This window comes from Semicossyphus pulcher, unplaced genomic scaffold (assembly GCF_022749685.1).
Source record: "Semicossyphus pulcher isolate SPU_LCO1_2020_fin unplaced genomic scaffold, fSemPul1.0.p SCAF_14, whole genome shotgun sequence".
Classification (NCBI taxonomy): Eukaryota; Metazoa; Chordata; class Actinopteri; order Labriformes; family Labridae; genus Semicossyphus; species Semicossyphus pulcher.
In genome coordinates, this window is record NW_027211648.1 from 30,004,962 (window position 1) to 30,149,140 (window position 144,179).

At 43.3% G+C, this 144,179-nt stretch overlaps 4 protein-coding genes across 4 annotated transcripts; 2 read left to right on the plus strand and 2 right to left on the minus strand.

Annotated features, from left to right (window-relative positions):
- The first annotated feature begins 6,084 nt into the window (after window positions 1–6,084).
- Window positions 6,085–50,401, plus strand: bach2a (BTB and CNC homology 1, basic leucine zipper transcription factor 2a). Its single transcript, XM_069662274.1, has 5 exons — window positions 6,085–6,148; window positions 35,734–36,019; window positions 39,445–40,887; window positions 48,180–48,386; window positions 49,976–50,401. Exons 2-5 carry the CDS (start codon window positions 35,750–35,752, stop codon window positions 50,399–50,401), a joined length of 2,346 nt encoding a protein of 781 aa, XP_069518375.1. The 5' UTR covers window positions 6,085–6,148; window positions 35,734–35,749.
- Window positions 50,402–57,226: 6,825 nt separating this feature from the next.
- Window positions 57,227–59,793, minus strand: gja10a (gap junction protein alpha 10 a). Its single transcript, XM_069661736.1, has 2 exons — window positions 58,372–59,793; window positions 57,227–57,265 (listed from the first exon to the last, which is right to left on the minus strand). The coding sequence occupies exons 1-2, from the start codon at window positions 59,791–59,793 to the stop codon at window positions 57,227–57,229; spliced, it is 1,461 nt and encodes a 486-aa protein (XP_069517837.1).
- Window positions 59,794–65,757: 5,964 nt separating this feature from the next.
- Window positions 65,758–75,053, minus strand: ankrd6a (ankyrin repeat domain 6a). The gene is made up of 14 exons (XM_069662355.1): window positions 74,904–75,053; window positions 74,720–74,818; window positions 74,451–74,549; window positions 74,214–74,312; window positions 72,847–72,945; window positions 72,021–72,098; window positions 71,830–71,931; window positions 71,565–71,723; window positions 69,996–70,145; window positions 69,756–69,908; window positions 68,693–68,806; window positions 68,121–68,424; window positions 66,236–66,599; window positions 65,758–65,965 (listed from the first exon to the last, which is right to left on the minus strand). Exons 1-14 carry the CDS (start codon window positions 75,051–75,053, stop codon window positions 65,758–65,760), a joined length of 2,178 nt encoding a protein of 725 aa, XP_069518456.1.
- Window positions 75,054–80,951: 5,898 nt separating this feature from the next.
- rragd (ras-related GTP binding D) lies at window positions 80,952–130,840 on the plus strand. Its single transcript, XM_069662265.1, has 7 exons — window positions 80,952–81,075; window positions 86,402–86,697; window positions 87,206–87,405; window positions 89,721–89,835; window positions 96,892–97,034; window positions 117,430–117,578; window positions 130,246–130,840. The coding sequence occupies exons 1-7, from the start codon at window positions 80,952–80,954 to the stop codon at window positions 130,395–130,397; spliced, it is 1,179 nt and encodes a 392-aa protein (XP_069518366.1). The 3' UTR covers window positions 130,398–130,840.
- Window positions 130,841–144,179: the final 13,339 nt, after the last annotated feature.

Sequence of the window (144,179 nt, forward strand, 5' to 3'; positions counted from 1 at the left end):
TCAACTCGGGTGTGATGTGATTCCCAGTTCCGACCTCCGACTTCTGAGGTAAATGGAACGCACCGTTCTCACTGGATTTATGAGTTTATGGTCTCAGTCTGTAGTTTCAAGTCTTCTTCAACACAGCATGATGTTCATTTAGTAGGTGATGCTCCCATTGAGAGTCACACAGACCAGAAAGCAGGAGAGGGTTTAGGGCGGGGCTACCTGTGATTGACAAGCTGCTACCACAGCGATCTGTCGGCCGGGACAGAGACAAAGCACTCTGTATCATCCTCTCGTCCAAATATGGTCACTTCTGTCAAAAACCTAGATGGCAACGGTAAAAATGCCAAACTCCAGGCTTATTAATAAGTTGTTAAAATGCATGATTTACTCTATTTGTGTCCATGTAGCTGCATAAGAGAAATACTGACACTCTGTCTGAATCTGTGCAAACATCAAGCTGAAACTTCCAATCAAATTCAAATAATATGAAAATGTTGCAATTAAACAGATAAAAATAGCTTATTATTAATTCCAATTTCCTGCAAACCTAGCACCCGTATATTCACAACATGTATATCATTGTTTTCTAATTTCATGCTCAGTTTAATTCACACTATTAAAGCGGCTGTTTAACAAGATACAATTGGTTGAGGATAAGTTGGGAGTCTTTTGTTGATTTGTGGGTAAATTGAGAAACAAATGAGGTGAAACATTTTGTCCCAGAAGCCGTCCTCACGGCGAGCAGCCTCGGTGCAGCAGGTTAATGATGTTAGCAGTCGTTTCTACAGGAGTGTGTTCCTGCTTTAACTGCAGGACTGGATGTGAGGCTGCAGTTTCCATAGCAATGCAGTGGTTTTTATAGATCCCACTACTCCCTTCAATAACAGTTTGACATGCTCTGTGGTAATTTGGTTTCACACACACACACACACGCAGGCAGAGAGAGAGCGAGCTGCTGGATGAAAGGTTGGACTGCATTTGAACCCAGCAGCCTGTTACAACGGTAGAAATCATCTGTTCAATCAGTTCAATCTTTTTACTGAGTACAACAAGTCCACGATTTCTATCTGTAACTTGATACATTTGTTCTTCTTCTAAACACATGTATTGACACAGTCCCACTCATACGACATCAGAAAGATAAAGAAGGGGGTCTTAAGCACTTAGGCTACCCAAGGCTACATTAGCTACTGCTACTCGGGAACAGAACGCTGCAGGAGCCCCATTTGTCCACAGAGCTGTCAATCATGACGTCACACCCCCTTTTTATAGCATCAAATAACTAATTAAAAGTAAACTTGTCAGAAAAATGAACACTTGGACATAAATCAGCAGGATAAGAACTAACTATAATGACAGAAACCATGTTGGAGAAAAACACGTGTTTTTATAGTTTGACTCATGTCCCATCTGTTAACATGGAGGAGGCAGGCTTTATGAGCTATACTGCAGCCAGTCAGCAGGGGGCGACAGAGAGGGTTTGGCTTCACTTAGTCGGCCATCTTTATATGGTACAAACATAACAAACGTGAAACCCTGGATGACGTGCACTGGGTTTCACATCTGATGTGATGAAACTCTCTGCTTCTGCTGCTTTGATTTAAATACTTTATTACAGCAAATTTAATCTCTTTCTTTACACCATACTTGCATAAAACAATGAGTTCTATCACAAGCAGAGCAGATGGTCACACTGACTTAACCTTGATCTATAGAGACGTACCATGACATTACACCATCTCACATCAGACACACCTACTGTCCAGGGTTTGTTTCAGCAGGTTTCCGCCTGTCAGTGCACGTCATGACACTTTCTAACAACACAGACGTGGAGAGCCGTAGAATATGGAGAAGTTTGAGGAGCTTCTGGCATGGACTGTTAAAGCTCCGATTAAATGGATTTGGGGGTAAATCAGGGCCAGTACCTCATTTTTGCCGCAGGGCCCTGAGCAGGTTACTGGGTCATGTGTCAGTGAACTGTAAAATACTCCAGCTTAAAGATTTATGTCTTCAGTGGGAAGCAACGAGGCGAGGAGCCACAAACAGGGTAAAAATAGAAAAACAGGAGACATATTTTAAGTGTTTTATACTACATTGTATTCGTTAGGCACACATTTTTCCCTCTAGTGTCCTACGTTTTATTACCAGGCCGATGTCCCGGGAGCAAACAAGGATTCAGTGTTTTCATGAAGGATGTTTTGAAAGGTGTAAAAGATCAGTGATCGGGAACACCGACCAAACAATCTGTAGGTATGGGACCAGATTTTAGCACAGGAAGTGTTCTGGTTTCTTTTTGTAGTGCGTTTGTAGCACTTGTAGTATTGACTAATCATGTATTAGCAGGCTTTGGTTGCATGCAGGATAAAAAAGTCTGTGTGGAGAGTAAAAGAGGCGGCACACCCACCATGATGTCATCCTAAAAGAGAGAGAGAAAGAGAGAGAGGTCACACCAGGAGAAAAAATGACCGCAACCTGATATAATTTCTTTGATAATGTCTTTTCGATGTCACAAAGTGCAGCCTCAGCTGGCCAATCAGCAGACCGCGGGCTTGTAGGGGCGGGGTTTCTTAAAGGGACAGAGCTGATTGAGTCGTTTCAGGCAGAGGCTGTATGAGGGCCTGCACAGAGCACCAGGGTGAGTTTTTTTAACTGTAAATTATGCTAAGCTACTCCGCGGGTATCACAGAGTGAAATATGAAGCTTGAAATTAGAATAATACCCCCCCTTTAAAGAAAATTAAGCAGAGTCCCCAACAAGGAGCCTTGTGAGTGAAAACATCACGACGGGAGTCTCTTCTCAGAAATGTCAGATAAGTCTTTTAATTTGACAAATTAGATTTTAACAGCCTGGAAACAGACTTTATTTTTCATGCCTGTGACATATTCTACAGCTATAGATATCAATAGTGCTGATATGATGTCAGTATGACTCTCCATATGTCATTTCTAGGGTCTATTATGGCTGAAAATTGATGTAATAAAAGCCAATTTACAGCGTGCAGCAACCAGCTGACGGGTTCAGAGATGAAACCAACAATGTCAAACTGATTTTCACTTTATTGATTGAACTAGGATTAATAAGCCTCCAAAACATCTCTGAGTGCTCTCAAAAATGTAAATGTATTGATGGATAATCTAATCCATCAAACACATCTAGCAAACTTGCACATGATGAAAAATAGTGTTAAATTGAAGATTAAGCCAATTTTAAAATGGAGCTGATAAACAGCCGAGACATGTTATATTCTTGTATTAAAGCAGTAAACGTATTAATCTGAACGCAAACATAAAGCATCTCTCTGTATCTACACATCCAACCAGTCCTCTGAGGTAGGTGTTGTTTCTTTGTCGCTCACCATCAGGCCGACCACGGATCCGTCCCTGAGAACATCACATCCCCCCCCTGGAGCTGATCTGAGCTGCTGGAGGAGCTCTACAAATCAGTTCTGGCTATTTATAACATCTTGACATTGAGAATGTGGGCTGATCTGAATCCAGCCGCTCAGAATGAGGCCCAAGAGGTGCCTGTCTGTGGCAAACTGATAAAATGTGAGCGCTCTGCCAGCTCCCGCAGGATTAAACTGCGTGTTAGAAACCGTATCGTACCTTCTGTCCTGCTCAGAGTGTCCTGAGACGCCGCAAAACCCATTACTCTCCACTTCATCCCATTTATCTCTCTGTGTTACAGTCTGATTTTAATTTAGGTGCCGTGTCAGTTAAGTAGCTACCAGATTATGGAGGCCAAATCTTTAATTCTCCAGGCTATCAAATAGTTACACGAGTCAAAGTCCAACGAGAACATTTTGAGACTTTTTTCTGCTGTAAGAACAAATTTCAAATCATCAGTTTGGGCAACTTGGCAATGTTTCATTAGCACTTAAAATGTCAATAGCCTTCTAGCAGATTGGCCCTTCACATTTCAGGTCAAGAAACATTTTGTTTTCTTATGGCTTCATGAACCTAGTGAACCTCATGTTCATTTTCACTCCTGCCCCCCAGTCTTAGAGCCTTTAAACTTCATGATTCATTTTTGACAGATATGAACATAATAATGTAGGAGAGGACTTTAGAGAACTTCTAAAGGTGCCTTTTTATATTTCTGCCTTGTTCCGGGTCCCTCGTTGAATTGCCAAGGCGTTCTTGAAGGATTCATAGAGACTTTAAGGAAAAGGGAGCCACCTTGAACAGGTTACAAGGTCCTAGTTCAGGGTGTCACATAGAGCCTGACCTACAGTATTTGGGATTTTTGAGGCCCATAAATATTTCAGAGAGTAAAAATGTACGGCTCAATTTGGCAGAGGAGGTTTGAAAAATAATAAATGTATTCAGATTTTGCAATGATTTGACTTTGCAAAGAACCTTAGACGCTTCTTTCTCCTAAAATTACTTTTGTTAAATAATAATTAACATAATTGTACTTTTTCAATCAATTTAGGGCCTGTGTCCACAAACGGACGCCCATGACCTCACTTTTGAGCACTTCTCATCGACGCTTACTGTTGCTAGGTTACAGAAGTTGTCTGGCCGCATTTCACTTCCCCTGGTAGAGGCCGATAAGTCTGTTTTAAATCGCTGTGTATGCTTAATATTTGCTTTTATTCACGGAAATTTTACAAAGAAAACACAATGAAAGAATCGTGTCCTGACAGTAGCAGCATTGTTGTTGACAAAGTTGATATCTGAAGTCCCGCCCCTTCTTGATTTTGATTGGTCAGTGAGGGTGAAGCGACATTGACGAGCGCAGCGGTGTTCCAAAAGTTGAATTATTTACACTGAGCGCGCAGTGACAAAAAACAGCTGAAAACGCTGAATTACATTGTTTTGGGTTGAAAATAGGCCACACACTGGCCCTCAAGGTGTGGACTGTCTGCTGCGCTGTGATGCGCTGCTGCATGTGCTGCAGACAGTGCTGAGAGGATTTAAACCAGAGCCAGAGCGCCCTCTGCTGAACAAAGTATGTGATGACACAATTTCTAAATCATCATGAAAAGTTGAATATTGGCACAAATCAGAAAAAACATACCGATGTACTGTATATCTTTAATAAGCCCATATAGTTTTTATGGTATCGGCCAATCAATATATCAGTCAGGCTTTAGTTTCTAGCTGCAGTTGTTTTAGTCTGTTTGAAAGGACTTAATTAGCTCCTTGAAACCTGCTTAAGCTGATTTGTCCGATAAATAAGCAACTATTTGATAAGCTGATCTTTACAGTCAGTTTTTAAGCAGAAACATCAAACACCCTGGCTTTTCCTTGTCATGTCGTATAACTAGATATTTGTGATTTCAGATGGTCGGTTGAACAAAAAGGAAATTTGATTATGTCACTTTGGACACTCGGAAATCATAATAGGCATATATTTTCTGACTTATGATAGTAACGAAAAATAATGCTAGACAAACAGACAGACGGATATTATTGATATCAACTGGGAATTTATTGTGTAACATGGTAGGTTATTCAGGTATTATATATAAGAAGAGAAATATCAAACAAAAACACTCTTAATAACAACAGAACAGATTAACATACATCAGAAAGAATATGAGCAAACCCTCAGCATGCTTTCTAAATATAAAAATCTTTAAAATATCTAGAAAATACACACTTTAAATATACTATAATGCACTATTAAACAATAAAAGATAAATACACAATTACACCATGTGCAGAGTTATGGAGTATAGAAAATGTTCCTTATAGGCTCCTCTACAACCATTTTTTCGATCGTTAGCTGATAAAATTGTGATGTTTGTTTAATTGCATATCTGTTAGGATGATAAAACGTGTAGTAATAACTGAGAGCGTAATTCAGCACACATCTCCGCTGCAGCGTCAGGCACTGAAGGGGGAGGGGGGGGCCATCATCGTAGAGCAGGGGGGCTCGGCAGTTGTTGTGAATGAGGGCCAGCATGACGTCAGGAAGCCAATGTCAACAATGCAGCTCCTAGAGGAGAAAAGGCGTTTCATCCTAACACACACACACTCTCACACACACTCACTGGAGACCCGTCTACCACACACACACCGACTGATGCCTGCGGTGCATTAAACGCGTTTAAAGCTCTGGCTGTCGGAGGGCTGCGGACATAAAAACACAAAATGTGGATTCACTCTGATTTATCTCTGAGGAACTGAACGAAGACGAGCAGGAAAAACGGGTAAGTCTCTCCATGCGCTGCCAGGATGATAATAATAAGCGACCATCGGGCTTTTACTACGTTACGCTTCAATACACCAGACAACGGGAGCCCCTTGTCAGCCGTGGATTTGCCTCTACTAATCTGTCTGCTCGCGCTGGATCTCCTCACTTGTTTGTGTTGTAGTAATTCTGCTGTGGTGCGTTTACGGGAGTTGAGTATTGCCTTCCTATTGTGGTTTTGACACCGTGTTTGTGCTGTTCACGCTGGTTTGCTGGCATATCTGAGGTGTAAATGTGTTTCCCTCAAAAACGTGCTTCTCTTGGCGTAAATAGTACGTCGGGAGTGTAACGTACAGTCCGCAAGCAGCTTGTTTTGCTAACTTTTCCAAAAACACCGCGAAAAGACAGACCACGTCATTTGAATTCGAACTGATTGTAACCGATTTTAAGTCACCCATGGTAACGTTCTGACAGTTAGCGACTGGTGCTGTTCGTGATGTCATTGTGCGACCACACGCGCCCGTTAATTCCACAAGGAAGTTGTCGCTCTTTTTACGAGTCTGTTTGTCATTTATTACCTAACCGCGTCCCAACACTTGTGTAATGAATTCCTAAACACACAACGTTAATTTAAAGCAAGCGGGGGGCACATGTTTTGCACGAGAGAGCCACAACCGGGGCTCGGGCTGGGACAAAGGACCCAGCCTCCCACCCCCTTATTCCCGCCCTCTGCCGCTGAGCAGTGAACACCCACCTCGGAATAACAAGGCGAAATTCCTCTACGGGCTTTCACTGGATGTGTTTTATAATGGTTTGTCGCTGTATTTCTTTAAAATTATGCGAATTCGTGTCTTTAAATTAGCCGCACTTCACCTACATGACTAGCGACCTGAAAGCGGTAAAATATGAATTACTGAGGTCTTCCCTGCCGTATAAATTTAGACTTATTTTCATATTCAATTAAGCCCTCAACCCTAAGAAAAAACATAACATATTCCGAGATGAATTGTTTGAATTATTTTAGCCGTTGTGAACAGATTAGCTCTTTGTTATCCTTCCTGAAGCCACTCTCTCCGCTCTTCCATCTCCTGGTGGGAAAAACAGCAACATCAGAGAATCTGCAGCACTTGGTTGTAATAAAGGAGGGGGGTGGGGGTTAGGGTTTATGTACAGTTCAACTGAATGGGGCAGATGAGAGGTGACTGAGGCCAATTTTCACCAACACTTCTGTTTTTTATCTTCAGTAAACACTGCTGATGTATTTCCATGATTTTTGTGTAAATATGTCATTTTGTTCAGTGGTATTTGTTACATAAAGGGCTCATTCACTGAAAATACTGGAAAATTAAAGGGACACTCCAATGATTTCTCATCAAGGTTTGTTTATTTATATGCTGTACTGCCCACTGTGTGAAAACAGTTATATAATGTCTTCTTCTGTGGTGCTTTGTCAAGACTGAGAATGTAACCCTAATGACGGTTTGGGTTTATAAAATTTCCTTACAGGGAACAGGGAATTAAAAGATATTTGCCTGGTTGGGAGGCTTAGACAAAAGTAATATCACTGTACGCATGTGTGACTCTTCACGACAGAATAACAGATTATTGGCAAGCTACCTTCAGTGAATAATAAGCATATCCTCTCTAATGCCCTGGGAAACAGCTAGGCCTGTATCTTGAGGCAGCTTGTTAACTTAACATGATTACATATATTTGACCAATATTAATGATGTAGAAGAAAAGATTAGATTAATTTTATGTTATGTCTGGGTGAAAAACAAAACTTATTATAGATAGATCTAAGTGGTAGGGCTTTCCTATTACCTCTGGAAAATGCGTTTATTGTCTAAAGTCTGTTTATTTTATGATAAGACCATTGTACATTTAGCTTTTTATGTGGATAATTATGTAACGTTTCTCTTATCTGTCAGTGTTGTTCCTGATGGTGAAAAGTGTTCATCTAAAACTCATGTGTACGTCTGAAGTGGTGGCTTTCCAGGGTAGTTATACATCGTTGCATTATCGAAGGTGTATCAGCTGAAGCTCTGTCGACCAATAGAGACGTGATGTCAGAGAGCCTGGGTCTCTTTTGCACTGAAAGGTAAAACTCTCCTTTTACTCATCATAGCTGGAGTGTAATACTTTCACTTTCAAGCCCTTGACAAAATGTTTACAAAATGCTGTTTAAGCTTATCAGCACTAGATACTGTATGTTGTTCTGTTTTGCAGTAGGCTATACCACCATTATGAAAAGACCAGTGTGTAGGATTTCCGGGGATCTATTGGCAGAAATGGAATTTGTTATAAGTATATTTCTATTAGTGCACATTAGTCACCTGAAAAAAGGCAGTGAATTAAAAAAATTTTTTTACCTTAGAATGAGCTCTTAATGGACAGAGGGAGCAGGTCTGGTCCAAATAGGCCATAACATTACTCTGGAGAACAAACCAAACACTGGCTATCGAGAAGAGCTTTCATATTTATCACGAGTCATGGCTAACGGAGGTTCAAAGATTAAGTAGAAAGCCTATCAGATGGTTGAAATTTTCACCGCTCAATCCTAAACACTGGTCCTGTAAATTTGGTGTAGGCCTATATGGCAACTCACCAATATTGATGCGTTATTTTAACCAGCAACGAGTGGTTGCCCAAGGAAATACTCGCTAGTAGTGTAGTGGATGCAAAGCTATTAGCTTGCTCACCGAGTCCATTGGTTGGAGTTCTGGCCGGTTCCGAACATAGAATAAGTAGTTCTGGCGATATGCCAGGGTCATGAAACCAAAGAGTTTTACTCTACAAAAACAACACGCCAACACAAAATCAGCCTCCTGAATGACGCCTGTGGCGACTTGCACAAATGGTTATGCCCGCATATAGCGTTATGTTTTTCCCCTAGATCGGTGAGGCATTGGAAATAATCCAGGCCATTAGTTCCAGGTGTCTCGCAGGGACCTGGACTGACCGTTGCTCGGTGGCCGAGGGCCGGTGCAGCTTCAGCGCCGTTGCTGTTAGCAATGATAATGCAGTTGTTACCGTTAGCAGCAGTTGCTAACGGAGCAGAAATTCTCACCAAAGTGTGACTCAGTCTCTGTATCGTCAGTCTCGGTAGTAACTAACCAACTGTTAGCTCCTCCCTTTATACAAGCATAAAAATGTTCATGTCTGTACTTTTTACTGTAAATTTTGTGGACGGACGGTTACAGATGAAGGTCATGGGCTCATTAAAGATCTTCCTCTGGGGACCATGAATATCTCCACCATGTTTCATGGTAACTGAGGTAACCAGAGGCTAGTGGCTGAGATCTGTGGTACTGGACTCAAGTGTTGGATGGACAGATCCAAGAATGTTGTTGTCCAGAAAATGTGTTTCACTACAAGAATCTACTGAAGTCGAGAAAACAACAATTTGGCAGGGTGTCGTTATTCATTAGGTTTTAAAAAGTGAGACTATGACTTCAGACAGGAAGAAACAGTGGGAGTATGGAGATGATGTGTTGATGAAGTTGGTCTGAGCATTCAGTGCTCATACAGCCTGTGTATGGACTGTTCTTGCTGAATGGATGGCCAGTTGGTGGTTTGCATCCTGTGAGGAGTGTGAAGTGTTTTCTGTGGTGTGTGTGTGGAGGCGGTCAGTCCCAGAAATAACTCAATCGACTGCTCTCATCTAACATGAAGACGTAATCAGCTTGAACCCATTTATAATTCAAGTAACTAGTTTGTGAACTGAGACTGAATGGTTTTACCTTTTTAGAATGATAATGTTGTTTTCGTAGATCAGCACAATTACAACTTGGGAATAGTAGGATACAGACTTAGAAGATAATGTGGCATTTACAGGTAACTCACAGGTCTTTGTGTTTAATTGACAAAGTGGGAGGAGCCTCGATTAAATCTTTACAATCTGTACCGCTACAAAGTTTTTGTGGCTCTCCAAAACACAACAGACCCCCTGCTGTTTTATTGACATTGAGGATGAAGGCTGTAAGACTGAATCTGAATCAGCCCGTCTGAAAGTGTTCGTAACAACCTTCACAGCAAGTTAAAAAATGTCAGGTAACCCGGGCTGAGAAACAGAGGCTGTGTTTTAAAACCGGATGAAGATGAGTGAAGCTGACGTCTTCTCGTGTGTTCGCTGTGTATCTTCAGTCTGACCTTTGCTGCGAGTCCTCACCTTCTAATCTTCTCCTCTTTTCTGTCAAAAAACATCAAAATCTTTAAAAAGTGTTTTTCCTGAAAGTGATGTTTCTGCGTATCAACGAGGTCGAACACAAAGACTAGTACTCATTGTACCCACGCTCTATTTTCATCCTCACGCCGTCATGGGAGGACGTAGTCCCTGAGGGGGATGGGTGTGTGTGTGTGTGTGTGTGTGTGTGTGTGTGTGTGCACTCACATGTCTGTGCTATGTGTCAGCGTTTGCTGCCTATATGCCGCCTATATGTGCAGATTTGTGTGCATATAGGCGAAACACTTCCCTTCCTATGAAACCAAAAGTTTAAAGACAAAGACATTTTTAATTGTGCCATGAATTACACACTAAAGTTAATTATGGCACCATCTAGTTTTCCGTTCCACCACTCTGTAAACTACATTTCTTCCAGGACACAATATTCGTCCTCAATATGAAATTAGGCGTCACATTGGAAAATTCATCAGAAGCATTAAAGGAGGTGAAAATCACTACAAGTGTTTATGAGTTTAGAGCTGCAGCTATTTGAAAGAGTAACAGCGATTACGTGATGGTTGCTGATGTACGTCTTCACACTGCTGCTGCACAGCTGAAAAACGAAAGAATGAGAGTTTCACACGTTTTTACTGCGAGTCGGACATGAAAAATAAAGAAAAAAGATATTTTTATCGTTAACTCAAAACTGCCTGTGTCCTTGTCTGTGTTCTGTTCTAACTTTATATGAATGAAATCCATGTTGAAGCGAAATCAAACATTAAATACCATGTGAAGAGACTGGGCTGACACGCAGCCGTGTGAACACCTCAACGGTATGAGCGGCAGCAGTTAAGCAAGACAACCGTAACGGGCAGCTCAGGCGGGCAGTGTGAAAGCACTGTTAGACTCTGTGTCCACCAACGTAAAAACATGTAATTCACTGCAGCAGGAGCACCAAGGATTTACACTCTGATACAAATGACAAAACTCACGTTGGGCATTTTTTTTCTGGTCAAAGATTTTAAAAAGTTGATTGAATAATGTAAAAATAAAAGGAAAAAGGATGCTGGTTAAACGCTGCACAATTTTATTTGCACGGATATTCGGCAACAAGATGCAGCTCAAGTGTCTCAGCCACAGACTGCATAAAAAGATAAATGACATGACAGCTCCCTAAAAGCGGAGCCAAACCCTCTCTATCGCCCCCTGCTGACTGGCTGCAGTATAGCTCATAAAGCCCGCCTCCTCCATGTTAACAGATGGGACATGAGTCAAACTATAAAATCAAAATACACATCAAATACATTTTTCTCCAACATGGTTTCTGTCATTATAGTTAGTTCTTATCATGCTGATTTATGTCCAAGTGTTCATTTTTCTGACAAGTTTATTTTTAATGAGTTATTTGATGCTGTAAAAAGGAGGTGTGACCTCATGATTGACAGCTCTGTTGACGAATGGGGCTCCTGCAGCGTTCTGTTCCCGAGTAGCAGAGTAGAGGAAGAACGGCGAGAGGAGACGTAACTAACGCTAACACTACAGTCATTGAACTTTCCATAAGCGTGAATATCTGCTTCAGACCGACACAAGAAGCTGTTCTGATGTTAAATACGCCGACGTGCCGGATCTTTGACTTTTTTCGGTTAAATAATTGTGTGTTTTGGTTAGCGGAAGTGGTGTTTCGTCAGCACCGCGGCTCCAAAAGTCAATCTCTGCTGCACAGACTCCAATCCGCAAGATGGCAGCTCCTGTCTCGGGGGGATTTTGGCATCACTTATGTACAACAAGCGGAGGTGGAGACGCATCGTCCATCTTTATACAGTCACTGGTCTCAGCTGAAATAACACTTAACATCAAAAAGTTGCGGACACACGACTTTATCTCTGGGCTTCTGTAAGAGTTAGCGTATGGGGAGCGACTCTATAAGGTTTCTCTGAGTGTTTTACTTTTGTAACTTTTTTATTATGACTTGACCAAAAATGATGACCACAAACTGGGACTTACATGACTTGCAAAATTATGTTCTAAACCAAAATCACTGTCATTTCTGTAATTTATGGCACAAATTGAATCTTAACGCTAACTTTGTCTACCAGACATACTTTCATTAATGCGCTCCGATGGTTGTCCGACAGGAGGGGAGAGACTTCCCCTTTCAGGACCAGTCAGATGTGATTCAGGATGTTCCTAAGTGTGTCTCTCACGCACATACACACACGAGATACTCACACTAGAACAGGCAGATGAGGGAACACAGTGGAGTCATGATGAGAGTGACTCACAGGACAGATCTGATTTAGAGAAACGTCTGTCAGGAGGACTCGCGGTACATCCTGCTGTTCCACATTCAGCTCTCTGCTGACACGAGAAAACAGTGACAGGCTCGGATCAGTGGCTTCACTTACTTTTTCAGTGTATTTATACAGTCTGAACACTGAAATGTGGACAATTACATCATTAAGAGAAGTTAAAAGTGTTCAAATGGGCACCATAAAAATCAATGTTCAAACGTTAAGAAATAAAAGCTCATGAATGTAAAATGAGAAGGTTAATTGTATGTGGCTTTGAAAATTTAAATTCTTGATAAGAAATAATTGCAGAGTTAAGCTATCATTAACCAAAGTCTCCTTTTCCTGCAGATTTTCACAATAAAAGCCTGTTCTGAAGAAGAACATATGCTGGAATCGTTACCCACTCGTGGTGGTAGTTAAATAAAAAGTACTTGGGAGACTGATTCAGTGTGCAGACTCTATTGTTCACTTCTTTGTGCCTTCTCTGCCCAGCACCTGGTCTTTATCTCCTGGATGTCCGCGCTTTAGTAAACTTTTCACAATAAAAGCCTCCCAGGAAAAGAAGGAGTAATGCTAAGTGGGCTTCTGGGAGACTTTAAATGCTTTTTACAGTTTTACAGCAATGAAACATAAATGATCAGAATAAACAATTACTGAATCAAATAGTCCTTCTAAAAAAAAAAAGGAAATGAACCAAGTGATTAATGCTTCAGAAATGCACCTTTTATACATCAAAACATGTAAACATGAAGGAAACGTGTCTGCAATAATCGACAAACCATGGACCAGTGTGTAATGTAGAGACACTGCCATACCTCACATGACCACTAGGGAGCAGATGGAGTAACCCTGACAAGATGAATGAAGTGATGTAAGTGAGGCGGTTGTGAGCTCCTCTCTGGATCCATTGAGGTTGTTATATCACTTAAGTGTAAACACACTGTCAAACATGAGTCCAGATAATGTTGTATGAACATTATCCTACAAATACCAGGATGCTGTAAGAGAGCTGCTTCTTCTTCTTGTCCTCTCCGTCTGTGTGAGCCTGTCTCTGTAAAAGTGATACATAATTCACTCTCAGAGCTCCGTCGTGTGTGTGTGTGTGTGTGTGTGTGTGTGTGTGTGTGTGTGTGTGTGTGTGTGTGTGTGTGTGTGCCGGTGAGCGGAACTGATCAAGGGCAGCCTGTATGTGTGTAGGTGAGTGCAGTCTGTCCCAGGAGATGCAGGCCAGCTCGAGGGCAGACAGAGGACTCAGAGAATGTCTTACAGACCCTTTTCTCTCTCTTCTTTCTTTCTTTCTTTTATTCCTCCTCCTCTCTCTCTCTGTCCCTCTCTGTCTCTCTGTCTCTCTCTCTCGCTCACACGTCATCTATTTTTATCACCTTTACCTCAGCAGTCCATCAGTCTGGAGGATGGCTGTGAGGTTTGTGTGAAGAGTGGTCTCTGTCTCGTCCTCCGTCACTTGGCTGTAGTTGTGTTCGTCTGATTCACTGATTAGGCTGTGATATAAACAATGTTCAGCTGCCACCTCTGTCCAGAGTGAAAGGGGTTTTTTTTGGACAGCGTGAGACGGGATCTCGTGTTGCACACAAATAATTGGCACATTCCGGCCTCAGTTAGATCTCTCTTCAACCAACCAACGGGCAACAGATTCCAGAACGTTCCTGCAGGTTGAGATTGACTTGGCCTACATGCTGCAAAGAATACACAGCTGCTTTTTTTGTACTATTGCACATTCAATATTTCATGCATCCATCTGTTCACACCTTGCAACAATGAAAAGTGTCACCAGCAGCAAATTTGTCACGGCAGAGAAGCGTCTTCTAATCCCGGCGAGAGACGTCGGTGGTGACATTAAAGCGCTTCATCGAGCGCCAAGCTGCTGCCGTGTGTTTGTGTGTCGGAGCAGATTCGAGCTGCCATTGTTTGGACTTCAGAGAGACACAGGGAGAATTCCTGATGAGGAGACAATCTGTCCACAGGATCATGTTTGTTTCCTCACAGCGCCGAGGATCTGATATGTTGAATTTAACAGTAAAACCAGATTTAAACGTGTTATTCTTCAAACCAAATGAGCAACAACAGAACTCGGACATGTTCCTTCACCGCTGCCCCGGGCGCTGTTGGCATTCCTGGTTTATCTGGTGCTCAACCTTGCCACAGATCTGGCAACCCATCTGGCATGGCCGGCGGTGATTGGTGCAGGCACGGGGGCAGATGGTGAGATGATGGTCAGCTGTTTTGGGCACTGCTTAAATCCACCATATTCTGTGTGTGTAGGGGCTTCAGAGCTAAAGCTAAATAATCTGTTGTTTATCTTACAGAGGGGCTCGGAGGGAGAGAGTGAAATAAAAAGAGGTCTGCACACAAACAGAAACATGCTCTCTGATTGTTGGCAGTTTAAGGTGTGAGATTTTCACGTAAACCGAATATAACAAATGTTTGTGGGTTTCTGATTTCGGTCAGACAATAAGAAATATGAAATATGTGCTCTGGTTAAATTTAATGACATTTTTCTTTATATTTCTGAAATTCTACAGGCTAAATAAAGTATTTAAAACATATCTATAGATAAATCAATAATGGAAGTGCAGGTTGCAAAAACCATCAGGAATCTTTTGTAATCAAACAAGTGAGCAATAAAAAAGTATAAAGTCCTGTGGTCAGATAAAGCTTAATAAACACAGTGCAGGACTCCTGACACCGAGCTGCAGCCCCGAGCGCCGCAGGAAGTCTTTCCTGCCTGCGACTGTTCAGCTGCTCCTGAAGACAGTCCCAGCAGGATTTCACAGCTTTCTCTGTTATTGTTGCGGCCTACAATGACTGATTTCACAGCAGATTTGGGAAATAGTTGCAATAGTTTTTTTTATTGTAACACATGACACATCCGCTGTCAGTGCCTGGGAAAAACACTCCAATAAAGCCATGTATCGGCTGAGCGAGCTGTTTGTCTCCTGACATCACTTCCGGTAAATTTCCGCGTCAAGCTGCCAAATAAAAGGTGAAAAAACTGAATGAAACAAAACTGCACGTCTATTTCAATGCTAAAACAATATACACATTATCTATCACATTATGCTGTTCTACTTGTTAATTCGGGTGCTACGCTTGAATAAAACCACGGATGCAGGAATTTGCGTGAATCAGCGGAATCGTAACGTCCGAGAGGGACTGTGCTTTAGAATATCTGAAGGATTCAAGGCGGTATTTACTCGGCAGTGTACAGGACGCACCAGGACATCCTGCAGGGGTCTTTGTCTGAAACGTTTGGTGCAGAAGACCCAGACAAAAACTATCCAGTGAAAAAGAGTTAAAACAATGTTTTATATATTTTCTGACACTTATTCAGGTTGCTCTGATGACTTATCGGTCCACTGTGTTTTTAGCTTGAAAACCTCATTAATACATTTTAGGCATTGATGAAAAACTTCTGTTCAGTTTGTCCTACTTTTAGCTTTAACACATTAAACATCGTGCTCAAATCTTTCACCTTGTAATAACTGTATCATATTCTAGAAAAGTTTACCATGTATCACTGAGTGTAATTTGCTTCATTCTCTTTCCAATCAAATATCTGAAGACTGGAAGGTTTTGTTCTTGCAGCTGCATTTATATCACTGCTTACCCGTTACACTGGGAGAGAAAAATACTACCGACAACACTGGAGAAAAGTCAGAACATTAGTGAAGATCCAGGATTTCAAATCACTCAGCAGCTGAAAAACGTGACATCATCCTTTGTTACCAGCAGTTAGCTGCAGCAGCTCTGCAGACGGGTCGTCCTCCCAGCAGAGCAGCAGGAAGGAAGCTGCTCGGAGTAAATGAGGTTTTCTCCTGGAATGCATTCAGCCCTTTCTTAACACTGTCACCCATTCACCAAGTGAACCCACTGAACCTGGGGAGACACGGGGGAGGAGGGGAGGGGGTATTCTAAACATCCCAGCATTACATCACCTCCATCTCTGCTGCTCTGTAGATTAAGTGCACAGCTGAATCAATGAGCTGTACGGAAATGTTTTCCTCAGGCCAGGAGCGAAGTTTTGAATCGATTCAAGCTCCTGATTCAAAATGAGAGTTGGGAATTGAATCGGTCTTGTTGTGGCTTTGTTAGTATAGTGTCAGCGTGTCAGGTTATAAACTCAGTGTTCAGTCACTTTCAAACCGGAGAGAGGGTAAAAGCAGGGAAGTGCCGGGGACACAAAAGTGCGACTCATTTCTGCACGCTGCACCGAAACTGTCAGATCTATAGGCTGAATGCTAGCAAGATTAGCTTCACTACTCATGAACAAGATGCAGATACAACCTCCTCAGCTACCATCCATTGTGCTATATGAGTTTTTGGTAGCACTGTTGCATCACAGCCTGAAGGTTCCTGGTTCAATCCTGTGTGGAGTCTGCATGTTCTCCCCGTGCATGCGTGGGTTCCCTCCGGGTACTCCGGCGTCCTCCCACAGACCAAAGACATGCTCATTAGGTTCTTCAGTGACCCCAAATTTGTAGGTCTCATCATCCCTTTCCCACCAAATTTAGTGTGTTGTCGCGGATTTTTCAGACCCGGGAAGACCCACTTATAAATGCAGATTGTGTCCTTTCCCATTGTCAGTGAAGTATCCTCCAAATTTGGAAGGATGACCGAGCGCTGCTCGGGCGGAGACGGGCAGAATTAGCGTGGGTTTTGTGTTCCCGTCCTTGCCGGGGTCTGAATGCCGACTGTAGCCTTGCCCGCTAAGCAAAAAAGGCGGGTGTTGTTTTTTTTAACCAGTGGGAAAAGTGCTTATGTGTCAGCCCTGTGATTGACAGGTAACCAGTCCAACCGCCTCTCGTCCAATGACAGCTGGGATAGGCTCCAGCCCCCCATGACCCTGAACAGGATAGCGGTATGGATAATGGATGGATGGTTTTATGGTTTGAACTTTTATGGCGGCTGTGGCTCAGTGGAGTCAGTTGTCTGTAAATCAGAAGGTTGGTGGTCCGATCCCCGACTGCTACAGTCACATGTCGAAGTGTTAGGGCAAGGGCAAGACACTGAACCCCAAGTTGCTCCTGAATTTGCCATTGTGTATGAATGCATAGATCTGATTGGAGATGGGCACTTAGGCCTTTGCCATCGGTGTGTGAGTGTGTGTGTGAATGGGTGAATGTGAAAGGTAGTGTTAAAGCGCTTTGAGTGGTCAGAAGACTAGAAAAGCGCCATATAAGTACAGTCCATTTCCATTTAACTGACTCCACAGAAACTCTGCCTCCTCTAAGTTAGCCTAGCGAGCCTCTTTTTCTTTTCTTTGTCACATTGAACGGGCTTATGTGAAATGAACCAAACTTCTTCTTGCTGACTGTTATGATTGGAAGTAGCCCTGGTCTGAGATCAGAACTACATCTGCAAAAACCAGCCTGTTATACGCAGCAGCGGTCGGGTATACAGCAATAACAGACTGTGAAAGCTGTAATCGACCAATCAGAGGGGACTGGCTTCTGATGGCTGTTCTCAAAGTCACTAAACCTACATGGCGAGTAGCCTCCCACCTCCTTCACAATGTGTTAGTGTAAAATTGCAGGTATTTGATCAGTCGCAGTGTTTTGTCCGTCCAGCGTGTGTCTGTTGAAGCAGTTTGTGGGCTGATGTAACTCTGCCAATGAAGCTGCAAAGGCCGTTAAACGTTGTGTAGGTTCCACCTGTCGAGACGGATTAACACGCTCTCACATTTCTGTCATGTCGGCGGCTCAGGGAAGACATGGCTCTGCTTTGATGTGATGCAATTAGAGTGTGTGTGCTGTGAAGGATTACAGGAGAGGAGGTGATAAACAAGAACTCTGTCATGCTTTGCAACCATGTGGCTAGCTTTAAGATAGCGTTCATACCCGGCAAAACAGTGCGGCGCTGCTGTGTGTGTGCTGTTACAGGATGGAAGTGAGGAGAGGAAATATACAGGGAAGTCCAGTTTGATGTTTAATAAGACACCAAGGCAACACATGGCTGTTAATAGTCCTTTGGAAAAGTGACTGTGGACTGACAGATTGTTTTTTTTGCGAATGTGACGCATTATTACTAAACACGTGGTATATGTTTCAAACTAAAGCAAGTGAAAAATACCACGTGGAAGGTTTTGGTTAAGAAAAGCAACTTAAACTTTAATCAACAGGATTATCGACAACATCACACGATTATATGCGACATAGTGTTTTGTGTTTGTTTCGTGGCTGCTTTTCATTCAGCAGAGGTCATTATTTCTGTTCTTCAACATGTTTCCTAACTTTGTTAATAAGCAGCAGCAGAAGTGTTAATTGCACCGAGCACCGTGTTGTGTCATCGTTCCTGTTTTGTGATCGCTGTTGAGGGTCTTTGAGGCTTCTGCTAATTAGCTTCATCATGTCCAATTAACAGTCCCCAAACTGCACACAGAGGGAGATACACGAGGGCTGGATACTGACAACAATTAGCAGCATCCTCTCTCACTTTGAACAGTTGATGCTCTTTTGATCTACATGTGGGAGGAAATAGACGAGAGGTCAGATATGATGATGACTTCTGTCCATCCTGTTTCTGCGTCTTTTAACCAGGACCACAGTCATACACTAACTTTAAACCAGTGCTGCTGTCAACATGAGTACATTTTATTTTGCCTTGAAGCAGGGCAGATACGCCGATCAGCCATAACATTATGACCACCTGCCTAATATTGTGTAGGTCCCCTTTGCCCGCCAAAACAGCCCTGACCCGTGGAGGCATGGACTCCACCAGACCTGTGAAGGTGTGCTGAGGTATCTGGCACCAAGACGTGAGCAGCAGATCCTTTAAGTCCTGTAAGCTGCGAGGTGGGGCCTCCATGGATCGGACGTGTTTGTCCAGCACATCCCACAGACGCTCCATTGGATTGAGATCTGGAGAATTTGGAGGCCGAGTCAACACCTTGACCTCGTCGTGTTCCTCAAACCATTCCTGAACCATGTCTGCAGTGTGGCAGGGCGCATCATCCTGCTGAGAGAGGCCACTGCCATTAGGGAATACTGTTTCCATGAAGGGGTGGACTTGGTCTGCAACAATGATCACCCGGCCATCCACATGATGTAAACGAAAACGTGATTCATCAGACCAGGCCGCCTTCTTCCATCGCTCCGTGGTCCAGTTCTGATGCTCACGTGCCCATTGTAGGCACTTTCAGCAGTGGACAGGGGTCAGCATGGGCACACAGCCTCATACACAACAAACTGTGATGCTCTGTGTGTTCTGACACCTTTCTGTCAGAACCAGCATCAACTCTTTCAGCAGTTTGAGCTACAGCAGCTCTTCTGTTGGATTTGCCCACGTGCATCAATGAGCCTTGGCTGCCCATGACCCTGTCGCTGGTTCACCTGTTTTCCTTCCTTGGACCACTTCTGGTCGGTACTGACCGCTGCAGACGGGAACACCCCACAAGAGCTGCAGGTTTGGAGATGCTCTGACCCAGTCGTCTTTGGTCCTTGTCAGAGTCGCTCACATACTCACACTTGCCCATTTTTTTCCTGCTTCCAAAACGTCAACTTCGAGGACAAAGTGTTCACTATGTCATTTTTTTAAAACCCTTTTCCAAATATACCACCTCATGACCCCCAGATTTTCCCTCTCAAATGAAACGTTCTAGACTCGCCTCTTCTTCTTTGCCATCTCTGTGAGAGATTTTTCCCATCTTTGACGGGCGCACACCGTTAGATTGTGTAATTGTCTTCATCTCCTTGGGAAGTTGCCATTGAATATTTTAAGCTCCATTTTTATGCAACAGTTATGACTGAGGTTTTGGTTTGTAGCAGAACATATCAGCAAAGTCACCACAGAGAGAGAGAGTGCCTGTTTTGTTTTCATCGTATCTCTTCCCTCCTGTTTGACTTGGCTTCCTTCCCAGATCTCAGAGTTTGAAGCGTTCCCGTCCTGTGAATGACTCACACAGAGAAACCTTCACTTTCCCTGAAACCCGACAGGCCTGATCCAATTCACGATTCCTCCAGCAGCCCGAGGCAGAGTGATGTCAGCCCGGCCTCCCAGCTGAAAGGAGGGCACGGGGGTGTAAAGAAACACAGCTGACCACGGAGAAGGAGCTCCCTGGGGACAGGACGTCCTCCTCTGATACACCTGTAACTGTCAGACAGGTGTAATCAAACCCAGAGTTTTATGGACATTGACGTCATAACAATGTTCAGAGTGGCAACAGGCAGAGATGTGAGGAGAGGGATAATATCACCACATCCAGAGCAGTTGTGAGTTTATGGGTGGGATCAACATGTGAGTCACTGAAGCTGATTCTGCTTTGGCGTTTAACCCTTTGAAAACAGACCTCCTGCAGGAGGATGCAGAAAGCCCAGTCTTCAGTCATCTGTCATGGCCGGCTCAAAACCAGTGACAATTAACGGGAGGAAACGAGGACTTGCTTCAAAAGAAGATCACATTATTTTAATCAAAACACAAATGATGAATTAACCTACATGATGACGTGTGGAAATCAGTAAATCAGTGGGGCTAGTGTGGAGCGAAAAATTGAGGGGGTGGCATATGGGGGAGTCTCTCTATCCCCTGTCGAAGGCGAAGTGAGGGGTGCTTTTCTAAGATTGGGAACACTGGGCCCAGCCGACCGAGCAACGAAAAGATGTAGTCAAACTTCAAATTACACCTTTATTTCAAACGTTTTTTATTCAGTGTAACAGCTCACATTGTGAGCACGTCACTGTCACTCATTTCTTTTTATAACGATAACAGAAATCCAGCTAGTTAATTCATGTAACCTGGGCCTAATACTAACATTATAGTATTAACGCAGAAGTAGTGGGGTAGGTCAGTGCGTCGTTGCTATGGAGACGGTCAGCTGTGTCCGTGTGCGTTCCGTTGCTTTATGTGAATGGCCCAGTTTTAGAACGATCAGAAGTCGAGGGATTCTTTTGGCAGTTGCATCGAGTCTCGTTGCGAATCATTGATCTGAACTGTCCTTAAGACGTGGGGAAAACGCACGAGCGGAAGGGGCTGCAAACTGGCCTCAGAAGATTGTTGTTTTCATCATCTTGTTCAAAATGATCTAAAATATAATCTATAATAGCTCCAGTATAAATGATGACTTCCATATTCTTGAGGTTTTACTGATTTTATGAGCATTTAAAGATGAATATGAAATGACGTCACAATAAGCAAAAATACCAGTTTTCTACTGCGGATGAAACATTTAAAACGCCTTTGTGCTTTAAAAATAACCTGAATACCTGAATATGTGCTGGAGCCTATCGTAGCACTTTCAGAGTCACCAATGAACCTAACGAGCATGTCTTTGGACTGTGGGAGGAAGCCGGAGTATACACAGACTCCACACAGAAAGGCCCACTACGTCTGAACCGGGATTCGAACCAGGAACCTTCTTCTTCTTCTTCTTCAGCAGCTCTAACCACTGCACCATTTTGGTGAATTGTTTTCTCGATTAGTTTTTTAGAAATATGTTGCAATCATATTTTTTGATGCAAACACAAGTCAGATTTTTGTATTATTTATTTATGACACCATTTCAAACCTTCCATTAATTATTTTGTTTCATTGAATTACGTAACCCTTCATCTTAGGCTGCAGAGCTTTAGTGATATGGAGAACTGTGGAGAATAATAATTATGTATGCATCGGCAGGCTCGTTTCTTCTCGTTCAAAGGGTTGATCCCGACAGAAAAAGCTGCTGCTGCTTTTCCTCCAATGCAAAACAATTATAAAAATCTAAAGTCGTCCCTGTAGTCCATAAACGTGAAGTTAATCATTTTCACTTTTCCTCTGCGGAAACTTTGTGGGCGTCTGGCGGCCCACATGAGTACTTTCATTTTCCCGCCCACGCCGTGTTGCCGTGTGAAGGAGATGAAATAATCCTCCGCTCAGCATCCCAGCCTTTATGACTCATTCAGCAGCCCGCAGCTTTGCACCCTCTCAGAATGTTTTCATTTATTTCTCACCTTTAATGTGACACATTTGGCCTCAGCACAGATATGAATATATAACTGATATTGTGCCTTTACTCTCTGCTGTGTTTCTGTGCTGAAGCATGCTGTCTTTATGAAAGGAAGTAGAGGGAGCAGTTTACGACATGCACTGTTGACTGACTCGTTCCTTTTTCTCTAACAGCTCACCTCTGTTCCTCCAAAGAGTAACTGCCCTGTAAATCTACCCTCACTGATATCATCACATAAAAATGGAGCTCAACAAACATCATGATTCATTAAATAAATAAAATAAGAAGCACTGTTTTCCTCAGTGATGACGATGAAACAGATCTGTGAATCGACTCAGAGATGCAGAAGATAAAGATTGAGATTTGTCCTCAGCCTGACCTCGCTCTGTGTTTGAGCAGAATCCAACCATGCACCTGAAACCAAAACGCAGCCAGACCAACAAGTCTGGAAACTCAGACAACATATCTTCTCATAAAACCCACAGGAGAGATTCTTAAATGAGTTTCGGTTACATAAAGAAAACCACGGCTAACTTAGATCAGTAGCTAAAGGAAGCATCATCTCTTGCTCTTAGCTGTTACACTGAGCGCCCCCTACAGGCCAGGAGTACTTCTGTTCCGCATGTTTTTTCACTGCCTCGTTTCTGTATTTGCAGCGTGTTTGATGCATTTTGTTGCAGCTTTTTCACAGCACTTTTTTTTTTTGCAGCGTGTTTCTGTCGCTGCATACGTTTTGGACTTTTGCATCGCTTCTGAATTTGCAGCCTGTTTCTTCCAATGGAAGCCGTGTGGGCCGTTGCAGCGTCATTGCCCTTGTCGGCCTCTGTAGTTACATCACGTTCATTGGTTACGTTCCTGACTGAAGCTTACACATGTACAGGACAAGATCAGCAAAGAGAGGAGACGTACTGAACCATACCAAGATCGATTCAAAATAAAAGATCCTCACTGGAGCTTTAAAGAAGTCACCTTTGACTTTTGGTCTTGTGCTTGATCTTGGACAAAGTCTGGTATTTGCTTGGACTTTATCGCTCTTTGTCCTACCTTACATTACTTCTGCCTTTTGTCCTGCAGTGACGACTTCAACCACTAGAGGTCACTGCCTCCCTGGTAGCCTAAATACTGACCCTTAAAAAGGTTTACATCTTTTCGGTGAAGCTTCGAGAAGGAAGATTCACCGTTGTCAGTCATAGTAGTTGTTAACCTGACTGTAATGATTGTGGCATTGGTGAGTTACTTGCTGCTGTGATAACTAGGAGTGTTGTTAAATCTCGTGTCCGTGTATTTTACTTGCTTACTTTTATTTTACTCAGAGTTCTGTGATATCCTACATGCCTGCTAACACTTAGAAGTTAATCAGATGGCTGTCCTTGTTTGTATTTTATCATCTCTGCCTGAAACAAGTGCTGCCACCAACAGAGCCCCTGTGATTGGGTAATTTTTGTGTCTCTTTTTTCCCACTGTGCTGTTTTCACAATGAGGGCCTCGTAAATCTGCCAAATCTCAGCTCTCTCTGCGAACCAGCCAAAAGCAAAGACGCCAAAAAGTGAAGATTAGCAAGGTGCACGGATTCTCTAATAAGTTCAGCAAGCGGATCCTGATCTTTTAAGAGTTAACCAGCAGGTGCTGGCACTGACACGGAAACAAAGGCGATGAACCAGAAAAAAGAAGATGGAGTCGGTACGAGGCGTCGCAGTCAGTTGCAGAACAAATGTTCAGTGATGCAGTTCATGAAGAATTCAAAGAGTTCAGCCAGAAAGTGTTCACACCTCTGAGTCTGCAGCCTGCAGCTCTGCTCTCCTCGCAAACCCACTCAGACACACTTTCTGCAGTCTGCTGACCTTTGACCCTTTGTTTAGTTTAGTTTGTACTGCTGCAGTTTGTCACAGTGCTTTGTTACATAAAGAAGAGGATACACAACAAAACTCAGCTGTGTTCCTTTTTACGGTTTTGTTCCAGTGTCCTCAGAGGAAACAATAAGTACATTAGCATCAAACAGTCGGTGTATTAAAGCGTCACAGCTCAGTCAGACGACCTGTTCTGTCAGTCAGACTCTCCAAACTGTTGCACTTTGTTAGTGTTTTCCATGACTGAGTGTTGAGAGTAATTTCTCTCTTGAAAACAACAAGGTCACCTCACCATCTTTTTTAGTGTCCTCATGCTGACCTCAACTTTTCATTAGCCCCACAAACTCCTGACATTTTTACACAATTTCAGGACATTCAGAAATTGAAACTGTCATCTGAGTGTGTGCAGTAGAGATCGGCTGCTGGAGCCGCAATATCGACGTCCCGCCCCTTCCTCTCCCCGACACACCTTTACCTTGTGTCCTTGGCGTGTTGGAGCCTCAGGTGTCCTTGTCGTGTTGGAGCCCTCAGGTGTCCTTGGCGTGTTGGAGCCCTCAGGTGTCCTTGTCGTGTTGGAGCCCTCAGGTGTCCTTGGCGTGTTGGAGCCCTCAGGTGTCCTTGGCGTGTTGGAGCCCTCAGGTGGGCTCAGTCTGCAGCAGAACAGCTTCTTGTGTCGGTCTGAAGCAGATATTCACACTGATGGAAAGTTCAATGACTGTAGTGTTAGCGTTAGTTACGTCTCCTCTCGCCGTTCCTCCTCTACTCTGCTACTCGGGAACAGAACGCTGCAGGAGCCCCATTTGTCAACAGAGCTGTCAATCATGAGGCCACACCCCCTTTTTACAGCATCAAATAACTAATTAAAAGTAAACTTGTCAGAAAAATGAACACTTGGACATAAATCAGCATGATAAGAACTAACTATAATGACAGAAACCATGTTTGAGAAAAATGTATTTGACGTGTATTTTGATTTTATAGTTTGACTCATGTCCCATCTGTTAACATGGAGGAGGCGGGCTTTATGAGCTATACTGCAGCCAGTCAGCAGGGGGTGATAGAGAGCGTTTGGCTTCACTTTAGGGAGCCATCATGTCGGCCATCTTTTTATACAGTCTGTGGCTGAGACGCTTTAGCTGCATCTTGTTGCTATGTTGCCAAAGAGCCATGCAAATAAAATTGTGCCGCATTTCACCAAAAGTTTAACTTTTTTCTTTCATTATTACATTTTTTTAAATCAACCTTTTAAATTCTTTGACCAGAAAAAAAATGCTCCCGTTACAAAGAGTTAAACATTCTTTTGCTCGTCACACTGCATCACGGCTCGCTGAACTGCTACAGCTTGTACCGTCGTGTTCACACAGGCGCGTCAGCAGAGATGATTTGGCTTCACTTTTAGAGAGCTGTCATGTCGTCCATCTTTATATACCTGCCGATCTGTACTGCACAGACTTCAATTACGTACAATGACAGGTGGTAGCGTCATCTTTTTCAGTCTATGGTTCATAGTTATTATATGTCGGTGTACTTTCAGTCTTTTAGTAACATGTTTTGTAAAGTGAATGCATTTGTTTGTTCAGCCCAAATATCCTGTCAGTGACACTAACGTATGTGACGTATGACAACACAGTTTGTCAGAAGAATCCTGTCCTTGACTGTGCTCCTGAGCTTTGCAGAATCTGTCACTGTTCTGGTCTGCAGTGTTCGCTTGCTTTCCCTGAACACTGAAGTAGTGAGAGTGCTCCTCTCAGGGTTACAAACAGTCTCCTGATGGAGGCAGATTAAACAGTGAGTGCTCTGCATTAGACAGTCAGTGGCACTCTGGTGTGTGTGTGTGCATGTGTGTGTGTGTGTGTGTGTGTGCGCGTGTGTGTCTGTGTGTAGGATAAAAGGTGAGGGTATTGATGAGGAGTGAGAAGCCTGGGTCAGCTATTCAGCGTCTGTAGGCTGTAACTTAATCCTCTGTTCAACACACACACATGCAGATGTGTGTGTGTCCCCTCCCTGCTCATACCATCACATATGTCTTTCCTTCATAAATGTCCGAGTAATATAGTCCATTTACTACCCATAATCCCTCACTCCTACAGCAGGCCACTTGCCCTTCACACTCGTCTGCAGTAGTCCTCTGACATGTGAGCGCTCTGGCAGGTCGGCTGGCCGCGAGCTGGGGGGATGAAGAGGTTTCATTTGCACTAAATCCAATTCCACTTGACAAAGGCAGGATGAGTTATTCAGGGTCGGAGGAGGCCGAGGGGTGAGCAAACACTGTTGGCAATGACCTCAGAGGTCGTTTATCAGGATCTCAATGACCACGGTGCGAGTGAGAGCTGCTCCCCCAACAAAGGCTCATTGTTGGACGGAGACGCTGATGTCATGGCGGTATATTTCCGGAGCTCGGGAACTCCCGAGGGAGGACACCGGTAATGTAGCCGACGCTGAGAGCTATCTTTAGCTGTGAATGTGTTCAGGTGATTTCCTGCTCAGATAAAGTTTCATCTCTTTATGTTTGATCAGGTCAGGAGAGAACGGATGAGCATCTTTCACAACACGATTTACTTTCATTTCATAATGTTTGATAAAATAGTGAGAAGTTCTCTGCTTGCTAGGCGACGTCATAGGTTTGCAGGCTGTCTGTTTAACCCTGTAAGACCGAGTGTTGCAAAATTACATCACGTTTAGCCGCCATTCATAAAATAAAAATAAAATGTATGTTAGTTTTTAGGTTTGTCCATCAGACCATGAAATTACACAACCAACCAAGTTACAAACTTTCTTCAAGCTCTTTCAGACACTCTTGAAAAAGAGATTTTTCCTGGTTAAATAAATAAATACATAAATGTTCTGGAAAATATTATTTTTAAAGGCAAAACCAGTGTTGGGTAACGTTACTTTTAAAAGTAACTCGTCATGTTCCTGCGTTACCTCCTGAGTAAAGTAATGCATTAGATTACTTTTGCGTTTACCTTTTTTTTTTTAAACTAACCCCCCTCTGTGACTCGTTGTTATATCATCAGGACGGCGTGCAGCCTGCTGTACGTCTACTTTTGAATGTATCGACTCTACTGTCATTGCATCGCCTCATTTACGGCCCATCATCTGTAACAGTCCGACAGCGAACTGGGCAGAGGCATACAGCATTAGGCACAGCTGTTTCCATGACAACAATACAACACAGGCTCTTAGTCCCACCAGTGTTGTGAAGCTGTGTTTAGCTGCAGATGCTTCTTCAAATTTGAAGTCGAGCTCTTCACAGCTGACGAGCACTTCTCCTCCAGACACAGCCCTACTTTGTAAGAAAAAGTAACTAAATAATGGATACTTGAATTGAAGAACTAACCCTCAAATTCCACAGAATCTGGCTCCGGCGCGGTCCGCGTGCGCTGCGACCTCCGGAGTCGATCGCGCCCATTCAAGTCAATGCTCATGATTCCAAAGCACACGCCACGGTCCGTCTCCGGCGCGTCCCAGAAGCATCTCTCTGCTCTGCTCCGCTAAAGATTCGCGCCGGGTCTATTTTTGACGGAGGTCACTGCAAACACACGTCAAGCTGAACAGAGCAGATCGTTTTAAAATAAAACACCACATACAGACGGTACAGACTCCAGACGGACCAGAACTGCGGTGCAGAGGGAACGCACCGGACACGAACCCTTTCGGACCAAGGCGTAACGCGTTAAGATTTCCGAGTACTCTGATGGATTACTTTGTAACTATCCTATCTAGACTATCCTCAATAATACATTTAATACATTTTTTCTATTTTTTTTACAAGGAAATTACTGAAAGACAAAACCGAGCCTGTGCAGTGTGTGCACACAAACAGTGGTTTGAACCCGTGCTGAGAGAGTTTGTTGTACTTCTACCGTCCATGAGCACAAAGCTGACTAAACTGGCTTCATGGTTAATCTTGTTTCTGATTCCTGTCACATAAAGCAGATGTTACAGTTTTTACACATAAAAAACAACAGTTAAACATCGACAGTAGTTACAGTGTTTGTCACTGTGACAGATGGTCCCAGCTCAGAGAGACGTCACATCACACTCATTCTAGTTCTGACTTGTTGCGTTCAGTATTTTTTATAGACATGAACCATATTTTCAAAATGTTTCATTCATTTATTTTCTCTGAACGCAGAATCAGAAATATTTGTAAAACGTTTAATTTGTTTTCATTAATGATTAAAACGCACTCGCTTTGGCTGACGACAGTCATCTGATGGTTACACATAACTTACCATTCTTATTCACTGATTAATGCACACACACCCTCTTTCTCTCTCATACCCACACCCACACACACACACACACACACACACACACACACACACCCACACACACACACACACACACACACACACACACACACACACACAGTATACCCCACAGACACCATCAGATGAAAATAAGACATAATCAGGGCAGGAGGGGAGCAGGCAGGAAAGGGTGGAGGAAAGTAGGCCATAGCAGTACGTTGGACTGTACACAAACACACACACACACACACACACACACACACACACACACACACACACACACACACGCTTGAATTGGTGAATTATTAGTGTTTGTTAATTAATATTTGTGAGCAGCAGCAGCAGCAGCTCTGGGGATGATCTCTGCCTGGTCTGAGGCTCTGCTGCTCTGTGATGAATTATTCACTCGTGGATGTTTCTCCTCTTCCTGCTGCGCTGCTGCACCGTGTGTGTGTGTGTGTGTGTGTGTGTGTGTGTGTGTGTGTCTCTGTGGCCACCTCTGCTTGTCTCAGGGGTTTGAGTGGCCTCAGATGTGTGTGTTTGATTGATGGTTCTGCCGTGTTGAATGTAGGCTAACGGGACAACTGGCGCTGAGCGGTCACAGAGAGATGCATTCTGGGAGATTCTGGCAGAGCTGCTTGGACAGGAGGAAACTCCAGCTGCTCTGCTCCGAGGTGCCTCCTGTTGATCGACGTTTGGAGAGATGTTTAAAGACAATCTATATAAATATTTGAGAGTAAAAGGATCGAATGTGTGCGTCATTCTTGGAGGATCGTCTTTGTGACTCAGAGAGCTGTGACGTCATTGTCGGCGCCACTCAAACACAGGGACAGAAGGATTTCTGCACGTCGTAGTTTTGCAGGCTGCCAGTTTAAGAAATGTCAGGAGAGTGGATCAAATCATCGGGACACGATGATTTAAAGAAGGGCAGTTTGTGCAGATTTATTTACTTTTCACAGTGATTGGTTGTTACCTGTTCTCTTGCAGGATGTACCGTGTCAGCTCAACACAATAGACACATGGATGGATTGATTGATTGGTTGATCCCAATTAGATCGTGCACAGTTAAGCTGTTAGCAGAAAGAAAAATTAAAGGTTAACTTAACTCAACTTTATTTATTAAAGCAGCACCTTTCAGACAAACATGCAGCCCAAAGCGCTCCACAGAGGAACAGACGGATGGAAAATAAGCATAGAGACAACCACGCGTCCCGTGTGCAGGGGCTCGGTCCTCGCTGCGGCAGCCTCAGGTTCGACTCCCACCCTCGGCCCTCGCCACGTGTCGTCCCCATTATCTTCCCCTGTTTCCAACACTACCCCGTCCTACCTCTCAAATAAAGAATAATCTTAAAAAATAAATACAATTTTATAAGACAAATAAATGATAACAGTAAAAACAACACAATGTTTTTAGAGATTAGTAAATAAAAGTCGTGCATTGTTTCTTTTACCTCAGCATGCTCGGAACCACGATCAGTGTGGTCCCGAAAAACTGCCAGGTACTCTGGATGGGGACGAATATACTCGTTGTTGACGTCATTATTCGAGTAACGTTACACTACTTGTGCACCCGCACATGCGTTGTTTCCAGCTAAAGTCATTTAACTGCGTTACATGCACCATGTCAGCCACGACCAGGAAAGTCTATTGTTGGCTTTTTATTTACATCGATGTTAAAGTGTTCGATGGTAACGTTCTCTTACAGGCACATCCGTCCAGGTCCGTGTCTGACGTATGTTTTTTTTTGTTACGGTAAAAAAAAAAAATTTGCGAGTACTCGATCACGTGTGCTAGTAAAACACTTAAATAACAATTCTAATGCAGTGAAAAAGATTCATATAATATTTTACATCTACATCTATCTTACACTCTCTCTCTTTATTTAACCAGTAAAGCCCTCGTTGAGATTAAAAAGCTCTTTCACAGGAGAGTCCTGGCCGAGACAAAGTCACACACATACAACACAAAACAATGACAAACACTGGGTCACACAGCAGAAAGTCTTCAGTCAAAGCATCTACAACCTGATGCATCTTCCTCCAACGCCTTCAGTTAAACAGATTTAAAGTCGGTAGCCGTAGTCTTTACCTGAATGTGGTGCATCATGGGTAATGTCAGTGTGTCTCTGGGAGCTGGGTGGATCGGGTGTCTCTGCACAGCATCTCTGTCCTGGACGTCTGACGTGACGCTGGAGGACGGGGAGCAGCTTGTTCTTCCTCTCGGCCTTCACACACTCATCATGCTGCACTTTGATCTTTCAGCTGCTTCAACAAGTTAGTCGTGTTGCTTTGCGGCGCAGACGCAGGTTTCATGACCTCTCTGCTGATTATTGTTTCTTCCTAACATCACTTCAACCTGAAACACCTCCAAACAAGCGTTGGCGAGCTGTTGGGGGGGACCAGCTCTTCTTCTTCTGTTCCACACATTTGACTTTAGTTTCTCCGACCGTCGTCTCTCACATGACGTGCCAGCTCCCCCAAAAGTGAAGCCCAAACCTCTCCATCGCCCTTTGGGGGAGGGGCTGTTAGTTTAGGGAGCGCTTGATTCGATATGCAGCAGAGTTTTCTTCCGGTGGAGTATTTTAAACGTCAATATCACTGTCAGTCATGTTTATTTAGTCATGGGAAGAGACAACAGAATCGGGATTAATATTCGATTAGTTGTGCAGCCCTAATTTAAAGAGATCAGCGCCCCCAGACCCAGATCCTGCAGCAGATTCAAAGCGGCAGGAGCAGCGTAACTAAAACCCAGATAGCAGTCTACGGGTGGACGATGCAGGCCAGCCAGCTCCAGCACACAGGGAGCAATGATGAGTTAACATTTGTAATGAACCTCAGAGCTCCGTGGTGTACAGTATCCAGAGAGTGAAGGCAGTGAGACGGTGCATGCATATATGAAACATCACTGTGGTTAATCCGGGGCATGAAAGCAGCAGCAGCAAGTCTTCTGTTCTCCACCACATATAGCTGATCACACAGTATGTTAAACGGTTTCTCATCCTGTGTCTCAGCAGCAGCAGTGCTTCATTCCTCTTCAGGTTATTTATTTACTCTGAGAAACGTCCCTGTGTTCCTGCTCCCCTCCTCTTCAGTAGTAATTTTTACAGTTGGGGGATTATGGATATCAGTTAGCAGCCTGTCAGCGAGCCCGCCGCAGAAACATGCCAACCTCTCCTCACACATATTAAAGCCCAGCCAGACGAGCTGATGAAACCAGCGGCAATGAGTTGTTTACCAAAGACCCTCGACTGTCTCTGAATGATTTACTCAGCGGGAGACGGAGAGGGAGAAGAAACATGGAGGAGATTTAAACGTCAAAGACCTGGGTCATTTAAAGAGACAAAAGTGTCAAATGTTGATGCAGCTTCTCAAAAAAAAAAAATCCCAGCTGTCATTGGGCGAGAGGCAGGGTTACACCTGGACAGGTCACCTGTCAATCACAGGGCTGACACACAGAGACAGACAGCCTTTCACGCTCACACTCACACCTACAGGCAACTTCAACATGAACCTAACGAGCACGTCTCTGGACTTTGTGCAGTTTTCATATAAAATATAGACACAAAGATGTTTTATTGATACTTCACACAGCAGCCCGGCCTTTGTGAAATAGGAGTTGGTTATGTCATGACTTAACAATAAACCTCAAACTATGATGAACTTAATTCATTTAAAGTTGATCTTCATTTACGAACACATATTTGTTTTCAATGAAAAACATGTCAGCCTTTCTTTTATCCTCCAACGCCTCCTCCGACCAAAGGTCCAGAGGAACAATATATTCAGTGGCTTTAAAGCAGTGGCTCTCAGCTGGTCTAGCCTCTTGACCCACCACCTCCTAAATGTGTAATTTATTTAGTGAAAAATGTTTGGACCTGAGACCAAGCAAAGCATCACAGTATGTCAACATCACAAAAGACAGCAGTATGATAGTCACCCAAAATGGTGGCAGTGCATAAGGGGAAGATGTTCCCTCTGCAGGAGCGTGCTAAGAACTGCAACAATAATGCGACGAGGGCTCATCAGGTTTCAGGTATGTAACTGGAGTGTAAACATGGAGTGTGACTAAACTCAACGACCACATGCACGTAAGAGGAAACTCAGGTCCTTCAAAATTAAAGCGCTGCATCGACTTTTTTTTCCAAGCACACGTCCGCGACCCACCTTTGGGTCCCGACCCACCAGCTGAGAACCACGGCTTTAGAGGATCATGGTCGTGACTTGTTTTACTACTTCTGTGCTTCCAGTCTTAATCTGGTACAATTTATATATATAAATATATATATATGTATTAGTTAACTTAAAACAAAACATGTCAAAAAAAGAACGTTTCGTTAAAACTTGAAAGCTGATTTTTAACATTGAAAAAAATTCTTATCACAAGGTTCACCCGCTCGATATTTTCCCTGAACTCTCAGCCACACCCGGCGCTCTTCATCAGCATGTGGAGCTCGTCTGCAAAATAGTTTTTTGTTTTACAGAAAATTACACGCACAAGAACGACTTCCTGGTCCTAAAACAGGGACTGAAACTGCTGACAAAAGCTGCAAGACAGATGTTCATAAAATATGATCACATCACGCCAAATAAAATCCAGTCCAACCGCACAAAACGCTGACGTGGAAACTTTTCTTTTTTACATCCAATACAGAACACGTACATTCAGAAACACATGCAAAAGCCCAAAACTAATGAAACGACCGAAACACACTGCAAATAAAGAAACGTGCTGCAAAACACTGAAACAAATGCATTAACATCAAACGTGCGGTACATACAGAAACAATGCAAAGTCCAAAAACACACAGAACACACAGTGAACACAATGGAAGAGTGAGGGGTCGCTAAATTTACATGAGAGAGAGAGACGGAGGCAGTTTTAGAAATTTACTGAATATTTCTGAAGACCACAAATCAATCGACGCTGTCGGACCGGAGACTCTCTCTAACACTGTCCACCTAAACTGCTCCTGAGGAGGTAATGCTCAGAGTGTCTGATTTAAATCTGCTGGGTCACCAGAACCACAATCACACATCCCACGAGGCCTCATCAGGACTGTTGGAGCCACAGTGATCAATAGCAGAGTACAGTTGGGTACAATGAAGCAAAGTCTCAGCTAGTAGAAAACAGCAGATGAGTCGACACAAAGAGTGTACAGAGGTGAATCCTTTCCCTCTCTTTGTTTCACTTTCAGCAGACAGTCGCTCAGAGTAGTGCAGAGTGTAAATAGTAGTAGGGACTATTTTTCATGCATCATAAGAAGCCTGAGCAGAGAACAGAGCCTGAGCCCGCAGAGTTCCTGAGGGGGAGAGGAGACGATCTACACGCCGAGATGATTGGCCCGTGGGCTGCTGGGAGAAAAAAAGCTACAACACGACTTCAGCAAGCCCCCAGCGCTCAGCGCTGTCTATTCAAAACCCATGAATCAGCAGAACACACACACACACACACACACACACACACACACACAGAGCTGAGGGCTGATGAGACAGACAGACTGCATGCTCAGCTGTCTGTGTCAGGCCTTTATGTTGTGCAGCTTTGAGATGAAACACAAAGGATGGAGCTGCCTGCAATTAATGTGGACGGCTGCTTTATATCTGCTTCTTTCAGATCTTTCTTATACATTTATATACTTTATTATGCACATATTTTACAGGAGATTACAACCAGTACACTGTAACTGTGTAATGTCTCAGACTGTAACTGTGTATTTCATAATACAACAATCCTTGTAACAATCCAAAACCAATATTCAGTTAGTAGCTAAGCAGCACGAGACAAAGAAAAAGATGTTTCCTTTTAATTGTCGAGCAAATTTCAGCAAACACAGTTGGCTTGTTGCAGAAAGCGGTTTTGTCTGTAGGTGGCAGTATAGGCTCAACACTGGATGTTATCAGCATTTAACTGGAGTAGAAAAAGAGGTCCAGAGCCTGAAACAATGGGTACATCCCAGGTTTCTTCCCAGGTTCGTGTTATAGACCAGCAAAGAGTCGGTGCCGCTCTGAGACGGTTGGTAAAACATTGCTGGGGGACTGGAGTGAATTTATATTTTTTATGATACAACTATTCTGTGTACATATTACATTCTAACATATTTATTACCTTGTTGTCACCCAGAGGGCCCTTTTATATTTCACCATTTTCATGATGCATTCAGGGGCTGCATGGTGGCGCAGTGGTTAGCGCTGTTGCTTCACAGCCTCTGTGCGGAGTCTGCATGTTCTCCCCGTGCATGCGACGGTTCCCTCCGGGTACTCCGGCTTCCTCCCACAGTCCAAACACATGCTCGTCAGGTTCATTGGTGACTCTAAATTGCCCGTAGGTGGGGGTGTGAGCGCGAAAGGTTGTCTGTCTCTGTGTGTAGGCCCTGTGATTGACAGGTGACCAGTCCAGGGTGTACCCTGCCTTTCTCCCTATGACAGCTGGGATAGGCTCCAGCCCCCCGTGTACCCTAAACAGGATAAGCGGTATAGATAATGGATAGATGGATGGATGGATGATGCATTTATTCTATGTATGTGTCTCGTATGTATTATTGTATGGGAACCTGACTTTTAGGTACACATATTGTTTGAAGTCTTTATTTTCATTCGGTTTTTTCTCATCATTTTGGGAGAGCCTCCCTCAGGCTACATGTTGAAGTGTCCTTGGGCAAGACACTGAACCCCAAATTGCTCCTGGTGGCATAGCCATCGGGTATGAATGTGATTACTGATTGACAGGTGGGCACTTTAAGTAGCAGCCTCTGCCATCAGTGTATGGATGTGTGTGTGAATGTGACATGTAGTGTAAAGCAGCTTTGAGTGGTCGCAAAGACTAGAAAAGCGCTTTGCAGTCCATTTACCATTTACTTTCTTTTTTACAGTTGTCAGCGGTGGTCACATTTTTTCCCTGAAGGCAATGTGGCAATAAAAAAAATGTATTTTAAGTATTCAAATCTGTTTGTTGACCACATTTGTTCAAGCTGAAGATTGTCTCTTTTTAGATAACAGTTTAACAAGTACCTGATGGATTCATGCCGCTTCAAAGCCTCTTGGACACAACGAAATGAAAGTCTGCAGTGAGCTGACGTGGCATCCTTCCTTTCTCTCTTTGTTCTGTGCAGGGTGCTAGAGGGAGTGATGTCGGCAGGCGAGGAGGAGCGGGATGGTCAGGCCGCAGCGCCCGTGTACGTGTATGAATCCAAGGTCCACTGTGCCAACGTGCTGTTGAGCCTGGAGGAGCAGCGGCGGCAGGGCATCCTGTGTGACGTGACTGTCCTGGTGGAGGGGAGGGAGGTGCGCGCTCACAGGGCCGTCCTCGCTGCGAGCAGCCGCTACTTCCTGCAGGCGCTGCTGGGGCACAACGGGACACCGGGTGAAGCAGAGCCCATCATTAACCTGCCAGACAAGGTAAAGGGCCACGATCAGAACACAGAACACACCGAGGGGGCTCTACAGGGAGAAACGTTAAAGGGTACTTTTAAATCGCTGGGAAAATAACCCAGATGAAGTCTAAGCTGGGAAACAAGACTTTTATTGGGGCTGCTTAATGACTGTCCTCCCTGGGTCAGCCAGTAACAGAGACCTGATCAGAGAGGACCAAATGGTAATTTGACCCATGGGCTTGAACTGATTAGAACAGAGAAAGAACAGGAACAATTACAGCAGCTTGATGTCCCACCAATTGGCAAGAGTTGGTCAAATATTCCAGAGTTACTTTCCTGCGCTTCATAGTTCGCTCTCTCAGTCTGCCTATTTTTTTCCTTACAAGGAAAAGCAGGGCGCTAACTTGACCTCCCTCGGATAGATACGGTTGAAAGAGGAGGATACCCACATGGGTGAAACAACAGCGTTGACACAAATTGATCTGTTATGAAAACACGTTGGGTATGAATATTAATGTTCCTACCTTGTTGGTTGCTGCTGCTTCCTCTCAACACCGAGGCTGATCAGAGAACTCCTGATCCCAGCGGCTGACATTACCATATAATGCCCCAGATGTGTCATATTGATTAATATGTCTGTGTGGCTCTGCCTTGTACAGTGATCACTCGCACAGGCCTCCACCACTTCAGACTCAATCCCCTAATGCCTCAAAGCATGGCTTTGTTTTCCACATCCTTTGTACTGTCACTTAATCACCCTAATTATTGGAACTCATTGTGGTTATCGCGAAGACTTACAACTATACTACCCTCACAGCAATAAAGAATACACACAGGTTGTGAACACTTGACAGCAACTTACCCTCAAACTGAAGGAATCAATCCAGAGACTCGTGGCAGAGAACAATGGCTTAAGACGTGGAGGAACTGACTCTCAATTGGAGCTCCTCACACTCAAACCCAAAGTCTGTGTGCTGAAGTCAACACAACCTCATCATCCGCAAAAAGCTGCAGAGAGGTCCCAAAGCCTGACGGCCTCCTTCTTCCAGGTGCTTCTTGAGATTCTATTAATGAAAATCTGGGCTATAAACTTTAATTTTTATCAATCGAGAGCTGACCATTGTTCCATGAGCAGGATAGAATCACATCACACCTCCTGGATCTATGGTGAAACAATCGCTTGGAGCACTCTTTGGTAGCCATCAACCTTTCCAATCCACATGCACTGCCCCCATCCTCCACGGTACGCTGAAGAGATCTGTTAACCAAGACTGCCCAACAACAATAAGTCTCTAGCATCTTGTGGTTGATCCATCCCCACCATTGCCGTGCCACTTAGGAGCTTCTTTCCTACCTCAAAGAACTCGACCAGTGAAGTTGTAAAGTTGAGAATCTTTAACTCTGCCTCCTTTGTGGAGGACATGTTGGTCGGTTTCAGGTTAGCTCTTTTGCCTGCTTAAAGTTATCCCCAGTCAGGGTCAGGGTTATCTTCCCCTGCTGAATAAAACCTAAGCAATGCCCTCAGTCCATTTTGCCAGAACCTTAAGGCCAACCCAATGTCCTTCACCTTAGCCTCCTTCTACTCCTCCTACACCAAATTTTTTGCTGCTGCGACCACAGATACATGCCCTCTGCTTCAGGAGACCCTTGGGCCATCCAAGCCTGAAAGATATTCTTCAGCTTGAAGGCCTCCTTCATTGGTAGGGAATTCTTTGGTTGTCAAAATGAACGGCATGGACGACCTTCTGACCACAACTACAAGCAGCCACTTCCACAATAGAGGCATTGAACTCAGATTCCTCATCCCCAACCTCATGCAGGATACATGAGATACTCCTACAGTGGTGGGAGTTCAGATTTTGCAGGGATCTCAGCAAGGCTTTCATGGCTCACCCAACCTACTACAGTAGTAGCAGCGGTGAAATATCAGCTTCAGGATATTGCAGTGTACATTTTATTCAGTCAGACAGTGTGGAATAACATGTAAAGGGTAAATAAAGGGTTAAAGCAAGAATTTAAATGGTAATTGTTCAATCTGGATTATTCCCACTTCTCTCTCGCTGTTGCGTCTCATCAAGGTTGGCTTCTCCTGGCTCCTCTTCTGTGCATACAAAGATGTGTTTCTGCACCAGAGGCAGCAGCTGCTGACGCTAGCTGAAAACAAGCTTACATGCACACCAGCGTACACACAAATATTTTCATGTACACACACATGCACATATAGCGATATAGAGTACACACATACATACAGCAACAAAGCCCTCATCACATACACACATTGTAGCCACGTTTACTGTAGGGAACAAGCAGAGGAGATGAGAGGGCGAAGGGTAGGAGAGAAGGACATTTAAATGTCCCAATCTGTATTCTACCTGCCCATTAATACTGTCATACTGTCTCAACACAATATTGTTCTTTTTATAATAATTACAGGACAGTTAACCTTCTAGAGTCCCAAAATACTATCTGACCAGAAAAATGAACTCCTGTTTAAAGTTTCAAGGAGCTTGTAATATCTTTTATCCACCTCGGTTTAATCAATCAAAGCTAATTCATTAGAGTCACAAGTGTTAAAGACGTAGCTGGCTGATTTTAGCAAGGCGTCAGTTGTTTGGTCGCAGCCAACACTTCTTCGCCCTGCCTTAGTGGCAGAGAGGCCATGTTTGGGACATATAGAGATGGGACTTCATCTGTAATTTATCCACTTAATGAAAACTCAAACTTGTCTTGATTAAATATATACAAAGTTTATTTCCTCAACACTAATTCCATCAGCACAGCAGGAGTCCTCTTTGCTTCCTTCTTAGAACGATGTTAAGCTGTCGTAATAAAAAGTCAACACTTCCCCCAGAATTGTATCATGAAATATCTTCCAACCTTCTCTTTATATCGTGAGAAAAACAAGTGTTGACTTCTTTATGGTAACTCACTGATTACAAGTTTATCAAAGAAAGAACTGGACTCATTAAAGTGTGAAAACATTATTTCCCTTAATAAAAGAGGAACACCGAGGGGTGAGTGTGACATGTCTCTGTTGTTGTACTGAAGGAATGAACCAAAGGCTTGTTGTAATTTCACTCTCTAAGTGTCCAGTATTAGCGACGTAAAATAACTATAAAATAAGAATAAAAAAAGCTTCTAACAGCAGAAGGGCCTGCGGCACACCCTGCTCTTGATTTCCCTAGAGAAGTTGGAAGCTGCTCAGTAGACAGATGTCTTGCAATGCTTTTAATTTAGTCTGAAAGCGTCACTCAGATCTGTATTCAAAACAATGTAAAGTTATGTTGATGTTTGGTCAACACGACTTCTTTGAAGTGTCCATGTCAAATCTTGCCAATGTTGGAACTGCTTCTCCACAAAATAGGATGATCTTTTCAGTGGATCCTTTGATCGTGAAACTGTTCTTTCATCTCACACTAATCGAACGTTCTTCTTCACTCTCCTCTACAGGTGACAGCTAAGGGCTTCGCTCCACTTCTCCAGTTTGCCTACACAGCAAAGCTGATTTTAAGTCAAGAGAACATCCATGAGGTCATCCTGTGCGCCGACTTCCTGGGTGTTCACAATTTGGAGGACTCCTGCTTCCGGTTCCTTCAAGCCCAGCTACAGAATGACAGCGAACACGCCAGTAATGGAAAGGTGGAATATGATGAGGACATCACAGCCGAGGATACAGTCTTTTCTGAGGCCACATCCTTGGATGATTCTACAGAGACGAGGCAGCAGACCAATCATGTAGCAAGTACAGCGTCACTTCCCGCTGACCTTTCTCAATGTCCTAAATACAGGAAATATCAGTACCAGATCTGTGACAACAAGCACAATGGAGAAAACCATGAGGGCAGTGATGAAGTCCTTTTAGCCAACCATACCTCAGTCAGCCCTGTGAGCTCACAGCTCGCAGACAGCAGTGCTGCTCCACAAACTCTTCTTTCGCCCTCCAGGATCAAAGAGGAACCATTTGCGTTTGAGGAAGAAGAAGAAGAAGAAGAAGAAGAAGACGAAAGGAGTGGCTGTAACCCTGAATTGTGTACTGAGGAGGTGCTGGAGATGGAGCTAGAAGTAGAAGGGGTTCCAGTAGCACCTGAGCACTCTCCGAGCAGAGGTTCACCCTCTTCCTGCCTGCGCTCCTACCTCCAAAGAGGTGGCCTGGATCTTAGCTGTGTGCCAAGCACCACCATCCAGCAGCTACTCACCAACAGACTGTCCCTCAACCACTACAGGGAGCTGGTCAAAGACAGGCCGAGGGATAAGACAGAATGCCTGGGTCAAGTTGACCTCAAGAGCAGCATTGCAGAAGTTTTACCAGCTGGCATTGGCAAGAGAATGGAAAGGCCAGTTTCCAAAGCCTCCTCCTCTAAATATGAAGGGGAGCTCGACAGACGCAGTGTCATTTTCTCCTCAGCAGCTGGCGAGCAACAAATGTTGGCCCATTCTTACATGGACGAGAAGTTCAGAGAAAAGGTCTCGACACTCATGCAAGTGGAAGCTCCTTCTTCTGGTCGATCATGCCTCAGCACCAGCTGCCCTGTTCCCATCAAGACATCAGCCCACTCCCCTTCTCCTTCTGAGCCCCGAACCCAGACGTCCAGCTCCCGTTCCTCATTTTCATACCCAGAGGACGCAGGCAGTGGTAGCTCACCTTCAAGCCTTCCCCAGTTTGACTTCTCCTCATCCCCACACTCAGGCTCCACCTCTGGACTGTCTCACTGCCTGGCTGGGGTAGTGGAGCAGAGGAACCCCAGCAGTGGAGAGCTTCTCTTCTCTCAGGGTTGTAACAAAATCAAAAGTGAAAGGGGATTCGGTGCCAGTGGCGGCAACTCCAGCGACGAATCAGGATCTTTCTCCGAGGGAGACAGTGAAAGTGGGCTCTCCAGAGTCTCTGGCCCTGAGGTTAGTACGGTCCCTTACCTCTCTTTCTACCAAAGTTTCTCTTTTTTCAGCATCAACATTAATGCATCTACTCGTTAGACTGACCCAGCCTGGACCTATCATTTTCAAAGAGCTTTCATGTCCAAGCTGGGATCCCAGATACCCAACTGGGGCCCAGCCATTTTTTTCCTCACTTTCCACTCATGGGTTAGCTCAGATAGGTTGATACAGGGCCCATTTGGATGGAACATAACTAACTTGGGACCTATGTTTGCTTTCTAAATGTTATGACCCTTTCTGGCCCATGTGCATTCTTCTGGGTTGCCAAAGTTGGCCCGGACACCAAAGAGAGTCTTCTGGGCATGCATGTGTTTACTTCTGTTTATTTTGGTGATAAAACCATTAAAATGTATTTCTGTGACCTGCTTAAACTTTGTAAATAAAGTAGCGCAGAGTCATGACATTGATAAACTGACTCACTTGTAAGCAGTTAACAGAAGTAACCTAACATTAGCAGAAACTTCTAAAATGCTAAATGTAAACCCTGTTCATGGAATCATTTACCCAAAACCATCATGATAACGATGCTACGACAATACATGCTAACATGCTAAACTAAGATGGGACCATGGTTAACATTATACCTGCCGAACATCAACGTCTTAGGATTAGTATTATGCGCATGTTAGCGTGCTGATGTTAGCATGTAGTTTAAGGTAATACACTTTGCCAAAGTACAATATTACAGAGCGGATCTGGCTGCAAACTCTCAAATGTTTAACAGTGCTAATCATCAAAATGTCCCTGAAACAAAAGCAGCCTACTCTATCTGTTCCTTTACACATATGTGTGATGTGTTGGAAACTTTTGGACACAGGTAAATTTAAAGCCAGTGTTTATTTTTTCAAAAACATCTTTTACAAATCAAATATTATTTTCTGTAAACCGTTTTGTTCTTTGGAGCTGCTCAATTAAATATGGAAGGAGCCAGTGATACCAGTACAAAAGATGAAGAAGAAATGTCACAGAATGACAGAAATGTAATTTACAGGTAATGAAAGTATTTAAGTGACAGGACAGGACTCAGCTGAGGGTCGGGGGAGGGGGCGTCGATGGTCTTCATTACCGGCAGCAGTTTGCAGACAGGGCAAACAGAGGATGATGCAACTTTATGCAACATTTATGCAGCGATCTCTATGTCTTCTTCCTTGCTGCAAGATAGAGTATCCTCTTTTAGGACCATAAAGATCTGAGCTGAACTGAAATAAGACTAGAATGTTCAATTTACCACTTATATGTCAACTGGTGACATTTCTGAGTTGCCCAATCCTTTGAGAGATGTTGCCATAAGCCTGCCAATTATCACAGTGACAACAACTAAGGGTTTCACACTGAAACCATGTAGCATCTTTTCAGTGGCACATGTGCTCTGAATGTTCTTAATGCTTTTTTACAATGTACTTTCACCTCTCTTTGTATCGAATGTTTTAAATCCATCAGGTTCTTCTGCTCACAAAGAAACGCCCAACCCGTTCCTGTTGTTAGCATGTAGCATTGATTCGTTCTTTCCAGAGTATTCGAGGTGTTCTTTACAGCTCCGACTATTCTTAGATGTTTTTTCTCCTCTCTGGAGAAATGACGCAAACACTTCCAACACATACTCCTTGGATTTAAGAGCGCTGTATGGTTGCCATGGTGATGTCTTAGCACATGCAATATCTGATGAGATGTGAGATGAGTTTCACACACAAACACACACACACACACACACACACACACACACACGCACACACACACACACACTGAGGATATAAAGTTTATTAGATTTGAGAGGTTGTGGCCTCTGGTCTGTTGATGAGTCAGTGCACATGTGATGCAGATGTTGATGTGTTTTAAGGTGATCAGCTGTTCTGAATAGACACACTTAGACAGATACGTAACCATGGTAAATGTTTGTGTTGTGTGCAGAACTATTAAAAAGCTTCTCTGCTGTTCTTACAGCTTACAAATGATTAATCAAATATTCCTCCTGGCCTGTGATTAGATCCTTATGTGTTCACTCGGCGGTTCTGTTAAGTGTTAGTATTTTAGTTTTTCAGGAACTTCCAGATTAATCCTGACAACTCCCACAAATCAGACTTTTTAAGTGACATTCTGTGACATTTCTTTTTACTGATATAGGCAACCATCCTGCAGCTAAAGAGAAAATAAATGTCTGTGTATAAGTATATAAGTATAAGTAATAAGTGTCTGGCAAAAGGCAAACAGCAACAGGGCTCTCGGTCAGTCAGATGTGGTACAGACTGAAAATACCAAAAGGAATTACAACCCAGCGTTCATGTTTGAGACATTATTGATCACTTTACTTCCTGCACAAACTCATCTCTCTGGTTCTGAAACACTTTGATTTCAGCGTCTTTCACAGCCACAAAGTGTTTGAATAAATGTTTTAATTTGTACTTTGATATAAACAGTATATACATTATATATATATAATGTGAAATCAGTTACTTGCTTTCAGTAACCTTCCAAATATTTTAAACACTCTGATTTGAACAAATGTGAAGTTGGTCTGTTTAAATGCTGGCAGCTTCTTGTTACCTAAATATACCTTCGTCTAAATCATTAAGTGATGCAGTCTGATACAGTTCTGCAATAAATCCTAAGTTCACTAAGAAATATAACCTCCATGAAGGTAGGATTCATTGCAGAAGTGTTGTATTAGAAGGCATGTGTGTACCATCAGAACAATAACTGTGTTATTATTATCAGTTGATTTACTAACACATCTAACAGTAGGGACAACATCACACTCTGAACCATCACCTTTAGTCTGAACAACAGAACAAAAACAGCTGAAAATGTAACCTGAGGTTTTAACAGTCATAACAACGTCTAAACACATAGTTATGTGTTAACTGTCACTCACCTGAGCACAGGTGATGTGTTGTAGAGTGTGTTAAAATGTGTTGTTTTAATGTAGTGCGTGCACACCTGTAATGTATATCACTGATTTAAATGTTTGTGTGTCTGTGAGTGTGTGTGTGGTGTGTCCCACTTCTTTGCCCTGACCCAGTTGTGTAGCCCACAGAGTGGACACAAACACACAAACACACACACAAACACACACACACACACACACACACACACACACATAGACCCCAGGATGCCCTGCAGGCAGGTGGAAGGTGTCCTGTCCACGTTCCCTCCACCATCTGCTGCTTCAGATCCCAGATCTGCCCTCTTCAATTAGGCCAGCCCACTAAGACCCCCCCCCGCCCACACACACACACACACACACACACACACACACTTCCTCACTTTCCTCCTTTTTATTTTTTCTGTATAACTAAAACTTTTATTAATTTATTATGGTTGCAACTTTGAATTTAAGTGAAGTGATGAAAATGCTGTTTAAAAAGGAACTACAGAGATCAGGCCTGTGCTTCGGTGAGTCTGCCTTTGTCTGAGTCAGGCGACTATAAATAATAGTGAGAATGTTTATTTAGGCTTTAATATGTGGTTGATATTTGAACATAAAAACTAAACGTACCCGGTGCAGCGGAGCTCAGTTAGCAGAGCGCACACCCCGAGGCTGATGGTCGATGCAGCGGCCCCTGATGCTCCTGAGCTCAGGCCTTTTCAATGACTTCATCATATTGTTATTGTTTCGGTGACACGTGTCAGTCGGAGTATCTCTTACTTTTTCTGGCATGATGCATTATGCACCTCCTCACCTCACTTTGCTGTGCTGGGATTAGTTCCACTTGTTTGCTCTGTCTGAGATGTAGACGTTCAGATGGATATGAGACTCCTGCTTCTGTGTTAAATACAAAGCTGCAGTCAGGACGCTAGCTTAGCATAAAGAGTGGAAGAAGCTAATATAAAACGAGATTTAACGTGTTCATTGGTGAGCTTTAGAGGTGATGGTTGGTGTGTGGAGCTACACTAGTTGTTTTCCTGCCTGTCCGGTCTTTATGCTAAGCTAGGCTAACCTAGGCTAGCTTTTGTTTTGGCCTTTTATGCCTTTATTTACAGAGAGGACAGTGGATAGTGTTGGAAACAGGAGAAGAGAGAGTGGGAACACGTGTCAGAACTATTGAGGAGTATAGCAGTTTACCCACTGAGCTAAAGCGGCGCTACACATGCTCAACACTTAAACAAGTAACAAGTCTAGAAATGCTGAAATCCTGCCCAATAATTAACCAGAAAACAAGAACATGTTTACGCTAGGAACAAAAGAATATGTGAAAGATCTGAAAACAACGGACAGCAAAAAACAAAACAAAAGAAGTGTGGCCGCTAGTTTCAGACTATTTTAAATAAATCTGTTTGCAGTTGTGTTCCTTAAATACGCTCACAGAGTTTGCATCTCTTCTGGCCTCTGGTCGGGAGTTCCGTAGTTTTTGTGCAGCGGTATAGAAGTTGAGCTCCAGGCTTACTTATTAGTTGGTGACGTATAAAGGAAACTCTCTGCAGAGGATCTAAGAGGCTGACACGGACTATGAAACGGCAAAGAATAGTCTGGTCCCAAACCATTACGTCGGCTAAACAAGTAAGAGCACTTAAACATCAATCCTAGGAGACGCCGTGAGCCGGTGCAGGTTAGCTTAAACTTCACTGATTCGCTCTCTGTTTCTTTTTGTAGTTAAAAGCTAGAAAAGTGACTTAACACACAGAGAGAAAGCGTACTTCTCAAAAAATAAAACAATTACTTTTTCTACTTTCCCTCCAAAATGTGCTTTTAATTTCCTCCTTTTCTCACCTTTAAACCCACGTGGACGACACCTGCTGTAGTGAGCGTGTTTACATCAGAAACTACTCCTCCTGTTGGGCCTTGTCCTGTTTTTGGTCGGATTTTTATTGAAATTGGCAACATGAAAACCAGTTTGATCAGATCCCTGTAAACATGACGATGTATCACACAGGTAACTGAGGCACCACGCAGGTAAAGGCACTCACAGATGGATCTAGAATTCAAAGCAGTTGCATCATGAGGTGACGATCCTCGATGAGTTCAGGCGTCCTGTGAGAGCGAGCCGGTGAAATTAGTCTTAAGGATTCATATTTAACAGTTAGTCCTTCACTTTCTGACAATGCAAATGTTTGTGTGAACACAGAGCGTCTCAAAGGAGCCCCTCATTGTTAAAAATGGAAACCAGAACACCAGAGAGAGATAGAGAGAGAGACAGAAAGAGAGAGACAGAGAGAGAGAGAGAGAGACAGATACAGAGAGAGAGAGAGACAGAGAGAGAGAGAGAGATGGGTGAGAGGATTTATGAGCAACCGAGGCTCACTTTGTCATTCCAACCTTATTATGTGACTGCCGAGAGTCACGGAGCTATATATAGACGTCTATAGAGTAAAGGACAGGCGGCACCTAAACACACCCCACACACACACACACACACACACACACACACACACACACTCGCCTCTCGTTTCCCTTTGCTCTGAGCTGTGAATGATGTCATCGTTGTGTACTGGCAGCGCTGTGCTGAACACTGCTGGTATGAGGAGAGCAGGATGTTGGAGCACACTGAGGAACATGAGATCAGTGATGTGAACACTGAGCAGAACACTTGTCACTTCTTTGATGGAATATTGAACATTTATTTAAAAGCAGGAATGTTGCTCTCTGGATTTAAACAGATCAGTTAATGTTTTTCCTTATGATTAAACAAACGGATAAAAAGAGGGATGCATTTGATGAGACAGAGGAAAGAGAGCAAATAAGATACATCTTCAAACCAATACAAGAATACCAATATACAAACATATTTTTATATTAAAGCTTAAATAAGGAAACACATAAAAAAGAAACATTATCAATTAGACACATTATAAATCATATCGTATCACTAAAAGAATAAATAATGTTTAAAATTATAGTTAATTCATATTTACCCGAACTAGTGACGGGCTGTAACAAAGAGCTGATGCTGTGCTCTCTTTGTGTCCGAGCTGCCGGCATCATTAAGCAGCTCAACGCTGACACCCAGTGGACACCACATCGCCGTGCAGCTGCCAACCAAGGCTGAATGCTTTCTATGTTTCTGAATGCCTGCAGTTTAAAATGCACTCAGATACTTTATTTAAGAAAAAGAAGCATTCAATAATTATTCCATAGAACAATCCTGCTTTGAAAATGAAGATGTACAGATTACAGAGCAGAGTGACTCTGACACTGTTTTTGTTATTTCCCTTTATATATATATATTTAGATTATTTTCCCTTATGCATTCAGGTGTAAGCAACATATTAATGTTGTAACTTTGGTGTCAGGATTGACTGAATAGACACAATAAAATAATAATGAAAACAAAACTATGAATATTTTTACACATTGGATAATATTTCTCTGCATTTATAGCATGTATATAAAGTTACGACCCTTCACATATAGAACACGTCTAGACTATAATCCTGGTTCAGACGTAGTGGGCCTTTCTGTGCGGAGTCTGCATGTTCTCCCTGTGCATGCGTGGGTTCCCCCCAGCTGCTTCCTCCCACAGTCCAAAGACATGCTCGTCAGGTTCATTGGTGACTCTAAATTGCCCGTGGTGTGAGCGTGAAAGGTCGCCTGTCTCTGTGTGTCAGTGCTGTGATTGACAGGTGACCTGTCCAGGTGTAACCTCGCCTCTCGCCCAATGACAGCTAGGCTAGTTTTCTGATTTGTGATACACCTGGGTATCGTCTGTGTAACAATGAGCGCTAAAGCAGCAGACACTGTATCTTTGATGCAGAAACCGAAAAGTTAAAAGTGGATACATTCTGTTGTGTCTCTCTCTCCTCTTATCTCTGACTCATGTTCACTTGTAATTACACATCGTCAGCAGGTCCACCAAATTAATTAAGTGGGCAGCCTGGGTCCAGACCACTGAATCCGCTCACTCCACCAGATGACTGATTAGTCTGGCATTGTGACATGAAACAGGGATTTCTCCGGCTAAAAAGTAATCGATCCAATGAGCGCCGTGGGGGACTAACGATTAGCAAATCAGTGCCATGGGCGGGATTATAGCTGTGTGTCGTTACCAATAAATAACAGTAAAAACAATCTGCAAACATTGTAGTTAGTTTTAACTATGTTCCGCTCCACTATTGCAAAACCAGCATGTTTGGATGGCTGTGTGTAGTTTTGACTTAAAATGTATGACGGACATGTAGCTCTGCCGTGATTGGTCAGGGAAAATCTAATCCCCCTCCCCAGGCAAAAAACACACAAATTTGCTCATGATAAAAGTGACTGAAATGATCAATAGACTGATTTTGATTAACAAATATTATACCCTGAATCAATATAATTTCAGGTAAAGCTGCCCTTCCCTGTGGACCAGATCACCAACCTGCCACGCAATGACTTCCAGATCCTCATTAAGATGCACAAGCTGTCCTCGGAGCAGCTAGAGTTCATCCACGACATCCGCCGCCGCAGCAAGAACCGCATCGCCGCCCAGCGCTGTCGCAAGAGGAAGCTGGACTGCATCCAGAACCTGGAGTGGGAGATACGCAAACTGGTACGATCATAGCAAACACACATCATCGATACAAAGCAAGCTACTGGGTCTCAAAGCTACATGAAGAAAACAGATCAAATGTCGACATTTGTGCAGCAGGTCTGAATCTTACAGTTAGTTGCAGAGTACATTGGTTGAAGTGAAGGGTCATTATTCACACCTGCACAAGACGTCCCTTTTTTAAATATGGAGCTGACATTCTGACTTAAAACACAAGGTGAGGTAGCAGTGAGATATGCAATAAGATCCAAGAAGTCCAGTTTGGGAAACATTGACGATTATTTTACATTTCATTTAGACGAATGTGAGATAAACCGGAGAACTACTGAGTCAACAAAGTAATAAACAGGAGATGTGCATATGCATGCAATATTGAAAATAAAGTGTGTGAGCTTGACGAATTGTTTTCATGCACAAACGTGTCCACGTAAGCAGATACTACCTGCTTGCATCTTTTGCTCTGCTTGTGCTCAAACTGTATGCTTGCACATACTGCCTGGGCTCCAACTTCAGCCTGTTCTTGCACACAGGCTGCTTCGGTGTGCTAAAGAACGTGGTTGCCTCAGATTTATGTTCTGTTCTCGGCTTTTTATGTGCAACAGCCATGTCAAAATCCCCAACCAACAGGAAGCCAGGTGTAGTTTGACAGTTGTGGTTTAAGCACAAGCAGGGCAATTCTAAGTTTAAGCAGGGACTCTTTGAGTGAGAGGGCATGGTTTCATGACAGCAGAGAATTAGCCTGAATCCAAGGGGAAAGGTTGAAGCTGGAGTGCATGGAATCTGCGTAAGTAGCTAAATGTCTGAATGGAAGCATACAGTTTGAGGGTAAGCAGAGAAAAAAAGTGCAAGCAGGGAGGATTTGAGTCCAGTGGAAGTGTTTCATGGGTGAATAGTGGAGTAAGGTTAAAGCTGTTAGACAGGAAATCAGTGCAAGCAGACAGTTTGAGCACAAACAGACAAAATACAAGTGCAAGCAGGGTTTTATGGAAAAGGCTGTTCTAATTTTGAAATCATTAAGTTATCTGCTTAAACTTACATAATACCGGGTATTTTTCAAAACAGAGTTTTTCCCTCCTTCGTTTAAAAAAAACCTGTGCACACAAGCACAGTTATATAAAAAATCCCCGTCCAAACACAAGCTCAAAAACACAACAGAAATGCTGTCATGAGAACACCAACAGGCGGCAATATAACCATGCAAAGAAGAAGAAGAAAATCGCAGCCAATCAAGAGTCTGAAAAAATCTATGGCTGGAAGACTACCTGGTGGGCTGCGATGGCGCATCAAAGAAGGGGGTCAATATAGTGGACGAGTAACTGTACATATATGTGTATATGTATGTACATGTAAAAAGTCCCGTTAGCGAGGTTGGAAGCAGTTTACCCCGTCTACACGTCTCCGTGGAAACAGAGTTTTTAAAAGTCATCACCCTGGCCGGAGTTTTACAAAAGATGTATTTTCAGTGACCTAGAACGGCTTTTGTGTGGACGAAAGGACAAAAGTGTCAGTATTCTTGAACATGTGCTCTGTGGGGTTTGCACAGTACCTGTGTCACGCTGACCTGCTGATGCTTTGTGTTATTAACTCAGGTCAACGAGAAGGAGAAGCTGCTAAGTGAGCGCAACCAGCTGAAGGTTTGTATGTCCGAGCTGTGGCAGAACCTCTCCTTCCTCTCCCAACAAGTGTGTCGGGAGGTGCAGGGCACTCAGCCACCTCCCGTCTCCGCCAGCATCGACCTCACATCGAACCCACCATCGCCTTCTTCTGACCCGGGCTCATCCCAGCTCAGGTCACCTTTGTCCCAACAGAGCCGCTGTTTGTCTGATGGGGGTCCCAGTCAGCGGGGACCGGAGGATGGGCAGCCTGGGGTGGAGGTGTCAGGTCTGGGGCAGGAGAACCCAGAGTGTCCACAGGTGCTTGGATCTACTGAGGAAGTATGTAGCCCCACTGTAACAGTGGATTTCTGTCAGGAAATGACTGAGAAATGCACAACAGAGGAACAGGACTGTACTTAGAGCGAGGAGGTTTGGTGTAGGACACACTCACACTTGTGTATACCTTAAATATTTGAAGTATTTTGTTTCCTTTTTGTAATGGATGACACAAGCGTTGTCTTATCAGCAATACTGTTAAACAGGTATTTTTGGACTGGTGATAAAACAAAAGCACTGGCAGCTTTCTCTCACTTTCTCTTCTTCTTCTCTTTCCCTGTCTCATCCTGACTTTTTCTTCCTGTCCGCTTCCCTCCCTCTTTTGTGCATCATGGGAGGTTAAACTCAGGAATTCCTCTGAATGTTTAGTAATGTCCCTGGTAACATGTACTAGCACTTTATTTTACAGTCCTGTCAAATCTTGATGATTACTTTAGTGCGTACGAGTGATTTGTGGTAAATAAGTCACAGATTTAATGGTCAACATTTTGGGAAATATTCTTGTTCTCCTTCGTCCCTGAGAGTGAAATCTCATTTTTGTTTGTTAATTACAGAGCTGACAGGGTGTGGTTAGCCTAGCTTAGCATAAAGACTGTAAGCAGGGGGAAACAGCTAGTCTTTGTCCGCATTGAAAATACATACAAACATCAAGACCTTTACGGCAGACTTATACACATGGTATCATATTTGTTTAAAGCATACTTGAAAAATGATGTTTTAATTTGTGATTTTAGAGTGCTGGAGCTTCAGGCCTATCGTAGCTTCAGGTATATTGTATTTATGTTTGAGTGACAAAGACTTCTTCTTTTGTGCAGAAACATTTAAATGTGTGGTGCTGCAAAGGCCATGACTTAAGATGAAATACAAAACTAGAAGACAAGACTTCTCTATTTACAATATGAGCCCTTTAAAATGACTTCAATTTAAACAAAAATTTAAGATGGTTGGTTTGTTGGGCTTAAGTCAAGGCACCAAGAGGCTTAAATTCTTTGGACTTTATATGTGGCTTCCAAATTGCATACATGCAGGTGAAACGTCCTGCAGGAGCCACGTTGTTAAAATGATCGAGGCACTTTTCCAAACCAATCCCTAAGATCTATTAAACACAACATTTTAAGCCACCCGTGATAACTTTGTATTGTTATCTCTCTAAGACCTTTAACCCCTCAAAAATGTTCTTTTTGTGAAGAATAACAATAATTATTTTAGTTTCAATACAGTCTCTTATGTTGTGGCTACGTCCACTCTTTATGCTAAGCTAGGCTAAACACATCCTGTCAGCGGATATGAGATACACCATCCACCTTCCCCTACCTGGTTAAAGAAGGAAAACAAATATTTTTTCAGAATGTTTGACTAATATTTAAGACTATTCATCACAATGTTCGACATCAAACAGCTTACCTTTAGTCACATGACTTACCTTTTTCATTGTGATGTAATTGTTGAGTGACACAGGGCTATAAAGTAAACTGTCACCAAAGTGTGTATTTGTAAAATTTGACATTAGACGAAACGGTCAGATGAACTGTCATTATGCAAAGTTGCTTCTGTCAAGCTTCACTTTTACTTTTTATTGTACTCAGATGGACGTTTGTACACATTTCATATCTAAGAGACAGAACTACGTTACAAAGATGAAGCACTGCCCACCAAACGCAACGTGACGCTGGCACTTAAATCCAGTCTCGAGCCAATCACCTGGGTTCAAACAGATTAAACGACCATACGGGTGTCAGTTTGATGTTTCCGCCGACCATTTTCCAAAGAATAATATTATTTTCTATGTGCAGAGAAGTTTGTGAGCTGGTTCATGTCAGTGTTTCTGCTCTGATTCTTCTCTGGGCTTCGTTTCCTGGTTTCAGAGAATTGGAAAGATTCTGGCTGTTTGTAATGCTTCTAGGGAATCTAATCGGCACACTTAAAAAAAAGATTTAAACTTATTATTATAGTTAAAAAACTGCGTTGATGTTGGTTTCTTCAATTAAAAGAATATAGTTCAACAAATTGAATAAAATTATTGTTTAAACTGATTTTTACTAACTCAGATTTGAGCAGGTCTTTGAGGGAAACTCACCTGGAAATTGAACTATTTTACTTTTCATAACTCTCTAAGATATGATTGAACATTTATAATGTGCAATATCATATCACGTGGTCTCTTTTTATTTTATATTCATTATTTAGGGGTTACAGCTCACGTTAAGACCTTGAGCTTTCAATAGCAAAGCTGATAAAATTATATCAGAAGCTGGTATTAATTTTTGTTTGCATAATTTATAAGTATTGATGAATTAATGAGAAAAATAAAAGTCAAACAAGTGCAGCCTCAGTTTCTGCTTTAGAGGTCACAGCGGCCAAACTACCTATTAAAAAACAAACGATTTTATTCTGTGGAAAGTTCGCTGCAGCTTTTACAAACTGTTTTGCAACAGTGTCCTAAAAGGTCGATGTGGCCCCTGCTGACCCCGCCCGTTTTTGTTTGAGGTGAAGCCTCGAAAAGGAAAAACAAACAGTGAAACTGGTTATGAATAATAATTGTAGAACTTTATTTCAGATTTGTTCTTTCACTTTTCAATAATTATGAATAAATAAAGCTCTCTCAGCCAAGTTCACCTTCCTCTCTGCAAATATGGAGACCCAAATTGATCAAAATCACATCAAGTACAGACAAAATGTTTGATATAACCAAGTTTTCTGAAACTGCCTCAAGCAACTCACCTGCATTAGTCTGATGAAATACAAACGATGTAATTATAAAGTGAAACAAAGCTTCACGGACGGTAAAGAAACACTTCTCACTGTGTTATGGTTTGGAAAATGGACGGTAGTATTTAATCATTCATTTCAACACACTGGTGTGGTCTTTTAATCAACAGCTTAAACAAATCAAAAGTGCTCTTTCTGATGCATTTATTTATTGTCTTATGAGTAGTAAGAATTTAGTGTTTGTATTTATAGTAATCATGTATTTAGCTGCACTGTTCTTGTATTGTACATAAGACAAATATCCCTACTAAACGTATTCGGTGTGAGACACCTGCATTTTCAAATTCACACATCATTTATGAATTTGCTCAATTTCAGCTCACAGATCAGTCTCCCTAACAGTGCACGGTCTGGAGCTCCAAACAAACACACACTGGTGCGATATTGATTTAGGGCGATGCCAACTTCATCTGTGGCCGAACAGTCGATGGCGAGGCACGTGGCCGGGGTGAGTGCAGCTGCCGTCTGCCGTGTTGCTGTGCAGCACTCTGTGGAGCACGTCCGCTGCATTCACGAGCTGCGTGTGTTTGGGCTTCTTCCGTCCAGCAGGATTAGGGCGAAGTCACTTTTAGCACGGGAGGATTTTAAACTGCTAATTGGCGATGTTTCATTGGACCTGACGTTTCAGAAATGTATTTGTAATCCTTTAAATCAAAGGGCTGCTTGTTCCCTGTGAGGATATAAAAGTATTAGCTTTTATTAAATTACAGACGTGGGTCATTATTATAACAGCAGCTTGATCAGCTAAAACTAAAGAACATGAAACTTGATCCGACCCATGAAATCACCACAGGACACTGATAGCCAATCATAACCTCATTAGAAGAACGAACTGCTCCGAGTACACTGAAGAACACTGCTTAGCTGGTTTTCATAGACTTAATTCCTTAATGTGAACTTGTTAATTTATTTATTTGGACTCTTGTTGTTGGGGGGTGTGGGTGGGTGTAGAGGAAATTGCTTAGATGTACAATGTAAGTCGCTACCCTTTCTTAGTATTGATTTATGTTTTATATTTTTATATTGTTAACAATTTCATTTATAAGTCACACATGTACCTAAGTTGTAATATTTTAACTTAAAGGGGTGTGAGTATGTTTACAGTTTTGTGAATAAGCTTTTGGTTTTGTAAAGATATAATTAAGAGCGGGGGGGTTACGTTCAATAGAAAAGCTGATGAAGCTTTTTTTTTTTTTTTTTTTGATGATGAATTTGTGAGAAAAAAATTATCTGACAAGTGCAGCTACGAGTTCTTGCCTTACAGAGGTTACAGCGGCCAAACTCTGCTGACAGGAAACAAAGGTTTTATTTAAATACGCTGCAGCGTTTACAAACGGTGACATAAGAAGTCGATGTGGCCCCTTCTGAACCCGGCTGTGTTTGTTTTGGCGGATGCCTCAAGGGGGAAAGACCAACAGTGTAACTTTATTTCAGACTGATTTTTTTAACTATTCATGATTTCAGCCAAGTACACCCCCCCCCCCCCCCCGGAAATATGGAGACCCAAAGTGTTCAGTATCGAACACATAACCATATCAGTAACACAAAACAACATTTACACGACCTGTTATCATATGTAATTGTGAACACTAAGATTTAAAAATGGCGCGATACATTGCATATTTTGTGTGCATTTATAAATATGATTATTTGTTTCATAATTAGTTTACTTGTTTAATGAATATTGACCAGTCTGGGTCTGCATATGTTAAAGCCAAATGCTCTTGTGTCATAAAGGATTAAACCATAATAGAGGACCAACAATTTAAAAAGAATTTTCTTAAAGTATCTCATCAGCTGCTTTTTTGTCACTGAGCTCAGTTACATTTAAATAAACATCCGAATGAGGCATGAAATCATTTTGTAGCACAAAATTGTGCAGAATCTTAAGATGCCTAAAAACGTGACGAGAACACGTCCACGTGTTTTGCACTCGCTTGCATGTCAATTTGACTTTTGTTTTTGCCAAGAAGAATACTTTCTCATCCAAACACGCCAACAAAAACTCCAGATGTTAGTTTAGTTTCAGGCTGCACAAAAAGTAGCATTTTGAAAAACAGTCATAATGTTATATAAAAAGTCAGAAGTTTGAAAAAAGTCTGATATTAATATTTGGAATTATGACTTTATGACAGCTTTCCGACATTGATCTAAAAACCCAGTGGCCCTATTCATCGCTAATTTATTTAAACAGCAACTTTCAACAGTGTCTGTCTGTAGGAGATAACATGGAGCATCTGTGGCACCAGTGTAGTTAAAAAATATATTTTATTGTTTACTTGTATTCGCCCGGCGACAAATTCCAAATCCTTTTTATTGCTATTTTAAAAACAAACTCTTGATTTTTCCAGCCCTGTGTCCTAAAAATGACCTTTGTATATGAGGTGGTGTAGGTGGTACGGGTGGTTTAGGTGGTATACTAGGTGATATGGATGTTATGGGGGTATGGGTGGTTTAGGTGGTATACTAGCTGGTATGGGTGGTTTAGGTGGTATACTAGGTGATATGGATGTTATGGGGGTATGGGTGGTTTAGGTGGTATACTAGCTGGTATGGGTGGTTTAGGTGGTATACTAGGTGGTATGGGGGTACGGGTGGTTTAGGTGGTATGGGTGGTATACTAGGTGGTATGGTGGTTTAGGTGGTATGAGTGGTATACTAGGTGGTATGGGTGGAATGGATGGTATGGGTGGTATACTAGGTGGTATGGGTGGTTTAGGTGGTATGGGTGGTATAAGTAAGGAGTACATAAGAAGTACATTAATGTCATTTGTAGGACACAGGGCTTGAAACGTGAGTTCGGTAATCCATTGCATGTTTGTAATGCTGTCGGAGGTCCTGCAATGCTGACTGAAGATCAATCACTTACAACTGCATCACTAAAGCTGACTTGATGTTATCAGTGAAAGAAACACGAACGTTTCTGCAAGCTGATGATCAAACTGTTCAAGAAATGAGAATTCAGAAGTGCAAAATAGTCAGCAGCAATATTCCACTTGTATGTTTACTGTTATTAAATGTGCTTTACATCAATCTGCCATCTCAACCTGACAGATGACTCAAGTTCCCACTTTGAATAGATAATACGGCATTTTCAACTTTCCAGCATCTCATCCTGACACGAGTCTGAACCTTGAGCAGATCTTCTTTTTAATCAGGGAGGAGTTTTAGTGACAGCACTTGTTGGCAGACTGAAGAAAGTACCAACTGAATCCAATCTGTTTACACGAAGCATTGTCGGGGCCACTTGAATCTCAGATTGTGATTTTTTTAATCTTAGTTGAACAGACTCTTTAGCACTTATCTACCTTGATGATTCAGCATACCTCTTCTTATGGGTAAGGACTGTACGATAGAAATGTAGACAGTTTCTGTGGCGTTGTTTCTAACTTTTTACGGTGGTTTCTTCATTGTATTTGTAGATTTTGGTGAGCCATTTTTTACGTGTCCTTTTTTTGAGTACCTGCAACACGACTGTTTTATGCAGATTTCCTTTTTTATCTTTGAATGTTCAGATGACTTGTGTTTTGTTTAGATTTTTGTAAATATTGTGCAACATGTCAAGTTTTGTTTATTTGATATGAAAAAGGTTTAAAGAAAAAAAAACAGCCTTTTGCCGAGGCAATTTTTTTGTTGAGAAATAAAAACAGAAAGCATGAGAACCTGCGGTGTGGTGTTGATTCAGTGTCTGTTCACCAAATGATGGCTGTTTGTTAAGAAGCATTTAATCTGAATATAATATAAAGTATCATAATTTGCCATGAAATGACTTCATATAAATGATTGTACACATTTACACAGATTTTAAGTCTTTGACTTAGAAAAAGTATTTTAAGATTAAAAAGTTACACAAGCAAACAGGTCCTCTGAGGAGTTTGCTCCATGATCCAGGATGGATGTATGTGAAAGATACAGTCCAGTCCGTTCGTACCCACATGTGGACGTTTTAAGGTGCTTCAAATCCAAAACATACTGGGCTTTGGCACTGAGTTCGCAGTCTCATCAAGACTTATTGGTCGTGGCCTCCTTGTGACTTGATGGATCAATACCGATGGCTGGATCATTGATACAGTATCTCCCCAGTTTGTGACCCAAACTGAGCTGTAGGACGAACGTCTCCTGGCCCTGATGTTAGCCTCTTCACTTCTTCATGATAGAGGAGATATCCAGAAACATGCTCTGAAAAGACAAGAATTCAGCTTTGATTTAGACTGCGGCTCATGCTGGGCACACAAACACACACACACACACACACACACATACCTCAAGCACATGTTTAGAGACACCATCTCTCAGTACATGTCTTCAGGTGCACGAACACATCTCCGTAAACCTACAGTAAACTGATGAATAAGTCATTGACATCTATTCATTACAAATACAAATCTAAACAACATTCCCGGGGTGTTTACACATGCCTCCATTAGTTTATGTGTCTTGCCATTGTTGATGAGGTTGCACTTTTCGACTCTATGTAGCTCAGCGGGGCGTCGTGTGCACAAACAGAGCAGTCGTGTGCAGATGAATTGCTATATTAACAAAATATTTTAAAATGTTAAAGAGGTTTTAAAATAACAAAATATTCAGCAGATAAAATTAAACTTCTACAAATGATTAGGTTGAGTGTACAGTTTGACTTTCTAGTTTTGAGATCAACTATAATCATACATTTGAATATATGTTATCAAATGTCATTTGTTTGGATACTTAAAAAATAAGGCATCACATTTTTGTTGAAATGAATACAAATATTGTTAATTTATTTTGTCTATCTTCCTGATTCTATTCAAAGACTATCACTTTGTAAAGTTGGAGTCAGTGTTGTAAACGTGACATCATCACGGTCAGCCAATCGCCTCCTCTCTGTTGTTGTGGCTGTTTTACTTTTCACATGGCCTCTCGTTTGTTTGGCATTATCTGAAATAACTTCAGAGCAGTTTCATTTCTTCTTCTTATACTTCCACTGAAAACACTGACTGAACAGATTACTGTCATTTGTCGTCATTTGTTCGTTGCAGACTAAATACTTAACCTCAACTCTCTCAGTGAGCAAGCTTCAGAGTTTTCTGCCAGTTCTTTGATAATTCACATGCGACTGCTTCATGTTTTATTTAGTTATAACTGGTAACACGTTTGTGGTCAAGACAAGAATGACAGATGAAACCCAGGAGGGAGACTAGCTGCTCCTAGATAGTTAGGAGCACCTTTCTAATGTAGCATTCAGAGCTCTGGACTGATGCTAAATGACATTCAGACACACGACATTATCTCTGCTCTTTACTTGCCATTGACATTCTTCGGCCTCCAGGAGGCGGCATCATGGGCATGTCTCCCTGCAGGGAGCCCAGTTCATCCGACTCCTCTGAGGTATGTAGAGAGGGGCTCGTGGAGCCAGTCATTGAGGACAAACTCTCGGACGGTGGCCTGATCATGAAGCTGGTCTTTCTGGGATTGGGGATTATGACCTCACTCGCTACTGAGTCCCTGTGCTCGTTCTCATACCGTTCTCTGATAGCGCTGGGCCTCAGGGTGCTACTCGACAGCAGAGCTTCAATATGGCTGGGGTGAAGTTGTTCTCCCTCATGGGGTTCGTTGTGATGGATTGTTGTAATTATGTCCTCATTGGACACTGCAGAAGACCAGCCTGCATGGTCGTCCACATAAGCTGTGCGGACCTCTGGACCTTCATGGGTTTGGGGGGCTTGGATAGCACAGTTCTGGCCAGAGCTCAGCGGCATCCTAGGTTGGGGGCAGACGAAGCTGGTCTGTACCAGATGAGCCAAGCTGTACTGTCTCTGTGCATCGTGGCTGCCTTTGTTGTAATAAGGCGACTTCATGTCTGCCTCTGGAATCACTTTAAAGGTCTGAGTCAAAGGTCCGTTGTGAGGTGATACATTACTCATCACACAGAGGTGTGGTAAGGAAGTCTTTCTCTTGTGCTTGTAAACCAAACTGTCATCCTCTGTGTACCTCTCTCCATAAAGAGTCTGTTTGATTTTCCTGATGCCCAAATGGGATATTTCCAGAATGTTAAGGAAAAGTGACACACCAGCGATAATAATCATAAAGACCATGAAGATGGTCTTCTCTGTGGGCCTGGAGATGTAACAGTCTACACTGTTGGGGCAGGGCAGCCTCTCACACTTAAAGAGTGGATCCAGCTGGATACCATATAGTACAAACTGGCCCAGGATGAAGCAGACCTCCACCGCAGAGCGTGTAAGGATATGGATAATGTAGGTTCTCAACAGAGAACCTCTGAGAGGAGCCTTTTTCACCTTCCTCTGCTCGTCCAGCCTCCTCAGCTCCCTCTCCATGCGCTTATGTTCGTCCAGCGCCAACTCAGCATCATCCATCTCATCTTTTAGCTGTGCTCGTTTCCGGTGGCGCTCCTTCTCCAGTGTTCGCATACAGTAGAGGGCATGGCCCATGTAGACCAGCGAGGGCGCAGAGACAAAGATGACTTGCAGGACCCAGAAGCGAATGAGGGAGATTGGAAAGGCACGGTCGTAACAGACCGCCTTGCAGCCTGGCTGGTCAGTGTTGCAGACAAACTCTGACTGCTCGTCGTCCCAGACGTCCTCAGCAGCGGCACCCAGGATCAGCATTCGGAATATGAAGAGTATGGTAAGCCAGATCTTGCCCACGATGGTGGAATGAATGTGGACCTCTTCTAGGATGCTGCCCAGTAGGTTCCAGTCACCCATGTCGGCTTGTCACCACTTCAATGCCACATTTCCTCAAACTGTGGAGACACAGAACGCACGACAACACATTACCTTACAAAGCTGGACTTCAGAATGAGGTCAGTGTTTGTTATTAAAATGGAAAAGAAAAGCTGAAGCTTATTACAACATTGGTTTATTTCTGTAGCTTGGGCGATCCATTCTACTCACTCAAGAGATTTAGGAGATCACTGCAACATAAATTACATGCCATAAGGCGAGATACACAAGCAGTCAGAGAGGCTGCACATAAGGTCACAGTTTAGCCAGACAAGCTCCTGCTTCTTTGGAGGTAAAAGCACAAGTCGTGCAACAACTTGTCACCAATAACCTCATGGCAAAGGAAAGTCAACAATAGGGACGCAAATATATTCCAGTTAAACCAGAGGTTGTGTTGTGAGCTATTGTGTGTTTAAGACTTAACATTTTGATTGTAGTTGTTCCATATACTTTAGCTAATGTGAGGGTTTGTATACCTCCTCCCAGTGCCTTCACTTGGCCAACCCAGTAGAATATACGTGGGATGGAAATGGGCATACCATTTAAACAGCGAACGATGGAACTGGAAAGGTCCAAAGTTGGCTGTACTCCTGCATTACAGGCCCTAATTGAAGCCCATCGAGGGCCCTTCATCAACCAATCTGGGCTTACCTCCATGCAAACAAAGGAGGACAAACTTTGCTGGGTCCCAGTTGGATGTTCCAGATGTGCCCCACATTTCCGCCCAGGTCTGACTCATGTTGGTCCTGTTCTGACGTAAAGGCTGGGTTGTCACCTCTCTGAACGTCAGACTGCTTGTCTTTGTTTCCTGTTGCATCTATTTTCAGTGTTCTAAGACATTCCAAGATCTCAGGACTTTAGTCCTTACTTTGGTAAGCACAATGGACAGACTCTGTGGACAAATCTACATAAAGTGAACCAAGTTGTACTTTAGAAATATAGCTGGTGTTCTGCATCTTTAAACCCATGAAGAAAACGAATGATCGTCAGTCGCTGTCAGTGCTATCTGAACCCTCTTCCCTGTCTTTGGCTCTCAATCTCAACCCCATTGGTTACTAAGACAGTCAGTCTTAGTAACCATTGGTTCCTAAGCATTGGTTCCTAAGACAGTAAGTCTTAGTAACCATTGGTTCCTAAGCATTGGTTCCTAAGACAGTCAGTCTTAGTAACCAATAGACAGTCTTTTGCTCAACTTCCTAAAACAGCTGGCCTCTAAACACAGATGGGATTCTCTGGAGACGATTTTCAGAGGCTTTCAGAGGCACATTTCAGGCTCCACCAGCGGGACAGTTTTGTGGAACTGGGTCATAAAATGTTTTTTTTTGGTAATGAAGAAACTTTTCATCCAACCCAACAGGTTCTAACAACAATAGAGCTCTATGGCTCAAAGGATGAAGATATATTCAGTATATGGCTTTGAATAGTTGTTAGTTCATTCATTCATTCATTGTTTGATTGTGCACATGGGATCTGTTAGCAGGAAGAAATATGTAGAATACCATCATCATCATCAAAGACAATTTACAATGAGAATGTATTAAGATGCAAATTGGACTGTTTGTCAAACTAAGAAAAACGTGCGAAGCTTCCAAACATCACAAAAGGCTCAAACAATCAGACCTTCTATATTTGGTATTTAAAACCATTAAGAGAGCTAATGTAGGAGCAATTTAAGAGGCTTTGTTTTTTCATATGTTAAATTGCAGTGACCACTGATACGCTGGTGAGCGGTGTGCTCGTCCAATCAGGTGGAGCAGGGCTGATGTTGATGTTTGACTGTAGTAGACTGTCAATCATGTGATGTACAGACATGTAAAAAGCCTTGTCCCAAGAAAATGTTTCGTCAGACCCCAAAACACAGTGGTTTTACATACTGATGCTTTACACAGTAACTTAATCATGCATTTAAATACGTAGCGCATATAACAGCTTAATACACTGATACACCAGTTTGATGTCTGACATGTATTTGAAGCCGACTCTGGTTAGAACGATCTGGAGTTCAGAGACACGGATAAAAAACATTTTGTATCGCTGACATTTGAACCATCTTTTTCAAGGCTTTGACAAAAGTGCAGTTAAAACATCAACCGCAATGTTTTAACTTGTTATTGCAACATTGACGATACGATCATATCACTGGAGCTTTGTCGTCCTCTTGTCGCTGCTCTGACCAGCACCATTTTCTGTGTGCACCATGTTGATACAACGCATTCAAAATCAAATCGAGCCGCGTAGTAGCATGCAAATGATACTTTACGGTGGATTTCCTCTTCTGTACGGATGCAGATGAAATGCTTTGAGTGCGAGGAAAGTTAAAAAGATCAACTGGAACGGTAATTTTGTGATAATGAATAAAATAATGTAATTTTTGACTTACTAGTCAGGCCATCTGAACAAACTGTTTTACATGAGACATTCCTGTTTCACACTTTACTTTGTGACTTGTTCAAAGAAGCAACCATTTGAGCAGCACTTACATATCACTGGTTTGGGTTCCCTTTGTCTCTTGATGAACTTCATCATGTTATATAAGCATCCCAGGAAGTCTGTTGGGCTACCCCATGGAGATGCTTGGTGGTCCTCTTGCGTTGGTCCTGGACCTCCAGCCCACATCCCTCAGCTCTCCTCGGTCTTTGTCTCTCCGTGTATCTGTGTGTGTTGTTTGGCTCGCTGTGTGTCAGAGTGCTCTACCGTGTTACATGCAGGGTTCACAGGATGTGACAATCGATTGCCTCCCGACGGGACAATGCCCAACCCCCCTTCCCTTCTCCCACGCCAACAGTGCCAGCGCCAACCAGTGCCATCAATATCTGCCTCTCCAACAGAGAGAGGTGATATTTGTTTATGGTTGCTCTTTCACATACAAACTCTTTCTAGTGCCACCAACATAAAGATGTAACCGAGCCAAAAGAGAGGCTGCTGCATCTAAAGTGGGTAATGTGGTTCAGTGGACGCCACTACCTGCCATCCTGCGAGCAGGTCTTACTTTGGTGTGAGCTGGGTGCATGTACGAGCATGCATGACTGCCTGGCTTCCCTGCTGTGATAATTCAATCCAGTCTGCAGACACATTGTTCTGTCAAAGCCCTCATGTGAAAATACTCAATAGTGGAAAAAAGACACATTTACACAAAGAACACATGAGAACACGTGAATGGGATTGGGAATCATCTGGGGATACATTTGCTGTTATCAGCAGCAAACATCAGACAGGAAGTTAGAGACCAGCTGGTGAAGAAAGTCGAGCATCTAGTTGCTACAGAGCCAGGTTTTTATTTTCTCAGGAGGTGGTGGAGACCAAAAGCAGAGCTAAGAGGGAGACAAAGCTGTCTGAAAACGATCAGGTAGACTCAAACCTGACTCTCTTATTGATAATGAGCTGATGTCTGAAGTAAAGAAGCAACTGTTTGCTTTTGTATTTGACTCCAGCTGCAGTTCAGCTTTACAGAATTGGGGTTGATGAAAGTTCAAAAGTTTTTCAGTTGAACATAAACATTCAAAACTTTGTCAGCTTCACTTTCTTTACACGACTGTGACGTAACCTTGGGTTAGGGTTAGCCTAACCTCGCTTTCCATGTATTGGGGTTTGGGTTTCCATGTATTATGTACATTTTAATTTGCAAGCAACCATGAAGTTAACAGGAGTTAAGCCAAGAATTACCCAATTACCATAATCATCTGGAATTTAAAGAGACATTTTCCCAACTCACTTTATATGATACCACGTCCAGAAAGCAAGAAGACGTTTCAAGTACTTTCTCCACGTTTTTTTCCTTAAATTAAGAGTTAAATCTCTGTATTGTATAACCTACAGCAGCCCTAATATGCTGCCTTATGTTGTATCATTTACATGTGAATATATTTTTACTTTTCCCGTAAAGCTCTAAATGTTTTTCTCGTATCTGCTCTCATTTAAACAAAAGCTTTGAGAGTTTGATGCAAAAAAAGACTCTTCTGCAAAGAGAGAAAACAAAACCAACCACTGAAGGTGTTTTCTGAGTGTCTTTTGTTTTGTCTTCCTGCCTGTGTTTTCTTTAGTTGCATTGAGCTCTCGGGGCCACCGTACTTTAGACTGTTAGAATATATCAGTTCTCTACCTGTCAGAGCATGCAACACACCTGCTGGTGCCAGCTCCCGGAAATCACGCACTGACTACTGCAACTCCCTCCTGGCAGGCCTTCCTGCATGCACATTCAAACCTCTGCAGATGATCCAGAACGCAGCAGCTCGACTGGTCTTATCCATGTCCCTCCACTGGCTCCCAGCTGGCTAACCTAACTCGACTCTTCTCCTCAGTCGTCTCGGTGGTGGAACGAGCTACCAAACTCCACTCGGTCCGCAGAGTCCCTTTCACCTTTAAGAAGAAGCTAAAGACCCAGCTCTTTATGACCTCTGACCTTCATGATATTGATGCTATTGATGATGACGACATTGAGGATGTAGTTTATGTTGATTAGGATTCTCATGATGATGATGATGATGATTATTATCAAAACAAAACAACAACAAAAAATGCCCTACACACTTCCTGTCAGCAGCAGTGTCCGGTCGCACCTGAGGCTGTTTGTTGGCTCTTCCTGACTTCGTTCCGTCCTGTCTCGATCGTTGCTCGTGTTGTGTTAACTCTCAGATGTCACTTTGGACGAAAGCGTCTGCTAAATATAACTGTAACTTTGTAACGTCGCTCTGCAGACTTTTCTACAGCACATGCATGAGTTCAGTTTTGTATTGCATACTTTAGTAATGTAGTTTGGACCAGAAGGCAATGCTGTTTGTCCAAATACTGTTGAACCTTTGCACGACACAGGCTTGAGTTTTAAACATATTGAATGCTGACACCAGCAGACCGCCTCCCTCAGCGCACAGAGTAAAGCAATAGTACATATTACCGGCTTGAATTGAGAGGCCTGGTGCTTGGCTGCATAAAATGACCAGCTGTGCCTGCAGGGCCTTTAATTAGGTTTCCATCGCGCTCTGACAGAGTCAATGGAGCATTGATTTGATTTTCCCTTCAGAAGCCGTGGCTGTGGTCGCTGAGGCCAGATGTCACACCAGGATCATTGGGTTACACAACCAGCGGCTGCTTCACCGGGGGCTCCGCCCAGCGACGGCCTGACGGACAGCTGAGCAGCGGGGGGGCGGGACTTTGGTGGGTCAGTCTGTTTGTTGACACCAGACCTCGGCTCATCAACACGTGCTGTTAATATCATGTTGGGACATTCAATCGATGTAGTTACCCAGCTTTCACAGCTTTCACAGACATATTTAACACTTTGTAATTACTTCAGTACTTTACCTACAGTTTTACGCTACTTGTACTTTAATCAATCAATCAATATTTCACTTATCAAGAAGTGCAAATATCTTTTATTGCACAACTACTTCTTTAATTTGAATTTACATTAATAAAACATATTATTTTAAGTAATCATGATTAGCTAGACCGAGTGTAACATTAAAGTAGAGGATAAACATTAAGAGATAAATAATAATAATGATCCAGTAATTGTAATAAACTTAAAAGGGTTTTGCCTTTATTTGACAGGTGACGGTTAAACAAGGCGGAGCGTAGGTAAACAGTGACGCAACAAAGCTCCTCTGCCAGAAACAAACGGAGTGCTTCATGTGATATAAACATTCATGATTTAAGACTTGAAGTACATTTTGCTCATTAAGCTTCTGTACAGTTAGAAGATTGTGCATCCATGAAGTTTTGTTACTTTCACTTTAAAGGATGTGTGTGTAACATGAGGGGTTTCTATGTGCAGAAACTTTGCAACACTTGCTTCGTCAGTTAACTAGCAGCAAATAATATAAATTAACTGTCATTCATATCATGTAATAAATACTCTTGTTTATGCATTTTGCTGGCTGCAGCTGAGTTCATAAACGTTCAATCAAAGTGCAAACGTTCATCTGCTCTCTGTCAGTCTCCCTCCAGGTATTATTCACTGTCAAGGCGCAACAGCGGTTCTGCATCCTCATTGGCCTTCAGCCTCTGAAGCTCCTCCTCCAGCAAGCTGATTCGCTGCAGCAGCTCCGTCCTGTCCCGCTGAGATCTGATCTCCGTCTGCTGCTCCACCTCCACGAGCTTCCTCTCGTACCAACGCTCCAGCTGGATCGACACCGTCTCAAAGAAACGCTGAGTCACCTGACAGGAAGGAAACAACATCATTAATGTTATTTTGTTTGTCTATTGAGTTTAAATATCATCAGACTCTGTCCATACACCACCTATACGTACAAGGCTAGAGGTGGGAGATGATTAGCCGAGCTAAGCATGAAGGCTGGATGTTTTTGAGCATAGCTTTATTACTACTGGTGGAAACAATGACCTAAAACTACAGGAAACAAATGAATAATCCTCCCAGGCTTGGAGAAAATGATTTATAACATGTTTGAAACAACCACCCATCGGTTCACTCACCTCCTTCGCGTGCAGATTGTTCCTCTCCTGGATGAACGTGGGCTCGATGGGATGGTCGATGAAGAACTCCAGTGTCCTGGTTCCCTCAGCGTGTATCCCTGCACGCCTGCGGGCACTCATCAGCTCTCCAAAGTGGTTCCTGTCAAAGCTGTTTTCCTGATGCTGGATCAGTCTGGGCGCCTGGTCGCTGATGCTGGACCAGCTGCTGCTGCTGCTGGAGAAGCCCTCCCCACAGAATATTGGTGCGATGGGACTGTCCTGCACTCCCGGAGGCTGCCAGAGGGGGTCCACAGAGCCCAGCAGGAGGCCGGAGGTGTTTGGGACAGGCAGAGGGAACAGGGCTGTGTTCTCATAATCATCTGACGAGACAGGGAGGGGGTGAGAGGAGATATAATCAATGCCAATTGACCAGAGATGACCCACAAAATGAAAAGAGAATCTGTTCAATAAGTAATGTTTTTATATCCATGGAGAGAACACACAAACTTCACACAGAAAGGCTCCTGGCGGCCGGCCGAACCAGGAGAACAGTGCTGACCACAGCACCAAGATGCCACCCTCAATTAGATGTAAAAATGTAGAAAGTTTAATTCTTCAAGGAGGCTCAGATTTCTGATCTTTATTTTCCTGAGCAGATGGAGTTTGCTGAGTTGTACTGGAGTTGGCTCGTGGTCATCTCATGTCGTAGCACTACATCGAATGACTCTATTTTAACACGCTCTAAAAACTTTTAGTCACAGCTTTTAGGATCTTACAAAGACTGGACTGGATTCCCATTGAGCCGTTTTTCCCATCCTGTTGTTTCCTGTTGGAAATTTACAGGAAAAAAGACTGCAGCAGAAACTGAAGCAGTGTTTGGCCACAGCTGCCCCTGTGTGTGCAGCGGTTTGTGTTATCTGTGGTGATTGAGACCATAAAGCAAATGATGGGTTTGCAGAATTATTTAGCAGGTGTTTCCTTCCTTCGTACTTAAAACCACCTAAGAAATATAGAATCTGTAGGCAGCGACGTGGACTTCTGGGAAGGCAAGTGTTCTATTTGAACTACGCTTGCTGTCCGAGTAATACTGACCAATCACATATCAGCAGGCTGCGGCGTATGCAAAAGCAGGCGGAACATGATCCACCATAACACCATCACGACGATTTAGCTTCTTGTTAATCTCTATAAACAGACGTCTGCATGCTAACAGCTAACAGCTAACAATCTGTTGTAGATCTAAAATTTAACTTGAGATGAATTCCCTTGACGCTGTGTCACGAAAGCCGATCAGCGTTTTGATTTCCCGACTTCCTCGAATGCATCAGATGGATCCGACCTCCGTTCAACAAACGAGCATTTTAAAAGTTTTCTTCTGCTCTTGAGGACAGACCTGTCAAAGCTTCAATTTTTACTTCTATAAATCTGCATCATGATGTTGAAATTTGGGCGAAGGTAAGACCCGTTGATAACAAGTGAATCACAAGAACACGGTTTCTCTTTCTGTAACAATGCAGCACGCGGAAAAGGAAGTCTTGATGGGAAGTCGATTATCTCTTACCACCCGGCACGTTCACCGGTGTCCCCAGAGGATATATCGCCTCAGACTTTAGCCGATGGGATCTGAGATTGAAAACCACCTGGTTCACCTGAGCTAACAGCCACCATGCTAACACCATGTGCTAACAGGAAGCGAGTGTCCAATCAGTGAGGATATGGTGATAGCAGTCTGGAGTCCCCTTCATGTCTACAATTACTGACTTAAGAGATGTATGTCCACCTTACACAACAATTGAGATAGACTGGTTTCATTCGCTGTGAGCTGCTGGTGCTGTCACAATAAATCATCCCTGAATGATCCTTTTAAATGGTGTCTGTTCTGCATTGTTTCTTGGACGTACCTGGTGACCTGTCCACTTTCATTTCAAAGTAGGTCCCGCTCCCCACCTGCTCCGGCTCCAGGACTTCCAGACCGTGGGAGGATTTAGACGGCAGGATGTTGACGTAGGTGGCCAGCGACGTGTTGCTGTCTCCAGGTATGATGGACAGCAGGGGGAGGGACTCCGGGTCAGCGTCTCCCACACACTGCTCCACTGATGGTGAAGGGAGGAGTTTGTAGTACTTGGCTTTGGCTGGGACGTGGACCTCCATGTCCCTCAGCTGGGACAGACACCACCTCTTCAGTTCATGACTCACTGCTGCCTGCTTGAGGTAAGAAACAGACATCAAACCTGTCCACGACAAGGGCACATGCTCATTAGACCTCAAAGGCTTATTCTCTCATCTTCAAACATGGGCCCTGTTCATACTTTAAGGCTTAATGACTGAAAGAGTTGAACCAATTGATTGCTTGAGCCCGCAGACTTGAAACAGGCTTTAATGACTGAAATGTAATCCTTTTGTTTTTTAGGATTTAGGATAAGATCTTTGCTACATGAAGAACAAAGTGTCAGCTGGAAGTTGTAGCTGGTACCTGTGTCATCAGTGTCTCCTCCCTCCCCTGGGCCACTCTCTGCTCCATCCTGTAAATCATGTTCCTCCTCTCTGCTGAAGCTCTTTCTTGACTCAGCATGTCCAACACTTTGATCTAAACAAAGCACAGAGACTCTGACTGTAGAAAGAAAGAGGCGTCTTGGAATCAGGTGAGGGGTCACGTAGGCTTCAGCTGGGCATGGGCTGAGAGTGGGCGCCAAAGCGGGATGGTGTTGAGCAACTCAGAATAATATATATGTGCTAGAAACTGGCAAACCATTCAGACAGCGAGTACTGGATGGGACCCAAATGGGCGACACTAACAAGAGCTGTTTCTCAATTGCGAGGCTGCATCCTTCGAAGGACACAGTCTATGAAGGATGAGTCCTTCGTAGCCTGTGTAGACGCCAAGGCCGAACTTAAATGAGACGGTCTGGTCTATGGAGGATTTCCTGTTTCACCAGCTTTTCCCGCCTTTACCCTTGCCTCACAAAGCGCCGCTCCGGTTGCCTAGCAACAGGTAGCTAGCTGGCATTGTCAGATGCATTTGTCAGCCACATCTGTTGGAGCCGTCAAAATGGGACAGCCTTCGATGCACCGCTGTGACGTAATCAACCTTTAAATAAGTCCTTCGAAGGATGGCGGCCCTGAATTGGGACACAGCTAATAATGGGGCATGTATGGAACTGATCAAAGGCCCTTCATCGACACATCCGGGCTCACCTATATTGGGCCTCCATTGAAACTGAGGACGTAATTGGCTCGCCCCAATGGAATACCCCAGGTCAGCTCAGGTGTGACGTAGTTGGGCGTCAAATGGCCCCTTCATTTTTTTTGTTTGACCACGTGGCTTACATACTTCAAAAACTGTCCAAAAGCATTTGATGTTCTTTTTAACAAAATTATCAACAAGCACAATAATGTCATCATCGTTTTCTTTTCTGACATGATACTTAACGTAAACAGCAGCATTACTCAGGAAACAGATGTTGGTATCTTTGACCAGATAAACTGACCCAGTCTAAGACAATAAAGGTGCAGAAGTAAACTGGGTAGAAGGAGACCTGGTGTCGGTTCCTGCGGTCCATCTGTCCCAGCCTGCAGTTGACTGCCTCCTGGACGTTCAGGATGTGCAGCCTCATCTCCTCCTGCGTGGCCTTCAGCTGGACCTCCAGCTTCTGTAGCAGCGGCTTACAGTGACATCCATCGGTTGGTGCCTGCAGAGAGCGATTCATTAATTAGGCACCCAACGAAACCACTGCTTTACAAACATGTCTGAAGTTAAAGAGAGAATCATCTGTAACCTGTCTGATGTTGCCGTCCTTGTCACGGTACAGAGTGTAGAGCTGGTACGTTTTTCCATCCTGAGCAGGGCTGTCTTCATCGTCATCACAGAACGGATCCTTCTTTATGTCCAAGTTGTTCCTGCCTGTTTTCAGATCTTCTTTCAGAACCTGAAAGGAGTTCCAAGAAACAGCTAAAAGGCTGTTCTCATTTGTTTCCACATGAAGATGTGCGATATAAGACAGAAGATTAGATCAGGTGGAAATGAGAAGACGTCTGTGTCTGAGGCTGGGGGACTTTAATGCTCCCATCTAGTGGCCACGAGAGGACCTGCAGCTTAAGGCAACTCCACATTAATCTTAACCACAGACTGGAAGTTGAAGCAGAAGTGCCTTAAACCTGCATCCTCTAATGCAGGTCTAATTTGAGTTTAATGACTTTATGGTCTCAATCTGTAGTTTCAAGTCTTCTCCAACACAGCATGATGTTCATTTAGTCCAGAGGTTCTCAAACTGTGGGGTGCGCCCCCCATGGGGGGCACGGCGGCATGACGGGGGGGCGCGTCACCACTCCTGTGTTTTTTTTTTCGTTTAGGAAAATGTAGCAGGCGCAACTATGTTTTGACGTCGGACAACCCGGACTCATTTTCGGGTGGCACAGTACACAAACAAATTGCCAAAAGACAAAGATTTTTCCAGTTGCGAAAACAAAAACAGCTGATAGATACCAACAAGACGGCCGACCAAATCCAAAATCCAAGAAGTCAAGAAAACATGACGACGCTTCTCCTGCTCCTGGATTTACAGCGAATATGGTCAGAGATGAAGAGAGACCTGTTTGTGTTTTATGTCTGAAAGTCTGGCAGCTGCAGCAAAAATCTGTTTGTTGTTGTTCTTGCACAGATTGAACTTTATTGTTATTGTTCTGAGTTATTGCACATTTTATTATATTTCTAATTGAAAAAGTCTGATGGAGCAGTTGAAATTGGTTTTTTTTGCACAGCGAATGACTGAATGAAAAGTGAACAGAATCATGATCTTGACTTTCTTTCAGTAAAAGTTAAAATTGACCCATTTGTGATTTTGTTGGGGCGGGGGGGCTAGAAATGTTTCTTTCTCCAGAGGGGGGCACGACAGAGAAAGTTTGAGAACCACTGATTTAGTCAGTGATGCTCCGACTTAGAGTCAAATAAAGCAGGAAATGCTTTAGGGCGGGGCTACCTGTGATTGACAGTCTGCAACAAGGACCATGTGGTCACTTCTGGCTCCAAAAGAAAAAAAGATAAAAAGATGAACAAGCCAAACTAGAGGCTTCAAAATGTTAGCTCAAAAACCAGTGGGTGACGTCATGATGGACGCCTCAACTTCCTTTATACATTCAATGATTCGAGGACTCTTTGATACTACAGTACGTGGTGGGCTTTGTTTCCATTACAAACAATAAAGGAAGAAAAATGTTGCTTCCTACACGTCTTCCTGCACAAGGAGGATGTGTGTGTGGTAGAGGGAGCTGCAGTGTTGGCATGTAATGACATGTTACATGAAAACATCACTGTGGACCAGCTGTTCGTCCAAATGTTTCAGACCCACCTGAACCCTGACTCTCCTCCTCTGGCGGGGGCTGCAGGTGGTGCAGACAGCCGCTGGGGTCTTGTGAACACGTTGTTGGCGTCTCCTCTGTTGGTGAGGACTCACCTGGACGGCAGTTTGCTCACTGCTGTGGGTTTCGTCCACAGGAGAGCTGCTGTCCTGATCAGGACGCAGAGTGAAATCAATGACACAGTCACTGAAACAAAGACAGCAAAGGTTAAATCTTTTGGAACATGCTGGAAATGCTTTATTTCTGTTTCCTGACTTTGTTTGGTAGAGTTTCCTCTCTGGGGTCGGACTGGCTCCGGCGCTCAGCCTTCTGTCTCTCTCTTCGCTTCCTTATTGTTTTCCTCATGAAGCGATGCACCTGAAGACAATTATAAAACATGCTATTGTGACATTACAGCCAATGTTTTTCTAATTGAAGGTAAAACTTTGTGAAACGTTGACACCAACCTGAGGAGCTCTAGCCAGGAGAATTGCAACATCTTTGTGGTTGTTATCTCTGGCTTTGTCCAGGGCGGTTCTACCTGCCTGTGAGCGAGCAGAGTATCAGAAACACCAGAAGACAAACATACTGAGAGGCTTCTGGCTGTCTGCTGCAGTTTGACAGAATGCTTGTTAGAAACAGTCCTGCAGTTTGCTGAGCGACTACAACCAGCTTAAGAGAGGCTGACCTGGTGATACGGAGCTTTCCTGGTTAAAAGAAACCAGTTACAAATAGAGGTGGTTGCTTTGTAACAGACAGAAAGGCGCTTGTTTCTGTGATGCCAACTTGGGAAAAATTCTGTTTTTGTCATGTGACCCCAGGCGACAGAGAGTCTAATAATACACACAATCAGACTGCACGACAGGAAGGTGTTTCACTTACACTGCTGTTTTACTGCTGCACAGATCCTTCTCTTGTGAGGGCCCTAAATGTGCAGTAAAAGTGCAACACTACATCTCTGGATAAGGCTGCTTTAAAAAGAGCACTCGCAGGTTATTAAAAGGGACTCCACTACACCAACAACGAACAGTAATGACAGATGCTAAGACGCTAAGAGGAAGTAATGCTCTGATAAAGATCTGTTAGAACATCTGAAAGCTGTGACTTGATGTCTTTATATTCTTCATCTATCGTTTATCTCACAGAGCAAGAGAGAGAAATAATACATGACATGAGACGACACTTCATATTATTCTTATGAGCATCTCATCTAAGAATAAGGTGATCATTTTAATTAAAAATAAGACCTGTGAACCTGTTGGCACTAAGCATGAGCTCAGAGATGGGACTTACGATGTTCCTGATTTTGCCATCCGTCCCCGCCTCCAGTAAGAGCTCCACTGTCCTCTTATGGTTCAGAGCCGCCGCCACGTGGAGAGCTGTGTCCCCTGTCTGCAGGTAAACAAACACACATGTACAGGGCAGTGTGTGTGTGTAGGTTTGTGTTTCAATAACGGTTTATTTCAGTGGTACTTTATATTCCATTCATGTAAATAAATGTCTGTTAAGTCTCTATCAGTCGCCGAATGAGGTGACACATGGTGACTGAGCCGATGGCCCGCTGATGAAAGCCTTTGCATTTGCAGTATATAGTATTATTATGGGCTGGTGCTGTGTTTGATATGCTGACTATACTAGCAGCAATGTAGTCTGCATGCAAACAAAAGCAAAATGTGCAGTATGCCAAAAATACCCGGATGTCGTACTGATTCGGACAAAATCTCCAGTCTACCTCGCCTACTGTATCCCACAATGCAAAGTGCTGGAACGTCACAGCAGCAGCTGAAATCACGGACAGCAGCAGCATTCCAGCAGAAGGGGGCGCTGTAGCTGAAGAAGCAGCGGTTATTGTTTACGTCCGCCTGGTACAGCATACTACAAAATGAATTTGAAAAGCTCCTCCATATTACAGACTACCGCCGAACGTAGTATGCAGTATATAGCATGTAGTATATAGTATATATTACGGCATTTCAAACACAGGCTGGGTGTCTGTGGCGACATTCGTGGTAAAAATCACAAGCGGCGCCCAGTTAGTGACGCGTTTTCAGCCAGCAGTGGTTGGTCTGCCAGAGAGGGTAGGCGGAGCTAAGCGGCTGCTTTTCCGCTCTCTGCAAGTGTTGCGAGTAAACAGTAATCTACTATGGCTGAACAAACAAAGAAAAGATGGATGACTACAGATACAAGTTCAACAAGAAGTGAAAATCCAAAGAAGAAGAAACAAACTCGACGCTCAGATGAAGCAAACAGTCTGAAAAGGAAAGCGACCGTCAGCCAGGAAAATCAAGAGTTACAACCGTGACAAAGGGAGACAGCCGCAGACATCTGGTTATCTGGGACGTATGCGCCCGCAGTTGCTTTTTATCACCATAGGGGGCGCAAATAAAATGAAACCAAGAACTTTGAGATTATCACTTTAAATACGTATAAAAAGTTTCCAATAATAAAACAAATATTTACTTGGGTTTAAATGCAGCAGTTCTTATAGAAAAAGTAACTGAACTCAAACATAAACACAGCTAAAACAAATGGAAGTAATTAATTACATTTACACCATAAAACCAAGATGGCGGCAGCCCATCTCGAGGCTGCAAACCAGTAGACAACAAACCAGATGCCTTCATCCTCTTCCTGTACTCAGTCTATGTGTCTTATGGTACCTGGTTTCTCTCGGTCACAGAGCACAGAGAGCTCAGCAGGATCTTCACCAGCGTCAGGTTGTTGTAGCGAGCAGCAACGTGCAGACAGGTGTCCCCCATCTGGAGCCATAACACAGGTAATGTTTTACGATCAGTGCGTTGTGAAGCTATTCACACTTATTGCATCGTGGTGTCATCATAAAGACAGAGAGCGTGCATCATGGAGCTCAGTGCATTGTGGGATGCTGGAGGACTCACGTTGTTCTTGGTGTCTGGCTTGGATCCTTCGAGCAGCAGGAGGCGAGCAGTCTGAGCGTGTGCGTTCTGACAGGCCAGGTGCAGAGCTGTGTTACCTGCCTGAATCACATCGTACTGTTAAAGTGAATGTAGAGAGTTTTCCCCTCATATAACATTTGTTTTGTAAAGCTTACTCCAACTGTTGTTTGGTAAATGTCCATGTGTTCCTTTCAGTCTTGTGTTGTTGAATGTAGTGAGTATCATTATAATAATGATTGTTATTTTCCCACCTTGTTCCTGATGTGAACGTCGGCTCCTGTCTTGGTCAGCAGTTTGACACAGTGAGAGAAGCCGTGCCAGGACACCTCGTGCAGCGCCGTGTTTCCATCCTACAAACAGCATCACAAACTATTTCCATCATGTAATCGATCAAACAGGTGTGCTGCAGGTGTATCAAACGTATCCAGCACTCACTCTGTCCTGCAGGTCGACAGCACAGCCTCCCTGAATCAGAGCGGCGATGGTGTCGCTGTTCCCCACCGTGGCAGCTCGGTGCAGGGCCGTCTGATGACCCCGACCCGGGCAGCACGACGAGGGGACGTGGACCAGGGCCTGCTCATTCATCTCTACTCACACACACACATTCATGCACGCACCTGTAGAGTATGTGTGTGCATGCATGTACCGTGGTTTGTGAGTTAAAAGATCATTTTACTATTAAAGGACAAAAACACCTCCTTTTCATACTCACCTTAATATGAATGAGTTTACTCCTGCGGTGCTCAGACGTGGTGGATCTTAAACATCCTGTTGTAAAATAAAAATCAGCTGAAACAGTAGAACAGATCTGTGCTCCTCATGATGTCAGATGTGCAGGAGTTGGTGCTGTGATGCACACGGCTAAAATACGCTGAAACGCTGCAGAGTTGGAGATAATTCATCAAGTTATAGTAGATAGTTTGTGAATGGCTCCTAAAACCGCTGACCTGAATCCTGTGTGACTCTCATGCTCTTTAATGTTCAGCATCAGACCTAAATGACAAAAGGATTTCATGTAAAAGCTGCAGAGCGAGCTGACAGACAGATTACTCTCCATGCCAGGGGGTCGCCCTTTAATCTTTGTTAGTGATTATACAAAGCCGTGAACTTAAAGCATGTGGACATACAACACTGGAACGCTCTTAACTCTGTTTATGCTCCTTCAGTATTTTAGCCCTTTGCACACGTGCACTCCTGACAATTTACAGAAAATGTCAAGACAGTCTGCCGCTGCCATTTCACAGATGTCCCTCACAGCGGGACGTTTTCTTTTTCTTTTTTCTGAACACGTTTTCATCTTGTGTGTGGCTGGTTCTAACTGTGAACATCAACTAGAAGGGGACTAGATTTATTCTTCCTCTTCCAGAGGTTCGCTACCACTACCAACTGGACCGGAGTGGAAGTAGAGGAGGGGATTAGGGCAGGCAGTCAAATTTCCATCCCTCCATCATCTATAACGCTTATCCTAATCACGGTCGCGGGGGGCTGCAGCCTATCCCAGCGGTCATTGGGCGAGAGGCGGGGTTACACCTGGACTGATTGCCAGTCAATCACAAGGCTGGCACACAGAGACAGACAACCTTTCACACTCACACCTACGGGCAGTTCAGAGTCACCAGTGAACCTAACGAGCATGTCTTTGAACTGTGGTAGGAAGCCGGAGAACCCGAGGTGAACCCACGCATGCACGGGGAGAACATGCAGACTCCACACAGAAAGGCCCACTATGTCTGAACCGGGATTCAAACCAGGAACCTTCTTGCTGTAAGACTACAGCGCTAACCACTGCACCACTGCACAGCAGTAGTAAACTTTGCGCACAAAACATGAAACCAGTTTCCTTAATAATGGTGAGGATTACCTCCTTTTGTTTCTTGTTCTTTGTTCCTGGGTTTTTAAGAACATTTGATTCGATCTTCTCTAGCTGTGAGGCGACAGCGCTAAATAACTGACCCACCGTGCAGCCGTAAACTTTGGGCACAACAAATGAAATCAAATATCAAATACAGCTCAGTTTCCTTAATTTGAACCAAAGAAAAGAAATGGATCATGTAGGATTGTAATATAGCTCTCCTGACTTGTTCTTCAGCCGCACCAAACGACGACCATGTCCCCATGACCAACTATTTTTCAAATCAAGCAGCGCTGGAGAGGAACTCTAAATCCATGTACAGTTTATCCTCTTCCTTCAGGTTTCACATTTCAGATCCACTTTATTTCAGCTGTAAATATTCAGTAGCTTTCTTAACTACATTAACTGCTACAGTGGATAGAGTCGGAAAGAAGGGGCAAGAGATGACATGCAGCAAAGGGCCGAGGGTTGGAGTCAACCCCGGGTCACTGCATCGAGGACTGAGCCTCCGTACACGGGGTGCACGCCCCAACATCTGAGCTAAACCTGAGCCCTTACCTGTTCTTCAGATTCAAACCAGTGGTTCTATAAAGTTTATATAGAAAAAGTTGCTCATCAGGAGATTCCTCCGAGTGCTGTTATTTCAGGGATTTGACTTTCTCTGAATGCTCTTCCCTCACGTTATCTTCAGTTGAACACAAAGCAGAACTTAAGCCACCAATCTCTTGTCTTTGAAGAACATAACGAAGACAGCGGACGACATGAGCGCGAGGAGTGATCGATAAGATGTTTTGCCTGACATGGTTTTAAGGAAACATCATTTCTGTCTGGATCAGGTTCAGCTTTCAAAACGAGTCTCGCTTCTGTTCGATTGTTTGCTCACTAAAGTAATAGTTCAGTCCAGTTATATATTTACCTGATCTTCATTGGAGCCTGCAGACTTCTGTTGCTTCCTGCTGTACAAAAAAGGAGCAGCCACCTGAAATCCAAACAAGCCTTTCCAGGAGTTGCTCTCTGTGTTTGTGGGTGTAAGAGGATGATGCTGCTGCAACAACAGCAGGCTAAATACTCAGTGTGTGAAGGAGAGCTGAGAGGATTCCAGATGTTCTAATGCACTACAGCTTACAGAGAGAGAGAGGGAGAGAGAGAGAGAGAGAGAGACAGAGAGAGAGAGGGAGAGAGAGAGAGAGAGAGAGAGAGAGAGGTAGTATCTAAAGAAACCTTTAACCCTCCATCTGCACGCGCTCACTGTCATGTAAAAGGTTTAATCGTGTCTACGGCCGTTAATCTGTGATGAGAAGGTTCAACAACTGTCTTGAGAATAGCGTGCTCGAGTCTATGACACACACGCGCGCACACACACACACACACACACACACACACACACACACTGTATTAGCGTAGGCCTACATGTCTGTCGTGTATCTTTCCGTGTGGATTAGGATCAGGACCCTCGCATTAAATCTCTGGTTTACGCTGCTTTAATGGGAAGGTTCTGATTTTAATCTAATCTTTGGCTGAACATGAAAAACAAAAACCAGGGAAGTTTTGTCGTCAGATTAAAGTGGAGCATTTACGACAAAAGACTTGTATGTCAATATTGATATAAATTAAACCAACACACAGCCGATCCCAGCTGTCTTTGTGCGAGAGGCGGGGTTACACCTGGACAGGTCGCCTTTCAACTACAGTTACTGCATCCTTCGAAGGACGTATTTGAAGGGCAGTTGCGTCACAGCAGCGCGTCAAAGGTCGTCCCATTTCAGATGCAGCCGACAAACGCTTGTTAAAACCGTAAAGGCCTTTAAGCTTCAAATTATCTTTAAAATAATTTACGTGACGTTGGTTATGATAGCTAGTTAGCCAGCTAGCTACCTGTTGTGACAGGAGCTGTGCTTTGTGACGTAAGGGTAAGGGCGGGAACAGCTGGTGACACAAACAGGAAATCTTTCGTATGCATGCAGACTCCACACAGAAAGGCCCGCTACGTCTGAACCCTCTGACAGTGTGGTGAGAATGCTAACCGCTGAACGGTGGCTGAAACACAATTTATTCAGTTCAAGCTTTAATTGTCATGCATTGTCCTTGTTTGGTCTTTAATGTCAGTGTTTATTTTTCATTTCCTGTTTTACTCCTGCTTGTGTGATCATGTGCCCCGCCCTTATTGTCTCACCTGTGCCTGATTGCCCTCACCTCCCAGTGTATTTCATCTTCCCCTTTCTGTGCCAGTTCCTTCTGATCAAACCTAACCATGTTTTTTTTGTGTGGATTTCCTCCTTTTGTTATTTTGTCTTCCTCTTTGTTTTCTGGACCGTGTGATTTTTCTTGTGATATTTTATCCCTGGACTCATCAAAGCAAGAACCTTAAATCCTTTTAGGGTCTGCACCTGGGTCCTTTCCCTCTGTACCTATCATGATATTGATATCTTTATAGAAAAATGATCCAAAATATTCTGTGCAAACAAGTAAATGTTATTTAAACAGCCTCTTCCTGCTCGCTCCCTCTTCATGCTACCTTCTTCATGCTTGCTCCCTCTTCATGCTCACTCCCTCTTCATGCTCGCTCCCTCTTCATGCTCGCTCCCTCTTCATGCTACCTTCTTCATGCTTGCTCCCTCTTCATGCTCGCTCCCTCTTCATGCTCGCTCTCTCTTCATGCTCCCCTCTTCATGCTTGCTCCCTCTTCATGCTCACTCCCTCTTCCTGCTCGCTCCCTCTTCATGCTCGCTCCCTCTTCATGCTCGCTCGCTCTCTCTTCCTGCTTGCTCCCTCTTCATGCTCACTCCCCCTTCCACAGGTCTGTGAGTATAATAATCATCCAGCCATTGGATGTGACCTTTTTCCACTGTTGTGAGGAAGATTAGAGTCATTAAAATCAGAGCAGGTCATTATCATGTGTTTTTAAATCAGCTGGAGAAAATGTACATCCACCCGGAAAATCTGCTTTAAAACCTGATTTAGGCCAAAATATACTCAAGCAAAACGTTAGCGAGAACAGTTTGTTCAAACTATGTTGCAGGGATTCTGATAAATTCACAGGATAACGGCAGTGTATCACAAATGTGGATTCTTGTGAGAGGCACGTGGGACGTGGGTTTTAAATGTGTAATAACAGATATCAGGCGTGCATGATTCTTTATATCAAGTTTAATACAAACGTAATTGTAAGTTTGATTAACCACCATGTGCGATGCATTTTAGACTGACCGCCAAACACGGTCACGTTCCCTGTGGTACTTACGTTCATGTGAAGACAGTTACAACTTTGAATGACAGGAAATGGATTTGTGATTAAAATAAAGCAGCAAACGTGAAAGAAGTGAAAATCAACAGAGCCTTAAAATACCGTCAGTGTCAGGTAGCACACGTTTTAACACTCAAACCTAGTCTGTTTTTTTATTCAGGGACGGCCATCTTTGTCTTCTCTACCAAACACATTCTGTGCTCATCAGGGGAAGCTGATAAAGTTCTTCAAAGCGGACACACTGTTGGTGTAGAGTCCTCAGAGCTTCAGGGTCGGGATCTGAGAGGAAACTTAAAGAGAAGCTCGAACAGTTTGTGTTATTAAAGTAAATCTTAGGAAACATGAGATGATTTTGACCTGCAGCACAGCATACAGAATCCAATGTTGGTAAATTGTTTACATATATTGTAATCTGAGGTAGATAAAAGGACTTCGCTGTATGGAAGCCCTAAGAGGACATGCATCCATACTCAACTTTCCCCTGATAACGAGTAATTTCCGGTTGTTTTCTCGAGATCTCGACTTATTTATCTCGAGAGCAAAGCTGCACCACTGTAACGTCACATGATCATAACTCGTATCCTCGGAGCTGCAAAAGCACCAAACTAACGCAGAAACAGGCTTGACTGACCTCATCAGTGAGGGCGACGGCAGCATGGCACGTCCTGCTCTGTGACATCACAGTGAGCAGCCTGTTGGTCGGTTTTCTACATTGACACAAAATGATGATGTTATCACAAGAAAACCAGCTTTCATATCGAGACATCAAGAAAACAACTGAAATTACTCGTTGTCACGGGAAATGGAGTAAACAAAAAGGATGGATGCATGTCCGCTTCGGGCTTCCGTAGATCTGCACGTTGAAATGTTATATATATTTTGGTGTGCATCCAGCTTCACCTCCCTGACAGGAGCCTGACTAAACTGGGCCTCACCAAATTAAACACACAAGGGAAACAACCTGCTGCTGCCGCCTGTCACCAGTTTGTCAACCAGCTGAACCAGCGTACCAGTCGACCAGTAGATCCTTTTTAAAAGTTTGTTTCTTGCAATTATCTTTGGTTTATTTGACTTTTAATTGTGTTTGTTATATTGTCTGTTTCCACTCTGAGCACTTTATTTGTTGCTTGCTGTTTTAATATTTTGACTTTATTGTTAAATATCTTGTAAATGTTTTAATAAGCTTTTATTCTCATCCATTCCTCCTCCAGTATGTCCGCCTCCCCCCTCCTTCCCCCTCCCCGAGTGGCTGCAGTGAGTCGGACTGGAGGCAGGGGGGGTGAAAGTTCACCATCATGGCTCTCACGTATCAGATGACAATGTAGGAAAGTTGGACACAAACAGGCAGCGGCGTGGATCCAGATAATCAAAGCCGAGAGCAGCAGACATGTCGGAGGAGAAGCTTTCAGCTGTGAGCGCGGAGGAAGAGGAGGACGAAGCTTTGGGATATTACGACGACGAAGACGACCTGGAGGCGTTTTCAGAGTCGGAGCTGGGCTGTGAGGACGGAGGTAGGCGGAAGGTCACGCAGCGGCAGACGGAGCACTTTCACTCTTTCACTTCAGGGCTGTTTGTTTCTGCTCACACGTCTTATTATAACCACCGAGCGGAGCTGTGGGCAGACTAACCTGCTTTAGAAGTTTACTCTCTGTTTTAAAGTTTCCTCCTCATTCTTTAAAGTGAATCGTGCAGAGGTGAAGTTTACTATAACTTCTAAACAGACACAAAGATACGGACACGCTGAGTTTCTATGGAGACGAACTACAGTAATCTGACAGCTGTAACAAACATGAACAAGGCAACTATTTATAATCGTTCGAGTATTTGGAGCAGCATAACAAAATAAAATAACTATTTTAATTTCTATTTTCTTAAAATATCAAATTAAGTTGTTTATTTGTTAGTTTTCGAGACTGGCGTTAAAATATGGAGGATTAAGAGGATAAACACAGAGATACATTATAAAGTCGAAATGTTTTGGGAAACAAAGATGAAAAAACAAACTTTAAGTTAAAGTGAAAAATAAAATAATTTGTATTTTGAGAGTTGAAATAAGTACAAAATGTTTTTATTTATTTAAAATAAATTTATATTAATAATAAATGAATTTTGAGAATAAAAGAGAATAAAGTTAAAATGTTTATAAAAAAGTGCCGCTTTAAGAGAAATAAACTGCTTTCTGTTTTAAAAGAAAAAAATACAATAATATATTTATATTTATATATATATATAAAGTCGAATTGTTGATCAAAAAATAACATTAAAGATACAATAAAATGAGGTGTAAGACTTTTGACATTATGAAGAATAGATTAATGGGGGGTGTCCATGGCTCAGGAGGTAGAGTGTGTTCATTACAGATACGGCGGTTCGATTCCCGCCTCCCCTTGTCTGTGTGTTGAACTCCAGGTTCTTCATGACAGCTGCACCGACATCAGTGTGTGTGTTAGTAGTCACATGAGGGCCAAATTATACAAGATGTGTTTGAAAATCTAAATATTGTTCATAACTTATTTGTACAGCACTTTTCAAGCCCGGAACATAAAGTGATTCCTGTGTGCACAAAAACAGCAAACTACAAGCAAACATTTCAAAAGACCGTATAAATTAAATTTAAAAATAGATCATCTGAATGGTGAAAACAAACTATTAACAAAGACTTAAAACTCCCCAATTTCCCAGTTTGGGACCAATAAAGTAGATCTGTCTATTTGTCATATCTTTGTCACGAATGCATCTGAACCCAGATGCAGACTGACAACAGGTAAGATTTAAAAAAGGGATTCATTTAGAAATCAGAGGCAGATGATGGTGGAGGAGTTGCTAGTGGGGGTCCTGGGCTGTGGAGTGATCCAGAGAGAGGTTGGCTGGCTGGGCTGGCTGGCAAAAGGAGGTCCTGGAGACAGGGGCTGTGTTCGAAATACCATACTACATACTGCATACTATATACTACATACTATATACTAGATACTATATGCTACATACTATATACTGCATACTATATGCTACATAGTATATACTGCATACTATATACTACGTACTATATGCTACATACTATATACTACATACTATAAACTACGTAATATATGCTACATACTACATACTACATACTATATACTACATTCTATATACTACATACTATATACTACATACTACATACTACATACTATATGCTACATACTATATACTGCATACTATATACTACATACTACATTCTATATGCTACATACTATATACTGCATACTATATACTACATACTACATTCTATATACTACATACTATATACTACATACTACATACTATATGCTACATACTATATACTGCATACTATATACTACATACTACATAATATATGCGACATACTACATACTATATACTACATAATATATGCTACATACTACATACTATATACTACATACTATATACTACATACTATATGCTACATACTACATACTATATACTACATTCTATATACTACATACTATATGCTACATACTATATACTGCATACTACATACTATATACTACATTCTATATACTACATACTATATGCTACATACTATATACTGCATACTCTATACTACATACTATATGCTACATACTATATGCTACATACTACATACTATATGCTACATACTATATACTGCATACTATATTCTACATACCATATACTACATACTATATGCTACATACTATATACTACATACTATATGCTACATACTACATACTACATACTATATGCTACATACTATATACTGCATACTACATACTATATACTACATTCTATATACTACATACAATATACTATATTCTATATACTACATACTACATACTACATACTATATACTACATACTATATGCTACATACTACATACTATATGCTACATACTACATACTATATACTACATTCTATATACTACATACTATATGCTACATACTATATACTGCATACTCTATACTACATACTATATGCTACATACTATATGCTACATACTACATACAATATGCTACATACTATATACTGCATACTATATTCTACATACCATATACTACATACTATATGCTACATACTATATACTACATACTATATGCTACATACTACATACTACATACTATATGCTACATACTATATATTGCATACTATATACTACATACTATATACTACAAGCTATATGCTAAATACTGCATACTATATGCTACATACTACATACTGCATACTGCGTTCGGCCGTAGTCTGTAGTATGGAGGAGCTTTTCAAAGTCATTTTGCAGTATGCTACGCCCCTTCTTTAGCTATAGCGCCCCCTTCTGCTGGAATGCTGCTGCTGTCCGTCATTTCAACTGCCGCTGTGACGTTCCAGCGCTTTGCATTGTGGTATACAGTAGGCGAGGTAGACTGGTCTGATGCATATGGAGATATCTCTGAATCAGTCCGACATCCGGGTATTTTTGGCATACTGCATACTACATTTTGGCAAAATCAGTACGTACTGCTAGTATAGTATGGCATTTCAAACACAGCAAGGGAGAACAGATGTCAGTAAAGGCAGCAGGCAGGCAAGCAAGTTGACAAACAGGCAAGACATGCAGACGGGCTAAAGGCTAAACTTGAGCTGGACTTGTGGCACATAAACAAACCGTGCCCAGCACGACGATTCCGGCAGGGACTGACTGTCGGTGCAGGGTTCTTATTGGTGATTGCTTGAGGAGGGACCGTGACAATGTTATCTATCCCAGGTGGTTGCATGAATACATCTGTATTATAAGAACTACTGAGCCGAGATGTCAGGAGAAAGTCTGTGCAGTCCTTTTGATGGGTTTCATTTGATTATCTTAACCCGTAACTCCTTACTGCTAGATGATTGAAGTTGCGTTGTTCCTGAGGTAGAGAGACACTTGATCAGATGTTCACGTGGAGTACAACTCCTTCAAGTTGTTCCAGTCAGGAGAAAAGTGTCAGAGAGGGAGGGACTGAACAACTCTGGTTGATATTAAATGTGGAAGTAAATAGTTGCAGACTCAGTGGCCTTTATCTCTGCTGCTCTTTGTGACCAGGCTGGGACGTAAGCTGCGAGCTGATAATGAGAGGAAGCGAGCTGGAGAGGAGAAATAATGAAGCAATTGTTTAACAAAACTCTGTTAGGGAGTTATTAATAGAAATCATTTTTTGTGTGTGTGACCTCCTCACAGTTTTACAGCAGAACGCCTTGTTAGGATGGGTTTGACATTTCCCAGCATGGAGCAGGAATGTGACACACACACACACACACGCACACACACACACACACACACACACACACACACACACACACACACACACACACACACACACACACACACTCAGACTTTTGTTGTACTGTTATGCTGCATGTTTGCCTGAAGGGACTGGACACTCATGCACTCACTTACCCACAATCCTTTCATGTCTGTGCTGCTGTGTGCTCATGGGGGGCGAGAATATTTAGGTACACTTATCAGTTTATATTTGGAGTCTTTAGTACCACAGGTGGAATATTTAGAGCTTCATGTTGTAGGTCAGTCCTCAGCTAAAGTGTAAAGCAGGAACCTGTGGAGGAACTCTTTGTGTTTACACTGAGGGACCAGGGCTTAATTTAAGGTCCAGGGACTTTATTTCACCTCCATAATGTATGGATTCATATGAGACCTTATAAATGAATAAAATCTGTACACTGCAGAAATATAAAGAGGAATTAAAAAGTAAACTGCAAGAAAATCTACAAAAATGGACCGGCTCTTCCTGGGTAGGAGGACCCGCCCAAAACCAGCTGAGTGACAGCTTGGCCTTTTTAGAAAGAGCAACAGGAGGACAAAAATAAGGACGAATAAAAGGATAGAAATAATAATGACTTTATGTAAAATAAACGCTGACCCCTGTCCACTGCTGAAAGCTCCTACAATGGGCACATGAGCATCAGAACTGGACCACGGAGCGATGGAAGAAGGCGGCCTGGTCTGATGAGTCACGTTCTTTTTTACATCATGTGAATGGCCGGGTGCGTGTGCGTCTCTTACCTGGGGAAGACATGGCACCAGGATGCATTATGGGAAGAAGGCGAGCCGGCGGAGGCAGTGTGATGCTTTGGGCGATGTTCTGCTGGGAAACCTTGGGTCCTGACGTTCATGTGGATGTTACGGTGTTACGGTGACACGTACCACCTACCTGAACATTGCTGCAGACCAAGTCCACCCCTTCATGGAAACAGTATTCCCTAATGGCAGTGGCCTCTCTCAGCAGGATGATGTTCCCTGCCACTCTGCAGACATGGTTCAGGAATGGTTTGAGGAACAACGAGTTCAAGGTGTTGACTCGGCCTCCAGATTCCCCAGATCTCAATCCAATGGAGCGTCTGTGGGATGTGCTGGACAAACAAGTCCGATCCATGGAGGCCCCACCTCGCAACTTACAGGACTTAAAGGATCTGCTGCTCACGTCTTGGAGCCAGATACCTCAGCACACCTTCACAGGTCGAGTGGAGTCCATTATATTAATATATTTTCAAATTTGGCACACAGGATGAACTAATAAGATTTTGTTGGCCAAAGGTCAAAGGTCAAGGTTGCTTTGATCCCATTAGGTTAACGGAGGCATACAAGTAATGAGATGCAGGTTTTCTGCTGAGGCATTGTGGGTTTGTAGTTTGAGTTACAACCAACAGGGATGAAACGTTATCTGTAAGAAGACAAATGTTGCAAAAGGAGGAGGGGCTGTTTGATCTTTGAGTCCCTCTTCTGTAAACCTGGAAGTTGTGCGATCACAGAAACAGGTTCATCCACCTCACCAACACGTCCTCTGTCTGTGTCTCTGTTTTGTTTTGCAGTGTTGGGCTTCAGCGACTCTCTGAACGGAGAGGTCAAACCTCGTATCCTGCTGATGGGCCTGAGGAGGAGCGGGAAGTCCTCCATCCAGAAGGTGGTTTTCCACAAAATGTCGCCCAATGAGACGCTGTTCCTGGAGAGCACCAACAAGATCTGCAGAGAGGACGTCTCCAGCAGCTCCTTCGTCAGCTTCCAGATCTGGGACTTCCCCGGACAGATCGACTTCTTCGACCCCACGTTCGATTACGAGATGATCTTCAGAGGCACCGGGGCGCTCATCTTTGTCATCGACTCACAGGTCGGGGCACTCAGAGACTTCATGTTCGTTATAAATGACCTAAAGGATCATTCTGTCCACTCTTAAATGAGTTCTAACTACTTGCAGGCTTGAGACCATGTATGGCAGTGCATCAAAAAGGATCAAACCAAACTCCATTCAAAAAAGCAGCATTTTAAAGTTGTTGGCTTGTCTTGTCTTACAGACGGACTGAGTTAAAATTCAGACCTTTTACAAATCTGCAATATGATTTAGTTGTTTCAGCACCTCTTTAACTTGTTATTTGTAATTAAATCACAGAAAAATCTGTGTATTTGGGTTTTTTACTGTCTGGGTCAGACTGCAGCCAACATGTGGCTCACCAGGCTACATACAGTGAGATGCCCTTAACTGGAGACAGATGGACAGGTGCTCCACAGCTCAAATAGAGCTTCTCCAGATGATGTTATGAACCCAGACGTGATGCAGTTTAGTTTGTGGACGTATGTGGAAAAGCGACTTATTTTATATATTTATTTTTTCATGATAGGATGACTACGTGGAGGCTCTGAGCAGACTGCACCTCACAGTGACCCGGGCCTACAAAGTCAACCCCGACATTAACTTCGAGGTGTTCATCCACAAAGTGGACGGCCTGTCAGACGACCACAAGATCGAGAAGCAGAGGGACATTCACAAACGAGCCAACGACGACCTCGCCGACGCAGGCTTGGAGCAAATACACCTGAGGTAAGTTTTACCTGCTGCTTTAAATGGAAAACACGGATAGACGCTAATTTAAGTCTTTCAAAGGAGGTTTCCATTATTTGTATACATTCAGGGTCTAATGGTTACATGAAGGGGGGAATTCTCTAAAGGACTGCGTGACTTTTGCACCTGCTAAACCTGTCCAAATGACTTAATGGCACACTTTGTCCACGTGTGTGGAGCCGTTACCGGGACATGACAGGGATTATTATATGGATGAGCTGCTGTTGCGTGCTAGGATGGACCTGTCGAGTCTGGACTTTACAATAAACTGTTAAAGAGCTGCCCCCTCCTCTCCCTGCTCATCATCGATCTGTGGATGGAGTGTAAGTCCGTCAGTGTGCAGCTCAGTTAATGCCTGAGAGCAGAGAGTGGAGCAGACAGCTTCTCTCCACAATCAGACACAAAACAAGAGCAAAGTGAACGCATCTGCAAAGTAGGGGCATGTTTGCACGTCCATATCATAAGCACTGTTTGCTTTGTGAATCAGACCTTGAGACGGAGCAGATAGATAGATAGTGAATTCCCCCCCCTGAGTTTTACAGCCTGTTTCAGGGCTGCAAGTAATCTTTCAATGAACGTCTCAGAAAAGTGTTTAATTTTTCTCTTATAAGAAAAAGAAATGGTCTCTACACGAACAGACTTCTTTAAGCTAAGATCCTTTTTTAAGCTCGGAAAAAATCTTAGCTTCATCGCTCTCATCAGAACCACCAGACATGTTGTTTTATCTTTCTCTTTCGTCTTTTTCCTGCATCACAGCAGCTCCGTGTGCAACATAAAAGTTAAGGACAGGAAACAAAACACCTTTGACATAACATTTCAGAATACAGAAGACAGCATTCAAGGCCCTTTAACGTACTTTTGATCTGTGATTTAGCTCCGTATTTAATTTCAGGATAGACTGGTGCTTCAGTCTAAACCAATGACTGTATGTATAGATGGACGACGCGTCGCCATCTGCTCCCATTGTACAAAAGTGATGCCGAAATAGCCGCCGTGATAGGAGCCGCCGTAGCCATTTCCGCTAACCCAAACACACATTTAACTTAGCTAAAAACAGCAAGGATCCCGCACGCCGGCGTGTTCACCAGCAGAACAGCTTCTTGTGTTGGTCTGAGGTTAAAGTTCACAGGTATGGAAACTTCAATGACTGTAGTGATTGTTTTAGTTACGTCTCCTCTCGCCGATTGTCCTCCACTCTGCTGATCTGGAACAGATCGGCTGCAGGAGCCGAATTTGTCAACAGAGCTGTCAATCATCATTTTTACAGCATCAAATAACTAATTAAAAATAAACTTGTCAGAAAAAAAACACTTGGACGTAAATCAGCATGATAAGAACTAACTTTAATAATTTTATAGTCTGACTCATCTGTTAACATGGAGGAGGCGGGCTTTATGACCTACTGAATGAATTTCAAAAATGTTTGTATTAGTAATATGTTAGCCATGTTAAAAATACTGGTATCTCCCTTTACATCCTTTTGTATATCAGTCAATAACATGGAAACAAGCTCTTTTTTTACCTTCATACTCTGGGACGTCCCTCCTGTCCATCAATCATCACCAAACACCTGTTTTAGCTGTAAACAATGTCTCAGACTGGTGTTTAGCTTTAATTACTGCAGTGAATATACAAAGAGTAGACAGTGAAAAATGTCTTCCAAAATCCATCAATGTTGTCTTCCACTTCTGAGACGTCCTCCTCTTTCTCTGGCTCAGCTTCAGCCTCCTCGTCATCTGGTTCAACAAACAGGTCCAGTTGTTCAGTCTGAACTGTGTGGTTCATGTGGGGGGATGTGTGGCTGTGAATGGGGATGTTCTCCATCTGCTGGATGAACATAATCAAGTGTTACCCATTCATTTCCTATATGGCGGTCATTTTTGACCGGGAACACCACAGGTGTCACAAAGTTGACTGAACCACTGAAATATCAATGAAAGTCATGATCAGCAATTTTATGTGTTCAAATGCCTCGTGTGGAGGATATCATGAGACCTGGAGGCAGTCAGATGTAAAACACAAGATTTATGGTTGATGAAAGTAAATCTGTCAGATTTGACCCGAACGCAACAGGAGGCTTAAATGGTGTTGAATTGTACAACTCACTACACTGAACCTGCTTATAGTTAATAATGTTTACACTTTCTTTGGATGAATGGTTTGAAGCACAACTGACTTTAGTTCATTAAACTGATTCACTGCACCAGACACCTAAAGAAGTGACAGGAGTTCTGTTGTTTGGACTTAAACAGTACCGAGTTTCTGATTCAGATCCTTCTCCCTGATCTCCACAGCTTCTATCTCACCAGCATATACGACCACTCCATATTCGAGGCGTTCAGTAAAGTGGTCCAGAAGCTGATCCCACAGCTGCCCACGCTGGAGAACCTGCTCAACATCTTCATATCAGTGAGTCATCGTGCTGCACAGAGTCAGTCGGATCTCTGTGGAAAGCTGACAGCTTCTGTTCTTCCTCCACGTTTTGAGTTGAGACTTGGACTGCAGGCATGTTAAGGTTTATTGCATGTGCTTCTCCTCCTGTAGTTTACAATCCAGACACTAGGTGGAGGTGATGCGTAACAGATGGTTGTGTTTGTGCAGACGTTGCACAGAAAGCCACCACTGAAATGTCAGATTTTAAAGGTCTTAAAAATAAGAAAAGCATATAAACAAGGTTTTCTCACTGCCATGCATTAATCACTGACTGGTACGTTCCTTTAGCCACTACGACACCACGACTCCCTCTCTTCTGTTGCTCTGTGAAGCCTATCTGTGCAGAATTCACTGATTCCAACTCATAGCTGTGTCGTCCATCGAGACACGTTTATGTTTCATATGTTGCACTGAGTAAAGTTTGTGCATCATAATCGCGCTGCCAGAAGCTTTCCCATTAAAAAATCACAGGGCTGGATGGTGTCAGAAACACTGCAGAAGTCAAATAATCCTCACGGTGCTTCTCCTGCTGATAGGCGGCCATGAAGATTATACAGTCCTCTGTCAGTCTGTAGTAACTCAGAGTGCTAGAACCTCCTTTCTGTGGCAGTGGATCCATGCAGGAGGTCTTTCATGGTTTAGAAACCCTCAGGATATATGGGGAAGTGCTGGAAGGCTGCCGCAAGCTGCCCAGTGTACACCTCAGGTACCCTCGGAGTTGTCAGGCCCACTTGCTTTATTTATTTGGAGGACTCCCTTTCTTCTTGGCTGAGGGTGAGGGGTGATGCTGGGGTGGAGGTGCAGCGAGCGCTGTCCTCTGAAGCTGTTTGCTGAGCGATAGAGCGAGAGAGAGAGAGAGAGAGAGGGAGAGAGAGAGAGAGAGAGAGGGATGCAGACATGTTTTTGATGGGGAGCAGAGCAGAGTCTCCAGCTGAGATGGGATTCTGGGCAGAGATGATGGGGGGGGCTGAGACAGTGTGATTACACAGAGGTGGGGGTTTGAGTCAGAAAAATGGTTTCAGCTCAGCACCAACACTTTCAGGTGCGTATGAAGGAACAGGACAGAACATGTTTGTCTCCAGACTAAATCTGTTTTCTTGTTGTAGATTTACATATCGTCACAAACGACCAAATATTAATCCGGTCTGAATATTCATGAGTTGTGCAGCGATTTGGTTTTATCTCACAGCCAATCAGCTATCAGTTTATCCTCTAGGGCGTCGACCATATTTTTGGGGCTTCCAGTGTAGATAGCATCAGCATTATCTGGTGAGCGATAACGAGAGGGGGGCGGGCTGCAGACCTGCTCCCTCAGGTCGGTGCCGTTGCAGCCTCCACTGCCCGCAGAAATGCACGTAACACATTTCAAAATAAAATCGGGTAGCTCGTTCTGCTTTTAGCGTTTCAGTCATTTATACATTTCAAATTAATATGTAAATTAAAATAATTATTGGCTTTATTTCCTCTAAAGGTCTTCAGGTTTACAGTTCGAGTAGACATATTAGGTTCTTGTGACAGTTTTCTGCAACAGAACCGACCTGAGAGTGCAGGTCTGCAGCCAGACTGTCTTGGTGATAGCAGATATCAGGACCAAGACTTGCTCATCTCGTGCTGCTTATTGTTTACAGTCTGAGTGGCAACTTGAGACAGAGTTGGAGTTTAGCGATGTCCACATCCGCACTCGTACACAGATGTCTGTTTATTAGAAAATGTTCCTCGCCTACAGATTCTGTTAATTTGCATATATGTGCTTATGGAGATTATCAGAAGAAGACAAAGGCTGTCATTTCTTTATGGCTGTGTTCATCATCATTTCCATTGAGGGGTATAAGAGAATTTACTGAGCGAGTACACCCAAATACCCGTTTCTCACCTAAATTTAGCGCGTTGACGCAGGATTTTCAGACCCGGGAAGACCCACTGATAGATGCCGATTGTCTCTGTTCCCACTGCCAGTGAAGTATACTCATATCGGTTTCTTATATCGCTCTGATGTCACAAACGTGCCCGGAACTGGGTTAGTAAACAGTGACGATGTTACGGTGGTTAGGTCTGTTCATTGAAGTCAGCGCGACAAATTTGGAACGATGTTCGAGCGCTGCTCGGACGGAGACGGGCGGAACTTGTAGCTGAGATGACGAGGTGTCACAGAAGTCACAGACGGAGCTTAGCATCGCTCCGGAAAGGAGGCGATCGGAGCCGAGGCAATAATTACCCGGGTCTCTCCCGAGTCATGTGACCCGGGTCTGTATGCCGATTGTAGCCTTTCTCATTAAGCAAAAAAGGCGGGTGTTAGCGGGTGTTAGTGGGTTTTTTGACCAGTGGGAAAACAGCCAAAGATGCATAGAGGGGGAAACCATTTAAAATTTAATAAACCAGGCACAAAATAATCTAAAATTCTCAAAGCTCAGTAAATTGTATTTCTCCAGTACCACACAGTGATGAGAATGCTCTTCATGTCACGGCCGGCCCAATCCAGATCTGAACCCCATTAAAACCTCCTGAATGTGATCGAGAGGACGATGGGCGGTCACGGCCATCGAACAAAGCCCAGCTGCTCCGAGAGCGGCCTAAGGTCACCCAGCAGCTCTGAGACAGACCGGAGGAGAGCATGCAGAGATTATAAACCAGGTTATTCCAACAAACACTGACCTGTGACCTCTTCAATGAGAATATTTGATTTGGAAGGAGTGAGAAAAGAAAATATTGGAACCAGAGGAAAACACATGTTTGCAGTGCTCTCTTCAGTTTTTCTGGAGCTGTATATTCTGTAGGTTGCCAAGGTCAGTTTGTTTCCTCCCCTGGCAGAGATGTTTGACCAAGCAAAGTTTGGAACGAACATTCACCAGGATAAATGCAAAGATTCAGAAAGCATACAGTATGGTCACATAACATGTTAAAAGTTGGATGTAAAAACGTGTCGGAGCTTTTGTTAAGAGTGAAGACGTGACATGTTTTTGATGATGAGTTAAACAAACTGAAAGAAATCCATCAGGTTTCTTCATCCGCTCTAAATACTAAGTTTCTACTTTTGTGACCTTCTGATGTGGATTCTTATATCTAATGACCAAGTGCTGCTGGATGCTACTAAAGAATGCTGGACCCAAAAATGGCTCCTAGTCAGTCCGATGAGAATTAGTCGGCAGGCTCATTCGCCAAAAGTTTCTAGCTTCATGTTTTACTTCGGGCATATGTGGCCCGCTGAAAAGAGTAGTTGATCTCCCACTGGCATCGCCAACAAGTTCCCACTCAGCCCTGGGACTTTATTTCTTCATGACATCACATATTATTTAATCTCTTTTCTCAGACCTCCATGGATCGAAAACGTTCAATAAAAAGATCCAGAATTGCTCGTGTCTGCGGTTTGAGATGTCCTGTGAACACTCTCACAGATGTCTCTTGGACTACAGGGGGTGTTCAATAATGCTAAAATGTTTTTTTCAGTCAGAGGCTGAACCAAAGGGACGGTCAGAGGACCAGTTTAAGATAAATAAGGATTATTTAACAGTGACTCATGCAGAAATACTCTGTTTAAGTCCCCACACAGAAATATAGAGCAGGAAACGATCATAAAAGGCCCCTTTAATGCTTTAAAAGGCTTAAAGTGATGGTTTAAACGGCCCTGTAGTTCCAGCGGATGATAATTAAAGTAAATCTTAATGGATTATTTCCTTTGTGATCCTTCAGTGAGAGGTTCAAAGATGAAGTGTTCATTAACGATGGATGTCCTCTTCTGCTTTGAAAGAATCTACATTCACTCATTAAATTACATTCAATCACTTCCTGCTCTCTCACTGTGAGCACTGACATTTTTTAATATTTAAAGTTTTAAACTTGAAATTCAAATCCTCACTTTGATATTCTGACAGGCCGACGAGACGAGAGATTTGACTCCTTTCCTAATTGGACGCAGAGCCTTGAAGACGACAGGTGATGCCGCTCCTCGAGGGGACTTTAATTGAAGGGTGGTAATTAAGAGGCAGTCTTTACATGAACAATGCTTCCCCCTCACCGATCTCCTGTTACCTTTTAACTTACCTGCACACAACAATGACTGCTAATGAGTGAATGTACGTGAGGTGAATCACAGCACGTGCTTGAGGAGCCGTCTTTGGAGCTCTGTTGTCAATTAAATATAAATATATAGTCCTGCAGGATTGATCTATTTATTTAAGATTGCAAACAATGATTGTAACGTCTCTGTGACAGTGGAAGCTCTGACAGACCTCTGATTAAAAACGTGTAAGATTCCTCGACATCTCCTGGAAACACGGGTCGGATTCAGGCTGCTGCTGTTTTCTTCCCTCCTGCTCTCGTCCCTCTAACTGCGTGTTTTTGCGAGAGTCACGGCTGAAATTAGACTTTTTCAGCTGCCCCTGAAAACGTTGATGAGACAGACTTCATTCTTCAGGCTTTACAAGAGATGTCAAGGTTGATGCTTGACTTAAAAAAAAACTGTTACACAACTACAAAGCTGAGTGTTGTCAGAAATCAATAAGGCTGTCCAAAAATGATTGCTTCAAGTAGCACTCTTCACTGCCTTTGGCAAGCCTAACTGTGCGACTGTGTGTGTGCTCCCCCGTCTCCTCTCCTCTCAGGACACGTCGTAAACAACACACAGACTCGAATACATAATGAAGCATTGCAAATACAATCTCTATTTACAGACTTATGAATGTAGAGTCTGTACACGCACGACAGGGTTTCAGGACAGGAAGTGTTCTGGTTTATGTTTGCAGCAGTGTTGAAGTCATCTTTGCTCGAGTCATTTTTTCTTGGCCAAGTCAAGTCACATCGAGTCCTGAGTTAAGGCAAGTCAAGTCCCGAGTCAAGTCACTTTTTTTCAAGTCACCATGACTCTGGTCTGCAGTCTGAGTAGTATTGACCAATCAGGCATCAGCAGGCTGCGGCGTATGCTGGTAAAACTGTCCGTGTGGAGATCAAAAGCAGGCAGAACGTAATCGACAGTAACGACGTCACGGCTCCCGTCAGCGTCAGCTGATGATGATTTAGCTTCTTATTAATCTCTATAAACAGACACTAGAGATGCCCCGGGGGGGACGTTTTCCCACCAGTTAATAAACTCATGACTCCACCGTTGTTCCCAATTACACCGGACATAAAAAAAAAAAAAGGTAATTGATGACGCTCCATACATGTAGAGCGCTTGCTGTGATCGTCCCTTTATGTTTGAACAAAACAAATACTTAGAGGGTTTGTTCATCTTTATTTTTTAATGAAAAACACAACAACAATAAAACAACATTAACTTTTATAAACGAAACGAACAAGGCGGATGACAACTTGGTGGCGGCGCATGGCGTGCATACCTGTGCTGAAATACAAAAATACACAAATAAATTAGATCTATAAAGTTTTAACTAATATCGGCATACCTCGTGAAAAAAAGTGACATTGGCAAACACTCAGGAACCAAATAAAACAAATCTCCAGGTTGTAGGCGACGGTAACAAAAATCCACAGGCGTAAAAGCCAAATAATAACAATGATGATAATAATAATAGTAATAATAATAATAATAATAATATAGAGAGTAGAAAATTTAAATTGGTGAACACTATTGAACCAAACAAATATAGGAAACGAATGTGACAAGTGACCTCGCTCTGACGTCTGACACCTGCTGCTGCGATGGAGCTGGTACTGCAGTTTCTAATTGTTGCAAGTATATACACAGTAGTATTTGAAGGAAAAAATAAAAAATGATGAACGTTGGAGCTGCACTGATACATGAAAATGAGATCTATGGGTTTTATTTCTATACGCCCAAAAAAGGCAAAATGAGGGGCGGTGGGGGAGTTATGCAGTCGGTGCCAGAACACTGTGTAACACCGGTAACACCAACTACAGCGGCGAGCCTAACAGACATCTGCAGCAAGTTCAGCTAACAATCTGTTCTTGATCTAAAATTCAACTTGAGATGAATTCACTTGATGCTGTGTCACAAAAGCCGTTCAGCGCTTAGAGTTCCTGACTTCCTTGAATGACTCGTAAATGATGGCTCCGACCTCCGTTAAACAAACTTGTCATGTTAAAGTAGTTTTCTTCTCCTCTTGAGGACAGACCTGACAAAGCTTCATGTTGTTAATCTGCATCATGATGTTGTTCTTTCAGAAAACTGAAGAGCCGTTAATTAAAGTCGATCACAAGAAAATCTGTTTCTGTTTGGGCTTCATCCCGCTGCAGTAAGCCAGAGTGCAGCCTCTGTGTAACTTCCTGTTTACAGTGAGACTGAGACTCAGCACAGACAGATGAACGGGCACTCCTCCGGGGGATGGGACGAACCGAGAGATGACAGCGTTTATTTAGCAGACACATCTGGAGGGAGAATTTACCTTCACTTTGATCTGAACACACGGTCGCTTCTCAAGCTGCTGACTGGCCTGTAAACAATGCAACGCACGGAGGAGGACGTCTGGGCTGGAAGTCGTTGATCGCTTAAAGCTGGCTAAACTGTGCATGCCGGTCACAGTCACTCCCAGAGGCTGTGTCGTCGTCAGATGATAGCCGATGGGTTCAGAGATTATTGCAACTACAATATATCAGTGGGACAATTAAAGCAACTGAAACTCATGCGCATGTTTTTCTGTTCTGCGTATATAGAAAATTAATTCTTTGCAAAGCTTATTAAACCATTTCATGTTATAAGCCTGTGTGCATTAAGATGTAATCACCATTTATATCATCGGCTTCGTGTGAGACTGAAAAGGCCAGATGATCATTTATCCCATTTCTGCAATTAGATTATTATGGGGTAATCTTGTGTGATCCCACAATTATCCGACTTAATGACTCAGAGCACGCTGTAATTAGAAACAACACAATTAATGATTAAATTAATTATGTTGTTATATCCCCGTGTCGTGATGGCAGAGGGCTCAGCGGTCACACAGAGCAGCAGCGGGTTGGTGAACTCGCTGCATATCCCTTAAATCTCCTGATGGCGACCGGAGCTCCGGTTCGTTGATATAAACGATGAATATTGATCCTCTTCTTCGTCTGTGTTTTCAGAACTCGGGCATCGAGAAGGCCTTCCTGTTCGACGTGGTCAGTAAGATTTACATCGCCACAGACAGCAGTCCGGTGGACATGCAGACGTACGAGCTGTGCTGTGACATGATCGACGTGGTCATCGACATCTCCTGCATCTACGGGTGAGCTGACAAACACCACCACAACCAGGGGGTGCTATACACTTCTTTAATGGTGCAAAACATGGAGCAGATGATGGACACATGCACAACAAAGCTGACATATCAACCTAATTTTGCCTTTATTTAATAGGACAATTAAGAGTGACAGGAAGTATGGGGAGAAGAGAGTGGGGGGTGACGTGCAGCATAGGGCTGTAGCCTCTGAGCACGGGGCGCCTGCTCTACCCACTGAGTTAAAGCAGCACCCCTGGAGTTCCTTTTTAAAGCAGAACCCTGCTTGACCTGATTTTTAAGATGAACTTTTTGCAGTAACTTAAAATGTTGCTATTTAACTTCAGTAACCTGACAGGTGAGGGTTCATAGAGGAGTTTAGAGAGAAGCCGCTTCCCGTGTGACACCGATACAGGCCCTGCCACTTAAAGAGCAACTTGCAGGTTGGAGACTCCAGTGAATCAATGTGTAGGAAAATGATTTAGAAATTATATTTTCAACAAGATATATGAATTAAAGGAGCAGTTCTCCCCTGGAAAAAGTCACCGTCAGTCACAGCTGGTGTTCTCTGTAATCGATAGAAGCAATAATGTTTGAAATTGGCGCCATAGCTGTGGAGAAAGTTGCACAAACAGCTCGTGGTTTCGCCTGTTCTACATTCCTACAACACCCAGCATGCATTCTGCTCCTCCCTCTGAACGGAACGGCTCAGCAAGAGTGAAATAGTACCGCTGCAGGCAATGGCTCAGAGCGGTTCAGAATCTGAAACTCGACAAGAATATACCGGTGGATCGTCTAAGGATCTGCAGTCGACATTTCAAACCTGACGATTTTGAATTTTCGGAGGCGGGCGTCCTGGATCGAGGAAGTGTAGTTTAGCGAGCTCCCTGGCCTCCGGCAGATGACGCGCTTCACGTTGTCTGGCGGAGGTTTTCCAGGGCCCGTTGGAGAAGCAGATAGCGTCCTCCAAAGGCACAGAGCTCCCCATGACAACATGATGGGACTGAGGTTGAAGATCTGCGAACTGGCCCTTTAATACACTACAGCGGCTTCTGCAGACATTTTTTCTACTTTTTATATTTCATCAAAACCAACGACCGCATGTGGCGTAACATAAGGGAGTCCTGCCGATTAATGACGGGTTTATCTTCAATAAATATGGATCTAAATGCCAGTCTTTTTATTGAAGATGAAGAAATTGTTCATTCATATGCATCCGACAGACCCTTACAATGATGAGCCTCTTACTCTGGGGACACACCGGACGCCGAAGCGCCGCGAATAGCCGCGAAGCAGAGCCCGTTTCCTTTCGGCGCCAATGTTAACCGATTGTGTCGTTCACACCAGACACGCTGCGGCGCGCACCTCCGCTGCCGGCTCGCGCCCTGCAGCGATCGTTTCCGCGTCTGGTCTATTTTTTGCGCGATCCTGGCAGGAAGTCACACATGAAACAACGAGAGAATCTGGTCAATTTTCAAAATTAAAACAATTTTCAAAATAAAGCACCGCGATTGACAAATGCGATGTTATATTTGTGTGCTTTTATATATTTGTCGCTTCGGCATCCGGTGTGTCCCCGGCGTTAGGCATCAACGAGAGCAGGAGGAATAACGGCCACAGGAGAGACAGTGAGCTGTAGTGCGAGTGACGGGCGATAGCTAACGCTGTGCTCACATCACGACACTGTAAAGTTTATCATATATCAAAGGCTATAACTAATCATGAGTAGTGGTAAGCAGGAGCATTAATACTTACATATTACCTTCTCTAACGGTAAATCTGTAGCACGTTTTACGGTGCCACAGCGGTGTGAGAGAGAGAGAGACGGAGCGGGAGAGAGCGGTGACAGTTTCCTCATACTTTGTTTGACAGGTGCTTGTGTGTCCCGTCCCGAAGTCTCGTCTCTGCACCTTCACAAAACACACCCAGGCACGAAAGCTCGCTCCGTTCCTCTTCCTGTCAGGAAAACGGAGAGCTCGATGTCCCGTCAAGCTAGAATTTGTGCAGTGCAAAAATGAACCCTCATAACTATAATATAATACATCTCAAATGATAGAAGTGAACATAAGCGCAGATTATGTGATTCTTAAAATCACCAATGTAAATATTGTAACCGTTTTTCTCCAGCCACATATCTCCTGAACATGACGTACGAGGTAAAACTGGAGCGAGCAGAGCGGATGGTTAAAATGGCCGGTAGTAACATGGACTATAAAACCTTTAAAAACTAAAGCTTAATGGTTTATTTCCTTTGTGATCTTTCGCAGAGTAACACCTCAGAGAGTGTTAATTAAAGACGGATGACCTTTGTGAGACAGGGCCGTCTGTTCAGCTTTGGAAAGGTCAACTGAAATGTCATTTTTCACTGTCAAGAAGGAAATTAACTTTGTTTAAGACCTGTCTCCATCTCAGCAGCACACTGTAAGATCCCCCACATCAGATAAACACAAGTTTATAAGGGCTTGTGTTTGAAATCATCAGTTCTAACTTTAAGTCTTTCTCTGCCTCAAAATGCATGCATCATTATTATTATGACGGTTTTTGTGGGGGGAGACAAGAGGCCACGCCCTCTCAGGAGACAGGAAGTCTGTCTTACCTTTGGCACGGGATGTAATGCATCATCTTTTGATCGTTGTTTCTTTAGTTTCGTTCGGCCCAAAGGAGGCGGCAACAAACTGAAAGGCCTGCAACTTTAGTTTGTAGACCTGCTTTTAAAGTTATAATCTCGAAGATCTCAGTTTCGTTCTCTTTGGCGCCACCTGTGGTGATAAACGGTATTTACAGGAGCACACTTCCCAGATATCCACACAGTGCTGCATGTGTGACGTCCACGGTCGGCTCCGGTTGTAACTCCTGATCTTCCTGGCTGACGGTCGCTTTCCTTTTCAGACTGTTTGCTTCATCTGAGCGTCGAGTTTGTTTCTTCTTCTTTGGATTTTCACTTCTTGTTGAAGTTGTATCTGTAGTCATCCATCTTTTCTTTGTTTGTTCAGCCATAGTAGATTACTGTTTACTCGCAACACTTGCAGAGAGCGGAGAAGCAGCCGCTTAGCTCCGCCTACCCTCTCTGGCAGACCAACCACTGCTGGCTGATGGAAAACGTGTCACTAACTGGGCGCCGCCACAGACACCCAGTCCATAATAATACTATACACTGCAAATGCAAAGGCTTTCATCAGCAGGCCATAGGCTCAGTCACCATTGTGTTACCTCATTCAGAGAGAGATAGTGACTTAACAGACATTTATTTTCATGTAAATCTTCCAGATTATCACTTTTAATAAATTTAAACCCATTTGAAATCCCAGTTCACTCTAAAACAAAAGACACTCCAGCACATTAAAGCACCACATCATGAGAGCGCTCGAGCACAGACACCATTGAATCAGATATCTCCCTGTCTCTGCTATCGGCCACTTTAGTCTGAACTGTTTATTCACCGCCGTGCCGTAAGTGTTTGAGCTGTTTGAAGAGGCAGTTTAACAGGAATCCTGACAAAAGCTTTGAGTTTTAAGTGTCACTGCCGAATTCATTAGTGAGAGGAATGTGTGAAGGTGGAATAGTGGATGTACACTGTTGGAGGACCTTTCTGAGGCCGGATATGATTGGCTTAGAGCTGCAGGAGAGATGCTTCACAGTGTCGGTTATCACAGGACACACAGACGTAACACCGGCTGACTGATAAGATAAAACTTTAATAATCTCCGCAGACAAACCGCAGCAGCAAAGTAATCATTTTATCTGCAAATAGAATAAGAATAAAGGAGGTATATTGTAAAGATCCAAAGCCTGCGATAACAACGATTCATAGATAAAAGATGATAGGCCTGTCTCTTCAAAGGGCCAACGTTAGGAAGACATCAGTCCATCCATTATCTGAGAGAGGCCGGGTTACACCTGGATGGGTCGCCTGTCAAACACAGGGCTGACACATAAGCTGTGTCTCAGTTCAGCGGCCGCATCCTTCAGAGGACCTGTTTGAAGGCTGAGTGCGTCACATTGGCGAGTTGAAGGCTGTTCCATTCGGAGCCTCCTTCAGATGCGTCCTCCTTTTCCGAGGTCATGAAGGATCCATGCTCTGCTTTTGTTTTGTTTGTAGATATATTATGTAGGATTCTAAGGGGGGAATTCACTGAAGGATTGCGCAGCTCTTGTGCCCGCTAAACCTGTGCAAATGACATTAAAAGACTCTGCCTCACACTCCAAGCACACGCAGAGGGTTGAATGCACCTTAAAGCAGCGTCTCTGTGCTCCGCAGCTGTTTGCGGATTATTCTATGTACGAGCTGCTGTTGCTCGTTTAAAAGACATAAAGCTGCATTACAGAGAGTATTATAATACTAGTAAACACCTGTCGAGTCTAGACTTTACAGTAAGCTGTTCAAAGATCTGCCCCTCCTCTCCCGTCTCCTCATGGATCTGTGCATGCTGTTGAGGTCCGTCAGTGTGCGCGCAGCTCAGAGCGCAGCACCGCGCAGCAGAGAGTAGAGCTGCAGACAGCTTCTCTCCACAGTCAGAGACTAAACAGGAGCAAACTGCACGGAGCTGCGAAATTTTATGGGTGAGTTTGCGCTTGAATATCATCAGGGCAATGAATTACCCCCGATGTTTCCCAACTGTTCCGGTCAAAAGTACGAACATAACAAACAGGTAGACTTCTCGCACAGACCTATTACTTCCCTATGTAACCATGCCCTCGCTGGGCCGTTCCTTTCAGAGGGAGGGGCGCAATGCATGCTGGGTGTTGTAGGAATGTAGAATGGTTGAAACCATGAGCTGTTTGTACAACTTTCTCCACAGCTAAGGCCAATTAAAAAAATGATTGCTTCTATTGATAGCAGAGAACACCAGCTTTGACTGACAGGGGTGAATTTCTCCTCTAAGCGACCGAGGGACACACTTTAAATGTCAAAGTTTTAGGTTTCGGGTCAGTGGAATAACTAAAGACACAAATGTTAAAACACGAAAGGGCCTTGAAACTTCAAATTATCTTTAAAATAATAGGTTATGAGACGTTAGTTATGTTAGCTAGTTAGCCTTGTGACGCAAGGTTAAAGGGGGGAACAGCTAGTGACGCAAACAGGCAATCCTCTGTAGACCAGACCGCCTCATTTCAGTTCGGCCTTACACCTGGACCCCAAAGGATCCGTGTCCGCTGCGTTTCGTCTGCAGCCGCGGTTCTGGTCCGTCAGACGGCGCGAGCCCTCGCCCACAGGAAGCGTGTCTGGTCCGCAGCGCAGCGGAGCGCTGGCCCAAGCAGCTGGATTCGCGAGATCTCAAGATCGCGGGAGAACTACATTATCGCTCTGTAATCGTTCAGCTTGCACCTCCGAGGTTGATTATCTGCTCATTGTATTATTCTGTGGTTTTTGTGCTTCTACCATGGCTGAGGACACTACATAAGCTTTCTTTTTCCAAGATTTCAGTGTGTTGATGTTATAATTATGTCCTACTTTGTTGTCTTTCCTACTTTGTTGCCTCTGACCGACTGACTCCGAGCATTGACTAGAGTGGGCATGTTAAACTCTGGAGGTCCCGACGCACACGGATCCTGTGGCGTATAGGTGTTAGTGTCTAAAACAGGCTACGAGTGACGCATTCTGCGTAGACCGCGTCCTTTAAAGGATGCAGCCCCTGAATCGAGACACAGCTATAGAGACAAACAACCTTTCACGCTCACATTCACACCTATGGGTAATTTAGAGTCACCAATGAAGCTAACGAGCATGTCTTTGGACTGTGTGAGGAAGCCGGAGTACCCGGAGGGAACCCACGCATGGAGGAGAACATGCAGACTCCACACAGAAAGGCCCACTATGTCTGAACAGGGATTCAAACCAGGAACCTTCTAGCTGTGAGGCGACGGTGCTAATGACTGCCGCCGTCAGGGAGACATTTTGGATGTAATTCTATAATCCAGGTGACAGTATGTTCTCAGGGCAAAGAGGAGCACGTCATCACGTGTTCGACGTGTGTGGGCGAACGATAACCCTGCAGGCATGAATGTTAAAAACATTAGAACATCAACACACATCTTGTTCTCCTCACAGTGAAAGTTTATAAAAGTCCAGATCACATCTCAGCTTGGACAGACTGTTTGTGCTCTGACATCTGGACTTCTTCAAGTATTGTATTAAATAAGATCTTAATAAAAGCAGCAGAGCCTTGAGGTGCAGCGCTGGTTGTTTTCTCAGGAGCTGCAGTCTCTGTCCTTCTGAGGAGAAGTGTGCCGAGCAGCTCAGTGAACGTGAATCCTGGATGTATTAATAGCACAGAGCTGAGAGTGAAGTGAAGCCCCGAGCTCTCTCTCTGCGCTCCTGATCCCCCGTCAGATCTCCTCTCATCTGCTCCACATTCTCACCGCAATTATCACTCCAGCTGGGACTTTAATGAGGTCCTAATCTAACCCGGTGTCTTTCTGTGGGCCACAGTCTTAAGATCACGTAATGATATCAAAGAGGTGACTGCAGCTCAGTCCAACAGCGATTCAATGTGTTTGTGTAACATTTATTTATCATTGAAGCCTGGAAATCATCCAGGTTTAAACTCATATGTCATCATATCCAAATACAGAGTCATGCTTTGTTTGAACTCGGCCTCTCCCACACCGGACCCTCCCCTCTCCGTCTCCGTCTCAGAGGGACTCCGTTTGAAGTCACACTCACGGCTGATTGAAGCTCCTTCGTTAAGGTGGAGGGATCAGATACAGCGGCAAGCTTTGGGACGAACTCCCCCCACTCCCGCAGAAACAGGGACTTTATGTAACCACGGTTTCATGCCACAAAAATAATAATGGGCAACATGATAACCATGAGACTTTCTCGTAAGCTTAAGATGGCATTTCTTTTCCTGCACACAAAGTTTTGTTTTCACACTCATGTTAAAATGCTGCGGAGTTAATAAAACACTTCACAATCAAATAAACAAGAAGAGTTTTCTAGAATTTATTACAACCCTGAAATAACGTCGACTTTCAGATGTAAACGTCAGCATGATTCTATGAAACGTTTCTGTACGGGTGATGACAAGAAGCTTTAATTTACGGAGCTTCTTCTGTTGCGAACACAACACAGCGTTGCAGATGCTCTTTTAAGTCTGGTCCACACTAAAAAATGTGAACAGATGTGTAAAATGTGAGAGAGCCCACACGTGACGACAGATACTGATAGATTGAACAGTTTTGTTCCTGTAGTGATGAACAGATTCATTCACCAACAACCAGAGAGTCCGACTCTCACAGCTGGAAATAAACAAACAATGGCGGAGGACAGGCAGGAAGAATTGGTGATGATAGTTTTACTGAAAATTCAGGAAGAAAAAAGAACAAACTGTGGATGAAGCGGTGGAGACGGCGTGAACACGGGCTGGACATGTTACTGTATGCTGCACGTTTGCTTTTGTCGCCATGGCTGCGGTTGTTGTGTTTCCTGCTTCAGTTTCAATTTCAATTTATTCACAGGATTGCTCCTTGAGGTACAGCATCTGATTTTTGAGGGGTCCTATAAACAAAAATACATAATTATAAAATATTTAGAAGCAAACTAACAAACCAAAAAACCACAACAACATAACATCAGTACAGACATTTCGCTCACCCTCACTCACCCACAGCCCACCCCTCAGCTTTGGACAAGCAGTGACCTGGATTGTTACATAAACAGAGTACTTGAAGCAGTCTGAAGTACACACAAATCAAAAGCATGAACAGGTTGTTGAAAGGTAAGAAAATAAGGATGTTCTGAAGCAGCGGTAATGGATCTCAGAGATAACAGAAGATTATTCCTGTCAAATGGAGCTTTGCATTGAAATGAGCGCCGACCGACTCCTTTGAAAATTCTTGGGACAAAGAAAAAGGGATCTTGCACATTAGTGAACGCTAAGAACTATATGGAACCAAAAACTGTTTTAAAGGAAGGGCAATTAAAATGAACCGATTGAAAATAAACTGAACCCAGTGATACTGCCGTCTAGATTTAGCCAATTAAGTGATTCATACATGAAACAAGTTCTGTACGGAAACCTCGAGATAAATCTACACAGGGAATTATAAACAACATTAAGGGGCTTAAAGGTGGTGGTACACGTATCAACTTTTACATCAACATGATGAGACACAGGGCAACAGGTCTGTGGGCAACGAGGCTCTCTGTGCTCCTCCGTTCCAGTCACAACTAAGGCGTTACCATAGCAACTCCAAGAACGACCGCAATTTAAGCACCCCCAAACGATCTAATACAAATCTGCTCACTGACAAACTTCACAGCAATAAACCATCGCAAAAGTGCTTTTAGCTGGTAATCATTTGTTTTTACCTGACAGGTGTTCTCCACACGCTCACTGACCAGAGTCATGCTTCATCAGTATAAGTTCCTTCTCCTCGGTCCACTGCGCTTGGATGGCTGCCATTGTTCAGAAAAGTTTTCAAGCCAGAGAGATCACATGACCCCAGATATGGGCTGTGATTGGAGCATTTGCAAAGTTGTTCTGTATGTTGATCACAAGAGGTCGCTGCTGATCTGACATTTCCAGATCAGAGGAGGTTGACCTTTTTCAGTGTAAACATTGACATTGTCTTTGATGTAAAAGTTGATGCGTGTATCACCACCTTAAGATTAGTGTCAGAGGTGTTCTGATAAACAATATTAACATAATCAATAACTGGTAAAATCAATTGAGAAATTATTATTTTTCTGACTTGGAATGTAAAGCAATAAAATCAATGTGGGGTTTAAAGGAGCGTTCAGGGTCAACCCAAAGTCTTAGATATTTGAAAGTATCAACTTTCTCAAGGGGTGACCCATCATTTTATTGTGTGAGTTGGAAATGTAGATAACAGTGTCGTCAGCATAAAGATGAGCAAGACAGTTTGAACGTATTAGCGGTAAATCATAATTAAAGATAGAAAAAAGAGGCGGTCCCAGGGGCGCTGGTTTGGCTCGGTCGGTGGAGTGAGCACCCCATGTGCGGAGACTGCAGTCCTCGGCGAACTGATCGCGGGTTTGACTCCTGGTCTGCCGATCATTTGGGTCATGTCACCCCCCACTCTCTACTCCCCACACTTCCTGTCTCTCTTCAGCTGTCCTGTCTAATATAGGCAAAAAGCCAGAAAAATTATATATATAAAAAAAAGTGGTCCCTGGGTGGAACCTTGTGGAACACCCTTTTCAAGATTCTGTAATTTTCCCAATCAGTGGAATCTTTAGACAGGCGATATTTGGCCCAGGCTTTACCCCTTTGTTTGAAAAGGCTTATAAGATGTGAGCTGCTCCTTTCAGTCAGCTTGCTTCCTGATTGGCTATCGTTTGGTTCCACGTGACAATCGACAGTGTGCGTGCTCAGCTGTCCTCGGGGTTCCCCCCACACAACAGGATATCACAGCATAAATACTGAACATGCAATATAATCGCGATTCGAAATCGGTGCGGCCACGACGTTCTTCCGAGAAGCTCAGGGGGAAGTAAAATCACTCCTAACATCCTTCACATCACAGGAACATCGGGAGAGATCATCTTCAGATCCATCAGAACATCAGGACTTTGTTAGTTTAGTCAGGAGGGGGGAGTCAGGCCCAAAATCAGCTTTATTATCTTGTAGTGTGTACCCGGCATACATCAGCATCGGTGCAGACTCGCTGTTGGAGGGTTTAATTGAACCGGATGGGAGTGGACCCCCACCTGGTGGCCTGGATATCCAACTACCTCACCGACAGGCCACAGTACGTCAGGCTGAAGGACACCACGTCTGACACTGTGGTCAGCAGCACTGGAGCCCCCCAGGGCACAGTGCTGGCCCCTCTTCTCTTCACCCTGTACACCTCGGACTTCTGTCACAACTCAGAGCTGTGTCACATACAGAAGTACGCCGATGACACAGCCATCGTTGGATGCATCAGGGACGACAGAGAGGAGGAGTATCGGAGTCTGGTGGGGGACTTTGCTGCTTGGTGCCGCACAAACCACCTAGAGCTCAACACCTCTAAGACAAAGGAGCTGGTCATAGACTTTGGGAGGTCCAGACCGAAGCCGAGACCAGTCCTACTAGAGGGAGCTGAGGTGGAGAGTGTGGACTCCTACAAATACCTCGGGCTGTGTCTGGACAACAAACTGGACTGGTCAACACACACCAGCCACCTGTACGGGAAGACACAAGGCAGGATGTACTTCCTAAGGAGACTGCGGTCTTTTAACATCTGCAGCAAACTGCTGCGGATGTTTTACCAGTCTGTGGTTGCCAGTGTCCTCTTTTACACTGTAGTGTGCTGGGGAGGCAGCACATCCAAGAAGGACACATCCAGACTGGATAAACTGATCAGGCGAGCCGGCTCTGTGATCGGCATGAAGCTGGACCCTCTGGTGACGGTGGCAGAGACAAGGACACTAAACAAACTGTTGGACATTATGGACAATGCCAGCCACCCTCTGCACACCGTCATCAGCAACCAGAGGAGCCTGTTCAGTGAGAGACTGCTCCTTCCAAAGTGCAGGACTAACCGACTGAAGAACTCCTTTGTCCCTCATGCTTCTTCTTCATCTTTATTTTTTACCCTCTGTGTGCTGATTCTTTCCTATTGTATTGTACTGTATATGTTGCTGGAGACTGAATTTCCCAGAGGGAGTCATCCCAAAGGGATCAATAAAGTTGAGTCTAAGTCTAAGTCTAACAACCAAGTCAGATTTGGGACTGCACTTAATGTGGGGGACCCTCCAGGTGAGCGCGCAAATGTAGTGGAAGGGTGTAGGGAGTGGTTTGAGAGAGGCCCTCTAACTTCACACTGAGGAGAAATGTTTTGAGATCATCCTCTTGAATTGTCCAGAGGAAATATTTGTCCAAAATGTAACAGTTTGGTTCACAGAAATTCAACATATTTTTCAAGTTCAGAGAAAACATGCAGTACATAACGACATGATTATGACCCACCTGAGGGCTCCAACACGCCAAGGCCATAAGGTAAATGTGTGGTTTGGGTAGAGGAAGGGGCGGGACATCGTTACCGTGGCTCCCCCAGCCAATCTCTTCTGCACAGTCTCTGGCTCCAAATGAGCAAGATGGCAGCGCCCGCTCCGGGTGGGGTTTAGGCTTCATTTTTGTACGAGTGGAGGTGGAGATGCATCGTCCATCTTTATATACAGTCACTGACTAAAATGTATTCAATACAAAACTAAACAGGGATGAAACACGAATATCTGCATGTCATCAGTATTGGTGGATAAAGGCTTTAGAACTGAATCTATGGGGGAAGTGTGGATGTATCTGTATCTGCATCGGGCGTCTCTGCAGCTCTACAGTATTTCATTACGATGCTGTTTGTCACGTATTTCACCTTTGTCCACATGTCACCTTTGACTATTTTTATATTGCACCGGAACATATTGAAATTTCTAGAATATTTCAATTAATTTTTCAGCCCTTTTTATGATGAGGGTCATATAAGATTCCCAGCACACATCAGACGTGTTGTAGTGCAGCAAAAAGACAGAATTACACGACATGCGAAGCACAATAGGAAGCAAATAGAGTGAATTCAGAGGTTGGCCTTAGATTCTGGAGGCTTTTGTATGTAATCTTACATGAAGAGATGTCTTATTAATAAACCTATTTAAAGCCAGGACAGTGTGTCATAGAAGCCTGGATGTTTTTATGCCTCCATAATATGATTCTCTTTGTCCATTGAGACGGACCGCAGACGGAGATGTTCCATCATGAGATGAGTGAGAGACAGTGCAGTGGTGCGAGAGGTGTTGGACGGTGAAAAATGGAGCAGTGGGGTTTCAAAGAAAGTAATTTATCCAACGTTTGTTATAAACATCTCAAAATATTCAACAACAAATCACTCAGATGCCCGACAGTCATATGTTTTGAGACTCGTCAGTTCCAACGATCCGTAAGAGAAGCAACATTTATATTTCTCTATAAAATGTTTAAGATTGTATTTTAAAGACAGATTTATATCACATCCACCTGTTTAGACTTCATCTTGTTACTCAAGAGTCGTAATTTGCTCTCTTGACAATTACAGACCTTCAGAAAATCCCTCTGTCTCGCCTCCTCCTCCCTCCTTCCCGGCTCATACCCAGCCTGACAGCTAGCCTGAGTTATCCCTCTGAACGAGTCCCCTCTGCAGCTGAAAGCAGCACGCCATGATTAGCCTTGATTAAGCCACAGAAAATCACACTCTCACTCTCACCTGTCATTATTTCACTTGTTCCCCACATCAAAGGAGCAGAGAGGGAACAATGTAGAGCGCACGCTCCTCCCATCGGCTGACATCACTGACGTTATCTGAAAGAGAATCCGTCTCCAGTTTGATCAAATGAATTAAAACATAATGTCTGTTGAAGTTTCAGTTTTTACACTCCTGACTTTTAGAGTTTTAGAGTCACACATCATCATATTAAAGGCAAGTAAAAAAGACAATATTTTTATCAGTTTGACAACATATATTTAGGAAAAAAAGCACTAAAAAATTCAACTGAAAACAGCAATCCAATGTCTGGACGATATATCCTCTAGGAGAGACACCAGCGTAAAGCGACTTCCAGCCCAGACGTCCTTCTTCGTGCGCTGCATTGTTTACAGTCCAGTTAGCAGCTCGAGAAGCAACCGTGTGTTCAGATCAAAGTAAAGGTAAATTCTCCCCTCCAGAAATGTCTGCTAAATAAACGATGTCATCTCTTGGTCCGTTCATCTGTTGGTGCTGAGTCTCAGTCTCACTGTAAACAGTAAGTTACACAGAGGCTGCACTCTGGCTTACTTCAGCGGGATGAAGCCGAAATAAAGATTTACTTGTCAGCAGAGATGGGTATGAAGAAGTGGTATTTTTTGGTTCCGGTATGTGATTGGTCAGTACCAAAAGTAAGTAACAAACGATGCTCCTATTGGTATTAATGTTAACATTCAGTCTTATTTAGTGTCTTCATTTGTTTCATTGTTGTGGTCTCCTGCTGGAGACAGTCTGTATGGCAGACAGAGTGTTTGAACGTTTGGGCTCACTTTACCAAATTTAACTTTGGTGCATCTTCATGCAATTTACGTTAAAAGGTTGCTGCATCGAAGGAGGTACCACCAGCAACCCCACGAAACAGTCAATACACAGTCTATAAATCTGAAGCAGTGCAGCGTGTTTGACTGCTTTATCAAAGCGGTTGATGCTAACGCTGTTAGTAGCATTACAGAACTCTTTGACCAACACCACATGTAACATCAACGGCATCAAACAGCAACATCAGAAGTAGCACATACAGCCTACAACATTATTTACATCTATTATCTAGGGCAGCTAGCTGCAGGTCTCCAGCTTTTCCCAAAGCGGGCTCTTTTCCATCTCACAGTCCTGTACCTGTGCCATGAGGGTAATGGAGTGAGGTGGTGATTGAGTTGGTGTGTGATGTCCTGTTCTGTTGAGGTTGTGTTGCGTGCAATGTACCTGCTGTTGAGTTGTGTGAGACTGGGTGTGGGGAGGCCGATTATCTTGGCAGTGGTGTTTGTTATGTGTGTGAGCTTTGCGCTTAGTGACAGATAGCAGTGTGAAAAAACTGTGGAGTTCGGTACGCTCGTAACCGACAGCTGATAGCTCGCTTAAGTGTGAATTTTGAGTCGCCATGACAGCCAGATAACTATGTTTGTATTGCTTATGATTGTTACTGTTATTACATTATTTACTGTTAATGTTAACTGTTACTGTAGGGAGAGGACCACAGCCCTTAACCCCAGTTACAACCTCCCTCCCTTCCAAGGGCACATTATCAGACACCCTAATAAAGACATGTCTTTATGTTTTTGCACCGTATTAGTATCTTACTTGTAATTAACGGCTCTTAAGTTTGCTGAAATAACATCATCATCAAGTCAACATGAAGCTTTGTCCGGTCTGTCCTCAAGAGGAGAAGAAAACTACTTTAAAATGTTTGTTGAACGGTCAGATCGATCATTTCACACGTCATCAAGGGACTCGAGAGAAATAAAAAGAGAAATCAGAACAATGATCTCCTGCCTACAGAATTTATATTTTATGTAGAATCTTAATGAAAGGTTCTAGACAACCCACGAGTGGAATTTACAAAAACCTGCTGCAAATACAGAATTTATTCATCTATCAATGTTAACTACATGGTCGTGCTCACACATTTGTAGGTGCATGACGTCTGAATGGTTATATGGGTCCCGCTGCAGCCTGAGTGTCTGATGTTTTTTGCTTATATTATTTTAACATATAAGTTACAGAGGTGGAATTCTAGCCAGGTTTGGCTCATGGCCGCCCAGAGCTGACCCCGCTGTAGCCCCATTGTCTCTGGTCAAAGGTCAAAGTCACTGTGACTCACCAGCATGCTTTTCTCATGAAGGCACTATTGCACTGTAATTCCTGGAGGGAATTTTATTACTTCTGCTTTGCTATTATTGTTTGACTTTTCTGATAGAATGAATCCATCTGCAATCGACTAGTGGACAAACATCATGTACCTGTTTGCTGTAGCCTGAAGGATCTACTGACAGTCAAGTGCTCTGCTGGGAAACACAGAAACAGAGAGAAATGTTCTCTGGTGTAAAATCCCTCCTGTAAGTGATTGAGCTGCAGCCTTTCCTGTTTGGTAGACCTACTTATGCAGGTGTTTTTTTTTTAGGGTAATGTATTCTGTCACTGAACAAACACACCGATCAGCCATAACATCATGACCATTACAGGTGAAGTGAATAATATCGATTATCTTGTTACATGTTAGACAGCACGTGACAATTTAGTCCTCAAAGTTGACGTGTTGGAAGCAGGAAAAATGGGCGTAAGCGTAAGGATGTGAGCGACCAAAGACGACTGGGTCAGAGCATCTCCAAACCTGCAGCTCTTGTGGGGTGTTCCTGTCTGCAGTGGTCAGTACCGACCAAAGAGTTCTAAGGAAGGAAAACCGATGAACCAGCGACAGGGTCATGGGCGGCCGAGGCTCACTGATGGAGGACCGAAGGAGCACGTGGGCATTGAAGGCAGTGAAGGCTGGTCCGTGTGGTCCGATCCAAAAGAGCTATTGTAGCTCAAACCGCTGAAAGAGTTGATGCTGGTTCTGATAGAAAGGTGTCAGAACACACAGAGCATCACAGTTTGTTGTGTATGATGCTGTGTAGCTGCAGACCGGTCAGGGTGCCCATGCTGACCCCTGTCCACTGCTGAAAGCTCCTACAATGGGCACGTGAGCATCAGAACTGGACCACGGAGCGATGGAAGAAGGCGGCCTGGTCTGATGAGTCACGTTTTCTTTTACATCATGTGTATGGCCGGGTGCGTGTGCATCTCTTACCTGGGGAAGACATGGCACCAGGATGCATTATGGGAAGAAGGCGAGCCGGGGGAGGCAGTGTGATGCTTTGGGCAATGTTCTGCTGGGAAACCTTGGGTCCTGACGTTCATGTGGATGTTACTTTGACACGTACCACCTACCTGAACATTGCTGCAGACCAAGCATACCCCTTCATGGAAACAGTATTCCCTAATGGCAGTGGCCTCTCTCAGCAGGATGATGCGCCCTGCCACACTGCAGAGCATGGAGCGTCTGTGGGATGTGCTGCACAAACAAGTCCGATCCATGGAGGCCCCACCTCCCAGCGTACAGGACTTAAAGGATCTGCTGCTCACGTCTTGGTTCCAGATACCTCAGCACACCTTCACAGGTCTGGTGGAGTCCATGCCTCGACGGGTCAGGGCTGTTTAGGCAGCAAAAGGGGACCTACACAATATTAGGCAGGTGGTCATAATGTTATGGCTGACTGGTGTACATCTCCCACACCGGCCACAGTTACTCTGTCATTATATCTGTCTTCATATTCCAGTTTTCGTGTTTTGTTTGCCTCAGTACTGGATCTCTCTTTTTTGCAGATGATTACGTTGAGCTCTTCAGACACAGTAGATGACAGTAGCCGCATTTCCATCCAAGTACTTTGACTTTTACTCTCAGGAGATACGCTGTAAAGGCCTGTGAAAATAAGCCAAATTAGTGATTGAGAGCTGATTTGTGAAAGAGTCTTCTGAATGTATTCAACCAATCAGGAATGTTCAGCTCTGGAGGTCCCATCCCCAAAATCCCTGTATTTTCCAGATGTACTTCCCCCCAAGCAGGGACCTTTTGGGGGGTAAAACATATTACCCCAGACTGATTTAGACCCTTCTTCCTGTGGTGGAAAGGAACTGAATATTTCAGGAAGGTCCAGTCAAAGTAAAAAATGTCCTGTAGTGGAAACACAGCTCATGGCTCGGCACACGTTTGGACAGAATCTAAGAAAGAAGCCTAAAGTGGAACGGGTTTAAAATCAACAGAATGTATGTTTTGTTGTTTGGGAACAAACATGCAAATGTAGTAAAACCAGGCAAACTGAATTCTTAATTACTGTACGGTCACGACTCCTCCCCTGGGCCAGGTTATCTTTATTTGACTCGTGTTTTTGAGATAATGAAGCGGCGCATGTGTGTTTGCGATCCACCTGAGGCGTCACAGCTGGGGGTTCGAACAGAACTAGGCCACGTTTCGCCTGAAGTGAGTGGATGTTTAACCCATCAGAGCTGCGATGGGGAATGTGTGACCAAGGGCACCAACAGGACTCTGCTAATTTCACATTCAGAGCGTGGTCGGGGAGGACGCCAGATGTCTCTTCTCTTTGTAAACCAACACAGAGAAATTAATCAGAACATTTCGCTCAAGTAACTCAAAATAATGTGCGCTCTCACCCGTGTCCTGGAATCATTAACAAGTGTTGGAGCGATGTAGCAACCAGTTGGACCTGTTCACACAAATCAGCAGATTGTTGTGCAGACGGCTGCCACCATTATCATCACTAAACAGCTGCCGTATTATCCTTAATTAGAGGCTTTAGTAAATGGAGTCTTTTCACCTCATTTAATTAATGAACTCCTCTCTTGTGAGAAACCTGGCATGCTACACGTTTGGAAGGCTCGAATGTGACTAACATATTCCTCTGCAAACAACCTGAGCCAAGTCTTTTGTCCGGGAGATTCAATTATTTCTTTGTCCGCAGTAATGAATTCACATTTTACTAAACTGGCATTAACTGTGCATATTTCTCCTCAATCTGCGGAGCGCTGCTGCTATTCTTAGCTCACATGTGTCATCATGTCAAGGCTGATGGCATGAAAACATGGGATTAAGTGTGAAAGCCTTTAATGCATTTTTATAATTGCATTTAATCCAGCATCTGTTGTATAGCGATGTTTCTCATCATATTGATACTGTATGTTTGTTGCTCGTGCAGCTCAGAGAGATTTGACATTAACAGACGCTCAGCTTGATGCTTTCTGTTTGTTCCCATGAAGATGGATTAATGCTGATGTCTAAAAATAAGTCCCTGTGAAGCTGTCGCACTTCTTCACAGCTTCCTCTGCTACTGAACACAAGAAGAAAGTCTGACACCCTCTCACACCCCTCTTACAAGACTGGTTGTCTTGCAAGGTCACTATCTACAAGACTACGACTCGATATTTCCCATCATGCACAAGGCGGACAGACAAAAGCAGAAGCTGCCTTCCTGTGTGCAGGGCTTTAAGTACTCTGTGCTGATTTAGACTATAAAGGTAGCTGGGTTAAGGCTGCACTGAGGTGCAGTGGTTAGCGCTGTCGCCTCACAGCCAGAAGGTTCCTGGTTTGAATCCCGATTCAGACGTAGTGGGCCTGTCTGTGAGGAGTCTGCATGTTCTCCCCGTGTATGCGTGGGTTCCCTCCAGGTTCTCCAGCTTCCTCCCACAGTCCAAAGACATGCTCGTTAGCGTCATTGGTGACTCTAAAATGGACTTGATTGAAGTTGAAATGTCTTCAAGAACTAGCTGGGTTAGCATGAGCTAGCAGAATGCTAACGTGGTTCTCTCCCCTACTAAAAACTTTCATCGCCTTCATTAAACCATGTTTAACCTCCACTGATGCTGCAGTCAGGTTCATACGGAAGCTTTTCATGGGAATGCTATAAATGTAGTCGTGTTGACATCCAGGTCGTTTGTATCCTTTCAGGTTTGTTCCTTAAATTAGAGTTGTCAGAATATTTCACGTTTTAAAACGACACAATCTCTGTTATTCTTACATTTGATTGTAGCAAAAGGTACAGAAGCTTTGAACAAACAACAGACCTACAGTCACGTTTTCAACCCAAAGCTGCCACGTGCAAAAGAGAGAGAGCAGCTGTGGTCGAGCGACATAGACAGGAAGTGAAGAGAGCGAGCGCCGTTAATGTAAATGAAGTAGTGAGACAGAGAAATAACGGCGGTTAAACAACAAACTAACACGCCTACACCGCCGTACAACCGCGCAGGAGGGTTCAGGGTTTAGTTTTTATAGGCCGAAGTCGACTGTGTGTCTGTCGGCTCCGCCCTCCGTCACACCTGGAGCTCTGATACAGCAGCGACACAGCGAACTGTCCTCATTCACAGAACGACACATGAAGACGTTTTGTGAAGCAGAGAGACAGCCATGTTTTCATGTAGACCCGACCTGCGGACGGTTAGCTGAGCTCCGGACCACCGCCCAGCAGGGAAGTCCAGAAACTTCCCAAACAGCAGAGTAATAAGAAGAACAGAAACACAGACGAAGGGCTGATCCTCTGCGGATACAGACACCAGCCCAATGTGATGGGGAGGATTGAAAGTAAACACGGTCTTCTTGGAGGAACATTATGACCATTGATGGATGGACCTTATAATGTATGGGTGTTGTTTTAAAGCCAGAAGGGAGTGGACAAGAGGGTAGAATCTGAGAGCAGTGAGGGGGTTATCAAATGTATACAGTTCATGTCGGAGGCTAATTCATTAGCGGGCTAATTAGATGGTGTGGAAGTGTTATTGTACAGGACGAGTCTCATCTGTGGTGGTGGCTGGCTTGAGTTGTTTCAATTAAAAAAGCTTAGAGGGATTATGGAAAGTCATGAACCGCTTTCTCACACACGTCTCGGTGGAGACTTCAGTTTTCATTTTCAGAGGTTGCCACTGAATGAACCTGTTCCGAAGGACCCTGGTGTAGTGCAGTTAAAACATTGGTTTGACCTCAAAAACAAGAAACATTTAATTTACATAAAAATGTCTGTACACCAGCTTTACAAGATCTATGTCTCAGATTATTAGGATTGTTCGCTATGACAAACCCTGTGGGGGATAACCTCAGTCAAGACTCTGTCCTTGACATTGACTGAATATAAACATGGCCGACGCGTCTCCTCCTCCTCTCATTGTACAAGAATGAAGCCTAAACCCCACACAGCGGGCGCTGCCATGTTGCTCATCTGTATCCAGAGTGTGTGCAGTAGAGATCGGCCGGTGGAGCTGCAGTATTGACGTCCCGCCCCTTCCTCTACCCGACACACACCTTTACCTTGTGCCGTGTTGGAGCCCTCAGGTGTCCTTGGCGTGTTGGAGCCCTCAGGTGTCCTTGGCGTGTTGGAGCCCTCAGGTGTCCTTGGCGTGTTGGAGCCCTCAGGTGGGCTCAGTCTGAAGCAGATATTCACGCTGATGGAAAGTTCAATGACTGTAGTGTTAGTGTTCGTTACGTCTCCTCTCGCCGTTCCTCCTCTACTCTGCTACTCGGGAACAGAACGCTGCAGGAGCCCCATTTGTCCACAGAGCTGTCAATCATGAAGCCACACCCCCTTTTTATAACATCAAATAACTTATTAAAAGTAAACTTGACAGAAACCCATCTTGACCCATCTGTTAACATGGAGGAGGCGGGCTTTATGACCTATACTGCAGCCAGTCAGCAGGGGGCGATAGAGAGGGTTTGGCTTTCTTGTCGTCCTCTTTTTGTACAGCCCAGCAGTGGTGTCTGATATGTGGTGTTCACACATTATTTCAATCACTTGGCCGGACACCTGTGATAAAAGAGTCGTACTAAAAACTTAATAAAGTATTTATTTGGCTTTCTTTGGTTGGCTAACAATGGTGGCTAACAGAGTACTGTTAAATAAAACCAGCATCAGATGAAAAATAAACTTTTTGTTTGTCAGCTTTTTTAAACAGAATAAATAAGAAGTGAAATCAAAGACGGAGCAGCTCCTGCTCTCTGTCCTGTGCTCAGCTCCCGTCTGTGTCCGGCTCTGTTTGTGGTTTCTATTCTTCTACCTGTCTTCAAAGCCCTGCCATCACACCTTCGACTCCTCTCTCTGCCTCTCCCCTTTCAACCCTTTCCGTCCACCTCTCCACGTCTTGACATTTCTGTGGTTGAAACTAAAACCAGACGTCACTTTTGTTAGTTTTTTTCTCGTTTTCTTTGTGCTTCCTTTTGAACTTGTCCTACAAAAGCAGCTTCAGTATCGCACCCACAGAGCGTTTCCTAAAACAGCTGAAGATGCCGTCTCAGCAGTAGTCCTCCCTGCGTTTGAAAGCAGGGCCAGTCAGATGTTTTAAGAGTGTTTTTCTGTCTCCGGTCCTTCAGGCAGACAGACAGTGGAGCTGGGTTACCCTACGACAAGGAGTCCATGGCCATCATCCATCTGAACAACACGACCGTCATGTACCTGAAGGAGGTCACCAAGTTCCTCGCCATGGTCTGCTTCCTCCGCAAGGAGAGCTTCGAGAGGAAAGGTCAGTCTCATTACAGTCTGTACACCTACATGAACATCAGAACCAAGGTGTGTGTTTTTAACAGTCCTTCATTATGATCTCTTTTGTATGAGCTCAGAGAGAGGAGGTTCGGGATCATATGGTAAAGTAAAATATTTAAAGAGCTAAATTATGTGGGGTTAAGGCATTGATTGGTATATACATATATATATATATACATATATATATATATACATATATACATATATACATATATATATATATATATATATATGAATCGAACTTCATACACCCACTTGTAAGCAGCCTTGGTTAGCTCTGCTGCTTTTATTCAGACATATCTGGGCTGCCATACAAACATCTGAATATCCAGTCAGTCATGTGTCGTCTTTGCAATACAACGAAGGACTGAGTGAAATCCAGGCTGTAATAATTTTACAGCAGCAGATTTTGCAGCTGCATCAAAACACAGTGGAGCCTTTGTTACACTGCTGCACTGCAGAGTCCAGTTTTCATGAGGTGGACGTATTATTGTGTAACACACATATTATCCTAACTATGATAATTCATTCTGTGGAACTGGCTGGAAGAGTACTCACTTGATGGGCTGCAGCGCTCCCATTAATGCCTGACAATGGATGAAACTGTTCACTGTTGTACATCAAAGTGCTGGAACAATGAAATCGTCTCACAGATCCATTCTGTTGTTTGTAAGTAAAAAACTTCATTGCATTAGAATCCAATGGGTCGGTCGTTTTGTTCTGAGTGTTCGGCTGTAAGAAAAACGTTTAGAAGAAACAATGTAAACAAACAGTAAAGAACTGATAAAGTGCAGGAAATGAAAGCTGTTAGAACACAGTAGATTAACTGAGTTAGTTAAAATCCTCTGTTATGCATAACTATGTTACGTCTTCACTGGAAACATTCCAACTTTTAAAAATGTCAGAATTTAAGAGACATGGAGATAAATAAAAAATAGACAGGATTGACCAATCGTTTATGGCGATATCACGCTGATAAATATAGAATAGAAAGCTTTATTGCTTTCTATTAAGGTTATCTCGATCTCACGTCAACTTCGAGGACAAAATGTTCCATTGTTGCGTAACATTGCGTAACATATCCCACCCACTGACAGGAGTCATTGTAATGAGATAATCAATGTTACTCACTTCACCTGTCAGTGGTCATAATCTTGTAGCTGATCGGTATATTAACCATCAATTATATAATCTCACATTATTTAATCCGAGGGTTTTGTAGCCTAATGAGAATTTATAATCACATTGTAGTTAAACATAACCTTTATTATTATTTATTCACTTTCATTAGTTGAATTTTTGTATTCCATTTAAGTGATTTATTGTCGTCACAGAGTTGCTGTAGTGTAGATTCTCTGTGTTTGACAGACTCTCTGCAGACAGCCTGAATATCACCCGTACAGATGGTGTTGTTTCTGTAGAATTCAGTGGGCGTGTGTGTGTGTGTGTGTGTTTTCTGCTGCTGTTGCACAGAGTGCTTTCTAATGATGGAGCGGGCAGGTCAGCTGCTGGGAGCTGACCCAGAGCAGCGGGGGTTCACTGCCTCACTGAAGGGCACTTATCCATCGGCTGCTGATGGAGTGCAGGGCGATGTTTGTTCATCCTCACGTTCGGAGGCTGCTCGGGCTTCAGAGACTTCAATCTGCAGCTCTTCAGACCCAGGTTGACTTCTCCACCTTCTGCAGCACAGGTTCAAACATCTGCATATTAAGGTTCCTTTAAAAGCAGACGATCAGAGTCAGTGGTTTGTTGGTAGCAGCTGCTGGATTTGATTCAAACGCACAACATCCTCAACACACAACGTCCAAGAATACCACGAGCAACATGTTCTCACTCCAAACTGTGTCATGCAGCAGCTTGTTCATTGGCCCCACATAAATATGACAATATAGGTACCCCTCTGCCTTACACATGCAGGGTCCAGAGGTCAAGTTAGCAATAATAAATGTGCAACATCCAAGTAGACTTTGATAATAAAACAGTGCAGTTAGTGATGCATTTAACAACCAGTTAGACTTTAAACTGAATGCCATCGAGTTACTGGCAAGTTGGTGGTGCAGTGGTAAGAACTCACAGCTAGAAGGTTCCTGGTTTGAATCCTGGTTCAGATGTAGTGGGCCTTTCTGTGTGGAGTCTGCATGTTCTCCCCGTGCATGCGTGGGTTCCCTCTGGGTACTCCGGCTTCCTCCCACAGTCCAAAGACATGCTCGTTAGGTTCATTGGTGACTCTAGATTGCCCGTAGGTGTGAATGTGATCCTGAATATCTGTCCATTTCTGTGTGTCAGCGCTGTGATTGACAGGCAAACTGTCAACCACCTCAACCAGCTCCTTTCGATGCGAAGGAAAAGCGGCTCTACTCCGAGCTCCCCTCGGATCTCAGAGCTCCTTATCCTATCTCTAAGGCTGAGCCCAGACACCCTCCGAAGGAAACTCATTTCCCCGCAACCCGCAATCTCATTCTTTCGGTCACTAAAACACTTAAGGCAAAGACTCACTCCCCACCCAGTAGGGGCAATCCGCCGTTTTCTGGCAGAGAACCATAGCCTCAGATTTGGAGGTCACACTTGGCTGCAAACTGCCCCAATGCCTGCTGGAGGTCACAGCTTGATGAAGCCAACAGGACAACATCATCTGCAAGAAGCAGAAATTAAATCCTGAGGTCCCCAAACTGGAAACCCTCCTCCCCTCCTGTCCATGAAAATCGCAAACAGAATCGGTTACAAGGGACAACCCTGGCGGAGGCCAACATGCACCAGGAACATGTTTGACTTTGTGCAGAGGATGCGGACAAAGCCCTCACTTTGGTTATACAGCGACTGGATGGCTCATACCAACGGCCCCGGTGCCCCATACTCCCGCAGTACCCCCCACAGGACCCCCGGGGGACACGATCATAGGCCTTCTCCAAGTCCACAAAGCACATGTAAACTGGATGAGCAAACTCCCATGCCCCCCTAAGGGTAAAGAGCTGGTCCACTGATCCACTGTTCCACAGCCTCTGCCGGGGTTCAGCAGGCCAAGGCCCCGGCCCCCGCCCGGCCAGCAGACGCCCGCCAACCAGCATCCCCCCCAGGTCTGGCTCCAGGGGGTAGCCCCGGTCTCCCTGATCCGGGAGAGGTAGCTGTCCCACGTTCTTGCCTCTTCATAGGGGGTTTTTGAACTGCTCTTAGTCTGGTCCCTCCCCTGGGACCAATTTGCCTTGGGAGACCCTACCAGGGGCTAGAACCCCGAACAACACAGCTCCCAGGTTTACAGGGATACACAAACCCCTCCACCATAAATTAGACCCTCAAAATAAGGCAATGAAGTTAGCTGCAATAAGAAGCAACATGTTATAATACTTTCAAAATAAAGCAATCAAATTAGCATTAGTAAATCAGAAATGTCCTGTTAGAATTTCAAAGTAAATCTTGCTGAGAAACATTTCACATTTGGACTTGTAACAATAATGAACATGTGACTAACTTGTGAAAGTGTCACAGTTTGGTTATTTGAAGTCACAACATTTGTTAAATGTAGAAGAGTGTTGGAAGAGAATCATCTTAAAAGTCAACATACTTGACGCGTCACCTGACGTGTACAGAAAAGACACTAGAGGGGAACCCACAGCCATATATATTTTGAAGCTTATGGCACTGATGAAGTTTACATGTTTGATGAGTTGGCAGTGAGAACATGCTGCTGCAGGTAAATATACAACATGTGTGCAGTCTTGTGTCTCTCTGACTGTCGGCCAGATGAATCAGAGCTGCTCAGCAGGTGTGAGGTTTCATCCTTTTGATCTCCTGAACGACGTAGTCTAATCCAACATGTTCACTCTCATTGCTGTGCTGATTATTTTTGCATGAGTACATGTTTAGTTCACGAGTCTGGTGGAGGAGCTGCTTTGAAGTTCATATTAAGATGCCCGTTACAGTCTGTTAGAGTGTTCGATGTGTTTTTACACCTAAAGCTCTTCATTAAACTTAAATAATGAATAATTTAGAACATTTTCAAACAAACACAATCTGTTCAGAATCCCAAACTAAATGTAATTTAACCAAACAAAAATATTACCTTAATAATCTTTACTCGCAGTAAATGAACCTTTAATATGTGTTTTTTCCCTGGAGCAGCCTGGATGATGAGAAAGTTAATCTGCTGTGTCTCAGTGAGAAAAGGAGAGAGAGCCCCTTGTGCTCTTGATGATCATTTATTAAGACTTAAATTCAGAATAAGTTTTATAATCCATCAGTGATGCAGCCTGTGGGAGAACTCGTCTCTCATGTCATTACTTTTGAGCTCCGGGCCGTTCCCCACCTGTGACGGCGCTCCCTCTGAGGCTCAGGTGGAGAATATCACCAGCATTTTAATTTTTCTTTTCCTGTTTCCATCACTTACAGATACAAGAAGCTGAAGTCATACATATTTTAGGACCAAAAAGAGCGACAGTCAGACTCTCTGTGCATGAGCTGCTTAACATTCGTAAATATGAAACCCTGCAAAGAGAGAAATGCACTGAGATGTTTGCAATTATTTAAATCAGCCTTTATGCAGACATTCTGGGAAAATTGGCCCATTTCTATGCAAAAGAGCCTCATTGCAAAAAATGTCTTGAGTCACAAACACCAGCGCTAACAGCCAGGTCTAGTTAGAGTCAAATTATTTGCATCTTCAGAGAGCTTGTGCTGACTGCAGAGCAGTATTTAACAGTGTCACGCTCAGACGTTCCAGTTATCATGGCAACAATTACACCTTCAACCTCTAATCAATAAAACTGTCTGTGAATACAGTTCAGTCAGATATGAGATAATACCTTAAACACCCCGAGCCAAAGCCTGCGGGTGGATGCTGGTGGTGGGGCCGAAAGTATGAGCGCAGTACTGGTGCAGGGCAGCGCTGGCAATGGCGGATATCCTGCAGCTTAAATAGACTCATTGGGAGGAAGTGTTTGTCAGGTGATTGTGGAGAGTGACGCATGTCAAGTGTGAAATCAGTGCATTCTGTAAGAAACTGTGACTTTATTTTCTCACGGGTTAAAATGGTATGCAGCTGGCACACTTTTTTCCCAGGTGTGAGACCGTCTGGAGCCATCACACAAGACAGGGATGAGTGTTATTTTATCTGGACGAGCTGCTCTCGCTGGCTCACTGCAGAGTTACAGGCCGTGAAACTGCTCAGACCTTTCACAATAAACTGTGAGCTGCCCCCTCCCTCCCTCCCTCCCGTCCCAGCGCATCACCGATCTGTGGATAGAATCAAAATACGTCAGCATGAGAGTGCGACTCTCCCAGCAGAGAGTGGAGGTGCTGATAGCTGTTCTCCATAGTCAGAAGCAAAACAAAATCAAACTGCACTGAGCTGCAAAAAGAGTTTGTTTGTGCTTAAATATCATCAGCACAACATCCTTTGTGAATTAGACCTTGAGAAGGGGTACATGATGATGAAAAGTAATGCGCAATTTACGGTGCTATCAGATGGAGGAATCCTTCATCTGGTTAGATAATAAAGTTAAAATAAGATGGTGATGTGACGTGAAAATTCAAGACAGTAGTCTGCTGGAAATGTTTAATGCTCAGCCAACAGCAGGCGTCTCTGCTGTAAAACTCAGAGGTAAAACTTCAGACTTGTTTAAGCTGATAAAGAAGTTTGGTGTGAAGTTCAACTAAAAAAAAAGGGATGAATACTTGGAGCTTTTTATTCAAGAGCAAAGTATGATTCCATTGACAAAATCCAGAGTACGGCACCTCGACCCCTCCCTGAATGAAAGAGGAAAGCTTATTTAGCTGCATTCTCACCCTTTACAATCACACAGGGAGAACTTAATTAGGACATGTTAACTTAACCTACTACAGCTTTTTCTCTAAGTGCTTTTTTAAATTTCAAAACGTACTTGTAATAAATTTCACAAGCTGTGTCCTCATGATTCAGTTCTTAGAAGAACCTAAAAGTCACTTCACATCATAACTATTTAGCGAAGTTTTGACAAACTGTTTTAAGACAAAGAGAGAAAGTCTCTCATCACTAATTCTACTGAAAAGGTTCAAACTTACAAATTATGACTCTGCATGATCAAACATTAGTGCTGGTGTTCCACAAGGCTCCATCCATGGTCCTCTTTTATTCAGCATACAGAACAATATTACCTCTGCCACTCCAAACTGCAATGTGCATTTTTATGCAGATGATGCCGTTTTGCTAAGTTTGCAAATTTACAGTCTTCTGGCAAAACTAAATGTTTGCTATTCTCTTGGTCACTAAAGAGTATCCATCCTTATGTATGGTCTAGATCTCTATGCACATTTGCACCGTACTTTTTTTGCACTAATTCTGCTCATCGTGTTTAAATTTGCGCTACCTCCAAACAGAGACTACTCAAAGTTGCAGAGTATAGTTATAATGTAATAGCCTTTATTTTTATTCTTGTCTCTAATTGTATTATTTTCTTGGGGTGGGGGGTTGGGTTGACAGATGTATGATTTCATATATCCTGTAAGCTACTGGATGCCTAAATTTCCCTCTGGTTTAATAAAGCATCCATCCATCCATCATCCATCCATCCATCCATCCATCCATCCATCCATCATCCATCCATCCATCAATCAATCCATCCACATCCAAACTCTTTCTTATACAGAAACTGACTCACCTCTCAGAGGAACACCTGTCAGGAAACTAAAGCTCAAAAATAGATTTTATACAGAAATATATCATATTGATCACTCACCATGAAAAAGTGAAATAGTCCTCCCTAAACTTACAGGATGAGGCATCATTGTATGTAGCCTATTTAGTTTGTATAAGGCTCTATTGCACAGACTGCCTTGTTACCTCTGATCTGTGCTTACGTTTAAACACACTTAAAATAGGTCGCAGTGAACTTGAGAGGTTTAAATATTTTGCTGCACACAAATGGTTTGAGGTCAAAAATATTAAGAAGTTACCCTCTTCTCTTAAACACGTTAGAATGTTATTTTCATGCTTGCAATCACAGATGCACATGCTTGGCGCCCGTTTAGCTCAGCGGTTAATAAGGTGGCCATATACAGAGGCTATAGTCCTCGGTCCTTTGCTGTGTGTCATCCCCACTCTCTTCCCCTGTTTCCAACACAATGCACTGTCCTCTCAATAAAGGCATGAAAGGCCAAAAATATAATCTTTAAAAAAAAACAGATGCACATGCTTTTTCCTTACTGTGAAAATGAAAAATAGATGTCTATAATGTCTGGAATGTGGAGGTGGATGAAGAAGCAGAGCAGAGGAAGAGGCAAGTGCTGGATCCAGCAAATGTTTCTAAACTTTGACCGCCAAGACAAAATGATAATCAGTCGTAAGAATATGTAGAAAATGGAACAGTATTCATAGTTGAGTTGGGTTCAGTTGTCAGTCAGGATAGCCACACTTCAAGGGGGTTGAAATGCCAGTTGTACCAGAGAGGGGGGAGATGCCATATCGTTTACATACAGATATAGTGGCCCACAATTCTTGTCTTTCTTGAAGACATTGAAGTCAAGTCAGTTTTGTTTATGTAGCCCAATATCACGATTGAAAATTTGCCTCAGGGGTCTTTACATACTGTCGAGTGTAGGACACCTCTGTCCACAGAGACTTGATTCAGATAAAGAAAAGAGAGCACACAGAAACTGAGTGAACAGAGATGAGGATAATATTTGATGGAGGGAGAAGAGAGGCAGAAACAGAGATGCACACAGTTTGGCAGCTTGTGGGAAATAAACTCTTCAGAGATCTGGAGAAATGCACAATCACAAAGTTTACAGTTTTATTTCTTCTCGCCGGCAGGGTAAACTTGGGATTAAGACATGGGGTTCATTCATTCATTAAGACTGAGAAACACCAGAAGGATAATGATGACAGATATAAGGCCTAAAGTATCACAGAATAACGAAACTTAAGGCGTACAAAATGAGTTTAAAACTTGGATTTAAAAACCTCAACTGAGTCAGTGTGACTGATGTCAGCAGGGAGGCTATCCCAGGGAAAAGGGGCATGATAGGAAAAAAGGTCTAGCTGCCTGCTGACTTCTTTTAAACTCCAGGGACAGAGAGGAGGGATATAAGGTTTAATGAGACAGGGATGAAGGGGCGTGAGTCATGAGAGGGGCCGTAACTCTGATCTGACATGGATAGGGAGCCATGAAGTCAAGCAATAATTGGTGGAATATGCTGGACTCTGAACTACTTGAAGACTTCTGCACAAGAGAGTGGCATAGCAGACAAAAAAACATAACTATCATGAAGTCTAGAGGAAACGGCCATGAATTAAGCCTCTGAAAGAAAACCTAACTTTAGCTGTGTTGCATAGTTGAAAAAAGTCGGTCTTGGTGATTTATTTTGTGTGCCGATCAAAAGAGAGGGTATGATCAGAGTAAACGCAAAGTTTATTGGCTGTAATACCGAGAAATCAAGCAGTTGTCAAGAAGAGATGTTCCATGTCTACGTCAGGTGTCTACGTCAGGCAGGGCCAATGACCAACCTTATTTTTTATTAGAATTTATTCGCAGGAAATGACGGGAAACAAACAGGCCTTTACTGCAACATACATCTGAGTGTCATCAGCATAGCGGTGAACATTTACGCTGATCAGCCATAACATTGTGACCACCTGCCTAATATTGTGTGGGTCCCATTTTGCTGCCAAAACAGCCCTGACCCGTCAAGGCATGGACTCCACTTGACCTCTGAAGGTGTGCTGAGGTATCTGGCACCAAGACGTGAGCAGCAGATCCTTTAAGTCCTGTAAGCTGCGAGGTGGGGCCTCCATGGATCGGACTTGTTTGTCCAGCACATCCCACAGACGCTCCATCGGATTGAGATCTGGGGAATCTGGAGGCCGAGTCAACACCTTGAACTCGTTGTTCCTCAAACCATTCCTGAACCATGTCTGCAGTGTGGCAGGGCGCATCATCCTGCTGAGAGAGGCCACTGCCATGAGGGAATACTGTTTCCATGAAGGGGTGCACTTGGTCTGCCACAATCTTTAGGTAGGTGGTACTTGTCAAAGTAACATCCACATGCACCGGGCCACGTCACATGATGTAAAAGAAAATGTGATTCTCCAGGTCTTTTGATTTAAACCACACGAAAGGCAGGCCAGAGACACAAATGGCTTTTTGAGTGTGAGATCCAGAAATATAAAATACAGCTTCAGTCGGATGAAAACAGATTGAGCATCATGATCAACAGTAAACTTTGAACCTTTTCAAAGTGGCTGAGACGCAACTGTTTCTTCTTCTTTTGCAAAGGATGGAAGGTTAGAGGCACACATTAGTAACCGCGATTAGCGGGGCTGGGTAAGCTGTGGTTGGAAAGGCTAAGATGGTAGGCTAGGCTAGGTTTGGGCTTAGCTTGCATGGCAGCAGCAGGCCCGCCTTACGGTGTGCTCCGATAGAAAACAAATTCAAAGTCAATGCAGGGACAGTCATGTACAGCCGGCAAGGCAAATAATGTGACACATTTAAGGAATATGAGTTAGACTTAATAAGAGACTTTCCTGATGTCCTAATATTGCATCAGTACGTTTGATCCAAACTTCATTCAAAAAACAAGCAATTTTTAAACAGTTTTCAGTCATGACAAAACATGAATTTTGAATTGTTACAAATCTGCTTCATCACTAAGTCATTTCTACATCTGTTCGACCCATTTATTCCCCTTATTCACAGCAGAATCTGTTGATATGCGGCTCATAACACTGTAGTAAGTCAGATATCAAAACTGTGGCTGGAGGAAATGACACCCTCTTATAGAACAATAACTTCCTGTGAATTAACCTCTTAATTACGTATTTAACGGGGAAGTTGTGACTTTCTGAAACGTGCCCGCAGCATTCACTTGTAATTAGTTAAACATTGCTAAATGTATAAAGGGATTATCTGATGCTGCTTAATCTCTTGGTGTATTATGCATGAACTCTGCTGCATGTTTTTCGAGACTAATAGAACATACAGCCAATGACATTCCTCATAATTAAATCTGACTTTGTACGCCTGTTGCTCGTACGCAGACTGATTGTGTAGATATTATAAATAATTCCATCCCCTGAAATGCTGATGGAGAAATGACTTGTGTACATGTCCTCCATGTGTCCCCGATCATCATAACTTATTGAAAACAAAACCTCATTCTCAGAGTTTATCGTGCATGTGTTTCAGCTTTTCTCTTACATGCAGTTTTGCTTTTTTGTTCCTGTTTTCTCTGCAGTTTTCATGTCTGACTCTCTCTGCCGTATGTTGCGTGGTAACGAGGGGATAGGAACACTCAGTAACTGACAATCATTGAAGTTGTTTTGCCTTTTTCCTTGAGATTAAAAGACCCTATGGAGATCGTCTACTGTTGAGCCTCACATCTTAGGGAGAGTCAGGAAAGCACAGAGCAGATGCTGTTTACAATCTGGGCTCTTAAAACCTTTCATGAAAGTATCAAACTGTGTTTAGGCCTTGAACCTTTTTTAATTCACTCTTTTTATTGTATTTCTGCAAATTGTCTTTTGTCTCTGGAGGTTAAATGCAAACTTAGAGATCCTTTGATTCTGTTGATCAAACATCCTCTGTTGCTGTCATCTGGCTGTGTGTCAGATTTGTATTCTAAATAAATGTTAGCTGAGCATGAACATAAACATACTGTACATGGTAAAGGGCATCATTTACCGTCCTGTTGTAAAGCTCGATAAATGTTAGCTCATGCTGCTACAGCACAGAGCTCTCAGCATCAGAGGTCATCACTTACTTACATAACTGTGCAGCTAGTGGTGATAAAAATGTCACCCTTGAAAGTCATAATCATAGTGATTTAAATTTTGATGGCTCTTTTAAAGGGACCCAAGGATGCCTTCCACATGGAATGCTTAGAAATAACATGGAAGCCAGCAGAAATACAGCGATGTTTGCTGTGGTTCTTAGAATGAAAGACCACCAGCCTTGGTGGAGAGGATTGATTTTTTAAGTGTCCAGAGATGTGGTATAGTAGATCTGTGCTGGGAGAGTGCCAAAGAAAGGGGGCTAGCATGCTGAAGGCTCTTGACACAAAGGTCTGCAGGCTGCTGTGGGTAAAGTTGAACAGGCCCATGAGGACTGCAGAGTCCTTGAAAGGCTGAATGGCTGGAGGAGGTCTTAAAGATACTTTGGGGCATGAAGGAGGAGGACTTTGAAAGTGGTTCCAGACTTGGAACTGGTTGAAGATTATCATCCATCCGTCAACCCACTTTCTTTCTGCTTTTCTGGGGCAAGGCCACTTTGGCTCCAAGCTTGGTGAGTAAATCAAGACGTCCCTGTCCCCAGAAACCTTTTCCAGTATCTCCTGAGGTTTTCCCAGGCTGGATTAGATATGTCACTCTAACCTGTAGTGTCCAAAACCTCTAAAGGAAGACAACCAGGAGGATCCTGCTCAGATATCTGAACCACCGCAACTGGTGGTGAGCCAAAGCTCAAGATGGTGATATGAGGGTTGGAACGTAGATCTACTTGTAAAACAAAAGCTTTACCTTCTAGTGTGGGGGAAGTTGAGCAGGCCCATGAGCACTGCAGAATCTTTGAAAGGCTGCAGGGCGGGAGGAGGTTTAATAGATATTTTGGGGCATGGGGGGATTTAGAGTGGAGGAGGACTTTGAAAGGAATTCCTGACTTGACTGGGAACATGTTAAATATTACCATCCAACCATCTATCAGTTTTCTGTCTGCTTTTCTGGAGCGGGGTCACATTGGCAGCCAACTAGGCATGTAAGTCCAGACGTCCCTCTCCCTAGAAACCTTTTCTAGTATCTCCTAAGGTGTTCCCAGCTCAGGTTAGATATGTCATCCTATTGTGTAGTGTCCTACCAGTTTGATGTGCCCAGAGACCTCCAAAGGAAAACCCTCGGGAGGAACCTGCTCAGATATACTGTACCAACTGGTTATTTTCAACACAAAGGAGCTGTGGCTCTACTACAAGGTCTTTCCTGTAGTCTGAGCTCCCATCCACCTTAGAGATGAAATTGATTTGGGCTGCTTGTATCCCTGATCTCATTGTTTTGGTCAAAACCCAAAGCTCATGACCGCAGGTTGGAGTTGAAATGTAGATTGACTGATAAAAAGAAAGCTTTTCCCTCTTCATCTACGATCTACTGCGATCTTCAATCCACTTTACCCTTACTGGTGAACAAGATACTTGAACTCCTTCACTTGGGGCAGAGACTCATTCCCAGCAATGAGGAACCAATCCAGTGATTTCCAGCAGAGAACCATGACCTCAGACTTGGTCTGGCTGACTCTCATCCCGACTGCTTCACACTTGGCTGCACGCCACCCCAGTGCCTGCTGGAGGTCACAGTTGATGCAAATTAAATGAATGAAGCAAACAGAACTGCAACATCTGCAAAAAAATAAAAAATAAATGCAATTCTGAGTTCCCCAAACCAGACACTCTCCTCCCCCTGACCGCCCCTTGAGATTCACGAGCCCAAATCTAGCAGAGCTAATGGAAAGACGACTGGAGACACTTGATTGATTGTCGTTGTTAGATATAACTGTTGTGTACAGAACGTGAACTGATCTTGTTGGGAATCAATAGAACTCCCCTTTTAGGCCTTTATCTAGTTTGGATTTTACTTTGATGTTATACAAACAATATTACTTCTCTGGCCTGTATTAGACTCTGTCTTCTCTCTCTTACAGGACTGATCGACTACAACTTCCACTGCTTCAAGAACGCCATCCAGGAGGTTTTTGATGTTCGAGTAAAGGTTCAACAAAATCGTAAACTACTCAGTCAGAGGAGGTGGAGCAAACTATCTATGACCAACGGAGCGCTCAACAATCCCCACTGAGGACTGATGACAAAGACACGTGACTGAACTGTGCCCTGACAAATCCAGAAGACTCCCTCCTCCTTCAAAGGAGCTTGTTTGGATATTTTTCCATCTCACTTTGAATATTTCATTTTGTTCAATACACATCGACTCTGTCCTTCGTCCTCCGTAGTCTCTGGCCTCAGAGGCAGCCATAAATTTACTGAACAAAACTTTTTTAAGTAGGCTCCCTGAGAAGCAAACAGGAAGTTGAAGTGTTTTTATTCTCCTGACCCTCTATGGCAGGCAGGGTTCATTGGCTTTGAGTAAAAATAGAAAAGGAAAACTGGGGCTTTCATTATTCGTGACTCTGAGAAAGAGCAAATACTGACAGTGTTTCAAGCTCTCTTTGAACATTTTGTTTTAAAAATGTGTTTTATGGTAAAAATCTTTTTTCTAAAATCGCCAAAGCCACAAACAAGACAGCCACGTGACTCCATGCTAAAAGCAACACATAGATATGATCCATCTGATGTTAGAGGATCCGCAGGGTGCCGTTTACGTGGTCTCCAGTTGGGTGTGGGTGTCACATTCGGCCAGTCGTATCGGGTCCTGAAGACCTAACACTTCACTGGTTCAGGTCTCAGTGTTTGATCTGTGCAGAACTCGATCGTCTAAAGCGTTTTTCACGTGGCAGCTTTTTTTTAACAGCACAGTCTTTATAAGGCAGGACATGAAGTTAAGATACGCACTGCAAGGAGATATGTTACATTATGCAGGAGACATTCTGATGCAGAATATCTGACCAGTGATTCTGAGTTTATGTAAATCGTACAAGTCGAGTGGAGGGCTGGATTGACATTCTTGTGCACTCTGTCTTTGCCTCAGTCTGTCTACCCCTTTGAGTACAAATGTGTACCTTGAATGTAAAAACAAAAACTGCCACTTTGTATATTTTTTTTTGTTCCACAACTGAATTGCATTTGCTCTTCGACCAGGCAGCACACGACAGTGATGAGTTTTTAACAGTGGCTGAAGTCGAATTGTGAGTCAAATTCAAATGTGTTTTATTTGCTATTTATCACATAATTTATGACATTTTCTAATTCTATTTTATTTATTAGGTATGCAGATGAGGAAATGTGACATTTCCATTACATTAACACGGCCCTTTTATTAGCTGCGGTCTGTCTCACACTGGTGAAGCCTGTTAGAGGGCTCTGCATGTACTCCTAGAACCACTGTTACGTCGTGTAACCTTCAGGACGCTGGATACAATGACTCGTGCAGTAACGATATTATTTGTGGTTGTGTACGACTCAATACAAGATCAGTATAGATGTGAGGAAGCCATGACTGTAAAAATAGTGCAACAATGGCTGCAAGGGTTGCCCAACCTCAGGGTCTGGACCCTCACAGGTTCACTTAATATTCTGATGAGGTATCAGGAGGCCTTTAAAGGGGAATTTCAGTATTTTTTTAACCTTGGCCCTTTTTTTTTTACCTCTTTAGTTGGGTACATAAACAATACATTCAAATCTTTTTGGAATTAGCTCAAGTAGATTTCATCAGCCAGTAGTTGTGAGACTGGATAACCCTAACCCTAAACACACCAGACTCCATTCATAAAAACACTGATTTTAGCTCACAGAACATGGCAGCTGCTCAGGGTTTGTTTGTGTTGTGTGTTACACAAATATTGTGTAGGATCTAAAGTAAACCCTTAATACACTAAAGTCATACACCGACACATGTAACAATAGGGCCCCAGCTCAACAATCAAAGATATGTACTTGTTTTATGAGTGTATATTTTGCACGTCTCAGTATTTCATTAATAAAGAGGTTTAAAGTGAATCGCCGTTTCCTCTGGGAGCTCCTTCTGAGCTCCTGAAAGTAGAACACAGAGGTATTCAAATTCACATGACAGCCTGACAGCTGTAATTGCTGTTATTATGAGAATTCTGGAGCTAAAAACAAGGTCACAGGCTGCAGAAGTCAGAGTGTGTGCGGTTGAGAGTTTCAGCTGTGAGTCTGCAGCGTTACAAAGTCTGTTGAATGAGACGAATCTGTGTGAAGGACTTCTTAAAGGGTTTCTAAACTGACAGTGCAACATCACCCAGGTAGGCCATTTAAATAAACAGACCACGTTAAACTTTCTAACATGTTTGTTCAGCTGTGCCAATTAATGTTGGTGTTGAAAGCTTGATTCTGAATGCACAGAGAGGTGACACTTGGATCACACTGCAGCTCGATTAAGTAAAGACGTTCAGTTCACTGTCACTCATTTATATTTTGCTTATTTATATATTTATTAATGTTTGTGATTAAATCTATTTTAACATGACGCTGTCTCTGTTTCTGTGTGTATGCTGAATAACTGAATGAAGCTCAGCTTTAAAGCCAACATGGCCGAAAAGTCCTCAAAGAGAAACACATTTAAACATCGAACCTCGTCTTTGAATGAAGACCATGTTTTAGAGAAACAGCTACTCGGTGGACTTTGTGGTGAACTTGTTTCTCGATATCGAGACTGAATCTCAACATTAAACGTTGTTTCATAAACACCAGAACCAGATGAGTTTACTCAGTGAGCACCAAGCGGGATTTCAACGTTGAAATTTGATGGAAATCAGTGAGAAATCAGTTCTGAACGTAAGAACTCATTTTTCAACCGGATAAAATACGGTTACAACATCAACGCGTCAGAAACACTTCAGTGTTTTATACATTTGATTATGAAACAATTATATTATAATTATAATTTGTTCCTCTTGGGGTTGAAAGGAGGACGGAAATGATTATTGTGACGGCATTCCTCCAGAGTAATTTCCCAGTGGTGGGATAAATCCAATTTGCAGAAAGACGTCATTTCAACAACAAGAAGGTTCAGAGACATCGTAAAGGGAGCCGCTTTAAACATTCCCCACAGAAGAAGAAGGAAGACTGAGCATGCCCAGGTACTTAGGCTGTGCAGCTCTGACTGTGAAGGCAGAACGAGCCCCGGACGCTGACTTCGGGGATTAATACCCGACAGGAAGACAAGTCTTCAGAGACGTTGGTGGACGACGATTTGCAATAATGATTTCATTCGTGACTGTGATGCACTGCTCGCTTATACAATCAGTTTAGCCGCTAAATATGAGATATGACTTAAGTATGGCCGTTAATATGTGTGTGAATGTGTTATGAGTCTTGTGACAGAAGCAGATTTCCTGTGAAATCTGGTTGAACGTCTTTTCAACGGAAACATGCTCACTGAAAAAGAGGATCACACTGACGAAACATCGAAAAGACAAAGATTTTCAAACTGGATTTATGTGTTTTATTTGTGTGCTTTAATTTTGTATTTTTACCTTAGTTGCTGCTCTTTCCCTGCAGACTACAACTGAACTAATTCACTCTAAAATGTGATGTGTTATACAGCTCTGCATCAGCCATTCAGGAAAAGTGAGAGGGTCAAACATACTTTGTTACTCTTCTCCTCTCTGAGCAGGAAGTTCTACAGAGAACAAAGTGTAGTCCTCTTACACATGCATTAATGTCTCAAGCATTCAAGCAATGTCTAATCAATGCATCAGACCTCCATTGATGATGCCTCGTTTCCTTTCAGCTTACATGCACTTTATTCACTGTAAAGATCTCTCATCATTCGGGGCTTCAGAGTTCAGATTAAAATTAATTCTTGAGTTGAAAAACAGAAGTTTGCTGCTCAAACTAACTACAGTCTGAATCTCCAGAAAAGCTACTAAATGAAGCTTGAAAATCTGCTCCTCTAAAAACCAGCAAGAAACAGTTAAGGTCAAAGGTCAATCCTGCATGGTAACCTAATCTTATTTTCTTTAAATATGTCCAGTTGAAGAGCTGAAGTTGTGCGTGGGTCACCATTGTTCTGGCTCCGTAAACTTGGCGGGGCCTTTGCTTTTCTTTGAACCGTTCACTCCAGAGGAGGTGGAGGGAGCTGCGTGCAGGTGAAGCTCTCGTTTTACCTGTCAGACCGTGCTTCATCATCCACCTGTCATTATGAAAGTGTTGGAAGAAACCGAGGGGATGAAGTCATAAATGATTCACAGACTGTCTGGACTCAGATTCAGGGTCACAAACAGAAGCTCAAAGGAGAAGGAATACTTTTTATAAGGAGTTTGGACGTCAGGGACCATGTTCAGAAAGTCTTTAAGAGTCCTCTACGGAAGCCCGAAGAGGACATGCATCCATATATTTTATTATCTCCATTTTCCCGTGATAACGAGTCATTTCTGGTTGTTTTCTCGAGATCTTGACAAATATATGTTGTTATCATCTGGTTGGATGAAGAAGATTGAAGAAGGAGAAGGTTGAAGAAGAAGATGATGATGAGGAAGAGGAAGAAGAAAGGTAAATCAAGTGCAACAGAGGATTTCAAAGTCGCAGTTTCACTTTGAAGTCATGTTCAGACGTCAGATGGATCACTCGACGGTGATGCTGGATGCATGATGGAGGCAGAGACAGTGACGGCTTTAGCACCAGCTCCTCCGCTGAAAGATGACCGCGGTGACCGCGGTGACCGTGGTAACGTTGGTGACAAAGATGAACAGGTGTGACTAGCACACCTTTAAGTTGTGAAGACCTTTTTCTTTCAGTGGCTCCATTTTTTTAAAAGCGCATAGTTCTCTAAATTCTGAACACTTTATTTTTTTTATTAATATCATTCACTTGAATTTTTACTTTCAATACTTAAACTGACAAAAATGTCAGTTTTATTCTCTTGGTCTTACTGGCGATGGATGGTAATTGTGTGAGCACACTGTAACTCTTGATTTTCCTGGCTGACGGTCGCTTTCCTTTTCAGACTGTTTGCTTCATCTGAGCGTCGAGTTTGTTTCTTCTTCTTTGGATTTTCACTTCTTGTTGAAGTTGTATCTGTAGTCATCCATCTTTTCTTTGTTTGTTCAGCCATAGTAGATTACTGTTTACTCGCAACACTTGCAGAGAGCGGAGAAGCAGCCGCTTAGCTCCGCCTACCCTCTCTGGGAGACCAACCACTGCTGGCTGATAGAAAACGCGTCACTAACTGGGCGCCGCCACAGACACCCAGCCCATAATAATACTATATACTGCAAATGCAAAGGCTTTCATCAGCGGGCCACAGGCTCAGTCACCATTGTGTTACCTCATTCGGCGACAGACAGAGACTTAACAGACATTTATTAACATGGAAATCTTCCAGATTATTACTTTCAGATACTTTACCTGAGAAATATTAGAACAGCTGACTTTCACATCTACCAAAGTCATTTTCTGGGATCATATCTTTGTTTAACTCAAGTCAGGTGTTCAGTGTCCGGCCCAAGGACGCTTCGACATATAATTGGAAGGGTTGAACCATCAACCTTCGGACTCACCAGCGCCCCCTACACTGAGCAGTCAAACCTCTGACTCCTGCTTAAGTTTGCTCTGACGTACGGTCAGTACATGATTGTGCTTAATTTGGATATATGTTCGTGATGGGTTTTAAAGATAACATTTAACCATCTTTCTTCAGATCTAGCGATGTTCATGCTGCAGGGTAAATTATTTCTATTTATACATTGTGAGGCAGCTTCTTAAAACCCAGCGTGGAGCTCAGTAGCCCCTGCTTTATAAAGTTAGAATAAAAAGTCAGAGGAATGACAGAAACCCGGAGACATAGCTGAAGGATATGTTCAAGATGAAATTTGAGTGATGCTTTGTTCTTGAAAACTATCCACCCCTGGTGGTTTCTACATGCAGGCGGTTTTAGATGAGCGGTTTTAGATGAGCAGTTTTCAAATGCGGTCTGTGAACTATCTCTTCTCACTTTCTGTGCTGGAAACTTTACAGATCAAACTCTATCACCACCAGTCTATGAGGATGGAGGACTGACTGACAGGAGACCCGCAGGATGTTGGTGATCTGAATCTCCAAATAAAAACTGCTGATGCATTTCACTGAGTTTCTTCTTTTAAAGGATGCACATCATCTGGCTGTCTGAGTGCTGCTTTAGAAGCAGCGACGAGGGCGGGAAAAGCTAGAGGCCACCCACACAGGTGATCACTTATCAGAGCTGTGTGGGCGTGTTCAGACTCTGCTTGATTGACAGCTCTTTAAATCTCCTGAAATCCTTTCTCCATCCCCTCATTCACAGCTCCGTGCAGACGAGTCACTATGACTCATCAGTGAGAGATTTGCACACGTATGAACACAGGACATCCGGGCTAAAAACAACCACTATCATTGGTAGAATAAATACAGAGCTGTTTCTGTTTTTAAAGTTAAAAAGTTTATTTTGAAAAAAAGGTAAGGTTTGTGGTGTCAAACGGACACATCACAGTAATCTTTATATACAAATGTTGGTACAGTTCAATGAAGAGTTTGCATTTTCTCCTGTTCTCCTCGTGCATGTGCGGGTTCCCTCCAGGTTCTCCGCCTCCTCCCACAGTCCAAAGACATGCTGTTAGGGTTATTGGTGACTCTAAATTGCTCGTAGGTGTGAATGTGAGCGTGAAAGTTTGGCAGTAGTGTGTAGAAAGGAGCAAAGTAAACAATAAACCGCCAAAAGCAAACCGCGGCTTCTTTAATTATAGCGCCCCCTTGTGGCCGCCATTTCAACTGTCATTTTCATGTTCCAGCGCTTTGCATTGTGGGATACAGTAGGCGAGGCAGACTGGTCGATGCATACTGGAGATTTTTTCTGCATCAGAACGACATCCAGGTATTTTTGGCATACTGCACATTTAGCTTTTGTTTGCATACTGCATTCAGGCCAAATCAGAACGGACTGCTAGTATATAATGTGATTTCAAACACAGTGTGTCAGCCCTGTGATTGACAGGCGACCTGTCCAGGTGTAACTCTGCCTCTCGCCCAGTGACAGCTGGGATAGGCTCCAGCCCCCCCGCAAGGATAAGTGGTATACACTAATCCGTTGACAAGCCGCTGTTACTGCGATGGCGTCTCCCTACAACATCTGTGCGTTGGAATGCAACACTTTCCTACATTTACCGCCGCTCTCTGTGTAACTTTACTTTTGACAGCGATGTAACGCACATCAGGACGAACCTGTGGAGTTAATCAGCTGCTCGAACAGTCGAGACAAACCACAAAAAGTGCACAATACACAAGCCTTCACGTCATGCAGAGTCCCTCATGCAGAGACCGGATGCTCTGCATAGATTCACTGGCCGCGCAGAGGATCAAGAATATTTCCTTATCATTACAGTAATAAGACCTGTAGATGCATTTTGTTTTTCATCGCCAGGCGATTATTAAAACGATCGTGTATAACGTTCCTCCACTAGCTAGTTAGCATAATCAAGTAAGAGCTGCATGTAGTCCTAACAGAGCAGCTGCATTAGCAGAAACATAGAACACATGTGTTGAATGAAAATCTATTAAAAATGTTTTTGCCAATGAAACTAGTTAGTGATGATTAAATAAAGCTGTTAGCTGATTAAGCTCAGTAGTTAGTAGAATAATGTTAAATTACACATCACTAAGATGTGGCGGATGGTTGATCATGTAATCAGGCTGTTGTTGTAACTGATGTCTAATAAGTAAAATCTAAACAATCGCCTGATTAACGTTCCTTCATTAGTAACGAGAGCTGTCCGACATCATCTGTGCTGCTGTCACAGCAGTAACGGCGGCTACAAGACAGCAGCATGCACAAACCGTTCACCGGATTACTTTATAGATAATGGATGAATGGATGTTCCCATTGGTCCATGGAGGTTAGACACCTCCCATAATTCCCACCCTAGCTCCGCCTACCTTCAACCGAAGGCTGTCATCTTGACTTTCTGACTTATAAATATCCTTCATGTCAACATCTAAGTTGTTATCATGACTTTGAAAGTGAAAAACAATTAAACATGGACGTCTAACACTGAATATCTTTAACACATACAAACTCTGAGAGAACTGTCTTGTGTTTCTTGCATCGTGATTTTATATTTGCCACATCACCTGAATGCGCCATAAGCACGCACCCAAAATATAACAGGAGTGTGCAGTGCTGAAGGCCGAAGCCATCAGCCGACAGGAGCAGCGGTGAGTGTGGACGCTGAGATAGTAATGAGTGTTGATGAAGTGTTTTCAGAGATGGTACAATAAGTCCTTCTTCCTAATGCTTCCCGACACGCTGTGTTAAACTGTGATGTCAGTACTCGTGTTTACTGTTTACTTGTTGTACAAGCTGTTTATCCAGTTTGGCATTTGTGCAATTTCTTAATTTAAATGGAGCACAGATCACACCCACCAGATATAAACGGCACCGCAGGGGGAAAAATAACACAGCTACAGAGTGAAAGAGAAAAACACTGACGAGCTGAGAGGATGAAACATGGAGTGAATTAAGAATCACTAGTGCTCAGATCTAACAGGAGCATCTTCACTTGTTTTATTTCAGCTGCTGGGGGAACACATTCACACTGCTTTTGTAAACATACTTCATCCTAACAAAAGTACTTAAGATTATTTTAATCAAAACCAACATCACTAATTATTACACTAAACTCTAAAGAAACTAAACACCGCGTCACTACTTCATGACTCTTTGCGGTGGCGCTTAAAAACACTGTCTTCTTCTTCTTCTTCTGTTTCTTTTATCCTGCTGTCAACTTCTTCTTCTGCCAATTCATTTCCATTTGCGTTACCCTCATTCATGTCATAATGTCGGACAGCGGTGAAAAGAAGTTAAGAGATGTGCCAGCCACTTTATTTATTAGTTTGTTTATTTGACAGGGTCAATGCACAGCTTCTTCCAGAGTTAGCTGTAAGCTCATTTGCATCTGTCGTCCCTGGACAGGAAAATGAGAGTAAAAACACAATTACCTGAACATATTTACTATACAACAACAACTTTCAAATCCTAAGTCCTAATTTGTTTGACAGTTCTGTAAATTTAATTCACAGACTCGAACACGCTCATTGTTTCATCTCAGTTTGTGTCAAATGCTGTGAAAGTGACACCAAATCGCAGCAATAAACACATGAATCCTTTATGGGGCGTTTCATATATCCTTCAGTTAATCAGATATCGTCCTGTATCGTTATATGATTGTCTTTGTCATATGATTGCAATTGATCAATTCTCAAAGAATCACTGTATCGTGATATTATCGTTATAATGGGACACATAGTGCATCATATGACATCGTATCACATCGTATCGCATCTTCAGTCACCCAGTGATTCCCAACCCTAATTTAAATGATGATTTTGTGATGCATGACCTGCATGGTGAAGTTATGGAAAGATGGTGGTCATGGTGAAAAGAAAACCATGAATCCTTCTCGTCTTTCTCCACCGTCTTAATTTGGGTCTTTCTCCTGTTACCTGAAGTCCACATCTGTGACTGAATATTATTCACCTGGTTTATCACGAAAACAATGATGACTGAGGGATTCATGCTGCTGTTTCCTGTTGAGGACAGTGATGAAGACGGTGTGAGTGGAAATCAGGACAGAAAGTAATAAGGAGCTGATTGGTGAGAGGATGACACAATGACAGCGTCACGTTACGTCACATGGCAGGTATCAGGACAGACATTTTAGAGAGACTCATTTACGCAGGTTTGACTCATAAACGCCTTAATTAGAACCACTCATCAATGAGTCATCTGATGTATGGACACAAACATCAGGGGCATGATGAAGAGATGATGTTATGTTAAACTCACAGACCTACATGCTGTTTACAGTCACTTCCTTTCATGTCAATCACATCTAATGTATTTTAATGTATTTATTTCTCACATCACATTGTTGCTATAAGCGTGCAGCTGTTGTAAGATTAAAACCTTCTCCTGAACACTCTGGAGCTTTGAGCTTTAATATAATCCTTTTGATTTCTATATATTCGGTACTGTCCAACCCCCCACTGCAGGACTGAAGCTGTTCCCCTACACGCAGGCTTCTCAGGAGTTTGCTCGCACTGAGGTGATGCAGAGTTCAGGTGATGTTTTGTTGCAGAAAGTTTTGTCAGATTTGGGTTTGTTTGTTTTCTAAAGGAAATTATTAAGGAAATGAGTCTCTTTCTCTCAGACTGAGCCCATCTTCTGCATCCCACTTTATCTTGTGTTGCAGGAAGATAAGCAGTGCGCACTGCCCACAGCTCATCCGTGTTGCATCAGCCTGCAGAGCCAGCGGTCAGTTATGAGTTTCCTCCCACGAAAAACAACAGGATCAGTTATTTCAGCATGCACAACAAAGATATGCTGAATTTAATTAGTCAGAACTAATCTACTTTGACTAATGACGAATCGCATTCGAGCAGAGAATTGGTATTCAAAACGTTTATTAAACAACTTTCCCTTTTCCCTCCAAAACAGGAAAGCAGGGGAAAAGCTCTTTGGCCGGGATAAGCTGCTTCTGTCTTTTGCTGAAACATGATAGGTACCATTGCTGCTGTTGGTTATAGCATCGCACTATTAAAGCAACAGACTGAAGGTAACTGCTGCTCTGATCCGAGTATGATTAAAGGCCACGTGTGATCATCTGAGGGCTGAAAATATCCAGTTCATGTGATAAACTCCTGATAATAATCTGGCACTCAGTGGTACCCAATGACTGTATATAAAGATGGACAACGCCATCTTGCAATGGTGACGTTAGTTGGAGCCAGAGTTGCACAGTAGAGATCAGAGGGTGGAGCCACCTTAGCCACTTCCGCTAACCAAAACACACACATTTGAATTATGGGGGAAAAAAAACAAAGATCCCGTGCGTCTCTGTGTTTAACATCAGAACTGCTTCTTGTGTCGGTCTGAAGCAGATATTCACGCTGATGGAAAGTTCAATGACTGTAGTGTTAGTGTTAGTTACGTCTCCTCTCGCCGTTCCTCCTCTACTCTGCTACTCGGGAACAGAACGCTGCAGGAGCCCCATTTGTCAACAGAGCTGTCAATCATGAGGCAACACCCCTTTTTTACAGCATAATAAAGTAAGCAAGTAAACAAGTAAGAAAAGTAAACTTGTCAGAAAGATGAACACTTGGACGTAAATCAGCATGATAAGAACTAACTATAATGACAGAAACCATGTTTGAGAAAAATGTATTTGACGTGTATTTTGATTTTATAGTTTGACTCATGTCCCATCTGTTAACATGGAGGAGGCGGGCTTTATGAGCTATACTGCAGCCAGTCAGCAGGGGGCGACAGAGAGGGCTTGGCTCCACTTTTAGGGAGCTGCCATGTGTCCATCTGTAGTCTTTGGTAGTACCTCATTGATTGATATTAAAACAGGAGAAAAGAAGCCATAAATATACAACAGTCTTCAAACTAAACTCTTCTCTAATCAGCTTTTTCCTGCTCTGAAATATGATTTCATTATCGGCCTTTAGAAACCCACAATCTGTCGACCTGTACAATCAGTAACCACTATCGCCTGAAACTGGAATCTTTTACTGCACATCACTTTAAAGATCCCCTCTTGACATTGTGGGAAAATACCAAAACACAAATATCCACATGAAACGTCACATCTACGTCCCTGAATCTATGAATGTGCAAAATGTTTTATTTAGAAAGATGAACCACTAAACCACGTCACTGAGAAGTTTACTCTCAGTGTATGTGCACTGAAGATTTCATGTTTTTACATCCCTTTTTTTTATGTTTGAAAAAAACATTTGTGACGTCATATTATCATCTTTTACATACATATCTTATTTTTCAGTGGATGAAAACAAAAACATCCTTAAAGTGTGAAACTGCAGAAACATCTGTCTGCACAGCAACGCTCAACACACCTCATGTTTGACTGGAGCTTTAAAGCCACAGGTTTAATGTTTAATCAGTGAACATGCATTCATGTAAAATTAGACTTAAAATAGAAGATTTTAATGCTTTTATTACATGAGCGAAAGGAGGGTTCAAAGGTTAAAACACCTTAAATACAAGAGAGGCAGATTAAAGTGCTTCATAATGAGGAAGATACACAACAAGAGTGCACACATGAAAATAGACACAACAGAGATAAAGTGCAGAAATAATACACAGATACGTATTAAAACTCGTGGTCAGAATTTTAGAACGACATAAAGAAGAAGATGGAAAATAAAACCAACAGAACAAATAAAATATGAATGAGATGAATGTTTTTACAGCTTTACATAACATGAACCTCAGCAGTCAGATCATATAAACTGAGTCATCATAATTATAGAATCTGTGTATATTTGGCTGCTGCTCTGCTCTTTTGTGTTAAATATTTGTGTGCACATATTGCTCGTGTGTGTGTGTGTGTGTGTGTGTGTGTGTGTGTGTGTGTGTGTGTGTACACACATGTGCAGGCTTGTCTCTTCCTTGCCAGGTCAACAGTGGATTGCGTAACAGCTGCTGGTAGCTGCGGTCTGCACTACAATGTGTTACATAAGACAATTTGATGTTCAGAGTTATAATCCGGCCTGTGCTGCCTGAGCGCTCCCCATCTGGGATTTCCAGCCTGTGCTCGTCCTGAGCTGTGCACTCAGCTCCCCTCTGAGCCGCTGCACACAGACAGACGGGTCAGAGTCCTGATGCATGACAGGGTGTCTGACTGAACCCCAGACGCTTTCATCAGGACGGCTCTGCATAAACAAACTGTCTCAGAATCCACAGGGTTTACTGCCTCTAATGAAATAAACCCATTAATGCTGTCAGGAGGATTTGGCAGGTTTAAAGGGGGATGCCTTTATTTTTAAAACCGAGCCTTTTTGTGTCTAAATGACTAATAGGTACAAAATCTATTGGAAATGCTTCATTAGATTGCAGGCTGTAATGGCTGCAACTAATCCCTGCGGGCAAATGCACTCAATCAGTCTGTCCACTAAAAGTTGTTGTTTTTTCCACAGCCTCAGATTGTTTTTCTAAAGCTGTGTGACAGTTCAGGGGCTGCAGCCTTCGAAGGACATATTTGAAGACCAATGCGTGACAGCAGCACGTCGAAGGCTGTCCAATTTCAAAGTCTCCTTCAGATGCATCCGACAAGTGCGTCCTCCTTTCCCCGAGCCACAAAGGATCCATCAGGTTCACTCTTCGCAGCCCAACGTATCCTGAGATCCATTGTGCTGCAATTCAAACGAGGTGGCGGATTCTCAAGTGGCCGAGGAGCACACTTTAAATGTAAACGTTTTTGGTTTCAACTCAATCGAAGAGCTAGCTAACATAATAGGTTAACTTACGTGAAGTAAAGCTAAATAAGCTAGTTAGCCAGCTAGCTACCTGTTGCTAGGCGACAGGAACTGCACTTTGTGACGCAAGGGTGTCGGCGGGAAAAGCTTGAAAATCAAACAGGAAATCCTCCGTAGACCAGACCGTCTCATTTCAGTTCGGCCTTCCCAGCAACGTTCCCATAACATCGGCTAACAAGTTCTAATGACGTTCTAATTAAACGTTGTAATCTAATATTCATAGCACAATGTGACATAAAAACAAAGGTAGAACATGCTGACTGCAACATGCTGAGGATCTTTTCAGGATGTTAGCACAGCCTGAGCTATCAGGACGTGATTTATGAAACGTTCCTGAAATGTAATTCGAACATTCTCACTGCAACTTTCTGAACATGTTTTCAGAGAACGTTCTCCTGCTATGAAAAGGAACATTCTGGGAACCAAATAAAAACATTACCAGAACATCACACATAACATTCTCAGGAAAAAGTCCAGCTGGGTTAGCGTCTACACAGGCTATGGATGACTCATCCTTTGTAGACTGTGTCCTTAGAAGGATGCGGCCCCTGAATTGGGACACAACATTACAGAAAGGATCCCTACAGAAATAGACCTTTCTGTTAAAGAGGAAGACGTATTTATTTTAGACCAGAAAATGCCATTACACCGC

Excerpts from the sequence above, each read along its gene's own strand:
- bach2a (XM_069662274.1), top strand. The coding sequence starts at position 35,750 with ATGTCGGCAGGCGAGGAGGAGCGGGATGGTCAGGCCGCAGCGCCCGTG. Across the intron at positions 36,020-39,444 it reads TCATTAACCTGCCAGACAAG|GTGACAGCTAAGGGCTTCGC; the intron begins GTAAAGGGCCAC and ends TCTCCTCTACAG. Across the intron at positions 40,888-48,179 it reads CCAGAGTCTCTGGCCCTGAG|GTAAAGCTGCCCTTCCCTGT; the intron begins GTTAGTACGGTC and ends ATATAATTTCAG.
- gja10a (XM_069661736.1), bottom strand. The coding sequence starts at position 59,793 with ATGGGTGACTGGAACCTACTGGGCAGCATCCTAGAAGAGGTCCACATT. Across the intron at positions 57,266-58,371 it reads GAGGCCGAAGAATGTCAATG|AGCATGTTTCTGGATATCTC; the intron begins GCAAGTAAAGAG and ends TTGTCTTTTCAG.
- ankrd6a (XM_069662355.1), bottom strand. The coding sequence starts at position 75,053 with ATGAATGAGCAGGCCCTGGTCCACGTCCCCTCGTCGTGCTGCCCGGGT. Across the intron at positions 74,550-74,719 it reads ACGTTCACATCAGGAACAAG|GCAGGTAACACAGCTCTGCA; the intron begins GTGGGAAAATAA and ends GATGTGATTCAG. Across the intron at positions 69,909-69,995 it reads AGGACGGCAACATCAGACAG|GCACCAACCGATGGATGTCA; the intron begins GTTACAGATGAT and ends CGCTCTCTGCAG.
- rragd (XM_069662265.1), top strand. The coding sequence starts at position 80,952 with ATGTCGGAGGAGAAGCTTTCAGCTGTGAGCGCGGAGGAAGAGGAGGAC. Across the intron at positions 81,076-86,401 it reads GCTGGGCTGTGAGGACGGAG|TGTTGGGCTTCAGCGACTCT; the intron begins GTAGGCGGAAGG and ends TTTGTTTTGCAG. Across the intron at positions 117,579-130,245 it reads GGAGAGCTTCGAGAGGAAAG|GACTGATCGACTACAACTTC; the intron begins GTCAGTCTCATT and ends TCTCTCTTACAG.